At 40.0% G+C, this 136470-nt stretch overlaps 19 protein-coding genes across 19 annotated transcripts; 11 read left to right on the plus strand and 8 right to left on the minus strand.

Moving 5' to 3' along the window:
- Positions 1-972: 972 nt before the first annotated feature.
- On the plus strand, positions 973-4732 carry GCK72_003400 (uncharacterized protein; the record flags this gene model as incomplete). The annotated part of the gene is made up of 3 exons (XM_053724034.1): positions 973-1176; positions 2410-2736; positions 4535-4732. The coding sequence occupies 3 exons, from the start codon at positions 973-975 to the stop codon at positions 4730-4732; spliced, it is 729 nt and encodes a 242-aa protein (XP_053592679.1).
- Positions 4733-9173: 4441 nt separating this feature from the next.
- Positions 9174-45933, minus strand: GCK72_003401 (uncharacterized protein; the record flags this gene model as incomplete). Its single annotated transcript, XM_053724035.1, has 31 exons — positions 9174-9269; positions 9634-9772; positions 10213-10331; positions 10452-10804; positions 11474-11682; positions 12283-12407; positions 13626-13861; positions 15449-15802; positions 16764-16995; positions 22906-23231; positions 23945-24102; positions 24608-24789; positions 25733-26086; positions 27140-27324; positions 27924-28004; positions 28780-29020; positions 30365-30634; positions 31943-32102; positions 32161-32276; positions 33195-33350; positions 33895-34065; positions 35016-35460; positions 36290-36443; positions 37170-37594; positions 39413-40040; positions 42262-42408; positions 42966-43408; positions 44440-44612; positions 45456-45572; positions 45621-45705; positions 45794-45933. 31 exons carry the CDS (start codon positions 45931-45933, stop codon positions 9174-9176), a joined length of 7020 nt encoding a protein of 2339 aa, XP_053592680.1.
- On the plus strand, positions 21579-21864 carry GCK72_003402 (uncharacterized protein; the record flags this gene model as incomplete). The annotated part of the gene is made up of 2 exons (XM_053724036.1): positions 21579-21646; positions 21702-21864. The coding sequence occupies 2 exons, from the start codon at positions 21579-21581 to the stop codon at positions 21862-21864; spliced, it is 231 nt and encodes a 76-aa protein (XP_053592681.1).
- A 2510-nt stretch (positions 45934-48443) lies between the features above and the next one.
- GCK72_003403 (uncharacterized protein) lies at positions 48444-49382 on the plus strand (the record flags this gene model as incomplete). The annotated part of the gene is made up of 2 exons (XM_003097262.2): positions 48444-48704; positions 49050-49382. The coding sequence occupies 2 exons, from the start codon at positions 48444-48446 to the stop codon at positions 49380-49382; spliced, it is 594 nt and encodes a 197-aa protein (XP_003097310.2).
- Positions 49383-50500: 1118 nt separating this feature from the next.
- GCK72_003404 (uncharacterized protein) lies at positions 50501-50758 on the plus strand (the record flags this gene model as incomplete). The annotated part of the gene is made up of 1 exon (XM_053724037.1): positions 50501-50758. The coding sequence occupies one exon, from the start codon at positions 50501-50503 to the stop codon at positions 50756-50758; it is 258 nt and encodes an 85-aa protein (XP_053592682.1).
- Positions 50759-51144: 386 nt separating this feature from the next.
- Positions 51145-51945, plus strand: GCK72_003405 (uncharacterized protein; the record flags this gene model as incomplete). Its single annotated transcript, XM_053724038.1, has 2 exons — positions 51145-51405; positions 51601-51945. 2 exons carry the CDS (start codon positions 51145-51147, stop codon positions 51943-51945), a joined length of 606 nt encoding a protein of 201 aa, XP_053592683.1.
- Positions 51946-52331: 386 nt separating this feature from the next.
- GCK72_003406 (uncharacterized protein) lies at positions 52332-52917 on the plus strand (the record flags this gene model as incomplete). The annotated part of the gene is made up of 2 exons (XM_053724039.1): positions 52332-52470; positions 52808-52917. 2 exons carry the CDS (start codon positions 52332-52334, stop codon positions 52915-52917), a joined length of 249 nt encoding a protein of 82 aa, XP_053592684.1.
- Positions 52918-53425: 508 nt separating this feature from the next.
- GCK72_003407 (uncharacterized protein) lies at positions 53426-54929 on the plus strand (the record flags this gene model as incomplete). The annotated part of the gene is made up of 4 exons (XM_053724040.1): positions 53426-53668; positions 53724-53822; positions 54275-54523; positions 54576-54929. 4 exons carry the CDS (start codon positions 53426-53428, stop codon positions 54927-54929), a joined length of 945 nt encoding a protein of 314 aa, XP_053592685.1.
- Positions 54930-55157: 228 nt separating this feature from the next.
- GCK72_003408 (uncharacterized protein) lies at positions 55158-55681 on the plus strand (the record flags this gene model as incomplete). The annotated part of the gene is made up of 2 exons (XM_003090291.2): positions 55158-55406; positions 55460-55681. The coding sequence occupies 2 exons, from the start codon at positions 55158-55160 to the stop codon at positions 55679-55681; spliced, it is 471 nt and encodes a 156-aa protein (XP_003090339.2).
- A 2898-nt stretch (positions 55682-58579) lies between these two features.
- GCK72_003409 (uncharacterized protein) lies at positions 58580-60947 on the plus strand (the record flags this gene model as incomplete). The annotated part of the gene is made up of 3 exons (XM_003097304.2): positions 58580-58840; positions 58895-59176; positions 60549-60947. 3 exons carry the CDS (start codon positions 58580-58582, stop codon positions 60945-60947), a joined length of 942 nt encoding a protein of 313 aa, XP_003097352.2.
- A 1013-nt stretch (positions 60948-61960) lies between these two features.
- On the minus strand, positions 61961-67652 carry GCK72_003410 (uncharacterized protein; the record flags this gene model as incomplete). The annotated part of the gene is made up of 10 exons (XM_053724041.1): positions 61961-62323; positions 62471-62600; positions 63419-63838; positions 63910-64527; positions 64588-65846; positions 65896-66213; positions 66263-67011; positions 67068-67229; positions 67399-67497; positions 67547-67652. The coding sequence occupies 10 exons, from the start codon at positions 67650-67652 to the stop codon at positions 61961-61963; spliced, it is 4224 nt and encodes a 1407-aa protein (XP_053592686.1).
- A 648-nt stretch (positions 67653-68300) lies between these two features.
- Positions 68301-74411, minus strand: GCK72_003411 (uncharacterized protein; the record flags this gene model as incomplete). Its single annotated transcript, XM_053724042.1, has 10 exons — positions 68301-68684; positions 68738-68855; positions 68998-69148; positions 69403-69520; positions 69630-69750; positions 69992-70329; positions 70784-71174; positions 71366-73610; positions 74213-74269; positions 74324-74411. The coding sequence occupies 10 exons, from the start codon at positions 74409-74411 to the stop codon at positions 68301-68303; spliced, it is 4011 nt and encodes a 1336-aa protein (XP_053592687.1).
- Positions 74412-75235: 824 nt separating this feature from the next.
- On the minus strand, positions 75236-78211 carry GCK72_003412 (uncharacterized protein; the record flags this gene model as incomplete). Its single annotated transcript, XM_053724043.1, has 5 exons — positions 75236-75572; positions 75626-76866; positions 76916-77233; positions 77281-78026; positions 78082-78211. 5 exons carry the CDS (start codon positions 78209-78211, stop codon positions 75236-75238), a joined length of 2772 nt encoding a protein of 923 aa, XP_053592688.1.
- Positions 78212-79130: 919 nt separating this feature from the next.
- GCK72_003413 (uncharacterized protein) lies at positions 79131-81066 on the plus strand (the record flags this gene model as incomplete). Its single annotated transcript, XM_003097290.2, has 4 exons — positions 79131-79208; positions 79688-79957; positions 80045-80346; positions 80790-81066. 4 exons carry the CDS (start codon positions 79131-79133, stop codon positions 81064-81066), a joined length of 927 nt encoding a protein of 308 aa, XP_003097338.2.
- Positions 81067-82001: 935 nt separating this feature from the next.
- On the plus strand, positions 82002-82760 carry GCK72_003414 (uncharacterized protein; the record flags this gene model as incomplete). Its single annotated transcript, XM_053724044.1, has 2 exons — positions 82002-82196; positions 82665-82760. 2 exons carry the CDS (start codon positions 82002-82004, stop codon positions 82758-82760), a joined length of 291 nt encoding a protein of 96 aa, XP_053592689.1.
- Positions 82761-82824: 64 nt separating this feature from the next.
- On the minus strand, positions 82825-86082 carry GCK72_003415 (uncharacterized protein; the record flags this gene model as incomplete). The annotated part of the gene is made up of 8 exons (XM_053724045.1): positions 82825-82959; positions 83004-83279; positions 83756-84091; positions 84135-84399; positions 84448-84961; positions 85319-85479; positions 85523-85713; positions 85990-86082. 8 exons carry the CDS (start codon positions 86080-86082, stop codon positions 82825-82827), a joined length of 1971 nt encoding a protein of 656 aa, XP_053592690.1.
- A 237-nt stretch (positions 86083-86319) lies between these two features.
- GCK72_003416 (uncharacterized protein) lies at positions 86320-90370 on the minus strand (the record flags this gene model as incomplete). The annotated part of the gene is made up of 8 exons (XM_003097267.2): positions 86320-86454; positions 86500-86775; positions 87748-88083; positions 88127-88391; positions 88514-89027; positions 89332-89492; positions 89542-89732; positions 90278-90370. 8 exons carry the CDS (start codon positions 90368-90370, stop codon positions 86320-86322), a joined length of 1971 nt encoding a protein of 656 aa, XP_003097315.2.
- A 237-nt stretch (positions 90371-90607) lies between these two features.
- On the minus strand, positions 90608-95188 carry GCK72_003417 (uncharacterized protein; the record flags this gene model as incomplete). Its single annotated transcript, XM_003097294.2, has 8 exons — positions 90608-90742; positions 90788-91063; positions 91108-91437; positions 91493-91757; positions 92353-92866; positions 93221-93381; positions 93430-93620; positions 95075-95188. The coding sequence occupies 8 exons, from the start codon at positions 95186-95188 to the stop codon at positions 90608-90610; spliced, it is 1986 nt and encodes a 661-aa protein (XP_003097342.2).
- Positions 95189-95363: 175 nt separating this feature from the next.
- GCK72_003418 (uncharacterized protein) lies at positions 95364-101555 on the minus strand (the record flags this gene model as incomplete). The annotated part of the gene is made up of 8 exons (XM_003097295.2): positions 95364-95510; positions 96075-96356; positions 97859-98209; positions 98252-98516; positions 99451-99964; positions 100335-100495; positions 100599-100789; positions 101436-101555. 8 exons carry the CDS (start codon positions 101553-101555, stop codon positions 95364-95366), a joined length of 2031 nt encoding a protein of 676 aa, XP_003097343.2.
- Positions 101556-136470: the final 34915 nt, after the last annotated feature.

A 136470-nucleotide genomic window follows, 5' to 3' on the forward strand; every position in this document is an offset into this window, starting at 1 on the left:
GATGCAAAATTTGCAAATTTTGATGAATTTACCTGGAAAATCGTCAAAAAATCATTTTAAAAAAACTTTTTTTTGCATTATTTTTTATCATTTTTGGCTAAAAAATCTTCTAAAAATGAGTTTTTTCAGCTAAATTGATGCAAAATAACCGTTTTTTCATCATTTTTCTCCGTAAATTCCCCGAAAAATCGCAAATCCTAGACCCACCTCCCCCAAAAATTCCATCCCAATATTTTAGAGCCGATTTTCAGTAAAAATCACATTTTTCGAGAAAGTTAGCAATATTAGATGATTTTAGCCGGAAAATTTGCTCCAAAATCTACCTAAAAAATCACATTTTTCGAAAAAGTTAGCTGTAAAATTCCCAAAAAAAAGCGTTTTCAACTGAAATGGTGCTTAAAAAACGATTTGTCATAATCGTGAGCCGCAAAATCACTCCGAAATCGTCAAAATCTCAAATTTTTGGCCAGAAATCATATTTTCTTCACATTTTTAGCCGAAAAATTGTTCAAAACCCCAAAAATCGCAAATCCTAGACCCACCTCCGCAAAAATTCCATCCCAAAGTTTGATCTTTTTTGAACCGATTTCCAGTCAAAAATCATGATTATATCACATTATTTATCATTTTTAGCTGGAAAATCCTAAAAAATGATGCAAAATAAGCGGTTTTCCAACATTAGTAACCGGAAAATCCCCAAAAATCGCAATTTCTCACCAATTTTTGGTTGATTTCGCTTTTTCGAGCGAAATTTCAGTAAAAACGTCATACTAATATAACATGTTTTTAGAAAACTAGCAATTTCCGTGGATTTTCTCCGGAAAATCGCAAAAAAAAACCCCCAAAAATCTCAAATCCTAGACCCACCACCTCCCATCATTCCATTTGATCTACCCGCCATTTCTCCCCCCTTGTTTCTTTGTTATTTTCTTCGTTTCAGCGATCAATCTGTTCTCTAACACCAACTAAACAATGTATCAATCCTCTTCTTCTCTCCCCAAATCATTCTATTTGGATCGTCTTGGCAACATGTCGACGTCTTCTTCTTCCACGTCATCTGGAGGAATGGGCGGAGCTTCGATCGATGGATCCATTGGATGTCGCAAACAGATTCTCACTCTCAAACCGAAACAATCTGCCAATGGATATGTTCAGCATTTGGAGTTCAAGGAGAAGGTTTGTGGCGGGGGAAATTACAGAAAAATTGACTTGAAAATCAGTTTTTCGCACAAAAATTGTGTCAAAATGCCAAAAAATTCGGTTTTTTTAAGCTTAAATCAGTCGAAAACCGGATTTTTTGCATCGAAATAGGCTGAAATTGGTCTAAAACTTGCAATTTTACCGAAAAATTAGCTATTTTCGCTCAAAAATTGATCCAAAATGCCAGAAATCCAAGTTTTTACACCAAAAATTGACCAAAACCTAGCGGTTTTTGATAGATATCGACAAAAAAACCAATTTTCTGGCTGAAATCATTCAAAAACCCGGTTTTTTCGCGCTAAAATTAGTCTGAAACTTGCAATTTCACCGAAAACTTGGTTTTTTTTGCATAAAAATTTAGTGAATTTGGAGTTTTTGGCGCTAAATCTGACCTAAAACATTAAATTTTAGCTTAAAATTCGGTTTTTTTTGGCACAAAATTAGCTGAGATCGATCTAAAATGCCAAAAATTCATGTTTTACGGCAAACATTGACCAAAAACCCCTATTTTTCGGAGAAAATCGACAAGACAACCAGCTTTTGAGCTAAAGTGGGTCAGAACACGGTTTTTCCGGTTAAAATTGCTTGAAAATCAGTTTTTCGCGCTAAAATCGATCTGAAACTTGCAATTTTACCTGATTTTTGGTATGAAAAAGCTATAAAACCTAAATTTATCACCGGAAATTTGTGATTTTCGATCTTTTTCATGTGAAAATCGAGAAAATTTGACAAAAATAATGAATTTATAGACAATTTTTCGATATTTCCAAGATTTTGACCGATTTCGGCCGATGATTTTGTGTCTGGCGCACCTCAGGCGCGTTTTCTAGTTAGGGGTTCCTTTGACGCATTTTCTCCGAAAAATTGGTCTAAAACTTGCAATTTCAGCGGAATATTGGTGTTTTGCATCAGAATTGACTAAAATTGATCCAAAAATCCTAGTTTTCACAACAAAAATAGCCTACAACTGGCTCGAAATGCGCCAAAGACACCCCAGATAACTAGAAAACGCGCCCTAGGTGCGCCAGACACAGAATTTTCGACTGAAATCGGTGAATGTTCATAAATCCTTGATTTTTGTCAAATTTTCTATATTTTCTTCTAAAAAAAAAAGCTCGCAAATCTGAAATTTATAGCTTTTCCTTACTGAAAATCGATTTTTTTCGCTCAAAATTTCACTTTTTCCTCATTTTAACCTATTTTTTCCAGGAACCGTCTCCACTCATGACTCCACAAGTCGCCGCCGCCGCTCCAGTGACAATGTTGGCATTGAAGAAGAAGGAGAAGTCGGATAAGAACGTGGTGACAATGCTCGCCTACCGTAAGCCGGCCTCTTCAGCCGGATCGACGTCTTCTGCTTCGTCTGCATTCGAACATCATCTGAGTGTCGCCCATCAGAATCATTTGATCAATATGCATCATTTGATGAACAATGGAAATGGAGGAGGACACGGACTCCATCGTCCGTCATCTCCAAACTCTTCTGGATACGACTCGGATTCGTTGGTTGAGCAGGAGAATTGTGATGTTTTCACGGTAAGAAAACGTGATTTTTAGGCGTTTTTAGGTCGAAAATCAAAGATTTTCCAAAAAAATTGAAGATTTTCACTCAAAAACTGCTAGTTAGACGCCTATTTTCATTAAATATGATAGATTTTCACCCAAAAACAGGAATATTCGCTGAGAATCTGCAATTTTAGCGGTAAATTGCAAAATTATACATTTTAGGCCTAAAATCCCGATTTTCTTCTGAAAATCATCAATTTTATAATGAAATTTCAGTTTTCTACCTGAAAAATCAGTTTTCCCCCTCCCAAAAACACCATTTTCCACCTCAAAACCCTATTTTTAGGCCAGAAAACCTTTCGAAATGATGCAAACAGACTTGCTCGTCTAATCTGGCGCATTGTACGCAAACACGGTACACCATGACGCAATAATGCACAGCCACGTGGAATTTTTGTTTTGCTTAAATTTCGTGGTTTTGGTTCGATTTTTGTAGATTTTCAGCAGTTTTCTGGTGAAAAAGTGGTGTTTTGTTTGGAAAATCCACAATTTTTGCAGAAAATTTGATATTTTTAGGCTTAAATAAGAAAATTTTGTTCGGAAATCGGGTTTTGCAGAAAAATGACTTTAAAAAAAGAGAATTTTGTTGCGTTTTAGCTGAAATTTCAAGATTTTCACCGTTTGAACCTTATAGTTTCCCGGAAATTCGATGATTTTCTCCGAAATTTTCAAAAATCAGTATTTTTTCATTTTCGGCTTCAAAATCTTGGATTTTATCCCATTTCCCTTTCCTTTTTGTTTTGCTTAAATTTCGCGGTTTTGGTTCGATTTTTAGCCGGTTTTTTGTGTAAAAGTGGTGTTTTGTTTGGAAAATTTACAATTTTTGCCGAAAATTCGATATTTTTGGCCTAAAAATGTAATTTTTGTGAGAGTTTTTGCGAAAAATTCGAGATTTCCACCGTTTGAAGCCTATAGTTTCCCGGAAACTCGATCATTTTGACAATTTTTTCTTTAAAAAATCAGTATTTTTTCATTTTCGGCTTAAAGGAGGACTGAAGTCATATTTTTTTATTTCAGATTATGATACTTCAGAAAATTCTGAGCAACTTTCATCATTGGAGCATATGCTAAAAATTGCTCTAAACGCCCTAAATTCACGTTTTCCCGGCTGAAATTGAGCTTTCGTGGAAGAGTTTTCCGACGCGAGTTTCTTCGTCCGTGTAGTCCTCTCGGACAAGTTTTCTTTCTCAATTACTCGTTTTTTTTTTGCTTTTTCAAAGGGGTTTCGTTGTTTTTTCTCAAATTTCTTTGTTTTTTTCAACAAAATATCACTTAAAAATGCATTATTGACAATATTTATACGTATTTTACACGATTATTTAACTTTTCTTACAGAAATCGTCTAATTTACTCCGTATTTTTCCTAGTCTTTGTTTGTTTTTTTCTTTTGTTGCATTATATTGTCAATAATGCATTTTTAAGTGATATTTTGTTGAAAAAAACGAAGAAATTTGAGAAAAAACAACGAAACCTCTTTGAAAAAGCAAAAAAACGAGTAATTGAGAAAGAAAACTTGTCCGAGAGGACTACACGGACGAAGAAACTCGCGTCGGAAAACTCTTCCACGAAAGCTCAATTTCAGCCGGGAAAACGTGAATTTAGGGCGTTTAGAGCAATTTTTAGCATATGCTCCAATGATGAAAGTTGCTCAGAATTTTCTGAAGTATCATAATCTGAAATAAAAAAATATGACTTCAGTCCTCCTTTAAAAACCTAGGATTTTATCCCATTTCCCCTTCCAAATCTTTAATTTTTCTCTTCTTCGCAGAGCCTTCTCAACTCGGCCTCCTACGCCTACAACAACGGTTTGATGATGATGGCGCCGGAGCACATTCATCACGATATGCTCCACTCGCATCCAGTTTGGTCGCCACAAGTCGCTGGAAATGGGGCACCGAACGGCACCAATAATGTCTCTTCTCCATATTTTCATCGTGAGAATGAGAACAAATTTCTCGTTCAATAAGGGAATTTTCACCCTCAAAATTAATCATTAATTAATGATAGTCAAGTCATCATCTCTGTTCTGTATAATAATGATAAGCCCCGCCCCTTCTCCCAGTTTCTCTAGACTCCGCCCCCCTTTTACCATCTAACTAGTGTTTTTTATTCTAATAACTCTTACCTTTGTGTGTGTACTTCATGTACCCCTCCATCCCCTTTAATACCTTTTCTCACTCTATTACCCCCCTAGACTCCGCCTCTAATAGTACCTGACCCCCCTATCCCCTCACCACCTTAATCATACTTGCTCGCAAAAATAAATGTTTTAAAATACTAATTTTCAGGTTTTCGACATTGTTTTATGTCGACTGAAATCAATTTCTCTCTATTTCCTCTGTCTATACAGAGTTGTTGCTTATTTATTACCCGGTTCGCTCAGTTTTCTTCCATTTTCAGCGGAATTTCGTAAATTTTTTGAAAAATCGATATTTTTGTGAATTTTATTGTTGGAATTCATTAAATATTCCCAGTTTCAAATCACTTTTCCATCTAAAAACAACTGAAACAGATAGACGTAACAATTAGCAACTATGTCGTAAGGTTTGGTGCATTGCCCGCAAACACCGTCACGTCAGAATGCGGAATTTCGAAAGGGTGGTGCATTTGAAAAAATCGGAGGGAAAATGGTTTAAAAAGTAGTTTTTCGACGATTTCTGCTGGATTTTTCTTCGAAAATATTAATTTAACCGCTTTAATTCCGTCTTTCACTGGTTTTCGACCTATTTTTGCTATTATTTCATCTTCTGAGCTTAAATTTCAACAAAGAATCGATTTGTCATTATTTCTTCCTCAATTTCAGTTTTTTTGATTTTTCATTAGCCTCTTCGTTCAGGTTTCCTTCCGTTTTCAGCAAAATCTCTTCGATTTTCAGCAAAAATCGATATTTTCGAATTTTTCTTTATTTAAAAAATGAATCGATTTTTCTAGTTTTTTTAAACGAAAAATGTCGGAAATATTGATTTTCCAACCGTTTTTTCCAGATTTTCACTTGAAAATTTTATTTTTATTGCTTTAGTTGTCAATTTCAGTTGTCACTGACCCATTTTCGCAGATATTCTGAGTCAGAATAAATAAATAATAACACGATCGCTGCGAGACCCAACCCAAAATGTCGTCATGCGCCTTTAAACCTACCGTACCCGATTTTGGCGGAAAATGTTTTTTTTTTCGGACTTTTTGAAAGATAATCGATTTTCTTGCGTTTTTGGACTAAAAATGTCGGAAATATTGATTTTCCTACTGCTCTTTCCAGATTTTTGCCGAAAATATAGTTTTTGCTGCTTCATTTTTCTATTTCGCCTGTTTCCGACAAAAATTTGTCTGAAATTTCATCACCTGAGTGCTGAAAAATCAATTTCTCGCCATTTCCTCTGCCAATTATAGGTTTTTCCTTATTTCTAAACCGGTTCGCGCAGTTTTTCTTCAATTTTCCGCAAAATTACTTATTTTTGTGAATTTTTAACAGTCAATTTTTGTCGGGGAGTAGTCAAACTTTCAGAGCCTGAAGACATAGCTGGGGATGCGATTTCCAAAGTTTCAAGAAAACAGGTTCATTTGTAACCGTTTTATGACAATCGGGGGACGTCCCACCGCGTCCCATTTCAAGCCCTAGTTTCACTAGAGTATTCCGTGTCAAGTCGTCGAATTTCTTTCGTTTTCTCTTTCCGCTTAAATCTATCTGCATGCTCCTCCGAAAGTTTCCTAACTAGTAAGAATTTCTCCGCTAAAAACTTTTTAAGGTTGTTTTCTTTGCGCCGGAATTTTTTTAAACTCATATTCACTCTTTCACTCGTCTCGTTTTTCTTTCCGCCCCTCTCGTTTGTTTTCGAAACGCCTTGCACATATTTTATTTTTCAGAACCGTCGGGACGTTCTACGAAAAGGAAGAAAATCCCCATAGAGAACGAAATCATATCCGTTTTCTCCGGGTTTCTGCAACGATCCGTGCCCCCCACACGGATGAGTAAGGGCCGTTCCGGGTACGTAAGTGATGAAAGTTTCTTCGGAAACGTTTGTCCGGTACTGTCAGTGCGTTGCTCTACACGTTGCAGAAAAAGTCAGTGCCGGCTCCGGGTATCTGCTCACGTGAAAGTTTGAACTGTCTCCGGGTCAGGAGTCTCTTCGGGGACTACTGTATCATGCCGTTTGGAGCATGTTTGGCAAAATGGAAGAAATCCCAATGGAGAACGAAATCAGAACTGTTTCTCCGAGGGTCTGCAATGGTCCGTGTCCCACACGGATGAGTAAGGGCCGTTCCGGGTACGTAAGTGATGAAAGTTTCTTCGGAAACTTTTGTCCGGTGCCGTCAGGACGTTGCTCTACACGTTGCAGCTAAGTCAGTGCCGGCTCCGGGTTACTGCTCACATGGGCATCTGCTCACGTGAAAGTTTGAACTGTCTCTGGGTCAGGAGTCACTTGGCGGACTCCTTGACCATGCCGTTTGGAGCATGTTCACAAAAAGGAAGAAATCCCAGTAGAGAACGAAATCAAAGCCGTTTCTCCGAGGGTCTGCGTACGATCCGAATGCTACACGGATGAGTAAGGGCCGTTCCGGGTACGTAAGTGATGAACGTTTCTTCGGAAACTTTTGTCCGGTACTGTCAGGACGTTGCTCTACACGTTGCAGGAAAAGTCAGTGCCGGCTCCGGGTATCTGCTCACGTGAAAGTTTGAACTGTCTCCGGGTCAGGAGTCTCTTCGGGGACTACTGTACCATGCCGTTTGGAGCATGTTCACAAAATGGAAGAAATCCCAATGGAGAACGAAATCAAAGCCGTTTCTCCGAGGGTCTGCACACGATCCGAATGCTACACGGATGAGTAAGGGCCGTTCCGGGTACGTAAGTGATGAACGTTTCTTCGGAAACTTTTGTCCGGTACCGTCAGGACGTTGCTCTACACGTTGCAGGAAAAGTCAGTGCCGGCTCCGGGTATCTGCATAAGTGGTAATCAAGAGCAAAATAAGCTCCAATCTGATTCGCGATGATTACATCCACGCGGTGATACTTGGTGTAAATGACCCGGTGATAACATTTATGAGCCAATCAGAATATTTTTTGAAACTCTTTTTCGATTAATAAAATATTTTCTTCACATTTGTTCTCTACGATACTGCATACATGTCTCGGCAGAACCCCGCATCAGGCACGCAACATTTACCCGTTGAGCAACAGGCGCGCAACACTGCAGCATCAGGAACGCATCATTCAAACGCGCTTCGTTTTCTGAAACGTGTCGGCAGCACGTGTGCAGCAACTAGGATGCGGCAGCATATCCGCAACACTGCAGCAACAGACCCGCTGCTCTCCAGCAGCACCTAGGCAACATTCAGCAAGTGCGCTCCATCTTTTCCAGTTACGAAAACTTATAGTTTTATTCACTTTTTTCCTATTTTCCTGTTTTTCATACAAATGTTTTCTCTGGATTTATTTTATTAAAATAATTCTCCCCGTTTATTGGAATAAAAATACGTGTGTATAGAAACAAAACAATCACATTTCAGCTTTCAACTGCTAAAAAGACAACATCACCGCCAGTCGAGCCTAATAGGATTTCAGGAAAAAAGGTGAGATTTTTTCAATACTCTAAATAAGTTTTACGTCTTTTTTTCAGAAATTTGAGCGATAGGAAACGACGAGGATTTCAAAGCAAGCTGAATGCAACATCATCGAAAGTTAATTCATAAATTGTACTATTTTTTCACATATGTATACATTTTCGTGAATTGTACTATGTTCAGATTTATGTACATCTATTATAGGTTGTAGTTGTATTCAAGTTTTGTAAATAAATGTAATTAAATAAATAGTAAACTGTCTTCGGTGCAAGAAACTATAGCAAAGGAGGCAGCGGCCTAATTTTAGCAGCGCCAGAGCAGCACAGCAGCAACCTTTCCGCAACACGTACGCTACAGTACCGCAGCACAACCGCATCAGGCACGCACTCTACGCTTGCCTGCTGCTGGACTGCTGCGAGCCTGATGCGGGTTTCTGCCGAGGTTTCAAAAGTCTCAAAATTTGGTATTTTAAAAATTTTTCGACCAAAAAATTCTTTTAAAAAAGTTCGAGCTAAAAATTTCGGAAATTCCTGACTTGAATCATTATCGATTTGTAAAACTAATCTAAAAATTCAAAAACCATTTTCTCGAGAATGCCAATATCTGCACATTTTGAGCAGTTTTCATTTAAAAAAGTCTGAAATACTGATTTTCATTTCAAAAACTGCATATTTCGATGAAAAATGGAATGATTGGGTACAAAAAACAACGAAAATGACGACAAGAAATACCCATAAAAATAAGGGGAAAAGCACCAAAAAATGAAGAAGTTAAAATTGGCAACAAACGCGGTATGGAATGTCTGAAAAACAATCAAAAGAACAGTTCGAGACGGGGGGAATAAATACATTTAATTTCTGACTCCGCCCATCATATCCAATATGTGCATTGCCGAACGAGGAGGGTGAGACGATGAGGTGCCGTCGGGTTCCAGACTTCCGCGGAGCTGAAAAATTATACGGTTTAGGTGGAAAACGGCATGCCAGATAGCTAAAAATCACTTAAAACGCGCTTAAGGTTATGAAATTGTTCAAAATGGCGAAAACGCGTCAAAGGCACACCCGATGGCTTGAAAACGCGTCATAGGTGCCCCAGGAGGTGAATTCGATTGAAAATCCAAAATTTTCAGCTGAAATTGGTCGTAGTCTATGAAAACTGAAAAACCGCGCCGAAAGCACCCTAGTCTCATGCATTTTGCGATTTTTTCGAGAATTTCCTCTCAGAAACCGCGCGAACAGTACGCCAGAGGGCTAAAATCTCTCAAATTAGCAAGAAAATCAACAATTTTTCTAAAAGCCCCGCCCCCTTACCGACGCTCCGAAGAATGTCTGAAGACGTTCGTGCATGGCGTCGAACGATGAGACGAGAACTTCATGATAGGTCTGTTGATCGGATCCAATGGCCGAGGCGTTCGCTTCGATTGCCAACTGACAGGCGGACATTAGGTTTCTGGAAGAAGAAAAAATAGTTATTAGCGGCCCACCCCCTCTTACAACTGCGCCCCACCGCAAACGAGAGAGTATCGGTGAGAGACGCAGAATTTTTTCTCGCGCGAACAAATATTTTTACCATTTTTGACCTATTTTCGCTGTTTTTAAGAACAAATTACATAAAAACTTTCGAAAAATAGTGAAAATAGGTCAAAAACTGTGAAAATAATTGTTGGCGCGAGAAAAAAATCTGCGTCTCTCGCCGATACTCTCTCGTTTGCGGCGGGGCGCAGTTGTAACGAATTTGCTCGGCTAATACAGTAGGATGATACAGTAATCCCTAAAAGCGACGTGGCATTGACATTTGGGCTTCGCGCCTGAGGCGCACCAGACACGGTTTTCAATCATTTCAGGTCGTTTCTGAGCCCAAATTGGTCTGAAAAGTGGGCGGGGCCTTACCTGAAAGACTCTCTTAGCTTAACAATAGCCTCTTCTCCATATTTCTCTCGTTGCTCATCTTTTGTGAATACTTCTGCATAGGCTAGTGGACCAGCATTGACAGTCGGGAGGACGGCGCCCTGGAATAAAATTTTATCCAATAAAAAGGGGATTTTTTCAGCAAAATGTGATTTTCAGCTTTTTTGAGTGAAAAATAGCTGAAATTCGTCAAAAAAATTGAGTTTGACCCCGCTCGCTACCTGTAACAACAACTGCAATCCCTTGACATCCAATCTGCGTCCATTCGCCGCCGCACTCAACGTCTTTTTGATTTGTTCGGCTTTTGTATTCAACTTCTGACACGCGAATTCCAACGGAGAGAACTGTTCGTAGTGAACTGAGACGACTGGAAGACGTCGTCGTGTCGACGGAAATCCAGATGGGGCGACTCGAAGGACTGTCCTCTTCAGAATTTGCTCGTGGATTGCCGGCTCTCTTGACAGTTTTCTCTCGTTTTCAATCATTGCGCATTCGTATGAAAACTCGCAAAGATTCGTGTGCATCAGAAAGTCGTTGGAGATGATAGGAGTAGTCGGTTGGGAAGGGGTCGAGTCTGGAAATAGGTCTTTTCAGATAGAAATCCGCAAACATTGGTCAAAAATTGGGTTTTTTGTGTCTTCTTTAGCGAAAAACCCGTGTGTTTGGACATCCGGACACACAGATAGCCGTTAGGGCTGAAAATACTCAATATATGAGTTTTCCAGGCTCTTTTTCAATGGATTTGGCTGATAAATGCAAGAAAAATATGTTTTTCGGGTATTTTTAAGCAAAAATAGCAGAAAATTCGTCAAAAATTGAGTTTTTTGGGTCGTTTTCAGCGAGAAACTGTGTGTTTTAGAAATGCAGACATACGGACAGACTTCTGGAAGCATTTTTAAGTTATTTCATGCATAAAACATCAGTTTCTTACAAAATTCGGTTGAGAAACAAAGTTTTATCAATATGTCTGCATTATTAGACCTAGAATTCTCTTTATTTGATACTTTTGGATATCTTAACGTCTAGATGTCTGTCTGTGTATCCGGATGTCCGGTAACCTGGATTCAAGAGCTAAATCGGTTCAAAAAGTGCATTTTTGACCTGAAAAATGGCATTTTTGCTCGAAAATCTTCAATTTCAGCATGAAAACCCGTGTTTCGTCTTAAAATGCTTAAAATACGCCGAAAAACCTAATTTTTCTACCCAAAAACCCCTATTTTTTCCACATTTTCTCTCCCCTTACCAATAGAAATTGGAGACGGTTCAACGTGTGTGATCTGTACATATGCCACAGTCGGATCAATTCTTCCCATATCCAATTGCTCGTTCGCCTCAATTTGTACTCGATCGTGTCCAACTTGTCGTTGACATTTCTCTTTAATTTCCAGAGCGAATGCGGCCAGCGACGTCAGACCCACTTCTCGATAGATCCAGTCCGTGTTGTGTTCTTGTCTGAAATTACAGAGAAAATAGGCTCCGCCCCCACTTCAATTCACTCGAAAAACGGATTTTAAGAGCCAAAAATGCAATTTTTGAGAAAAAAAGGGGCGGGGCTTCAAAAGTCTGGCGCAACTCTGACGCGTCATCTATATCTTAAAGCGTCGCCAAGGCCACGCCCCCTTTACAAAAAAAATTATAGAAAATTGCAAGTCTGGCGCACCTCTGACGCGTTCCAGCTCAATTTTTCAGATCTTAGAAGCTCCGCCCACTTTTAGGCCACGCCCGTTTTCTGAGTATTTAAAAATCGAAGAAAATTGGATGTCTGGCGCACCTCTGACGCGTCATTTACTAAACTTTTGAGCTTGAAGCTACAGGCCACGCCCCCTTTTCCAAATTTCTAAAAATGAAAGGAAAATTGGACGTCTGGCGTACCTCTGACGTGTTCCAGCTCAATATTTCAAATATTAGAAACTCTGCCCACTCTTAGGCCACGCCCCCTTTCTTGCTGCTATAATCTGGCGTTCCGCTCACGCGTTCTCTTATTTCCAAACGTTTTGGTATCTGGCGCGCCGTTGACGCGTTTGTTCCAGTACTTTCATGTCACCAACTTACTTAAAATGAGTTTCTCCATAGAATCGAACACGGAAATAGGCGCCCAAATGTCGTTTTCCACTACTTCTCACTTCGGCGGCTCGACTGTACGTTTGTTGCAGTTCGGCGTACACACTGACGAGAGACTGAAAATTGGAATAATTAGCTGAAAATGACCTTAAAACGCGCTTAAAGCACCCCAGGAACTTTTTAAAAGCGTCAAAGGCGCCCCAGAAAGTGTAAAACACATCGAAAAGGGCTTTAAACTGCTTAAAACGCGCCATAAGAGCGCCAGGCATATTCATTTTTGCATACTACAGTAATCATGCTAGCTTCCACCTGATTTTCAGAGTGAATCACCCAATTTTTTTGTCTGTAAGATTGTCCCGATGTCCTGATGTCTAACCATATCGTAGACATTTTGTGGTAAACCGACTGAAAACAGGAATTTCAGTATCTTTCAAGACGACTCGTACTCAAATTGGCGAAAAATTGAGCATATAACGTGAATCTGATCGTCCGGATGTCCACAAATAGATCAAGATGAAATGGAAGAATTTCTTAAAGGAGGACCGAAGTCATATTTTTTCATATGTCAGATTCTGATATTTCAGACAATTCTAAGCAACTTTTATCATTGGAGCATAAGCTGAAAATCGCTGTAAACGCCCTAAATTCCCGTTTTCCTGACTCAAAATGAGAATTCGTGGAAGAATTTTCTCACGCAAGTTTTTCTCCACCGTGTAGTCCTCTCGGACAATATAATTTCTCAATTCCTCGTTTTCTCGACTTTTTTCAACAAAATTTCGTGTTTTTCTTCATTTTTTACGATATAAATCGAAAAAAACACGAAATTTTGTTGAAAAAAGCGAGAAAACGATGTATTGAGAAATGATATTGTCCGAGAGGACTACACGGTAGAGAAACTCGGCTCTTCCACGAAGGCTCATTTTTAGCCGGGAAAACAGGAATTTAGAGAGTAAAGAGCGATTTTCAGCATATGCTCCGACGATAAAAGTTGCTCAGAATTTTCTGAAGTATCAGAATCTGAAATATGAAAAAATATGACTTCAGTCCTTCTTTAAGCTCACTCAAAAAGAGCTACTTTCTCTGTTCTCAGTTCCGGATGTCTCGGAGCATAAAAATTGTATATTTTTTTGAACAATTGGACGAATTTCGGCTAGAAATCACAGGAAATGTGTCTATCTGAGAATCGATGTGTCCTAATGTCCGTTAGAAACCACGAATTTCTAAATTTTTGTCAAATCCTGATGAAAATGCCGTCGGATGGCAAAACGCCATTCTAACATAGTGTCCTTCTCGATGTCTGTCCATCCCCATTACATCCAGATGTCCACGCTTACCGTAAAATTCATATTCCTCTCCAACACCGGAATAATCAGCCGATACAACGGTCCGACGGCTTCAAATCTCTCGGCTAACATCAACGCCGCCGCCGTTTTATCAATCTTCGCTCCGAGATTCTCCGTCGTGAATCCGGCGGGTTGCACGTTTCCAGCGTCTCCTCCTTTAATTTGTTCCGTCTCGGAAATCTGTTGGTTAATCCAGTGGAAGGCGTTCCAGTCCACTTCGAGTTCTTCTGGAAATGATGAAAGTTGAAAGATTTGGAGATTTCTGTGCGCCTGTGTATCCAGATGTCTAGTTGATATCAATAGGGACATCCGGACAGACACAACATGTAGACAGACAGACAGACAGATCGGGGGGGGGGGGGAGATTGCAGCTAGATAGAGATTGGTTGAGATCGGCTGAGATCGCAGACATATTAGCACGGCACTCCTCTTACAACCGCGCTCTACCGAAACTAAAGAAAATTGTGTGCGAAATTGAGAGACTCAGAGAAAAAGAGACATTTTTCAAGGGAATTTCGGTGGAGCGCAGTTGTAAAAGCAATGCGAAACTGATAATGGAGGGAAAATGTGGAAAAATGACGATTTTTGGGTTGAAAAATGAGATTTTTAGCGTTTTTTAAGCCGGGGGAACAAGGGTTTTCATGCTGAAATTGAACATTTCCGAGCGAAATACTGAAAAATTTCTATTTTGGGTAGGAAAATTCACTTTTTGAACAGAAATCCAGGTTACCGGGTGTCCGAAACGGTTTCTAGTTGAAAAATATACGAAAAACTCAACTTTTACACGAATTTTCAGCTGTTTTTGTCAAAAATACCCGAAAACCAGGGTTTTTTTTCTGCATGGAGGAACTCTAAAGCTCCCAAAATACGTTTTCAGATAAAATTCGCTAAAAATCTGTCAAAAATTGAGTTTTTTGGAGTAATTTCAGCCGAAAACTGTTTGTTTTGGACATCCTGTTGCACAGACACACAGACAAAGTGTTTCCGTATCTTTTTGACAGAAAATTAGTCAGAAAACCGGATTTTCAGTCAAAATTGGACATCCGGACACACAGATAGCCATCAGAGCTGAAAATCCTCGAAAAATTAGGTTTCTAGGCTACTTTTCAGCGGATTTGGGCTTTTTTGGACAAAAATAGCTGAAAATTCGTTAAAAAATTGAGTTTTTCGTCTAATTTTGAGCTGGAAACCGTTTCGGACACCCGGTAACCTGGATTTCTGTTCAAAAAGCGCATTTTCAAACCGAAAATAGCAATTTTTCAGTATTTTGCTAGGAAATGTTCAATTTCAGCATGAAAACCCTCGTTTCCGGGTTAAAATACGCCAAAAATCTCATTTTTCAGCCCAAAAAATCGTCATTTTTCCACATTTTCCTTCAGCCCTGATGGCTTTCTGTGTGTCCGGATGTCCAGAAATAACCAATTTAGACTGAAAATCCAGTTTTTCTGACTCATTTTCAGTCAAAAAGATCCGAAAACACTCTCAAACGTCTATCTGTGTGTCTGTATGTCCAAACCAAACCGCTTCCAGCTGAAATTACTCCAAAAAACTCGATTTTTCATCAATTTTTTTCGGATTTTCAGCATATATTGCTAGAAAATGTTCAATTTCAGCACGAAAACCCTTGTTTCCGGGTTAAATTCTGCCGAAAAAACTCATTTTTCAATCCAAAAATCGTCATTTTTACTCATTTTTCCACATTTTCCCTCAGCCGATCTCAGCCGATCTCAACCAATCTCTATCTAGCTGCGATTTCAACCGATCTGAATTTCTGTCTGTCTCTATGTAGTGTCCATCCAGATGTCCACACTAACTTCTCTCCTCCAACTCCCTTGCAATAATGGCCACAGAATGCGCGTGACAAACCGACGCCTCCGCAAACCATCGATCCTGTTCATACAACTCAGCCAATGTATCGAACCAAGCACTTCTCAACGCAGCTGATCCCCGATAGCTATCAGCCAGTTGTAAATGTAGATCTGCCAATCGAATCGGATCGTTCGCCGCATCTTTCAGTGCTACAGTAGCCGTCATGACGCCACGTAGTTGACGGAGTAGATCAAGAACTGCCAAGTCGAATGACGTCGCTTTTCGTGTATCGACAAGAGACTCCACTGCCGAAAGACCACGTTCGAACGCCGCCGAATTGGAGAGCACCGATTGGAATCCTACAAAATAAACGGATTTTGAAGAGGAGAAAAATGCGTCCAAGGCGCGCCAGATTACTAACATTTCGATGTCTGGTGATGAGATATTAGGATGAGGTTAACGCGTCAAAGGCACGCCAGATAGCCTTAACTTAAAGAATGGCTTCAGAAATGCGCATCAGACATCGAAATTTTGAGCTTGGGGCACCTTTGACGCGTTTTTCAAAGACAGGAATAAGGTGAAATCGCGCCAGACGGTATTTTTCATTCATTTTGAACGTTTTAAAATAATTTCCAGAATATAGCATAACGCGCCAAAGGCACGCCAGATAACCGTGTTTCCAAGTCAAACGAAACCATGAAACTCGCGTCGAAGGCGCGCCAGTCAATAAAAGGTTTTGAGCATTTTGAGAATGACTGGGGCGTCTTTGACGCGTTTTCTAAGAAGCGAAGGCTGGAGCGCCTGAGACGCGTTCAAACTTCAGAGACTAAAAACGCGTCAAAGGCGCGCCAGATATCGAAAATTTTGAGCATTTTGAGCATGTCTGGAGTACCGTTGACGCGTTTTGCGTTTTTAGCGCTGTTTGAAGCCAGAAATGCTACGAAATCAAGGTGAAAACGCGTCAAAGGTACGCCAGTCGGCCATTTTTCATGCTTTTGACCGATTTAAAAATAATTTTGACTGCAATCTAATTTAGCTTAACGCGTCAAAGGCACGCTAGATAGCCCGTGAAATTCAGAAACGCGCGTCGAAGGCGCGCCAGTCATTACCATTTTTGGGTTTGAAATGACTGGGGGGGGGGGGGGGGGGGGCGACTTTGACGCGTAAAGTTCAGAAATAATAAACGCGTCAAAGATGCGCCAAACAGGCAAATCTGGGGCGCTTGTGACGCTTTTTTCAGTCATTTTTCATGTATTTTGAATGTTTTTTTCTCCGATTTTCAGGATTTTACCGGATTTTAGCCACATCTGGAAGCCGTACCTAACAATCTAGCCAACGCGACGCCCGTCTGACTACCGGGTCGACCCAATCGTTCACTAGAAACACCCTTCCTACTGCCGGATTGATTGTTGATTTTTGAGCTCGACGGAGAGACACTTTGAGCAAGAACTTGACTCGCAAAATATCCTTGAGCCACTTCGTATCCATTACGGAGAATTAGTTGGAGGAGAGCGGCGGCGGCGGCTTGGACGGCTGGGAGGCGGGATGCCATCTGGAAAAAATGGGTTGGAAATAGGAGATTTGGAGTACTATAATTATATAAATCAGAAAAAAGTGCATATTTCCAGCGGTTTTTAGTCAAAAAAGTAAAGAAATTACAACTAAATCATCTGTATTATTTTCTGTGTATCCAGATGTCCACTTTTTTCTATGTCTGTGTGTCTGTTTGTCCGGATTTTCTCATTCTCCGTGGCCCTCTGTGTATCCAGATGTCCAGATTTCCAAGTTTCCGCATCTGTCTATGGTATGTTTGTCCGGATTCTTCACATTTTATCTATATACACCTCCTAACTTCCTAAATTTTCTTAAGCTCATTTTAGCTGTCCCTCCGTGCATCCAGATGTCCAGATAACTGGAATCTATATGTCTAAATTTCCCCCCGGCAGTCAGAATAACGTCAAATGCGCATTTTCCAATTGAAAACCATCAATGTATGACGGGATTTCCGATTTCTTGTCTGTCTATGTGTCTGTTTGTCAGGATTTCCAAATGTTCTGTATCTTTCTGTCGAATTCTCCAAATTTGTCAGAATCCGCTGGACTGTATGTCCAGATGTCCGAATCTGTCTGTCCGTCTATCCGGGTGTCTAGATGTCGTGGCGTTTAATTATTTGCACTTTTTCACACACATTGTCCTGATGTTTAAATGATAGATCAAAAAAACTTCAAAAAACGGCATTTTCAGTACAAAAATCATTCTTATATATATATATATATATAAAACGCGTGTTGGCTCTGTCTGTGGATTTTTCTGTTTGTTTTTCAGGATTTCCGCAAGAATTTTGAGAAATAAAGTAAAGAGCACGAAAATAAGAAGATGCCAGCCGGATGAACCGCCGAGGGCGGGGCAGCCAGGCTGGGTTACGATATATATATATTTTTTAACTTTTGGTGTGATGCAACTGCGCTCTTTTGTACTTGAGTCAGGTTTTCTGCGGATGGAAAGTTCCGTGCTGTGAATCGCGTTTTCTGAGAGAGATACGCAGAATGTGCGATTTAAAGGCGCATACATTTATGAGCGAGGGTCTTACCACGAACGGTGATTCAATAGAGCGGCGAACAGAGAAATTTGAATAATTTTACGTGCGTTCACCAAAAACCAAAAACAACGCCACACAAAAGCTTTATAATAATCAATAATAAACCTGTAATATTCATTGTTGCGTGTTTCTGTAGATTTTCGTTATTATTCGATCGCTACTGAAACAGCAAAACGTATTATCCCGGCCAGAACGCGGAGGAATAATAACCATACTTGCAAAATTTCGGGCTGGCCCGCCGGGCCGGCCCGGCCCGGTTTCAGCCCGGCCCGGCCCGGCCCGGATCGGGCCGGGCCGGGCCGGGCCGAGAAAGTGCCGGCCCGGATTTGAATTTTTGAATTTTTTTCACTAGAATTTTTTTTCAATAATTTTTTTGTCTGAAAATTTTCCAAATTTTTTCTCAAGAATATAAAAAAATCAGTTTTAAGCGAGTTATAAGACCTTAAAATTCCAAAAATCGCTCCCCGTCGTCATTTTTTTCAGTACATTTCAATAGAAATTCTCGTCATCTGAGCATGAAATGCATTCATAAATGTTCATTTTTCGAATTTTTCTTGAGAATTTTTGAAAATATTGCTTTGAGGTGTACGACGAGGAGAATTTCTATTAAAATGTTCTGAAAAAGTGCACGACCAGCATCGATTTTTGACATTTTGAGGTCTCATAACTCGCTTTAGACACATTTTCAGACATGAAACCAAAAGAAATTTATCTTTTTCCTGGCTTTCTAAATCGATTCATATCAAAAATCCTCAGTTTAGAAGTAGTTGTGTCCCCCTATAAAAATTTTTCCAAAAAAATCGGAAAAATTTCGAAAAAAAAAATTTGAATTTTTTTAGTACTGAAAATCCGGGCCGAACCGGGCCGCGGGCCGGGCCGGGCCGGAGAAATTCTGATTTCGGCCCGGCCCGGCCCGTTGCAACTCTGATAATAACATTTAATTAGAAATACTTTTAAAAATCCTATTCACGAAGTAATTTATTAATTTTTTTTTTTTCGAACGTGAACAGCCCCATAATTGAAAATGCCAATAATCCTATTCAAAAAATCGAAATTTATGCCTCTATTTTGAACCTATCCGTTCGGCAATTTTTCTAACTTAAAAGTCATCAAGTATCAACTAAACCAACGTTTTTTTCTGACAAAATTACACAAAAACCCCAAAATTTGCAGTAATTTCAACAAAAAATGGGTTTTCTTTTACTTTTTTGATGAACTATGAAAATAATGCTTGAAAAGCAGAAGAAATGTTTCTAACATGCGCCTCTATTACAGGGTGCGCCACTATTATTCAAACCGCCTTTTAGGATGCGCCTGTATTAGAGGGGCGCTTCTATTACAGTTTCTACGGTATTACAGTAACCCACGCAGAAACTTTTCTACAGGATTTGAGTGAAAATTTCGAGAAATTCAGAATGCACAGACTTCTGCAGAGGCCCTGTCAAAGTACTGCGGGCAGCGCATTGAGAGGACCACCGCTGGAGGCCGTGAGGATATTCTTTCGATTTTTATTATTTGTGAATATGATTCTTTAGTATGTTTTATTTTATTTTATTCCCCGCGAATAATCGGTTAGAGCCATGGGAATGTGAAGAGACTGGGGCCGGAGTGATGATTTTCCCACTCTTTTTCCACTATTTTCCAGTTTTTTTCCCAATTTCCTTACACTTTTCCATACTTGTCAACCGGGCCGAAACTGGCCGGCTCGTAACTCGCGTCAAAATGAATATTATGAGCTGAAAAATATACCAAAATGTAGATCTCGACGAGGTCTATGTCCGTGACCTACTACGGGCCGGATGGCTATTCGTTAATAAGTCGCGGGCCGGGAAAAAGTGCCAAAAAACGCGAAAATGGACAAAAAAGCCATTCTAGCCCGGCCCGCGGTGCATTATCGAATAGTCATCTGGCCCGTAGTAGGTAACGGACATAGAACTCGTCGAGATCTACATTTTGGTATATTTTTCAGCTCATAATATTCATTTTGACGCGAGTTACGAGCCGGCCAGTTTCGGCCCGGTTGACAAGTATGCATATTTCTAACTTTTTCTTACACTTTCCTAATTCTTTTACTCTCTTCCTACTTTCATTATTTCAGAAGATGAACTTTTTCGTTTATCCCTACGTAATTCAAAAACAAATTCTGAACTTCATGAGTGATCAGGATTTGTTCATTCTCTCTTTGTGCTCGAATAATATGCGAAAATCGGTCACATTCAACCAGTGGAGCCGGTTCAGGAAAATCAAATATGTTACCTACGGAGTCAATGACCACAGCATTTATGTTTCTCTTGATTCATTTTTGCATCCATTTTTATGCTTAAGAGAGAAATTAGATAATGAAGTTAACGTGAAGAGGTTTATCATTAGTGGAAACGCTATTGATTTTCGGTGAGTTTTCGAAGTTTAAAAAAATATATTTGAAACATATTTGTCAACCGGGCCGAAACGGGCCGGCGCTTAACTTGCTTCAAACTGAGTTTAATGATCTGAAAAATTAACCAAATTTAGATATTGGCTTACGCACCGGCGACCTGTTTTGGCCCGGTTGACAGGTATGATATGCGAAGTTTTAGTTTCCATCAGACCCAGTATTAAAGCATGCAGGACATAGTTGTCACCGGGCCGATCCGGGCCTTGTTCGGGCCTTGAGATAACTCGCTTCAAAATTACAATTATGAGTCGTTCAACCTGTCAAATTGTAGATCTCGGTGAGCTCTACTCGATTCTATTTTCGTTTTCACTGTGAGTTCAGTGAGAGCCGCTGTACAATCCATTTAGTGGCCGGGCCATGAATCAAGACCATGAATCAAGACCCGGCCACTAAATGGATTGTAAAGCGGTTCTCACTAAACTCACAGTGAAAACGAAAATAGAATCGAGTAGAGCTCACCGAGATCTACAATTTGACAGGTTGATCGACTCCTAATTGTCATTTTGAAGCGAGTTATCTCAAGGCCCGCACAAGGCCCGGTGACAACTATGATGCAGGATGTTTCAGATTCCCAATTAAAACAGGACACGCAACACTTACTGCTTTGTACACTGAGAATTTCGGAACACGAGAAGTCATGGAATTGATTCATGAGCATCTCTTTCAATTATTTGGAGAGGAGAAAACGGATCATAAGATATTTATATCTACAGATTACACTGATTCATTTCCAATTCAAATCGAACATAAGAGCACAATTGATATTGTTTCTATGAAGTTCAGAGCAAAACATTGGGATGACTATTTCAAATCTAATCGTATACAAAAGCGCGTAGAAATTTACTCAGAAGAAGCAGTTGGTCGACTCAAGAAAAACTCAAGATTGTATCAAGCTGAAACTCTTTTATTCACAGGATCGAAACTGTTAATTACCGATATACTGGTCTATTTCAAAGGGCACCAGGCATTTTTGCAAACTCCGGAATGTAACATTTCTGACATAAGTTCGTTTTTGACACGATGGATGTCTCATAATTGTTGCAAAAATCTAAATTTACTGATCTTGAACTTGCTTGAATCTTCTATAGATCCTAAAGAAGTGATGAAGTTAGTTGATATAAAAAAACTCGACTCGTCGACGAAAACACCTGTGTATCTATATAACAACATGTAAGTTTGGATATAAGCTGATCGGGAGACAATTGACTTGATTTTATTTTTTCAGCTCATATAATCAAGCGGACAAGGTTCCAGTCGAACTGCCAATTCGAACATATGTTGTGCGGGACTGTGATCAAATAGTTGCTTCTGTTCACATTGAAGAAAAAAAGATGGTGCTTGGTGTTTGGAATATGACAGAAAGCAATTCATCGATAAGTTCAAGATGAAAACGGAGCCTAATCTTTGAAAAAAAAATCAAGGTGATAACCTTTTGAGCTGTACTGTATCAGTATCACACTCGCATTGTCGACAATCTCAATATCAACGTAATAAGCACATAATCTAACATGTGGTCTAAAATTCGTATCTACTGTAAAATAAAAATTTTCACAATTTTTCTCACGTCAGAATGCAGATGTCCAGACATTCCAATTAGTTGTTATTAATGTTATATTATATTTTGTATTATGTTTAATAAATCTATTCTTTAGCACATACCTCTTCCCTGTTTTCCCCCAAAACACTTTAAAAAGTTAAGAGAGCGCCAAATTTTGAGCTTGGGGTACCTTTGACGCGTTTTTAGCGGTTTTTGATGCTGGAAACGCCACGAAATCAGAGAACGCGTCAAAGGTGCGCCAGCCAACGCCTTTTTTAGTCATTTTTCATACTTTTTGAACGATTTTGACAGTTTTTTTAAAAGAGTTTTTCTTCCAGCTTAACGCGTCAAAGGCACGCCAGATAGCCAAAGATTGGCAAAAAAACGTTCTACGGCGAAGGCGCGCCAGCAGTCACTCACAATTTTGAGTTCGAAATGGTTGTGGCGACTTTGACGCGTCTTCAAAACTGAAAACGCGTCAAGACTGGAGTGCCTGAGACGCGTAAAGTTCAGAGACTAAAACGCGTCAAAGAGGCGCCAGCCAGCAAACTTGGAGCGCTTTCAGTCGAAAACCATTTCTGGTCGATTTTTACCGTTTTTAGTCAAAAATCCCGGATTTTCTGCTCGCAAACCATCAAAATCGTTCAAAATCGGTGTATTTTCAAAGATCTCTAAATTTTCTCATTCTCTGTGGCCCTCTGTGCATCCAGATATCCGGATTTCCAAACTCTGTTCATCCGGATGTCCAGACACCCCAATTTCCTCAATTTTCTGTCTGTCTTTCCTTCTGTTCATCCAGATGTCAGCCGATTTCAGCCAATCTTAACCCATCTCCATTTCTCCACACTCCTGTCTGTCCCCCTGTCCATCCAGATGTCCCCCACTCTCTTACCTGTATCAAAACCTTCTCAATCAACATATACAACGGTTCAAGGGGTCCCCCTTCGAACAGTCTCGTTCTAAACAAATTCACAAACAACGCCAGACCAGCAATGACGTGTAATCGAACACATTCACTCCAATGATCGTCACAAAGATGGAGATGAAGTGAGAGAAGTGAATGGAAAAGAGTCTCCGAGTGAGGCCAATGACGGTGATGTCGTTGTGAGGCGGCGAGTTGATGGGCGAATGTTTGAGCCACGTCGAGAACGATTAGAGCGACTTCTTGGGACAAATTGACGAGTTGAAGGACACGGAATGGAATCGAGTTCGTGGATCCTGGAAATAGAATTGAGTGTATTCTCTATGGTTTTGGGGGCGGGGGGGATGATTTTGTGAGGTTTAGAAACTCAAAGTTGCGTCAAAATTCCTAATTTTGTGTCTAAGATCGAGAAACGGGCACCAAATCCAAATGAAAAGTTGAGAAAGTGAAATTTTAATAATCAGGGATGGTTTTTGAGATGTGCAACTATGAATTGTAGCCCGGATTCTCTAAATTTTGGGCGTAGAATCGGAAAAGTGGATTCCGGGTCCCAAATGAATGGTATTGAACGTGAAAAATGAGCGGAGATGTTCGAGAACTCATAAAAATCACGCTAGATCCCCAAAAATCAGCTCGATCCTACATTTTGAGCTCCGGGAGCAGGAAAATCGAATATAAAACAGGAAAACTGGCTCCAGAATCAAAAATTTGGTCTAGAATCAGAAAAATGAGCCAGGAACCCGATAATCACCACCTCAGAACTCGATAATTTCAGAATTTTGAGTTTAAAAAACTAAGAAATTGAGCTCAGATTGATAGATCAGAAGTTTTTGAGGTCTCAGAGCTGAAAAATCGAGTCTAGAATCAGAAAATTAGTTCGAGATCCCAAAAACTGGTCCAAACTGAATATTTTTGACTCGAAAAATAAACAATGGAGTCTAGATTCCAGATCTTACGGGCCAAATCGAGAAAATGGCTCCAAATTCAAAAAAAAACATCTGAAACTGACCAGACGCATTCGGATCATCATCACCCATCATCATTTCAGCCGATTGTCGATTGGGTGTAGTGGATGAGACACGTGCAGATGGTAAGTTGAGAGTAAACAGAGAACGAGTCTTCGAATTGGCAGCAGTACGGCGAAGAGCATGCTCTTTTCCACGGTATCTGAAAACAGAAAGATGTGTGTCTGTCGGTGTGTCCAGAACTCCGGAATTCCGGAATAAAATTTCGAAAATCCGCAACACGGAATTCTGAAATTTACAACAGAAAACTGTGTGAAATTTTTGGGAACATTTTGTCTGAAATCAATCTGAAACTGTATGCTCTGGTGCAAATCAAAAAGTGCTCAAAAATATTCAAAACGTTACCTAAAAACCTCAAAAATTTGTATCGGATGCTTTAAAAAGCTAAAATTCTTGGAATTTCAGCCGAAATTTGTTTTAAAAAGAGCTTCTTGAAAAATATTTGTTTAAACAGCTAAATTTCTGGAAATGTCAGCTCAAAACCTATAATTTTATGCAATTTTCAACTAAAAACTTTGAAAAATTGAGTTTCAGGCCCCAAGAAAGCGAAAAATCTGAAATTTTGTGGCAATTTTTACGAATTTTTTTATTCAAATGTATGCTCTGATGCAAATCAAAGTGTTCCAAAAATATCCAAAGAGGGTTACCTAAAAACGTCGACAATCAACTCCAACAGCCGTATCATCTTCTCAGCATTCGCTCCGTCGTTCTCTGTCCACAAAGCGGCGAGTATTCGTTTTGGCATTCGTTGGAGAATGAATACACAACAAATCAATATATCCTGTATCTCGTCTTCTGTCAACTTCTCAACTAGTGGTGTCGACGACGTCTGGAAAATGATTTTTTCATGGTTTTCAGCCGACGTTTTGCTGATTTCCGATTAAACAAATGTCTGGCGTGGCTAAAACGCGTCAGAATTTTGAAGATGCGGTAGCTGGCGTGCCTTTGGACGCTTTCTAGACAACTTTGACCGATTCTAACGAGTCTGGCGCATTTTCGGAAAAATTTTTGGCGATCTAGGGCACATTGGACGCTTTGCGATCTTAACCGAATCTCACGAGTCTGGCGCACGTTTGACGCATTTTTGAATCCCGACGATCTTCACCGATTTTTAGCAGTATGGCGCACGTTTGACGCATTTTCAAACCTCCTTTCAAGCTATCTGGGGCACCTTTGACGCATTTTCAGACTACTTTCGTGTTTTGCGCTGTTTGGGGCACCTTTGGCCCATTTTCAGACTATTATCTGGGGCACCTTTGATCTTGACCGATTCTCACGAGTCTGGCGCGCTTTTGGCGCACTTTCAGACCACTTTTGGGGAACCTTTGGCGCTATCTGGCGTTCCTTAGGAGTGTTGTCCTAATTTTGACAAATCTGGCGTGCCTTAGACGCGTCAGAATTTGAAAAAAAAATGCGGTCGCTGGGGTGCCTTTGGACGCTTTTTGTATACTTTAAAACCAATTTTAATGAATACAGTTTGACGCGAGTTTGGAATCATTTCTAAGCTATCTGGGGCGTCTTTGACGCTTTTCGATCTTGACCGATTTTCACGAGTCTGGCGCACTTTTGACGCATTTGAAAACCACTTTTGGGGTATCTGGTGCGCTTTTGACGCATTTTCAGACCACTTTTGGGCTATCTGGGGCGTCTTTGACGCTTTTCGATCTTGACTGATTCTCACGAGCCTGGCGCACTTTTGACGCATTTTCAGACTGCTTTTGGGGTATCTGAGCCTAATTTTGACAAATCTGGCGTGCCTTTGGACGCCTTACCTTCTGCCCTCCAGCACCATTCGATGCTCCCAACGGAGGCGGCGGTGGCATCTGTGGTGGCCGTGACGTCGTCATCGTTGAATGTGTCGACGGAACGGGACTCGATGTTCTCACGGGACTTCCTCTCGAGAATTGATTCACTTCCGTGTATCGATTCGTCACACTTCGAAATTTCGACATTGACTTTGCTGACACTGATGAGGCTATCGTCTGTGTGTGGGCAGTGGGGAATGAACGATAGCCGGTGGGCGTGGCGTCGACGTCTTCAAATTCTTCCGAAACGAATTCGTGGAGATGATCGAGAGCGAAGGTTAGGACGGGCGCGTAGAGCATCGCGATTCGACGTTGGATTGTCTGGAAATATTTAGTTACTTTTTGAGATTTCTGGGGCGTCGTTGGCGCGCGCTTTTTAGAAAGAAAATGGCTTTAAAACGACGTTTTTAGCAGAATTGGAGATGGCTGGCGCGCCTTTGACGCGTTCTTACAACAAAGATTGCCTGGAGTGTCTGGTGCTCCTTCGGCGCGTCTAATAATAAGTACTATTTGAGATGGCTGGAGTGCCGTTGACGCGCTTTTCAGGGAAAAATGGCTTTAGAAACGGTCAAACCCTAAAAACCAGAAGTTGAAACAACTGGTGCGCGTTTGACGCGTTCTCACAGCAAAAATGGTATTCAGAAATGTCAGGAGCGCCTTTGACGCATTTTAGAATGTGGAAATTCTATAATTTTCACATTTATGGCAGGCTTGAGCGCGTTTTTTTGTAAAACCTCAAATAATGAACTGGTGCACCTTCGGCGCGTCTCACAATCCCAATTTTCTGACTATTTCAGCGGTTTTTGTTCAAATATCTGGGGGCTGGCGCATCTTGGACGCGTTTCTTATATGCTTTTTGAAAATTATAAGATCTGGGGCACCTTTAACGCGCTTTTTTTGGTTTGAAAAGTCAGTTTTTGAGCAAATTCATATATTTTACTGGCTGGCGCGCCTTTGGCGCGTTTCGGGATAGATTTTCAATCTGAAAGATTGGTGCCTGGGGCGCCTTTGACGCGTTTCATGATAGTGTTTAATCAGAATTTGGTTTTTTTTCTGACTGGGGCGCCTTTCTGATCGATTTTATAGCAAAAACTTGATTTTTCCCTGATTTTCAGCCAAATTCTTCTAAATTTTTACTGTCTGCCGCACCGTTGACGCGTTCTGAAGAGAGCTGAACGATTGGTGTCTGGGGCGCGTTTGGCGCGTTCTAAGATAGTTTTTCGGTAAAAATTTGATAATTTCGAAGCGTTTCTATCAATTTTATTCTGCTGGGGCGCCTTTGACGCGTTCCTTATAGCAAACACTATATTTTTCTTTGATTTTCAGCAAAATTCTTCGATTTTTCTCAAACTGGCGCGACGTTTCCGCTCTTACCATATCCCCATATCTTCTATCGAACGAATGTTTTGCCAACAGATTTCTCAACAGTAGAATTGGTCGTTTCCTGTAATCCTTTGTCTCCCGTATACACGCAACCAATTCTTGCATCAGAAGGCCAACGATGAAATGATTCTGAGCGAACGATGGGCTCAGATGCCATTCTCCGGAGCATGAGGCGTCTGAAAATGATGGGTTTGATGGTGGATTTTTGACATGAATTTTCAGATTTTCAGGTTTTTTTGGCGGCAAATTGCTGAAAATTTGAGATTTTCAGCGCTTTTTTAGAGCCGAAAACATTCATTTTCAACGTTTTTGGCTGAATATCGCATACTCTGCAAAATTAGTTAAACTATATTGTATCCTCTTGTAAATTCCAGATTTTCCACATTTGTACGGTCTGAAACTCAATTTTTTGAGATTTTTGGTAAATCTTCAATCATTTCGGCTGAAAATCACAATTAAATATAGTTTTCGGGGTTTTTTCCTGCAATGAAGTTCAAACTTCCCGTATTTTCCTGAAACTCAAAATTCCAGCATTTCAGCTCTTTTGGGGTAAAAACACGAATTTCCAAAGTTTTTCAAGGCAAAATTGAGTACAGATGTGGCTTTGACTGAAAACTTAAGAATTTCAATTTTTAAAGCCTTCAATACCAAATTTTGAAGTTTTAGGTTAAAAATCGCGTAAATTTATAGTTTCTTGGACAAAAAAAGGAACATTTCCAGAAATTCAGCCAGTTTCTGGCTGAAATTTCATAAATCTCCTCGCCGAAACTCTCACATCGATCCGTTTCATTTGTCTCAAGTGTTGGCGTGTTGAATATCTGATTGAAGAATCGTGACAGAAATCCGGATCCGCTGGCTGAAAATTAAAGAAATTCGAGATGGCCGGAGGGTCGGTGACGCGTTTTTTTCAGATCAAAAACCTCTTTTTTGTCAATTTTATGCAAAAAATTGTCTTTTTTTTCAGTTTTTTGATTGAAAAATTCTTTTTTAATAGATTTCAGTCTGAAAACCGCTGTTTTCAGCAAATTTTGACTGATTTTCTCTCGTGTTCATGTTAAACCTCTTTGTTCAATTTTCAGCCGAATTTTCGCAATTTTTTAAAGCGATTTTTGGCCAAAAATTATCATTTTTCTTAATTGTTTGATTGAAAATTTCCATTTTAATCGATTTCAGCCTGAAAATGACTGTTTTTAAGCAAATTTCGTGTAATTCATTTTTATTTCGTCAAATGTTCGCTGAAATTCGATTTTCCGTCAAATTTATTCAATTTTCAATCAAAAAGTGCCAATATTTCATGATTTCGGCTGAAAATTGGAATTGGAGATGGCTGACGCGCCTGTGACGCGTTTTTACTGAGGAAGTTGAATTTTGGCCAATTTTTTTTTAAATTAGAAACTTTTCAAATGTCAATTTTACCGAAAAATTATAATTTTTCTAAAATTTTCGATTAAAAAACTCTATTTTATCGGTTTCAATCTGAAAATCTTATTACGTTAAAAATCTTGTTTTCAGCCAAATTTTCTCAATTTATCAATTAAAAATCGGTAAAAATGTCAATTTTTCATGATTTTCAATCGATTTTTTTGCCTTTTCTATCAAAATCCCTCATTTATCCCTGAATCCTCTCTTACCATTAGTAGTCTGTAACTGTGTATCGACGACTCCACCCGAATAATTCAATCGTTGAATCTGAGATGCTCCATTTATCAAGACGGGAAGATTCAGTGGGACGTGGTGTTCGTGAAGACACAGAATCTCCAAAAAGTCTGTCTTATAGTCACGAAGAGCTCGGAAATCTGTGTCGTCGAGGCGAGAGATGTAGTTGTGAATCCAACGGAATACGACGCCACGGTCCACGAAATTCAGGGCGAACTGGAAAAAAAAACAGAGAATTTGGGCGATTTTTGAATGAAATTTTCAGATTTGCAGCTTTTTCTAAAGATTTTTGACTTTCAATTTTTTAAATAAAAATAGTTTTTTTTTCCGGATTTTCAGCTTTTTTGGAGCCTATCCGCATTTTAATGTGGAAATAATGAACTGGTGCACTTTCGGCGCGTCTTTCAGATGTTTTTCGGTAAAATTTCTGGGGGCTGGGGCACCTTGGGCGCGTTTTATATGGACATTTTTGAAAATTACAAGAGCTGGCGCACCTTTGACGCGTTTTGTGCAATCTTTACTGCCAAGGGGTTAGAAATCAATTTTTTTCAATTTAACTCAATTTTTTTGGGTCTGAAACTCAATGAGGTTTTTTGTTGGAAATTGCATAAAAATATGGTTTTCGGACTGAAAATTCCTGCTGGCGTGTCTTTGAACCAGAAAAGGCACTTTTTGAGGGGAAAAACAGAAAATTCGGACAGAATTTTATGGAAAAAAAGCGGCTGGCGTGTCGTTGACGCGTTTTTAGGAAGCGAAAAGTTAATTTCCCTATAAAATTATAAAATTTTCAGCGCATTATTGAAAAATTGTGATCTGGGGTGTCGTTGACGCGTTTTTAGTGGAAAAGAAAGTTTTTTGACCAGAATTTTATGAAATTTAAGACTATCAAAAAATTATGATCTTGGAGCTGCTGGGGCGCCTTAGGCTCGTTTTTTCGAGGTTTTTGGTTGGAAATTGCAAAGAAATATGGTTTTCGGACTGAAAATGCCAGATTTTCAGACCTTTTATAGCCTAAAACACTAATTTTCAATGTTTTTCGAGTCAAAATTCGATATAGGTATGGTTGTTGACTGAAAACTTCACAATTTCAGCATTTTTCAATCCTCCAATACAAATTTTTGAGATTTTTGGTTGAAAATCGCATGGAACTATATTATTTCTGGCTAAAACTTCCAGATTAACAGAAAAAAACATATTTTTGATCAATTTTCATTCAAAAATGTGGAAAAACATGCACCTGGCGTGTCTTTGTGGCGCGTTTTAAATCTATTTTTGATCCTCGAAAATTCTAAAAATTTCACTATCCAATGTATTCTGGCGTGCCTTTGACGCATTCCAACTATTTTCCGTCGATTTCTTTCAATTTTTGACGTTTTTTTGCAAGTTTTCGACTCTAAATTAGTTCAAAACACTGAAAGGGGACGCGTTTTGAATCAAATTATGTGATTTTCGGCTAGAAATCGCTGCCTTTTGACGCTTTTTGACGGATTTTCAACCAGAAATTGAGAAAAACAAGTTGTCTGGGGTGCCTTAGACGCGTTTTCGTATAAAATTCCGTACCCTGGCCAAATAAGCGAAGGCGAGATTCGCACACCGACTCTCGTCCTTCATCTCCTTGTGTTTCGTGACAATTTGTTGTACTCCAACATCCAAAATGAGTCCCATTTGTTCCAAAATTTCAGTCGGGAATCGATCCCTTTGTGATATTTTATTCAACTGCTCACTGCACATTGTCTGTGCCATACTCTTGATAATTGCATCTGTCAGAACCCATAGTTGACGGTAGAGTTGACCCAATTCATCTGGGGATTCTGATTGCATTTCACGCATCTGAAAGTTGCAGAGGGATTACTGTAGGTGGGTACTTCACTCTTCCATGTCTGGCGCACCTATGGCGCATTTTTGAGCTATCGCTGAATGTAGAAGTTATAGTGGGATTACTGTAGAAAGGTACTGTAGCGCTGGTTGACTGAATGTCACTACTTATCAATCATTTCAGTTTCTGGCGCACCTTCGACGCGCGTTTTAAAATCGTTCATAACAATTTTGTCAGTTTTGACGCGTTTCTATTAATCTTTTCTCTGTCTGGGGCGCCTATGACGCGTTTACTACAATTGATATATCGATTTTCGCTAAAATCCAACAATTTCTTATGAAAATTAGCGGTTTTGAAGAAAAACTCAGCGGTCATCGCAGTTTCAGCGTTTATTCAGAAAATTTCCAATTTTTTTTTTCAAAATTTGGTTTCTGGTTGAAATTTGATCAATTTTTGGTCGAAATTAAGATGTTTTTGGCTGATTTCCGTTCAAAACTCTGCGTTTTTTACCGAATTTTCGCGATTTTTGCTTTGTTTCAACAATTTTGACAGAAAATGAACGAATTTGGTTGTAATTTTACCGATTTTCTCCAAAGTTGAACAGTTTTCTAGCTTAAACTGAAAATTCTGAAAGTTAGGGCATTACTGTAGGGATACTGTAGTCGCAATTTTAACTGATAAAAATTTCACAATTTCGGATGAAAATGCTTGGAATCGCTTAAAAAACGCCCTGAAAACGACAAAACTAGAATAAAAATGCTCAAGAATTGTCTGAAAATATTAAGAAATCTATGAAACTCCCTCTATTTCCTCGAAATTCTGCGATTTTCAGAATTTTCAGTATCTGGTGCACCTTTGACGCGTTTTGTGCTTCACATGTACTGTCAGGGGCGCCTCACGCGCGTTTCTGGAAGGTTTGGCTAGGTGTCAGGCGCACCTTTGACGCGTTTCTAAATAATAATAAATTTGGTCACTTTTGACGCGTTTCTTTCAATCTAATTCTGGGGCGACTTTGGCGCGTTTTTGATATATTTCGTAGCAAAAAAATTAGTTTATAACGCATTTTTCTTCGATTTTCAGCCAAATTTCTCCAACTTTTTGAATGTCTGGCGCGCATTTGACGCGTTTTGGGCAATTTGTACTGCCAGGGGCACCTCAGGCGCGTTTAGGGGAGATTTTCAAGCTTGGTGTCTGGCGCATCTTTGACGCGTTTCAGATAGACTTTGATGCAAAAAACTCAGTTTATAACGCATTTTTCTTCAATTTTCAGCCAAATTCTTCCAGTTTTTTACTGTCTGGCGCGCCTTGGTCGCGTAACTTACCAAAGTGGGCAAATGTCTACAAATGACAGAATAAATCGTCGCCTCATGGGACACAAATTGCTCTCGAGCCGCCGCATCCGCGAAATTCGATTTCACAAACCGCCGGACGACTCTCGCCCGCCCATTCTGATGACACATATCGCATATCGAGATGATCGATCTGAAAATGACATTGTAGTTTGTAGTCTTTGTAGTTTTTGTAGTCTGGCTGGGGGTACCGTAACGTGGCAATCGCAAGCTGTTCAGTTGATGCTTGGGGAAGAATGGCGAATAGACGGCCGAGAACAATCGGAAGGAATACAAGCAGACGATCGAATGGCACGTCGGAGAGCAACTGCAAAAAGGGGCGTGGTCAGGGATTACTGTAGTTTCAGAAAGGGACACAAAAGGGGCCACACGCAGAGGGATCGGTAATTATCTGATTTTTAAGCATTTTTTTTTACTAAAATTCGCAGTTTTTCGTAAATTTTTTCTTAAAATGCAAAATTTCAGTATTGGAGCCGAAAAACGCGTCAAAAGCCCGCCAGAAAAATAACATTTTTAGCGAAAATGATTAATTTTCGGTCGAACGGATGTGTGGTTTCAAAGAGTTTCAAAACATTGAAATTGGAGCCAAAAAATGCGCCAAAGGCACGCCTGATATCGTTCAAAATCGATAAGTTAGAATTGTCTGGCGCGCCTTTGTCGCTTTTTCCGTCTGGAAACCGCGTCAAAAGCACGCCAGACGCCCTATAACAATTGAAAATCGCTCAAAACCGAAAAATTTGAATGATCTGGCGCGCCTTTGCCGCTTTTTCTTGATTCTCTAGAACTAATTATAAGTAGTTATGACTCAATTTTGGTGGAAAATTGATAGTTTTGTGGGCGGAGCCTCATATTTAGAGTGGATTACGGTAGTTTTGGGTGAAATTTGGACAGAAAATTCGCATTTTCTGCAAAATTTTACAAAAAAACTGTGAATTTGAGTCAAAATGACACTGAAATTAGAGAAAATGGATGAAAAACCAAAGATTTTCGAGTCAGGGGCGCCTTTCGCGCGTTTCTCTTGCAAAACGATTGAAACTGGCGCGCCTAGGACGCGTTTCAGGGGAAGTTTCACGAAAAAGTGTGAATTTGAATCAAAAAATTGCTGAAAAAACCGAAGAATATCGGATATTAGATCAATTTTTTCGCTTTTTCAGTGGTTAGATTGTGAAAATAAGGGAAACTGAATGAATTAGTCTATATAAATTTCAGCAGAAAAGGGGCGTACACGTATCGAGTGTAGAAGATGTTTCATGTGTGGATGCTCGTCTTCTAACGACATTGATCGTTGCATTGAATCGGCAATCGGAGAACACGAACGGGGGTGAGAAGACGATAGGATGTCTCCAGATGGAGGCGATGACGATTTCGATTTCACCATTCTCTGAAAATGAGACTGAAATAGAAGAAGGGAAGAGGTTAAAGTGAGTTATAGGGGCAAGAGGACCTTAAAATGACACTGAAATGAGAGAAAAACCAAATACGTTAGAAATTAAAGAGTCAGGGGCACCTTCGGCGCGTTTTCTAACTGAAAAAGAACCAAAATTTATGCAAATGAGGTGGCTGGGGCGCGTTAGACGGTTTTCCTTCAAAAAACGTTAGAAACGGGGGTGCCTAGGACGCGTTTCAGATCCCTATATCAAATTTAAATTAAAGAGTCAGGGGCACCTTCGGCGAGTTTCTTTCGCAAAACGTTTGAATCTGGCGCGCCTGGGGCGCGTTCGGTGTCATTTTCAATCGCGCATCAGGCGCGTTTCGAGCAATCTGTGCTATCAAGGGCGCCTAAGCCGCGTTTTAAGATGATTTTTGATAAAAATTGATTATTTTTGACGCGTTTCTGACAGCAAAAACTCGATTTTTCTTGGATTTTCAGCCAAATTTTAAGATGAGGAAAATCTGAAATTTCAGTCATTTTCTCTCTCATTTACCTTCAAACTGTCGGCGGCGTCTCCAATAATTCCTTTCGCGGAGAGTCGATCGCATGCTTGAAAGAATGTTTGTAGTTTTGGATCAGTTGTGAAAACGGATGAAACGAGACGGAGACGAACACGAAAGAGAGGTTTCTGATCGACCCAACGGACTTCTGATTGAGCGTCTTCCTGGAAAAACTGATAGGAGGATTACGGTTTTTGGGGAGTCATAATAATTCATAATTTTGTCATTTTTGTTGAATGAAAACACTTGGAATCGCTTAAAAACGCTCTGAAAACGACAAAACTAATATGAAAATGCTGGCGCACCTCTGGCGCGTTTTTGAGCTATCGCTGAAGGTAAGAGTACAGAATCAGGCGCACTATTGGCGCGTTTCTTGTAATGTTGCTACAGTAATTATTGTGAGAAGGGTACTGTAGTTTCAGACAGGATTACTGTAAATCAGTTTTAGACGCAAAATTTCAGAATTTTGGATGAAAAGTTCTAAAAACAACAAAACTAGTGCAAAACTGCTGGAAAATGCTTAAAATATGTCTGAGAATAGTCAGAAAATCATGAAAATCTTTCTGAATTCGATTCTGAAGGTTGAAAATCTACATTTTCTATTATTTTGACAATTTTTCGTTCAGCGAAATCAGGGCCCGGCCCGAGCAAATTGGCGCGAAAGTCAAATTTTCCAATTTTTTTCCAATTTTTTCGCGAAAAAGTCAAATTTTCGACTATCATTTTTAGTGGTTTTCAGCGGTTTAGTGGTAGTTTGAACTGAAAAATTCAAAAAATTAAGCGAAAATCGGTGTAAATTTTAAAAAATCCCGTCAGAAAACATAACTTCTGAGCTAAAACTTTAAAAATTTTGAATGAAAATCACTATTTTCAATTTTTAAGGTAAAATCTTTAAAAATTCAGCATTTTACACTATTCCTGATGCTCAGTTTTCACTAAAAACTCTAAAAAAAAACCCCTTAAGATTTTGACAACTTTTGAGCCAAAAACAGCTGAAAATTGTCATTTTTCGTTGTTTTCAGTGATTTTTATCTCATTTTCAGCAACTTGCGGCCTATTTTTGGGTTCGAAATGCGACTTTCCCTTAATTTCAGCCCCCAAAACACAATTTTACCCCTTTTCCAGCCATTCCAGTCGGTTTCAATCGATAATAATTCTGTGGTAGATCGATAGCGACAGGCAGTGCGAATTCCTGTTCATCACTCTCCATAATCAATCGATCCTTTTTCCAGACGAGTGGAAGCCACGAGTATCCAATGGGTGTTTCCGTTGATTCTGATGATTTGACACTGGAATTTCCAGCGACTGAAATGTGAGAAAACGAGAATAGCAAGTGATCGGACGTCGTCAGATTCAATGGAAGTTGTGTTTTCATCTCCTCTCCGAATACGGGATTCTGTTGATGATGTTGGATGGAACATGTGGATGATATACAGTATGGACCGGCTGGAGACATTCTATCCACCATCGCTTTCTCTGGAATCGCCTCTTCTCCACGAACGAAACGGACGGTACACGAGATGTTTCGCGCTTTTGAAAACGCTTTTTGAGAGTCGTATCTGCAAGAGAAAAAGTTGGATTGAGAGGGGTACTGTAGGCTTAGGCTCCGCCCACAATTTTCGTTACGCTTAAGATAGTAAAAAACAAGATAAACGGATTCACAAGTAATTCATAAGCTCGACCTATTCCAGTATATGAACTGAAAGTGGGCGGAGCTTATCCCCTTTTGAGAGATTCTGTAGCTAAGCACCGCCCACAATTTAGTTTGAAAAAACAAACGAAAAGTGATTAGGGACCTCGAGGAGCCCCGTCCGGTATATAAGCTTAAAACGGGGGGAGCTTATATCAGTTATGGACTGACTGGTAGGCGGAGCCTATAGTTTTATGGATTAGTGGGCGGAGTATATCACCTATAGTGATGAGTGGGCGGAGCTTATAGTCCTTAAGAATTAGTGGCTTATTGTAAATAGAGGTCAATGGACGGTGCTAAGGGACAATAGAGATTGATGGGCAGAGCTTACAGTCGACAGAGATAAAGGGGCGGAGCTTATAGCCAATACAGATTTATGGGCGGAGCTTAAAGCCAATAAGGGCTATTGGGCGGATATTTTCGTCGATAGAGATTAATGAATGTAGCTTATAGCCTATATGGATTAGTGGGCGGGGTATATTGTCGACAGGGATCAGTGGGCGGAGCTTATTGTAAATCGAGGTTATTGGGCGGAGCTTATAGTCAATAAGGGCTATTGGGCGGATATTATCGTCGATAGAGACAAAAGGGCGGAGCTTATAGTCTATAAGCTCCGCCCACACTCGTCTCTCTTTTCCTGTTTCCCCTACGCTTATAATGCTCTAGACTCCGCCCACTTTCAGCCCTCTTTAACTCACTTCAATGACATCGGATATACGTAGAGAAGATTGGTGAGTGTCGTATAGGGCTGTGTCGGTTGATCTCCGAATGATTGAAGTTGAAAGACGGGCGGTCCTTTCGATTCTTCCGGTTTCCACGGATTCAATGGGTACAGCGATGGATTCACACGGTCTGAAAATATGGAAAGAAATTATTCGGATAGAAGTCACCGCCCACTTTAGAGGCTCCGCCCCCTTAAATCTGCAAATTTTAGGCTCTGCCCACATTTTGCTTAGAGCTCTAGGCTCCGCCCACTCAACTATGGAAGCATCAAGCACAATCCACTTGATCTTTATACCACCAGACTCCGCCCACTTTGACTATGTAGTCCAAAGACTCCGCCCACTTTTCCCATAACGCTAGTCTCCGCCTATTATGTTATAGTGAGTCTAGGCTCCGCCCCTTCTGTTATAGCGAGTCTAGGCTCCGCCCACCTTCTTTGCTTAAAGCTCCAGGCTCCGCCCACTTTTCCTATAACGCTAGTCTCCACCCACTTTTGGCTTAAAACTCCAGGCTCCGCTCACTTCATCTTTACACCGCTATGCTCCGCCCACGTTTTCACCAAACGCCAGTCTCCGCCCATTCTACTATTGTGAGTAAAGGCTCCGCCCATTTTCGGCCAAAGATCTAGGCTCCGCCCCTTTTTCGCTTAAAATAAAGATCTAGGCTCCGCCCATTATTCGCCTGCGCTTTAGGCTCCGCCCATTTTCGGCCAAAGATCTAGGATTCGGCCAACTGCACATTTCTCCCTTTCGACAATCAAAACTCCGCCTATTTTGAAGTTTTTGCCTTTAAAAAAATTCCAAGCCCCGCCCCTTTTTTCTTTCAATTTTCAGCCTATTTCTACAGAAAACTTACTCAAATAATCGAGCACATTGGCTCGGGTATTCAACGCGACACTAATCGACGCATTCGGCACGATGAGTTTGCTCTGTTTCTCCAATTTGTTGAATTCCATCAGATTCTTCTGCAAATCCACGTCACTATATCGATTCGGATCACATTTGAACAATTGGAGTGCGTCGGCACCCGTCTTCGACCATACTGTAGATGTGGGCGTGGTTGTGGTGGATGACGTGGCGGGGAGTACGGTAGATGGTGACGTCATCATTGAGGAGGCGGACGTGTTGAAGGAGGGGGCGGAGCTTTCGTTGTTCTGACGGAGTTCTGGGAAGAGAGGTTTGGCGGTCCACGCGAATCGTTGACGGTGTCCTTCGAGACGTGTCATCGAAGAGGATATCGTTTTTTGGAGTTTCGCAACTGTTTTGGGGTCTGCGGAGGATCTGGAACTAGTGGGAGGGGTTAATAGGATCGAGATTTGATCCTAGAGGTTACTGTAGCTATATCCAAGTCTCTAGGATCCAAGAGATTGGGATCCTAAAATTCAACACTTCCGATCCTAGGGATTACTGTAGCTAGATCCAGGATTCAGGGATCTTAGGGATTACTGTAGCTTGGAATCCTAAAATTCAACACTTCCGATCCTAGGGATTACTGTTGCTAGATCCAGGATTCAGGGATCTTAGGGATTACTGTAGCTTGGAATCCTAAAATTCAACACTTCCGATCCTAGGGATTACTGTAGCTAGATCCAGGATTCAGGGATCTTAGGGATTACTGTAGCTTGGAATCCTAAAATTCAACACTTCCGATCCTAGGGATTACTGTTGCTAGATCCAGGATTCAGGGATCTTAGGGATTACTGTAGCTTGGAATCCTAAAATTCAACACTTCCGATCCTAGGGATTACTGTAGCTAGATCCAGGATTCAGGGATCTTAGGGATTACTGTAGCTTGGAATCCTAAAATTCAACACTTCCGATCCTAGGGATTACTGTTGCTAGATCCAGGATTCAGGGATCTTAGGGATTACTGTATCTTGGAATCCTAAAATTCAACACTTCAGATCCTAGGGATTACTGTAGCTAGATCCAGGATTCAGGGATCTTAGGGATTACTGTATCTTGGAATCCTAAAATTCAACACTTCCGATCCTAGGGATTACTGTACCTAGATCCAAAATGTAAGGAGCCTAGGGATTAATGTATCGCAGGGCCCTGCGAGTTAGCTGGTGTAGGATTGAGAATCGATCCTAGAGGTTACTGTAGCTACTATCTGGATCCAGGTTTCTGAGATCCTAGAGATTACTGTAGCTGGATCCAGGAGATTACTGTTTCCCAGGATCCAAAAACACAACACTTTGGATCCTAGAGATTACTGCTGCTAGATCCAGGGGTATAGGATCCTAGAGATTACTGTAGGTTGTGATCCTAGGGATTACTGTAGCTAGATCCAGGCTCCTAGGATCCTATAGGTTACTGTAGCTTGGATCCAGGATCAGGCTACAGTACACCCTAGATCCGAATAGATCCAGAGATCCTGGGTCGAACTACAGTACCCCAAATTCAATTTTTAAGCTGATCAACTGAATTTCGACACATTTTTTTAATAGATTTTCGTGATTTTAAAGCCAAAATTGTCAGTTTTTGGCAGACTTGCAACGGGCCGGGCCGGGCCGGGCCGGGCCGGGCCGGAATGAAAATTTCCAGGGCCCGGCCCGGCCCGGCCCGGTCGGCCCGGAAGTTCAGTACTGAAAAAAAATTCAAATTTTTTTTTTCGAAAATTTCCAGATTTTTTTGAAAAATATTTCTTAAAAACAATTTTTTGTAGGCTTCGAATGTTTTTGAGAAATATACTTGAGGAAAAATATGGAAAATGTTCAAAAAATAAATTTTTGGACAAAAAATTGTAGTGAAAAAAGTTCAAAAATTCAAATCCGGGCCGACCGGGCCGGGCCGGGCCGGAGCTTTCTCGGCCCGGAATCTTGCAAGTCTGGTTTTTGGTGGGGTATCTTCTAATTATGATTCTTTTGCGCTATTTAGAACTATTGAGATCCAGGATCGAGCTACAGTAATCCCTAGATCCAATTCTATCTAATTTTCGCTCGATTTTTCTAGTTTTTCGAGCTAAAAATTAGATTTTTGCTCATTTTCAATCGATTTTCATGATTTTTACACCGAAATTCTTGATTTTGGCTCATTTTCAACCGATTTTAATCATTTTTGTATCAAAATTTCAATCAATCTCTCCCCATTACTAACTTCATATACAACTCTGCTTGCGTATCACTCGACAACACTCGATCCACCCTACAAACAAGCCAAAGATCTCTATGATTCTGTGTTGACGGTGGCAATTGAAGAAGTGCTCGACTCGCCGTTCTCTCCACGAGAAGTGATCTCCGAATCCCATTAATTCGGCAACTCGCGTCGAAAACTGGCTCCGACACGTGTAGATCGTCTCCATTGACTAGAATCTGATATTCTTCGCAGATTCGGCGGGCTTCCAACGCGTCGAACACGAAAAATCGGACAAAAAACGGTTCGATTTGCTGTAAAACGCCGGAGGAATTGGGTAAACGGAGATGGAGACTGTGGAAATCGATAGAGATGAATAAAGGAATGGAAGTATTGAGTTGTTGAGGACGAATTTCCCGTTTCAACGATGAAGTTTTTCTCATTTTGACTGGAGAAAACGAGACGACGCCTTCTGAATCCGATGGACGCTTCTGACTTCTCGGAAGAATTGTGGAAGTTTCGAAATTCGAATGGGGAAGTGGTTGGAGACGATAGTATAGAGAGAACATGTTACGACGGTCGACGATGGGCGGTTGGAGGGCACGGGCCGCCGAGTTACGACCTCGCCATGGTTGCATTTCGCTCGTTCGTGCTGAAAAATAACAGTTTTTAGAGGTTTTTTGACTGAAAACTGGCGGAAAAGCCAACAAAAAATCTTTTTTTCAGAAATTTTCATGATTTTACTCAGTTTTCGGCTTGAAACAGCTCAGAAAGAGTAAAAAAGCCAGAATTTTCAAATGAAAAAGTCTCATTTTTCGACTTGAAACACGACATTTTCCTGTTAAACAAGTTTCTGGGACCAGTGGTGGGCGCGGAGTGAAATTAGTGACTCTCCCCGTGGCGGCAGCGGCCACAGCGCGGGGGGAAGAGAGCGCGAGAGAGCGCGCCCCACCATTGCCGACTGCGAGAGACGCAGACATTTCTCCTCCCCCCGTGGATTTTGGAGTGAAGCTCACAAGGGAACCTTTTAAGTGGTCCTTAATGCCAGTAAAAACTACCTATATAGGGTGAAAGAGCATGTTTCAAAACCTATAAATCAACTTTCAAAAGTTGCTTCCGTGACCTGTAAGTGTCTCAAGTTGCCATCTGAAAATTGACCATTTTTACCATTGATTTGCTGCATTTCGCCTTCTCGCCTCCTCCAAATCCTGTCACGTTTGTAATAAACTTCGGTGACACTTTAAAAACGTGTTCGGATGGCGCAGGTGGTTAGCGTCTAGGTGGAGAACAATTTTGGGCTGGTTCGACCCCTTCGCCATTTTTTTTCTTTTTTTTTGTTTGATTTCTTTTTTTCCAGCTTTTTTCAATGTTTTTTGGAAGCTATCATAAAAGTTTGGCGGCACCTCCGTCTGTCAACCGGCAGATCTCTCTTATAATCATCAATTGAAAGGGATTCAGAAGGAAATCACGTTGATGGTGGTACAAAAAGACTTTTATGATAGCTTCCAAAAAACATTGAAAAAAGCTGGAAAAAAGAAATCAAACAAAAAAAAGAAAAAAAATGGCGAAGGGGTCGAACCAGCCCAAAATTTTTCTCCACCTAGACGCTAACCACCTGCGCCATCCGAACACGTTTTTAAAGTGTCACCGAAGTTTATTACAAACGTGACAGGATTTGGAGGAGGCGAGAAGGCGAAATGCAGCAAATCAATGGTAAAAATGGTCAATTTTCAGATGGCAATTTGAGACACTTACAGGTCACGGAAGCAACTTTTGAAAGTTGATTTATAGGTTTTGAAACATGCTCTTTCACCCTATATAGGTAGTTTTTACTGGCATTAAGGACCACTTAAAAGGTTCCCTTGTCAGCTTCACTCGCGCCCACCACTGTCTGGGACGACTAAAAACTTTAGGGTTTGAAACGGGACGCGTCCCCGTCCCGCGCGTCCCGGATTGTCATAAAACAGTCAAAAATGAACCGAAATTCTTGAAACTTTGAAAATCGCGTCCCCAGCTATGTCTTCAGGCTCTGTGAAAGTTTGACTACTCCCCGAAAAAAATTGGCTGTTTTCCAAAAAGACCGGAAAATTTCGGGGACGCCCCATTTCGAGCGCTAAAAAACTTGATTAAAGCCCGGAAATAGTGTTTTTAACTATAAAAATTAAGGTTTTTCAGCTCCTTCCGGCTGAAAACCCAGAGAATTTTCAGATTTTTTCTCAATTTTTGGTGATAAAAATAGGGAAAAATAGTGAAAAATCAGCATTTTTCACGGAAAATGATTAAAAATCTGGAATTTTCAGCGTTTTCCATGAAAAAATGGTTTTAAAAATCGCGGATTTTCAGTTTTTTTGAGGAAAATTTATTTAAAATATGGAATTTTTAATCTTTTTTAATGAAAAATAGTCTAAAATCGGGGATTTTCAGCGTTTTTTAATGAAAAATTGTCAAAAATCGGGAAGTTTCGATCTTTTTTAATGGAAAATTATTCAAAAATGACTCAAAAAAACTAAAATGTTCCGGTTTTTTTTTGGGAAAAATGACTAAAATACGTGGATATATTTCGCACGTTCGTGCTGGAAAAGAGAAGGAGAGGTTTTTTGATGGGAAATTATCATTGGAGGTGAAAATTGAGTGAAATTTTCAAAAAATCTAGAACTCTCAGTGCTTTTTTGAGGGAAAATAACCAAAAAAAGAAAGATTTTAGCGTGTTTTGAAATAAAATCGCCAAAAATCGGAAATTTTCAGCTTTTTTGATAAGAAATTGTCAAAAATTTAACTTATTTGCAGAAAAAAACACCGGAAAACAATTTTAAATAACCAAAATACAAAGATTTTCTACATATTCAATCTAAAAATTCGGAGTTTTCTCTTACAATTGGAGCTATCCTCCGACCCGATGCTCTCCGTATCTGCTCCTTTTGATTTGATTGCCGATGAGGATGATGACGTGGCAACTGTATTCGTATCTCCTGACTTTGATCCTTTTGTGTCCAATTCAGAGCAAATCGATAAGGCGTCTTCTGGAAAAATGAGGAAATGAATTAGTTATTTCTCGATTTTTATCACTTTTCGACCGATTTTGACCAAATTTTTCAGTTTTTCAGCACTATAAGTCTTCAAAAAAAGCCATTTTTCCGGATATTTCAAGTTTTCAAACCAGAATTCCTAAATATTGAGATTTTCAGATTCTGAAGGTTCGGAAGGCGTCAGAAAACCTTTAGATCAAAAATAATTCCGAATTTTTACGTCATCTGGATATAAAATTTATAGTACCATACTGATTTTATTAAACTTTTTCAAAATTCTCAATTTTTATCATTTTTGGACCGATTTCGACCGGATTTTTTCAGTTTTTTTTCTTCGAAAATAGACAACTCAGTGCTATTTTATCAGTTTTTCTGCAAAAATATCGTTGAAAAATTCAACAAAAATCTCGAATTTTGTTCAATTTTTCCGTTTTTCAGTGAAAAAAGGGATTCTGGTGAGCAAAATTCTCAATTTTTATCATTTTTGGACCGATTTTGACCAAATTTTTCAGTTTTTCAGCACTAAAAGTCTTTAAAAAACCAATTTTTACCTTTATTAGCAAAAGCGATAGCAGTCTGTAACGCGACAAGCCACTCCTCCAACATCTGCGTCTCTTCACTCTCCAAAAGAACACATTTCTCGTCTCCCCCACGAATTTCCAGCACAGTTTTCCCTTTTTTCGTCGATTTAATCTGTGCAGTCGTCACTTTCAACGGAGCAATTTTCGGAGCCTCTTGAGGGAGTTTTCGTATTTCGAATGTGCATTCTCCACCCTCGAGACGTCTCAGAATACAGTATCTCCGTTTCGATGACGACGATTTGAGATTATCGAATAGAGTTGGAGCATCTGATTTGACGACATTCAGATTTCCCTCTTTCACCACTCCAATCCATCCATTCGTTGTGACTCCATAGGCCGCCCGTTCGTCTTCGAGTGCCATGTCTGATTCGAAGACCAATGATGACAATGTCTCATTCTCTATTGCCGAAGAGCTGAAATTACAGAGAGTCTGGGGTGTCTTAGGCGCTTTTTTCTATGAAAATCAAGGATTTGATAAGGTTTTTAGGTCGAAAAGGTAAAAAAATAACGTAAAAATATGACTGGTGTACCTTGGGCGCGAAATTTAGCCGAAAAATCGGAATTTTAAAGATTTTTTGAGTCAAAATAGCAATTTTTACCATTTTGCCCCGAAAATGAGGTTTTTTATATACGGATAGAATGAAAAATGAGGTGAAAATCTACAAAAACGAGAGAAGAGTGCCGAAATTCTCCATTTTAAAAGCGATATTAACAAAACAGCGGCGAAAAATGCGTGCGCGCGCCGGTAGGTCAACCTCGTCGAACTTATCTAAAAACGCGGATTTTTACAGGAAAATAAGAAAAAGCAGTGGAATTCGGTGGTTTTGGCTGAAAATCAATAAATTTAGACAATTTCTCCCGTTTAAAAATGCCATTTTTTGCAATTTTCTTCTCCAAAAAACCCCTCAATTCCGTACGTATTATTACGTCTCTCGCCGATACTTTCTCTCTCGTTTCCAATGGGGCGCAGTTGTAAGACAAGCGGGCTGCTAATAGAAGAGACACGGTCTAAAACGCGGATTTTTAAAGAAAAATATTTTGAAATCGAGAAAAATCATCAAAGATTGACTGAAAATCAATAAATTTAGACAATATTTCCTTCAAAATTGCAATTTTTCGGTCTAATAAAAGTAGAATCGGCTGGAGTGCCTGCGGCGCTATAATCGGCTGGGGTGCCTGCGACGCAGAAGCGACTTGGTATGCCAGCGGCACTAGAATTGTCTGGGGTACCTGCGGAGCAATCAAGCGAAAACTAGACATTTCTGCACTCAAAACAAGAATTTCAGATTAAAAAAAATAGAAATTAGTGACTTTTTGAAGATTTCTGACTAAAAACCGTTGAAAATTGTAGTTTCAGATGCAATTTTCCAAGAAAATCACTGAAAAATTATGATTTTTCGTTTAAAAATGTCATTTTTGCGACATTTCCCCCTCAATTGCGTACGTATTATCAGCTGAATAGTCTCCTGAGAACTTTGAATAATTGAATACAATTGATCTCTGTGATGTCGTATAGAATCTGAGTGCTTCTCGAGTCAATAACCATTTCGCTTGTTTTATATCCGACGGTTTTACCATCGGAATCGCCGTCTCACATTCTTGAACCGATGAGGATTCCTGGAAATATTTAGGGAGTTTTGATGGAAAAATGAGTGCAAAATACAATTTTTATATGAAAAATTGAATTTTGAGGGAATTTTCGGCTTGAAATTTGAGTTTTTGTGATGAAAACTTGATAAAAATCACGATTTTAAAGTTTTTTTCGGCTGAAAATACCAATTTTCAGTTTGGGGAAAAATGAGTGGAAAACTGAGTCTTCTGTAGAAATGTTGTTAATTTTTATAATTTTTAAGGGGTTTTCATTGAAAAAATAAGTTTTTCGTCGTTTTTTTGGCAATTTTAAAAGTTTTTCAGCCATTTTCAGAAAAAAAAATGGGGTTGAATGAATTTTGGAGAAAAATGAGTGGAAAAATCGACTTTTTTTGCAGAAATTTTTGTGATTTTAAGTTTTAGTCTAAAAAATTTCAATTTTCCAGTTTTTTTTAAAGAAATTAAAAGTAGAAAATCGAATTTTTGCAGAAATTTTTTTGATTTACATGAGTTTTTGGCCTGAAACAGCGCCGTATAGTCAAAAAGCCAGAATTTTTTGATAAATATTCCTTTTTTCGACTCGAAAAAGGACTATTCCGGTTTAAAACTTTAAAAATTAAGTTTCTATCTGACATTTTGGCAATTTTATTGAATTTTCAGCTTAAAATTAGAGTTTTTCGAGTAAAAGCTTGATTTTTAGGTGTTAAAATCGGGATTTTTCAGTCATTTTCGGAGGAAATTCGGGTTTGGGAGTGAAATTTTTGGTTTTATTGAGGATTTTAACCGGTTTTAATGACTTTTTAACACATTTTTTCTCAATTTTTGCCAATTTTTCCACTAAAAATCAATTTCTCTCCAATTCTCCCACACCTCAATATCATCTCTTGGAAACAGAACAATCTCCCTCTGGGCATCATTTTCCAACTGAATACTCCTCTCGTTTATAAACTTTTCGTAGTCAACCGGCTCACTGATCGGCGCTTTTCTCTGCAAAAATTTTCAAAATTTCGAATTTCTTCACTTTTTTTGACAAACCAGAGGGTTTTGAGCCACTAGAGCAGCTCTAACAGCGTCACGAGCCTCTCTAGCCAATCCTGGACGCCCAACACCAGCGGTGAATCTGGAAAATTGGTAAAAATTGAAAAAATTTGAATTTTTTGCAAAAATTTTTAGAAAAATCGGTATTTTCTGCAATTTTCAGCACTAACTTTCTGAGTTGTGACGTGGCAGTCTTTCCGGAAGCCAAACTGTCTGGAACGAGTGTGGAGGCGGTGCTTGAGTTGCCCGAGACAACAGATCGACGATCGTCGGTGGATTGAGAACCACTACGTGCTGTGGATGATCTCATTTTTCATCTGGAAATTTATTTTATTTACTTTCAACTGTTTTTTAATTGTTTTCAGCGAAAAAAATTGAGAAAAACGGTTAAAATCCGGCTGAAATTCATTGAAAACCTATAGAAATTTTCTGTCGTCAGGTTTAATGCAAAGTACGCAAACACCGTCACGTCAGAATGCAGACTCAGTGGAATTTTCAAAAAAAGGTTCAAAAAGAAAAAAAAATCACCGAAAAATGAGATTTTTCTACAAAAAAAAAGTAAAATACATCAGAAATCGACGAAATATACGATTTTCAACATGCTATTGTCTCAAGGGTGCCCCAAAACTGCGAATTTCCTCGCAATTCACCGAAAAAGAGAGAGAAATTAGAGGATTAGACAAAGAGAGGGGCCACTGGACCACAACGATTCGGTTATATTTAGAATTGATGAGAATATGATATAATGGGAGTTGGAGTGCTTGGAAATGGGGGAAATGTGAAGAAAAAAGGGAAAAATTGAAGTTTTTTTTTCGATTTTTCTAGAAAGATGGAGAGAGAACATTGTTTATTGCGTTGAAAAAACTTGTGAATGTTTATGTAACAACCGGAAACAGCACAGGAAATTGAAAAAAAGATGAAGCAGGAATTCTACCGATTTTTCACTACTTTTTTCAAGGAGCAGTAGAAGAAAGCAAAAAAAAAACGCGGAATAGATTAATTTTGCAGAAAATTGCAATTTAAATTGTAAAACATCACAAAATTTACTGCGACGTAGTTCGACACCTGAAACGGCTCGTCCGAGAGGAGTACACGGCCGGCGGCCTAGGAACCCCCACTCAAAGTCGCGGTAGTTTGAATTCCTTTTTTGAGAGTAATGTTATTTTTTTCTAGAAAAATACGATTTTGATTGAAATTTCGGAGGAAATTATTTTTTCAGGTCAAAATTTCGAATGAGGGATTATCATATTAAAAAAAATCACTTTTTGAAAATTAAAAAAATTTAATTTTTTTTTAAATTTTCGGTTAGTCGAAAGACCGCGGTCTGAAGTAAATTTATGATTATGAGATACAGATTTGTGTTGACTATTCAAAAACATAAATAACTCTTCCAGATTTCAGTGTTAAAAAAACAGAAAAGCCAACACAGCCTTCGGCCCGCCCGGGTAGAAGCGATCGTAGCTCGAGTGATTTTCTTGGGAATTTTATTTTAATTTTATGTTAAACACAAAGATATAAATGAAAGTTGAAACTAAGGTTGAAGAAAACGAGAAAAACTGACTATTATCTATGTAATTGTGTTGTTGAAGTATATTCCACAATTTTCTCAAAGTTTATGCTCAGGCAAATAGATATTCATTTAGGTAGAAACTTCGTTATTCTAGTTTTACTTACTAGGGAATGATTCAGACGTGTTTCGGAGATCTGGGCCGAGCTATCTAAATCGATGGCAAGCTAAGGATGTGTTCTTTTCAAATCTGTATTCCAATTTTACAGAACGATTTCTTTAAAAAATTATTCAGATTCTTGTGAGATTTCAGTACTAAAAGTTGAAAGTTTGGAATCACCTAAGTCATCCAAAAAGTGGATTCAGATAAATGAAATAAACTAGAGTATGTTTCAAACGACGGAGAACATTTTCAGTAGTTTTTTCTAGAAAAAAAATGTTTCGACGAATTTTGCAGTTTTTGGTGGCCAACCCATAGGCGAAACTGCGATCAAAATCTTTTTCGGATTTTTCTCAAAAATTGTTGTTTTGTGAATGTTTCAAATAGGAGTTTACAACAATCCATTTTTATCACATTATTTCCTAGATAGAAATAAGGTGAATTGATCATAGGATTGCCTTTTATACGCTTCTTATTACCGAAGAACAGAGGAATACAGTTAAAATTTTTTAGATGTTTTCCACTAGCCAGATTAGCCAGGCTCTGGTGGCGCACATATCTAGATTGATAGTCACTTGCAATAGATCTTCATTACAGCAACACTGTCGTTAGATTGACACTGTGTCTAGATAGACTCCATTTTCCTAATAGCCAATAGAAGTATGTATCTCATAATCATAAATTTACTTCAGACCGCGGTCTTTCGACTAACCGAAAATTAAAAAAAAAACGTTAAATTTTTTTAATTTTCAAAAAGTGATTTTTTTAAATATGGTAATCCCTCATTCGAAATTTTTACCAGAAAAATTTCATTTCCTCCGCAATATCAATTAAAATCGTATTTTTCTAGAAAAAAAACATTACTCTCAAAAAAGGAATTCAAACTACCGCGACTTTGAGTGGGGGTTCCTAGGCCGCCGGCCGTGTACTCCTCTCGGACGAGCCGTTTCAGGTGTCGAACTACGTCGCAGTACAAAATTTGAAATTTACCGGGTGAAAAAGTTCTAAAAAAAAACTAAAATTCAAAGTTCCCGCTTTTCCACTGTCTGCGACTCGTGATAAGCGCCACTCTCTCGCACCTGTTCAACAGAGCGCGATTGCATTACCTTATAATTTTCAGATTTTAAAAATTATAAAATTTCCCCTTCAAAAAATGTTTTTCTACATGCTTCTCTCGCCATATTTGTGCGTGTTCGGACTCTGCGATGTCTACTACTATAATTATTTAAAATTGGACAATTTGGGATGTTCGGAACTCCAAAAATCGCTTGTCAAATGGATGATAAACAATTTCTTCGTCATGCTCTTCTTTCTTCATAAATTTCAACCAAGACACGTGTTCACTCATCGGAATATGTTGAGACAAGGATCTATCGGTGTCGCGTTGACGACTGTGTGGATTCCAGTGGTAAAAGTGAGTAAAAATCGGAATTTTTAGGCCAAAAACAGAAAAATGGGCGGAGCCTAAAGTTTTTGCTAAATTTTTGAGGTTTTTTTGCTGAAAATTGCGAGAAAATCTCTGCAGACGCTTAAATCAGTGAGTTTTTCTTTATTAAACTGCATTTTGAACAGTTTTAAGCAGATTTTTGTCGAAATTCGAAAAATGGGCGGAGCCTATGCTCTTTAGTCAATTTTCCGTCTTTTTGTTCAATTTTTGCTGAATTTTTTGCTGAAATCCTAATTTAAGTGGCTTTCGAATAGTTTTCATCGTATTTCACTATTTTTAACCGGCTTTTTTTCTAAAAATTACATTTTTCAGGACTCCGCCCACCTTCTGATCCCACTGATGCTAATCCACGCCTTCTGCCTCGTCATCGGACCATTTCACATAATATTTCACTTTTTTCGAGGCGGGTTTCGGCAGATGAATCATGTTGCTCATTTTATGATGAGCAACCTATTCGCCCAGTGGTTCGGAAACAGAATATTCGATCGGTTGGCTCAAAAACCGTCCGATCCGAAGACATCACTGGAATTCGTATATACTGAGTGCTCCATGGCAATGATTCTATTTGTGGCGACTATGTTGGCTGATTATATCGATTTATTGATAGAAGAAGCAAGACTTGAAGAAGAAATGGAACGAAATTAACTGATTTTTATGTATTTATTGTTATTTATCGCATGTTTTTATATTTTTTAAGCTCACAAATGTTATAAAATGTTCTATTCACTTTAAAAATCCTGTAAAACCGATTTCAAATAGCGAAAATTCGAACTACCTCGAAGGTTTACTCTGCGTCTCTCTATTGTCATGCGATAAGCGCCACTCTCTCGTCACCTTTCAATGGAGCGCGCTTGCATTCCTCTATTATTTTCGAAAATTTCAGATTTTTAACCATTTTCCCTTCTAAAAATGCATTCCTACATGCTTTTCGCTCCATATTTGTGCTATTTTGGACTCTATGATATTTACTACAATAATTTCGATAAATTGGACAATTTGGGATGCTCGGAACTCCAAAAATCGCTTGTTAAATGGATGATAAACAATTTCTTCGTCTTGCTCTATTTTCTCAATCAATTTCTACGCCCGTGGATGTTAAACGATCAGAATTTATTGAAATACGGATCGATTGGCGTTGCATTGACGTCTGTATGGATTCCACTCGTAAAAGTGAGTGGAAATCGGAATTTTTATGCGAAAAACGGAAAAGTGGGCGGAGTCAAAGGTTTTTGCTCAAATTTTGACGAATTTTTGCTAAAAATTGCGACGCTGACGCTTAAATCAGTAGATTTTTTTTCTCGAAACAACTTTTTGAAGCAGATTTTAGCCGAAATTTGAAAAATGGGCGGAGCCTATGCTCTTGAATCAATTTTCAGTCTATTTGCATCATTTTTCCCAATTTTTCTTTAAAAATCTCAATTTAAGTCAATTTCTGGTTTAATTTTAGTGAGATTTCACAGTTTTTGGCGAATTTTTGCAGGAAATTCCGATTTCCCAGGTTTTTAGGCCAAAAACAGAAAAATGGGCGGAGCCTATGCTCTTGAATCAATTTTCAGTCAATTTGCCCCATTTTTAACTATTTTTCTTATAAAATGTTGCGTATTTCACTATTTCCGCAGATTTTTTTCAAAAAATTCCGATTTTCCAGGACTCCGCCCACTTTCTTATCCCACTGATGCTAATCCACGCGTTCTGCCTCGTCATCGGACCATTTCACTTATTATATCAATTTTCTGGAAGACTTCGATCGGATCTCCCTTGCAATGTATCTTCTTCACGCTCGTTTCTTTGATTATTTCGGAATTGGAATATACTTTCATTTCAACCAAAAACCGATTCCCGATGACTTTCGTATGTTATGGAGCCACGCGTTCGCACCGAAGACTCCTCTGGAATTCGTATATATCGAAAGTCTACTGGCGGTGGCTCTATTTGCGATGACTGTGATGGCGGATGTTCTGTGTTCGATGAGAGGGCGAAGAGGATTTAGAGCTCGATTGGAAATCGAGCATTTAGATTGATTTGTTGATGTATTTATTGATATTTATTGCATTTTTTCATGTTTTATACAATCATAATTGTTATAAAGTGTTTTACTCGCTCAAAATAAAAATTACAAATATTTTTAAACTTCAAAAATCGGGGAAAACCGTTACCTTGCGCTTTCTCTGCGGTTCAAAACCTCTAAATCAATAAAAATTCCAACTTTAATATTGTCGCAACAAAAAATGTCGGAACTTTTTACATCGATAATAACTAACATTCAAATTTCCGCCAATTGCATTATCTGCGTCTCTCCTTTCCATGCGATAAAACACACTCTCTCGCCTCTGTTCAACAGAGCGCGATTGCAGCCAGCTTCTTTTTTCGGATTTTTAATCATTTTCCTGATTTTCCCCTTCAAAAAATGATTTTCTACATGATTGTTGTGCCATATTTGTGCTATTTTGGACTTTACGATATTTACTACAATAATTTCGATAAATTGGACAATTTGGGATGCTCGGAGCTTCAAAAATCGCTTGTCAAATGGATGATAAATAATTTCTTCGTCATGCTCTTCTTTCTTCACAAATTTCAACCGAGACGCGTGTTCACTAATCGAAATATGTTGAGACAAGGATCGCTTGGTGTCGCGTTGACATCTGTATGGATTCCAGTGGTTAAAGTAAGTAAAAATTGGAAATTTTAGGCTAAAAACGGAAAAATGGGCGGAGCCTATGCTCTGTAGTCAATTTTCCGTCATTTTGTTTAATTTTTGCTGAATTTTCTGATGGAATCTTAATTTAAGTGGCTTTCGAATTAGTTTTATCGTATTTTCACTATTTTTACCCGAGTTTTCTCTAAAAATTAAATTTTCCAGGACTCCGCCCACTTCCTGATCCCGCTGATGTTAATCCACGCCTTCTGCCTCGTCATCGGACCACTTCACACGCATTATCAATTTATTCGAAGAATTTTGAATCGCAATCAAATGTATATCTCATTAATCCAAGCTTATATCTTATTTTTCAACATGTACGGGAGAGGAGCCGCTCTCCATTTTCTCGAAAAACCGTTTCCCGTAGAAATCGATTGTTTGGATTACTATACAGCCTACCTCATGTATCCACGTACTCCATTTGAATTTGTGAAAATTGAAAGTTATTTGGCAGTGATTTTATTGGCAGTCACTATGGTTTTGCCGGATTTTTTGGATCGTATTTGATGTTTCGTGTGTACTTTTTGATATTTAATGTATTTTTTCATGTTTTATAGACTCATAATTGTTATAAAGTGTTTTACTCGCTTTTAAAACTCTTAAAAACTATTAAAAACTTTGAAAATCGGTGAAATCCTTTACCTCTGACTCCGCGTCTCTCTATTTTCATGTGCTGAACGACACTCTCTCGTCGCTGTTCAACAGAGCGCCCTTGCATCACAGCTTCGTTTTCAGATTTTTAAACATTTTCCAGATCTTCCCCTCCAAAAAATGCTTTTCTACATGTTTTTCGCTCCATATTTGTGCTATTTTGGACTTTACGATATTTACTACAATAATTTCGATAAATTGGACAATTTGGGATGCTCGGAACTCCAAAAATCGCTTGTCAAATGGATGATAAACAATTTCTTCGTCTTGCTCTTCTTTCTTCACAAATTTCAACCAAGACACGTGTTCACTCATCGGAATATGTTGAGACAAGGATCTATCGGTGTCGCGTTGACATCTGTGTGGATTCCAGTGGTAAAAGTGAGTAAAAATCTGAAATTTTAGACGAAAAACAGAAAAATGGGCGGAGCCTAAGGTTTTTGCTCTAATTTTGACGAATTTTTGCTGAAAATTACGCGAAATCGACTGCAGACGCTGAAATCAGAAGTTGTTCTTTGTTAAACTGCATTTTGAACAGTTTTAAGCAGATTTTAGTCGAAAAACGGAAAAGTGGGCGGAGCTTGCGCTCTTGTCTCATTTTTCCACCTTTCCGGTTCATTTTTGTTGATTTTTTTTTCTGAACTCGTAATTTAAACACGATCTCATTGTGTTTTTGCTACTTTCACCCGATTTTCGCTGAAAATTCTGTGTTTTTCAGGACTCCGCCCACCTGCTGATCCCACTGATGCTAATCCACGCCTTCTGCCTCGTCATCGGACCACTTCACTCCTATTTTCAATTTCTTCGAAGATGTTTGATTCGCAATAATTATTATTCGGTAGTTCTCACTTTTTCTTCTATGACGTTCAACTCATACGGAAAAGGAATCGCTCTCCATTTTCTCGAAAAACCGTTTCCCGTAGAAATCGATTGTTTGGATTACTATACAGCCTACCTATTGTATCCACGTACTCCATTTGAATTTGTGAAAATTGAAAGTTATCTGGCAGTGATTTTATTGGCAATCACTATGGTTTTGCCGGATTTTTTGGAACATGTTTAATATTTATCTTGTTTTATATGTGCTTATTGATATTAAATGCATTTTCTCATGTTTTATAGACTCCGAATTGTTATAAAGTGTTTTACTCGCTTTTAAAGTTCAAAAAACTATTCAAAAACTTTGAAAATGGGTGAAATCCTTTACCTTGGACTCTGCGTCTCTCTTCTATCATGCGATGAAAAATACTCTCTCGTCGTTGCCCAGCGGAGCGCGTTTGCTTTTTCCATGATTTTTCTCATTTTTCAGGCGATTTCTCACAATTTTCAGCGAAAAATGTCGGTTTTCCTTGGATTTTATGGACTCTACGACTTGTACTATAACTCCGACTCAAAATTAGACGATTTGGAATGCTCGGAATGGCAAAAAATCGTGTTCTACTCGGCATTCAAGACGATTCTATTTCTTTTGTATTTTATCGACCAAACTCTTGTTCCCACGGCGATTTCTAATGAAACAATGCTATTTTATGGAATGTGTGGATATGGATTGATTTCAGGGTGGCTGCCAGTGCTGAAAGTGAGTTTTTTTTGAGATTTCTTTGGATTTTTCAGCAAAAATTTTCTGATTCCAGGCCTACCAATTCGTCAGTCTGTTCCTAATGTGCCTCCAAACTCTATTCCTTGTCATCGGAGCTCTTCACACTATCAAAATGGCTCTTCTCTATGCAAACGTCCTCCCAGCCTATTTATTTACCAATTTTCGCTACACTTTTGGAAATTTTTTCTATATAATTCTCATTCGACTCATAGGAACTCTAATAAATAACAATTATTCAGGTTTTCATCAATTTATGACTAATTTCCTTTTCCCTGTGACCCCTCAAGAGACTGTTAACCTTCATGCTTCAATTTGTATTCATGTTTCCTTTGCAACTTTATTTGAGCCATATGTTGAAGCAACTGGTGGATTTCCGGAAATTAATTTGTGATTTTATGTATTTTCATTCTTGTTTCATATTTGTATAAATTTTCCTGATTTTTCCCTGAAAAAATCGCGATAAAACTAGTTTTAAAACTCGAAAACCCGCTAGCACAAATGTCTGCGTCTCTCTAGTTTCCCCACTCTCTTATATCTGTTCAGTGGAGCGCGTTTGCTTTTTTCATGATTTTTCTTAATTTTCAGCGAAAAATGTCGGTTTTTCTTGGATATCTCGGATTTATCGACTTCTATCACAACACCAACACAAAATTAAACGATTTGAAATGCTCGGAACTGCAAAAAATCGTGTTTTATTCGGCAATCAAGACGATTCTCTTCTCGCTGTACTATATCAATCAAAATCGTGTGCCATGGATGGTTACGAATGAAACAATGTTGACATATGGGATGTGTGGATACGCATTGATTACAGTGTGGCTGCCAATGCTGAAAGTGAGTTTTTTAAAGATTATTTTGAATTTTTCAGCAATTTTCTTTATTCCAGGCCTACCAATTAGTCAGTCTCTTCCTAATGTTCTTCCAAACTCAATTCCTTGTCATCGGAGCTCTTCACACAATCAAAATGGCTCTTCTCTACCGAAACATCCCGCCGGTTTTCCTCGTTTGGGATTGGAAACTCGGTCTTGCTCACTTCATTCCTTTGTATATGTCTCGAATTTTTGAATTTTTAAAACCTGAAACCAAAGAAACCCTTTTCGAATTCATTAAAGAAACTTTCATCCCTCCACCTTCTATGAATTTGAATGGACCGCTCTGTTTTACCTGTGTCATCACTGCTGCTATTGTCTTTTTTAAATGTGCAAAGTGGGGTTTTAGAGAGCTCAGATTGGATCAGTGATGTAAATTTTTAACTGTGATTGCTTGTTTTATAAAGATTTTGATATATTTAGCGAAAAATAGCTTTAAATATTGAGTTCCCGCCGATAGCGCTGTCTGCGTCTCTCTGTTTTCATATGTTAAACGCCGATCTCTCGCCATCGTTCAATGGAGCGTGTTTGCGTTACCGTTATTTTTTCGCATTTTCCACGCGTGGCCACATTTCTCCTCAAAATACGCCCGTTTTTCGATGCTTTTTGTTCCATATTTATTCTATTTTGGACTCTATGACATTTACTACAATACTGACACAAAATTGGACGATTTGGAGAGCTCGGAGGCTCAGAAATGGCTTGTCAAGTGGATTTTGAAGAATATTCTGATTATTGCGTATTTTCGACCGGGACTTCCACCTCAATTGGTTATAAATGACAACACTTTACTAATATATGGATCGGCGGGTTTGGCGTTGACAACTGTGTGGATTCCGTGTGTGAAAGTGAGTAAAATTTACGAATTTTGAAAGTAAAATTTTTTTGTTTTGTTTTCCAGAGCTTCCCAACACTCTCGACGATTCTAATGATTCTCCACGTCATCTGCTTCGTCATCGGACCATTCAACGCGTTTAGAAGATTCTTGAAGGGCGGATATCGTCAGTACACCAGTTTAGAATTAAACCGTTACTTTTGTTTCTTCTGGGTTCTTGGAAGAGGAATACTTTTTCATTTCTTCGCAGTGAAAGGGCCCCCGTATTTCCCGAGTATGGTGCATTAGGTCCCTGGCAAGATGCACAAGGTCCCCTGCTTTTGCCAACGCAAAGCAGCATAGTTGTCTTAGGACTTGTTAGACAAAATCCATAGAAGCTGCCGGTGAGAATCGAACCAGCGTTAACCGATTGATACTCAAGCTTCTTAACCACTATGCTATGAAGGCCACGTTTTCTGAATATACTTTTGGTTATTATTAGTTTTATGTTTTTCACACGTGATAACCACTCACGTTTCGCTAAAATTTTTTTGCTGAATGACCGGAAATTGAATTATCACGCTAAAAAACTGTAAACAAGAATAGAGGGGATAGCAAACGTAGGGGGTTGTAAAATGGAACAGAAAGTGTGGGGGTTATAATGAAATCATTGGGGCGAGAGCAAGCTCCAGGATGTCCTGGTTTAAGGTAATCACTACTTCCTGGGCGCTGAGCTTATGAGCGGGGCGAGAGCAAGCTCCAGGGTGTCTTGTTTTAAGGTAATCACTACTTCCTGGGCGCTGAGCTTATGAGCGGGGCGAGAGCAAGCTCCAGGGTGTCCTGTTTTAAGGTAATCACTACTTCCTGGGCGCTGAGCTTATGAGCGGGGCGAGAGCAAGCTCCAGGGTGTCTTGTTTTAAGGTAATCACTACTTCCTGGGCGCTGAGCTTATGAGCGGGGCGAGAGCAAGCTCCAGGGTGTCCTGGTTTAAGGTAATCACTACTTCCTGGGCGCTGAGCTTATGAGCGGGGCGAGAGCAAGCTCCAGGGTGTCCTGGTTTAAGGTAATCACTACTTCCTGGGCGCTGAGCTTATGAGCGGGGCGAGAGCAAGCTCCAGGGTGTCTTGTTTTAAGGTAATCACTACTTCCTGGGCGCTGAGCTTATGAGCGGGGCGAGAGCAAGCTCCAGGGTGTCCTGTTTTAAGGTAATCACTACTTCCTGGGCGCTGAGCTTATGAGCGGGGCGAGAGCAAGCTCCAGGGTGTCTTGTTTTAAGGTAATCACTACTTCCTGGGCGCTGAGCTTATGAGCGGGGCGAGAGCAAGCTCCAGGGTGTCCTGTTTTAAGGTAATCACTACTTCCTGGGCGCTGAGCTTATGAGCGGGGCGAGAGCAAGCTCCAGGGTGTCCTGTTTTAAGGTAATCACTACTTCCTGGGCGCTGAGCTTATGAGCGGGGCGAGAGCAAGCTCCAGGGTGTCCTGTTTTAAGGTAATCACTACTTCCTGGGCGCTGAGCTTATGAGCGGGGCGAGAGCAAGCTCCAGGGTGTCCTGTTTTAAGGTAATCACTACTTCCTGGGCGCTGAGCTTATGAGCGGGGCGAGAGCAAGCTCCAGGGTGTCCTGTTTTAAGGTAATCACTACTTCCTGGGCGCTGAGCTTATGAGCGGGGCGAGAGCAAGCTCCAGGGTGTCCTGTTTTAAGGTAATCACTACTTCCTGGGCGCTGAGCTTATGAGCGGGGCGAGAGCAAGCTCCAGGGTGTCCTGTTTTAAGGTAATCACTACTTCCTGGGCGCTGAGCTTATGAGCGGGGCGAGAGCAAGCTCCAGGGTGTCCTGTTTTAAGGTAATCACTACTTCCTGGGCGCTGAGCTTATGAGCGGGGCGAGAGCAAGCTCCAGGGTGTCCTGTTTTAAGGTAATCACTTCCTGGGCGCTGAGCTTATGAGCGGGGCGAGAGCAAGCTCCAGGGTGTCCTGTTTTAAGGTAATCACTACTTCCAGGGCGCTGAGCTTAGGGGCGGGGCGAAAGCAAGCTCCAGGGTGTCCTGTTTTAAGGTAATCACTACTTCCAGGGCGCTGAGCTTAGGGGCGGGGCGAAAGCAAGCTCCAGGGTGTCCTGTTTTAAGGTAATCACTACTTCCAGGGCGCTGAGCTTATGAGCGGGGCGAGAGCAAGCTCCAGGGTGTCCTGTTTTAAGGTAATCACTACTTCCAGGGCGCTGAGCTTATGAGCGGGGCGAGAGCAAGCTCCAGGGTGTCCTGTTTTAAGGTAATCACTACTTCCAGGGCGCTGAGCTTATGAGCGGGGCGAGAGCAAGCTCCAGGGTGTCCTGTTTTAAGGTAATCACTACTTCCAGGGCGCTGAGCTTATGAGCGGGGCGAGAGCAAGCTCCAGGGTGTCCTGTTTTAAGGTAATCACTACTTCCAGGGCGCTGAGCTTATGGGCGGGACGAGAGCGAACATCAAAGGTTGCAAATATATTTCGTGGTTCAAAGTGGTAAAATTGTGTATACTTTTGTTATCGAAAAAGAAGGGAATCGAACCAGCATGTGTATTTTACTGTTCATTTCCTTTATCCACTTATCCAATCGAACACGTTTTTAAACGTTCGAAATTTAATTTGTATATCTTTCTTTTGACATTCACGGAAACAAAATTTGAAAATAAATTGAGCGTGAAAAATAAATTAACAAAATCTAGCGTGGTGGCCAGGGACCTTATGCACCATACTCTGAAAATACGGTCTCCCCAACGCGTTTAGAAGATTCTTGAAGGGCGGATATCGTCAGTACACCAGTTTAGAATTAAACCGTTACTTTTGTTTCTTCTGGGTTCTTGGAAGAGGAATACTTTTTCATTTCTTCGCAGTGAAGCCTCTTGAAAACCCCGATAACTCTTTTGATCGCCGTTTCGTTAATTTTTTTAATTTAACTTTTGCTCCACAGACTCCCATTGAATTTGTTCGCTTTGAAAGCATTCTTTCTGTTTTTTCATTGATAATCGCTATACTTTTTCCTTTCGCTTAGCTTTAAGCTCGATTTTTATTAGAAAAATGCAAAAATTTGAAACTCCCTCGCTTTTACTCTCTGCGTCTCCCCCTTTCCATGTGCTGAGCGCCACTCTCTCGTCTCCGTTCAACGGAGCGCTCTTGCACACCCTCATCAAAAACGATTTTTTTCTCGAATTTCTCTCATTTTTTCCCGATAAAAATGCCGGATCCCATGTTTTTTACTACATATCTATTATATTTTGGACTCTACGACATTTACTACAATACCGACACAAAATTGAACGATTTGGAGAGCTCGGAGGCTCAGAAATGGCTTGTCAAGTGGATTTTGAAGAATATTCTGATTATTGCGTATTTTCGACCGGGACTTCCACCTCAATGGGTTATAAATGACAACACTTTGTTGAAATATGGATCGGCGGGTTTGGCGTTGACAACTGTGTGGATTCCGTGTGTGAAAGTAAGGTTTTTTAAGAAAAATCCCGAAAATTTCAGCAAAAAAAACAATTTTCAGAACTCCCCGATGCTCACAATTCTTCTAATGATCCTCCACGTCATCTGCTTCGTCATCGGACCATTCAACACGTTCAGAAGATTCCTGCGAGGCGGATATCGTCAATACTCCAGAATCGACCTACTCAACTACCTGCTATTGATGATTGGCGTGTTTGGAAAACAAGCTTCTGCGCATTTTTTCACCGTATCCGTCACTCCGATCGATTTCACTGAATCTCATTCTAAACAATTTACGAAATTTCTCGGTTGTTGCTTCGTTCCACAGACCGCTTTCGAGTTTGTACGTGTGGAGAGTGTCCTTTCTGTTATTGTTTTTAGGAATGCAATTTTTTCATACTAGAATTTATTACGTTTTGCACTTTGAATAAATTAATTTGCTTTAAAATGCTTTAAAATGTAGTTTAAAAGTCCCAAAATTCAAACCTCCGCGCAAATGTTTCTCTGCGTCTCTCTCGTCCCATGTGTTGAGCACCAATCTCTCACTATGTTCAGCAGAGCGCGTTTGCATTACTCTCTCCTTTTCTCATTTTTTCAGCTTTTTTCTAATCATAAAAATGACAGTTCACCTATTTTTATCGCTTTATCTGTGTTATGTCGGATTCTGTGATATTCGCAAGAATTATTTCGACAAATTGGACGATTTGGGATGCTCGGAACTCCAAAAATCGCTTGTAAAATGGATGATAAACAATTTCTTCGTTTTGCTCTATTTTCTCAACGAGTTTCACCGTCCATGGATATTAAACGACGGGAATTTATTGAAAATCGGATCGATTGGAATAGCACTGGCGACTGCGTGGATTCCAGTGGTAAAAGTGAGTGGAAATCGAAAATTTAAGATAAAAAACTGAAAATGGGCGGAGCCTAAGGTTTTTGCTCAAATTTTGATGACTTTTCACTGTTTTGTTATAATTTTCAGAATAAAAATCTCTTTTTGAACGAAAAATCAGAAAAAACTAGTTTTTTAGTCAGCGCCGCCTAAAATGTTAGCAAAAAATGGCGAAAATCCTTGGCGCCGCCCATTTTTCAGTTTTTGAGTCAAAAAATTATCTTTTTTTCGATTTTTGAATGCAAATTCTCGAGATTAATGTCTAAAACGTGATTTCTTCACTTCATTTGAGTGAAATCAAGCGAGAACTGCAAAAATTTGCGGAAATTTGAGAAAAAAAACATTGACTCCGCCCATTTTTCAGTTTTTGAGTCAAAAAACTTTTTTTTCCAATTTTCAAAGCTAGAAAACGTGATTTCTCCACTTTTTTCAGTGAAAAAGCTGAAAAATCGTGTGAAATCGAGAAATGCGGCCAACAACAGAAAAGTGGGCGGAGCCTAAGGTTTTTGCTCAAATTTTGACGAACTTTTGCTGAAAATTTTTGAGAAAATTGTCTGCGAGACGCTTAAATCAGTAGGTTTTCTCTCAAACCAACTTTTTAAAGCAGGTTTTAGTCGAAATTCATAAAATTCCAATTTTTCAGTTTTAGCAGAAAGAAAGAGAGAAAAAGTGGGCGGAGCTCAGGATCTTTACTCAATTTTCAGTCGATTTGCATCTTTTTCCAGTTATTCTATAAAATCTCAATTTAAGTCGACTTTTTTCTCAATTTCAGTGCGTTTTCCCAGTTTTTCGCCAATTTTTGCACAAAAAAAAGTTTTTCCAGGACTCCGCCCACTTGCTGATCCCTCTGATGCTAATCCACGCCTTCTGTCTCGTCATCGGACCATTTCACACCTATTTTCAATTCATTCGAGCTTATCGTCAAGACCATTACCTAATCGAAGTGATTCTATCTTTTCCTTTCTGGACTTTCACCGGAAATCAATCATTTCATCCGCCTTTTGAGCGACGAGATGAAAAACTGACTGCAATGGACTATATGAGTCACTTCCTGAATCCACAGACACCTCAGGAGACGGCTCTTTTCGAAAGTGTAGCTGCTCTTCTCTTATTTCTTGTTTCCTTCATTCCTAGCGAGGAAGACGCACATCGAGTGGCAATGTTATGCATTCTGTGGAATTTGGGCGCTTTCGCCATGTTTTTAAAGCCATTTTTTGAATAAAATCACTATATATTTTCTCTGCGTCCCTCCCATTTCATGTGCTAAACCTCACTCTCTCACCACCATACTTGACAACCGGGCCGAAACGGGCCGACACGGGCCGGCTCGTAACTCGCGTCAAACTCAATATAAAAAACGCGAAAATGACCGAAAAAGCCTTTCTAGCCCGGCCCGCGGCACATTAACAAATAGACATCCGGCCCGTAGTAGGTCACGGAGATAGAACTCGTCGAGATCTGCATGTTGGTATATTTTTGAGCTCATAATATTGAGTTTGACGCGAGTTACGAGCCGGCCCGTGTCGGCCCGTTTTGGCCCGGTTTGCAAGTATGCTCACCACTGTTCAATAGAGCGCAATTGCATTATGGTATCGATTTTTGTTCAAATTTCTCGCATAAACGTTGTTTCTTCTCCTTTATTTGTCGTTATACCTGTTTTATACCGAATTTCGTGATATTCGAGAGACTTATTTCGATAAATTGGACGATTTGGGATACCCGGAATTCCGAAAATCGCTTTTTTCAACGATTTTCACTTCCAATCGATTTTAAACGATCGGAATTTTCCTAAAATGGAATTTGTTGGGATTGCACTGGCGGCTACATGGATTTTATGTCTAAAAGCGAGTAAAATTGAGATTTTCCACTCAAAATTCTGAAAAGTGGGCGGAGCTTCAGCTTTTGACACGAAATTTGACGAATTTTCGCTGAAAATTGCAGAAATATACTCTTCAAGCGCAAAAAAAAACCGTCGTTTTTACAAAAAAAATCTTTTAGACAGATTTTATTCCGAAATCCAAAAATGGGCGGTTGCATTCGCGCTTCATCGCGAGCGGAGAGAGGCGCACAGTTTTTTTCTCGCGTCGAAACAGATTTTCAGTTTTTTCATAACAATTTACAGAAGGTGCCACTTTTCTGAAAAAATGTCAATCAAATCAAGTGAATTTTGTTATGGATCAAGAGGAAATCAGTTATGTCATTCAACTAGATTCATTTATTCGAGTAGAAATAGTATCAAAATCCGGCTTTATCTTCATTATGAATTGGAATCCCGTTTTCGGTGAAGTATTTGATGTAAAAGTCGTTGCCCAGTCGTTCAAGCACATTCGCAGACACGTCTCTCAATCTCTCGTATGGGCTGTTGTAGTACTTGAGATCGATGCGGTACCAAATACAGAAGCGATAGGTGACGGCGTTTTGAAGAAAAATCGATTGTCTGACAGTCTGAACGGCATTGAAACGACACTCGCGGAGGAGAGTGATTGCTTGAGCAATTGTTTTTGTTTCTCCGTGGGCCACGGCCTCTGGAATCACATGCATCCCAATAAATACCATCGTTCTGCCAATTCCGCTAGAGCAGTGAACAATGATTGGACTCTGAAAATTGTGGACTTGAAAAATGGTTCAGCCTCATTTTCTTTCATTCTAAAAATTTCAGACATTTCGAAACTAGACGAGTCATAGTTTCAAAACGTCCCGGAGCCCGTATAAATCAATCTACAATGAACTACTTCTATAACTAACGTTGTCTGCGCCTTCGGTCACACGATTCACCAATTTGTACAAAAAATCGGGTCCATAGTTTGTTGGGATATTTCCATCCGGCCATCCGACGGCTTGATAATGATCGTAGATTCTTGTTTCCAGAATGCCTCTGTAATTACCGTAAATACTGTATTATAACGGCATGCCGTTATATTTTTCAACTGCCTCCGAGAGAAATTTTGTGGTTTCAGAAACTCATTAAAATTGAACGAAAAAACTTTTTTGGATGTTCTATTTGCTGATCTAGAAGTGACCAAACACGTTGCTTCTAATCAGAACTGAGAAAAAACCCCCTGATAAACATTTTTATGAATTCTGAGTAGAGATGGGGTGCCGTTATAATACAGGTGCCGTTCTATTACAGGTGCCGTTATAATACAGTATTTACGGTATCTTTTTTTTTCAAACCATAAAATAATTATCAACGCCGACTAGAGCTTTTGGACTTTTGGAACCCAAATAGTAATGTAAGTGCGATCCACTGAGCAATCTTTCGAAATGTCATAGTTGTCAAGGCCCGGTAGAAAATTTTCAAGGCCCCGCCCGGCTTCAAAAAATGACCTTTTTTTCCAATTTTTTTTTCGAAATTTTTTCAATTTTTCATCGGAAATGTGTCCATTTTTGACTATCTTTCAGAATTTCTTCTAATTCTGACTGATAGTCGAAAATTTGACTTTTTCGCGAAAAAATTCAAAAAAATTCAAAAATTTTGAAAATTTGACTTTCGCGCCAATTTGCCCGGGCCTTCGGGCCGGGCCTTGACAACTATGCGAAACATATTGTCTCATAGAATAGAAGCGGTCTAGTGGCTCCCAGATATAGTTCACTGAATTAATAGCTTAGAAACAAGTAATTAGCATTTTAACATCTCAAAGCAAATGCGCTCTACCGATTATCAGGTGCGAAGAAAGCTAAAAAAAAACTAACTCTTTATCGGTCACTTCCAATCGTCTATAAATGAACTCATTCGTTTTGAAACCAACCCATCCTTCGCTTTTTGACAAGGTTTTGACTTTGAAACGGCCGCATTCGATACTTTCTCCCGGATCGTCACAGTAGTACTTTCCGCATTTTGTAACTTCTTTTTTACCTTTTCGTTCTTTCATCTTGCACAACATCACAATGCATTTGCAACCTTGAATAAATGCCATCATCCAAAAGTCCCCCCTCGTGTCCACTTTGCCATTCAACTCTTCATCATTTCCAATTGGTGCTTGAGTCGGAATGAATCTTTTCCCCGTTCTCGGAGAAGTGATGAGATTCGCATGAATCGCCAAGTCAGTGTTTTCTCCTTCAAGGCGCAACGGAGTGACTCTTGTTTGGAAACGACAAGCATTCTTTGAACCTCTGAAAACATTTTATGAAGTTTTAACTGGAATTCATTTGGAAGTTAATTCTCAAGACAACCCTTCACTCACCTCCTTTTCTCCATTGGCAAGTAGTTGTCACATGCCTCCTTTTCTTTATTCATCAAAGTGCTGAAAGTAGTCGACAGAGTATTCATGGACCCCGAGTGGGTTTCCACCATCTCCCGGTCGGTCACGAAAAGGGCATCTTTTATCCAATTGGTTACCTGCCCCGGCACCGCCATATTCTGATGACCAGAAACTCTGTCCAATCCCTTGCGCTCTCTGGCAGTTTTCAACGATTCCTCCGTATTGGGTATCGCCGTCATCAGACTTGGTGCCTGTGGAACAACAGGAGCATCAGGATTAGGTGGAAGTTCCTCAGTTCCGGGCGGTGTATACTCTTGTCTCAGAGAAACTTTCCTTATCGGACAGATCACATCTTGATGAGATTTTATATTGTTTGGGTTGGTATCAAGAGCGGGTGTGCTTATCGAAGCGACATGTTCCTTCAGTTTTCTTAATAGCCGCTCTTTTTCCTTCTTTTCGGCATGCTCCTTCAGTTTTCTTAATCGATTTTTCTTCTTCTCTTCGACTTTCTTTTTCCAGTAGCATTTTGGATGGAGTCGGCAAACGATTAGGACAATAAGAAGAGGACAGCAAATCGCAGTGACGATAGCGGTGATGAATCTGAAAACATCAAATTTAGAGATCAATTTTTATGAGACACATTAAAAAAAGAAAACTCACATTTCTATAGTCATTTCAAGAATATACATCGCTCCCTCCGCCGTGGTCATCATGATTGCATTCAGTGTCGACGATTCAGCTTGCAAAGCAGAAGAAGCAATTGTGAAGAAATTGCCAATGAACACATAGAGTGCCTGGAATTTATCCGGGGCATCATTGAACGATTTGTGGAATTTCGAGAATTCAAGATCCAGACTTTGCAGTATCTCCAGTGTTCCCTTGGCCTCCGTCAGCTTGTCCAGAGTAGCTTGATCCTTGATGAACAATGAAATCAACTCCATCAGAACCTCTGTCTTGGTCTTCACATCAAACTTCAAGTCTCCAATTGCAGTGAGCTTAACGAACGGAGCACCCACATCAGCCAACTTGTTGGATCCACTGATAACCAGGTTCTGATTCACAGTCGATACTTGCTGAAGCCACGCCTCCAACGACTTGATCTCTGCCTTCAGATTGTTCCACTTCTTCCGAATCTCTCCTTGTTTCACCGAGTCTTTCAGTTGACTAATGACTTTTTGCACTTCATTCTCCACTGTTTTCAAATCAGTCACCAGATTCATATCGCTAAAGTCATGAATCATCTGAAGACCTCTAACCGACTCCGCGACGGGTTTCATGATTCGATCAGCTCCAGTTGTCTGTCCGAGAGATTTCGACTCCAGGTTCTCAGCTGTCTTCATCGACTCCCCAATGGATTTGAGATGCTGGGCAGTCAGCAGTTTGGAAGCATCAGGAATTGCTTTAGCCAGTGACTCCAACTTCTGAATCTCTCCAGAATCCAGATTCTGAGTCCGATGAATCAGTTCGATCGCCTCAACAATTGTCACCAACTTTTGTTTGTTATCACGTAGTCTTCCATGGAATCTTAACTCATCTCTCACAACTTGTTCATCCTTGAACGTATTCAATCCATCTTGTTTGATCGATGCAGCTCCGGTTTTGATAGAATCACCAGTGTAACCATTCAACAACGATTGAGTAGCAGTGAGAGCATCCTGGAACTTCTTTATGGAATCCTTGTCCTTCAGATTCTTCATCACCGCCGGAATCTCTGCTTTCGATTGATCTACTTTCGCTCGATCCTTAAAATTAAGATCCTTATCGAATGCTTTGATGGCTTCAGTGAGTTCGGTTCCGACCAGATGCTCCGCCCACTTTCTGACCGATTGAATCATTTCTGTGAATGTTTCAGCAGCTTTGATGACTTCCTTGGCAGCTTTATAAATTGCAGAATCAATGTCAGCGGGAATCTCGATGGCCTGGAAAAAATAAGGATAGATTCACCCAGACCGTGGTATATCTACTTACTTTCAAAACCTCATCCACGTCGTTATCCGTGATACTCATTCCCTGCATCTCTACTTGAAGCATCTGGACTTGAGACGTTGACAAGAAGGAATCCTTCGAGAAAAGACCAAATTTCCCATTCAACTCATCAATTTTCGATTGAATCGACAGAATAGGCTTCAATCCATCCAACAGTTTCTTCACTTTCTTCTCTCCAATCATTTTTGCAAATGATGGGTCCTGAAGGTCCTTCAGAAGTCTATCGAAATCAGTGACTCCGTTCAAAAATCCAATAGTGACTTCACGATTCATTTGGACTGGATTAGCACGGGAGTGAATCTGAAATAAAACAGGAATTGATTGGATAGAAATAACTAGTATTACTTACCAATCGATAAATCATGCTGAATTCTCCGTTCCACGAGTTCGAAACCTTCAGAAGTTCGATGAACTGACCAATATTCTTCTGAAGAGCTTCGGTTCCAGATGTCTTCAGACCAGCTCTAGCTTCAATAAGACGAATGACGGTTCGGTATGGTTCGAGGACTTCGGGGAAGGTTTCCAGGTGTGCAACTGATTGTATGTACTTGTGGAAAGTACTGATAGCAGTTGTATATAATCCATAATTGTTCAAATGGTTGATAACATTCACACATTTCAGCCAATCATCGTCAATATCCTTAGTATTTTCTATCGGAACTGTTTTGAGTAACTCAACAAGATTCAACGCATCTGTTACGAATCTTGCAACTTTGTTCATATTCGCAATGTCAAAATTCTGCTCAACATTCTCCACATCCGAAAAATACTTTCCATCGCTGATCTCCAACGACTTCGCTCCTTCCGACTCTTCCATAATCTTCTCCAACTCAACGAACATCTTCTCCTGGTCTTTCACCTCATTTCCAGTCTTTACTTCCTTTTTGAAATCAGTTAATTTCGAAGTGAGAGCCGTGATCTTATCAGCTTTGAATCCAACGACCTCTGCCATTTTGATGGATCCAAAATTCAGAAGTTCTCCAACGGCCACTTCGATTTTGTGAGTTCCGCTGAGGAGACCAGATTGAAGGGAGACTCCATTGATAATACGGGCAAAGGCAGTAGAACGGTCGAGAAGAGATTTAAGATTGTCGGGGGCTGAAAAATGGGAAGAGTTAGGTTCTTTTTCATGCTTATTTACACCGTCTACTCACCATTTCTTCGAATTCTACGATTCCATGGTGTGATGAGTGGCTGGTTTCGATAGTAGATGTCCCTATTGAAATCAGTCAGCACTAGTCCATGACCTGAAACTTCTTCTTGTTTCAGATGTAAATTTATCAATTTCTGGGGCTCAGAATCGCGGAGCGTGAGGGCTGAAAACCCGGAAAATTTAGGATTCTAAAAACTACATTTCGGATTCTGAAAAACTACGGGCAGCTGGTTGACACCGAGTTCAATTTTTCTAGACACCCTGTCAACCAGTGTGCAAACTAGATCCCAACTTTTCGCTACGCAGAGGTGATTTTGTTAAAAAGTACTCACTGTTTCGATAGAAACGAGACGCCGGGTCATGATACTGATACTCGGCAAGTGCTTGATTTGGATACTGACCATTTCCATTTATGAGGACACCTTCTATAGCTGAAATTCACAATTTCATATAGTTCCTGTAAAAAGAGGAGCAACTCACCTTGTACCACTTGATCTCCAAAGGCAACCATCAGGAAATAGACGTATAGGGCGAGGAACACCTTCCGCGGATCGCGAAGAACTGCCGACAGTTTCTTTCTTGCCATTAGTCGTGATTTTTGACAGCGCAAGTGTTTTTGAGTGAATCAGAATTCAGTACTGAATTTCTGGAGAGTAATGAAGAGAGAAACGTGGGAGGGTCACCGGATGACACCCTAATCTATATAAGAACAACACGTCAGAAGTTTAACTTTATTTATTTTTTTTAAAGTTTAATATATTTTATTTATAGAGTTCACGTGGAATTTATTTTCTGGAAACTTCGGCAGAACATCGAAACTTTATAAACTAGGGAATGATCCTGACGTTTTTTAGAGAGTTTATATATTGATGAAAAGCTAAGCTGAGAGCGTGTTCTTTTCGAATATGTATTCAAATTTTGCAGAACAATTTCATGAAAAAAGTTATGCAGGTTTTTGTGAGATTTTAGTACTAAAAATTGGAAGCAGTCGTTTTTTCGAGAAACAATTTTTCCGACGAATTTTGAAGTTTTTGGTGGCCTACCCAAGTAAGAGAAAAAGGCGAAGAATGACTTTGATTTAATAAAATTTATGTTCAAGTTTACTGGAGAGTTCAGCTTGTCAATAAACGTCTCTGCAAAAAAAAGTTCATCGCCGCTGTATCAATCAAAATTCAATAATCATGTTTTCTACTTTTTAACTTTATTCATTACAAATATCAATACAAATATCAGTTCAAAACTCGAAAGGAATTGCCGGTTGCTCGGTGGTTTTCTTCAGAATTTCCCGTCTGTCTTTCTCCATTTCCGGCATCTTCTCAGGATTGTTTCTCATTTCATACATAACCTCATAATCCCTCTCGTACTTTTTGAGTGCAGCCTGTCGATCGTTTTCCACTTCGATGTGCTCTTTAATGTAGATGTAGGTTATTCCCATATGAAGCCACATCATCATAGAAATGTAACGGATACAACCCGGACGAAAACGGCGAAGCCAGGGAAGAACATCCGCCATCACGCGTGAATTGGGAGCCTCGGCAAAATAATCGAACGTCATGAACATACCAACCAACGCCATCGCACGGTCAGTACCATTCATTGAGTGGACAATTACTGGTGTCTGAAAATCAGAGAACGGTTAGATGTATTTCCAGGCCGTCCATGGATACTTACGTCAGTCCCTTTCACTTTCTGGAACAGGAGATAAATCGAAGCATGATTGACTTGCGGAATGTTCTTCGCTGGCCACATGATGTATTGATACAGAGTCAACGCGCGAGTCTTACCAGATCTGGAAACGGTTTTTTAAAGTGATCAAAAACTTATTATTATTATTTAAGTTTTCATTCCGAAACAAGGGGTTCTGGAGCAGTGTCATAACGGCTTCGCCGCCGATTCCACAGTTTCTTTGCCTCGGAAATTAAAAGACTCACTTATCAGTAATTTGGAGTTCTCTAGTGATGATATGTTTCTCATTCAATCCTGGAAACACGTCTGTCTCACTATCCAACCGTATTTGATGATTTCCTATCGTAAGAGACTGTCCTACTTTCTTCGGAATATAGTTGTGGAACGTCTCATCCTCTGAACGAAAAACGGTTTAGTGCTCTCCACAAGTTTAATTTTTTGATAATAGTTGCCAATACTCAACAATTCCCAATAAATACGAAAATTTGTTTTTTAAAGTTTGTTATTAGCTCGGCACAGTTGTTACAACTGCGCTCCACCGAAACCCGCTTGAGAAATGTTTATTTTTTCAGAGTCTCTCAATGTCGCACACATTTTTCTTTGGTTTCGGTAGAGCGCGGTTGCAAGAAGCGTGTCGTGTCAATACTTACCAAGCTCATTCATCTCCATGATCACTATCCCAAGTGTTGCTCCGGTATTTATGATCATATCCAGATAATCGTCACACGTGTCAAACATGATTCCGGATTTATCGCCTTTTTGTGGTGCCTGAAACGATAGTATCCATTTTCAAATTTAAAGCAACCGTCTTCTTAAGGACTTGTTCCGTTCAGTCTCATAAGTTTTTTTACTGATTGAAACGCGGCTAGGAACTAACCTGAGTGATAACAACTCTCTTATTGTGTCCAATCATTTCTGTCGCATGAATCGGAATTCTCTTTGAAGTGGTCTTGTCTTTTGGCACACGTATTTTGTTGACGGGAGAGTATTTGAATTGTCTGAAAATGAATCATGATTCATCTATCACGAACAGGAAGGGTTTGCGACAATTCGAATCGACAGCGTTGGCTATTTACGAAATATTGTCACCAGAGTTGTCCGGAATCCGAATTTTGGATTCCGGATTCCGTATTCCGGAAAATGTAAAATCTCATTCCGGTTCCGGATTCCGGAAACTAAAAAATGGCATTCCGTACAACTCTGATTGTCACACACCTCAATACACAATTTCAGACTCACCGTTGTTTCTCTTTTGGCAAAATCTTCTGCGCTTCTTTCACAAAGTCATGACTCATACTCTTCATTCTCTCTCCTTCAAGACTATTGAAGGCAATTTTGTAAACGTCGTCCGGCGCTAAGTCAGAATGAGCCTTCATGTGTTTCACTAGTTTTTCTTTGTCCTTCACAACAAAAGTTGGGTTCAATTCATCTTGCTTCGCCTCTTCCGCATCTTCCGTTTCCGTTCTGGTTTTTTCTACTTTTTGACCAGCTTTTTCATCATTCTTTGACCCTTTCTTGAGTGCGTCGGTTGTGGTGTTGTCCTTGGGCTTTACAGGTTTTGAAGACTTGCTGTCTTTCTGAAAAACAATGAAAAAGTTAGACTATTTGAAAGAAACAAGCTTGGAATGAAGTTTCCTTAGATCTGTGGTTTAGGCCGAGAAAGGTAGTCCCTGAGTTCAGAAACGCCGTGGCATAACGTTTAAAACTACCAAAAATTTTTAAAGTCAAAAAACAGGAGACACTAACTTTTTCTACCTCGGCTACCTAAGTTATTCAATCCCCCAAAGCGTTTCCCTTCCAGTTTGGTAGAGCGCGGTTGTAAGAAGTAAGTTCTTTGGTCAGCTTGTCTCAAGCTTACGCGTGAAAATGTGGTTAGCTTTTTCGATTGCCTTAGTAAACTCAAACTTACGCGTTAAAATTTTTTCAACAGGCAAAAGTACTCAACTAAAAAATTAGTGTCCCGGGATACGAATAAAAGAAAAACAACGTAGAATTCTGACCAAGTATCCCCCTCCCTTAGAAGTAACTCACCTCATTCTTGGGCTTTTCCTTCACCTCTTTATCATTCTTCTTTTCTTCAGCCTTTGGTATCTCAACCTTTTGCTCTTTACTTTTCTCCTTTGTTCCTTCAGTTTTCGGTATCTCAGTCTTCTCGTTCTTATTCTTCTCGTCCTTCCCCTTATCAATTTTTGAATTCTTCTCTTTCTCACCACCATCTGGTTCCTTCGGCACCCCAACTTCTTCCTTCTTCGGCTTATCACCATCATTGTTTGGTGTAATTGATTCCAGAGGAGTTGTTTCGTCTCCTTCTTCGACATCATTTGGAGGAGGCTTCCGGCACCATCCCTTTTTATACGCCACGACACCGAAAACAAGACTGATAACAAGACCGACACCACAACATATGATCACCCACTTCGGCCTGTAATTCAAATTTTGAGAATTCGTTTTCAATTTTAAAAACCACCCCATAACAGATACACGTAAAAATAATAATAAAAAAGCTCCGGGACGGTTCGAAAGCAAAATGCCCAAATTCAAAAACGAAACGTCCCGAAGCCAAATTGTCAATTTTGAGCCGCTACGCACTCAAACTGCAAACCAATCACTCACCAATCTATTTCCGCAGCTGCAGCACCCTCCGTACTACTCCCAATCGACTGATTTGGTAGATCGACGTCTGGATTCAAAAAGGAGCCAAGAACACTATAGAAGTTTTGAAAAGCCACTCGTGCTGACGGGAACGAAGATTTGAATTTGGAAAACTTGAGATCCAACGACTCCAAATTATTGATTGATTCTTTGGCGTCATTAAGGGTATTGAGATTATTCAAAGCCAGGAGACTCAACGCCTTCTTCTTGTTCACCCCATCGAATGCCACATCTCGAATCGATTTGAACTCCTTGAAAAGCTTTGAGTCATCATGAATTGACTTGCTTTTCGAGATGTCCAGTTTTGAATTCACACTTTCCATTTGCTTCATACCATCCTCGAGAGTTTTCAAGTCTCCCCAACTTGACAGTACTTCGTTCTTCAAGTTTGGATCTGTCAGCTTGCCAACCTCGGTTTTCAAGACTCCATCCGCTAGCTGCAACTTCTCCAATGACTTCTTCTCCTTCAAAAACTCCCAAGCCTTATGAATTCCGTGCACCACCTTCAGGAACGCCTCGGGATTATTATCCTTGAATTTATTCAACTCAGCAACTTCCTTTGATGAATCCATCGCCTTCATCTCTCCAACCACGCCTCCAAGTTTCTTCATCTCAGCTGACACTTCTGATATGGCTGCCACGATTGTCTTCAATTCACTGACCGGCTTCGGATCCTTATTGAAATCTCTCAACTGGGAGATCATCCGAATCACCATTGACACCTGCTCAGCACTATCTCCTAGCTTCTGAATTGTATCTTGTTGTGTCAACTCAGCATTGACCTCCTTAGTATTCAGAAATGTGTCAAGTGAGGTTTGAGTGATATTCTTAGCAGCGCCTTGGTAGTCAATTCCAGTCACATTCTTGATTTTCTCACTCATCTTCTGATAAATCGGCACGAACTTTTCCAGTGACTTGTTGTCTCTTAAGTTCTTTATGACGCCTTCCTCTTCTTCCTTTTGAGGAGTACTAATATCAGCAAACTTAAATATTGACCTGAACTCTTTTAGAGCATTTTTGAATTCTTCTGAACCGGTTGTCAATTCCGAAAGCATTGAGATAGAAGTCGAAAACTGTTTGACTTCATTGAGATATGTTTTCAGAGGATCCAAAATCGTATTAGGGATCGCGGTGACACTAGTCTTGTATGCCGTAAAAACGTTTTCACTGTCTTCTTTGGTAACTGAGATTTCCGACCAAAGGGCTACAAGATTTTCCAGTTGCCAAATGAAACCCGGGGACTTAAACGGCTCAAATTTCTTATTCACCTCAGTGATCTTATAAGGCATCATAAGAAGTGGCTTCAGTCCATCATTCAACTGATTCAAAGGACTTTTCAATGTTTTCTGGAGATTTGAGTCTTGAAGATCGCTCATTAACTTTTCGATATCAGAGTATCCATTCGGGAAACCAGAAGTGTGTTTACGATCGGCACGGAGGGGAAAAAGACGAGCAATGACCAAGTTCCTAATGCTAGTCAGAGGATTCTCAGCAGCTTTGTGAATTGAGACAAGATCCAAAAAGGTTTTGAGATTGGATTGAACCTTATCAAATGCCACTAATTTTCCACGACTCTTCATGATGTCAATGAAAGATTGGAATGGCTTCAGCTTCTCAACTCCAGATTGAATGGACTCGTACTTTTTGAGTTCTGCGCTAACAGCATCCATATTATTCAGAATTATTTCAGAATGAAAAATTACGTCCGAGAATGCTGCTAACTCTTCAAAGCGTTTTTGTTGAATTCTTTTCTCCGGAATCTTCTGGATACGAACGAGTGCATCAGAAAAAACTGTGAAGTTCCCAGCAAGTTCCGTAAATGAATCGAAATTGAAATCCGAGGAAAACCTGGCGACATCCGTGAAATATCCCTGCATCTCCTTCGTGACTTCCAACTTCTCACTAACATTCGACCCCTTCCGTATCTTATCAAACGCTAATACCTGCTTCTCCGCGTCGAGAGTCTCCTTAGTCGAGTCAATCGTTCCACGTGCTTCTGTGAGCTTAGCAATCAGAGCTTCGACGGTGTCTGGTTTGAATCCGGTGACATCTGACATCTTGACGGGTCCAAAGTTGAGAATTTCAGCGATCGCTTCATCGAAATTAATGGATCCATTGATGAGACCAGTTTGGAGGGTGATACCATTGGAGATACGAGCAAACGGTGATGTGCGGTCGAGCAGCATTTGGATGTTGTCGGAAAGAGCTGGAAATAGATTTGATTGCATGGTGAGGTGGCGCCTCAGAATGAGAGAAGGTCTATGGAGCGAGCGGATTCGCGCTGTCTTATAAAGGAATAAAACTATAAATTAGAGCGCCAAAAACTTTAGTCCGTGTCCAGCTCACTTCATAGAGCTTCCGGACATGAATGAGTCGCTGCGGTCGCGTCGCGTTTTTCAAAATACCTGGGAAATATATAGGAAAAACATAGAGGGATCAGGCAATAAAAATGAATTTAGTGAAATACTTGCTAACTGCGCTAGCAACGAATGAAATATCTTTTTGCGGCGCGGAGAAATGGGCGTTCCTTGGCCCCTTCTGACTTTTTCTAGATTGAAATCTGGGATTATGAAAACAAGGTGAAAACGACAAGCCCGTGCTGCAAGTTCCCAAAGTGGGAGGTGGCCCCAAATCGCTTTGTGCAAGTTCCAAGCCGAGTCAGAACTAGCGCGGAGTTTTCGTCTGTCCTAAAATTGTGGGGTCCTAAACACTCTGAACGGGTGGATAATAGCGCCAATATGCCGACGCAAGCGTGAGGTGGATGAAGTTTACGCCGAACTCAGGGAAAACTTTTCTAAAATCACTCACCATTCCTCTTGAATCTTCCTCTCCCTTGAATCGATCTCCAACCAACTCTACTGGTCACTAAAACAACCAAATCTTATACCTCCCAACATAATTTCCTTCTCCAATACTTACCAGTTTTCTCATGATTCGTTGTGGTAGCAGAAAGAGCAAAAAGTCCAATACAGGCAATTGCTATCAACGCGTTGTTCTTCAGGAACATTAGTTAAGCGATTTGCTTGAATGAATCGATTTTTGATTCTTTTGAATCGAAATAATCGATTTCAGACGGGAAATAACTTTTTGAAACGTGGAGTTAGGGCAGTGACACGTCGATAATTTTTACTTTAAATTTCAGTTTTTTTTTCAAAAATTCAAAAACTTTTCATTTTTCCATGTGGCCATGCCACTAATTGACTTGTGGTTTACTGATAAATGCTGAATTTAATCTATTTTGACAGATGGGACATCCGGATAAACTGATATTTTGACAGACACTCTTAAAGGGCGGCGCTCGCAACCCAAAAACGTCGCTTTCCTATACGCTCTCGGCCGCTCAGTTTTCTGGAGATCGCGTAGCCTATGCGTTATGCTTGCGCTTTTTTGGAGCGGAGGCTTTCAGGGACGAATTTCACTTCCATCGAATTTCAAACGTGATTTTTCACACAAAAATAGGAAAAGTGGGCGGAGTTTCAGATTTTGACACCAAAAATGATGAGTTTCTTCTGAAAATTTCAAAAATAGAACTTCAAACATTAAAATGTGTTGTTTTTCATTTTTTAATCTTCAGACTTGTTTTAGTCTCAAACCCAAAAATGGGCGGAGCCCATTATGGATTCAAATTTTTCTGCGCAGGGAAACATTGTTATTTTCCAGGGCTACACCCACTTCCCGACCCCAATAGCTGTCTCGTTTTCAAAATTTGTTAACAAGAAATACAACTGTTTCTGACAAAATGTCAATTAAATCAAGTCAAATTCATTATGAATCAAGAGGAAATCAGTTATATCATTCAACTAGATTCAATTATTTTTATTCGAGTTATATTCACTCTTTTGTATTGTTTTCCACTTTCTTCACCACCTCCTTCTCTCCACTCTTTTCCACTTCTTTCGACACACTCCCATCCGATTTTTGGAGTTGCTTCTGAGAAGCAGGAGCAGGAGCATCTCCTTGATTCGTGACTGGTGGCAAAAGACTATGACTTGCTGATTTCTCATTGGCAATTGGTTTGTCATTAGGATATGTAAGCGGTTGGTGTTCTTCTTCTTCCTTTTGTTTTTTCACACGTTTATTCCACCAGCACCTCGAATTGAATCGACAAATGATTAGGGCGATGAAGACGGTGACGAGGAGAGTCACAAGGACAATGATGATGATGACCCTGAAAATATTCATGGCATTCAATGTTTTCTTTGACAAGAATATGAAACTCACGTTCCTGTAGTTCCGGTGTTTGTGGTCACAATGGCCTCAATAGTCGATGACTGGCGCAACGCAGCTTGATTAGATTCAGCGATTGTGAAGAAGTTGCCAATGAACACATAGAGAGCCTGGAATTTATCCGGAGCATCATTGAACGACTTGTGGAATTTCGAGAATTCAAGATCTAGAGTCTGCAGGGTCGAGAGAGTGTTCTTGGCTCCATTCAGCTTGTCCAGAGTAGCTTGATCCTTGATGAACAATGAAATCAACTCCATCACAACCTCTATCTTGTTCTTCACATCAAACTTGAAGTCTCCGATTGCAGTGAGCTTAACAAACGGAGCACCCACATCAGCCAACTTGTTGGATCCACTGATAACCAGATTCTGATTCACAGTCGATACTTGCTGAAGCCACGCCTCCAACGACTTGATCTCTGCCTTCAGATTGTTCCACTTCTTCCGAATCTCTCCTTGTTTCACCGAGTCTTTCAGTTGACCAATGACTTTTTGCACTTCATTCTCCACTGTTTTCAAATCAGTCACCAGATTCATATCGCTAAAGTCATGAATCATCTGAAGACCTCTAACCGACTCCGCGACGGGTTTCATGATTCGATCAGCTCCAGTTGTCTGTCCGAGAGATTTCGACTCCAGGTTCTCAGCTGTCTTCATCGACTCCCCAATGGATTTGAGATGCTGGGCAGTCAGCAGTTTGGAAGCATCAGGAATTGCTTTAGCCAGTGACTCCAACTTCTGAATCTCTCCAGAATCCAGATTCTGAGTCCGATGAATCAGTTCGATCGCCTCAACAATTGTCACCAACTTTTGTTTGTTATCACGTAGTCTTCCATGGAATCTTAACTCATCTCTCACAACTTGTTCATCCTTGAACGTATTCAATCCATCTTGTTTGATCGATGCAGCTCCGGTTTTGATAGAATCACCAGTGTAACCATTCAACAACGATTGAGTAGCAGTGAGAGCATCCTGGAACTTCTTTATGGAATCCTTGTCCTTCAGATTCTTCATCACCGCCGGAATCTCTGCTTTCGATTGATCTACTTTCGCTCGATCCTTAAAATTAAGATCCTTATCGAATGCTTTGATGGCTTCAGTGAGTTCGGTTCCGACCAGATGCTCCGCCCACTTTCTGACCGATTGAATCATTTTTGTGAATGTTTCAGCAGCTTCGATGAGATCCTTGGCATCTTTGTAAACTTTAGAATCAATTTCAGCTGGGATGTTGATAGCCTGTAAAGAATAAGGCTAGATTCTCGCAAACCGTTTTTGATCTACTTACATTCAAAACCTCATCCACGTCGTTATCCGTGATACTCATTCCCTGCATCTCTACTTGAAGCATCTGGACTTCAGACGTTGACAAAAAGGAATCCTTCGAGAAAAGACCAAATTTCCCATTCAACTCATCAATTTTCGATTGAATCGACAGAATAGGCTTCAATCCATCCAACAGTTTCTTCACTTTTTTCTCTCCAACCATTTTTGCAAATGATGGATCTTGGAGGTCCTTCAGAAGTTTATCGAAATCAGTTACTCCATTCAGGAATCCAATCGTGACTTTTCGATTCATTTGTACTGGGTTGACACGGGAGTGAATCTGAAATTGAACATTAATTGATTGGATAGAAATAATAAGTTTCTTACCAATCGATAAATCGTACTGAATTCTTTGTTCGACGAGTTCGAAACCTTCAGAAGTTCCATGAACTGACCAATATTCTTCTGAAGAGCTTCGGTTCCAGATGTCTTCAGACCAGCTCTAGCTTCAATAAGACGAATGATGGTTCGGTACGGTTCAAGGACGTCGGGGAACGTTTCCAGGTGTGCAACCGATTTTATATAGTTGTGGAAAGTAGTGATAGCAGTTGAATGCAATCCAAAATCATTCGAATGGTGAATAACATTTGAAATTTTCGACCAATCATTGTCAACATCTTTGGAATTTTCAGTTGCAATTGATTTCAGTTTGTCCACATAATTGAAAACAGTTTGCAAAATTCCATATAGTTCGTTCATTGTTGTGAGTTTGAAGTTCTGCACGAAGCCATCCACATCCGAAAAATACTTTCCATCGCTGATCTCCAACGACTTCGTTCCTTCCGACTCTTCCATAATCTTCTCCAACTCCACTATCATCTTCTCCTGGTCTTCCACGTCATTTCCAGGTTTCACTTTCTTGAAATCAGTAAGTGCCGAAGCGAAAGCAGTGATCCTATCAGCTTTGAATCCAACGACCTCTGGCATTTTGATGGATCCAAAATTGAGAAGTTCTCCAACGGCCACCTCGATTTTGTGAGTTCCGCTGAGGAGACCAGATTGAAGGGCAATTCCATTGATAATACGGGCAAAGGCAGTGGACCGGTCGAGAAGGGTTTGAAGGTTGTCGGGGGCTGAAAATGAGAAGAGTTAGTTACACCTTCATGCTTATATACCCCGTCTACTCACCATTTCTTCGAACTCTTCGATTCCATGGTGTTATGAGCGGCTGGTTTCGATAGTAGATGTCGCCATTGAAATCAGTCAGCGCTAGTCCATGACCTGGAACTTCTTCTTGTTTCAGATGTAAATTTATCATTTGCTGAGGCTTAGAATCGCGGAGCGTAAGGTCCGCATAGGCGTCGACAAACTTTTTTCGCTGCGTTCATTGGCTGCGACCACATATAATGGGCCTATTCTGGAGGTAGAAAGAAAAGCAAAAAACTATTTTTTCTAGCAAAAAATAGTGTTTTTCTTTATTTGCTACTAGTTGATACTAAGTCAAGTTTTTCTAGGCACTTTCCGCTACAGAGTTTTTGTCAATCCTAAACTTATGAGGTCCCAAACATGCATCGTTTTTATCGGATTAGTAGTAGCGCCATTATGCCGACGCAAGCGTGAGGTGGATAGAAAGTTTACGCCGAATTCACACCAAAAATTCTCTCTAAAATTACACCTGTATCACTCACCATTCCTCTTGAATCTTCCTCTCCCTTGCATCGATCTCCAACCAACTCTACTGGTCACTAAAACAACCAAATCTTATACCTCCCAACTTTATTCCTTCTCCAATACTCACTAGTTTTTTCATGATTTGTTATGGTAGCAGATAGAGCAAAGAAGCCAAAACAGACGATTGCTATCAACGAGTTGTTCTTCAGTAGCATTATTTAAGCGCTTTTCTTGAATATGATGAGTCGATTCGTGATTCTTTTGATTCTATTGAATCGAAATAATCGATTTCAGACGGAAAATGACCTTTTGAAACGCGGAAAACAGTGGCGACACGTGGATAATTTGAACTTTTAAATTTAAATTTTTTTCAAAAATTCAAAAATCATTTCATTCTACCGTAACCCCTTCCGTGACCTTTCCCCCAAAACCCATTTCCCTCATTTTTCTCCACGTGTCGCCAAATCACAACTCAACAAATCAATACGACAAAAATCTTGTCTTCTCGACACTCTACAACTAACCAAACCCACTCTCACCAACCAACCAAAAGAAATCAATCAATAATGTCTGCTAGCAATCAAAAAGCACACGGATCCACCGCTCGCACCGCTACTCTTCATGTGGCCACTCGATTGAATAAGGTATACTTGGGTTACTGTATCAAGTTTCAGAGCGTTAGACCTGTTTGCCGCGCGTCGCGTGCTGCGCGTCGCGGTCAGGTAGAAAGCTAGGAAGTTGAAATTTGTTGGATATCCCTTCCAAGTCTCAGCGCTCTTGTCTTATTTGGCGCGTCGCGTGCTGCGTCGCGGTCCGATCCTAACTTTGACACGTCATTTCTCTGTCAAATCAAATCTTGAAAACTTGAAATTTGGACAGTACACTGAATAAAAGATGGCCTAGAAATTCAAAACTCGGGTTTCTAGGCCACCAACACCCCCCTGTGAATAGCTGACCGAGGTTTTTCGCTGGTGGCCTAGAATTTCGTGTCAGACATCTTCATACGCAAAATTTCAAGCTCTTACTGTCATTTTATGCCAAGACATGACGCTTTGAAGTTGGTGGCCTAGAAACCCTTTCCCGTAGATCAAATCGCTTTAAATTTTCAATCAATATATTTCAGTTCATTCCCCTTCCACCTCGCCCGAAATTCCGTCTGAACAATCTATTGCAACGTGGAAATGTGCTCTGCTTCATTCGCTCCAAATCCTCGAATTTCCTGGCTCCCGATAGCATTTCCCAACTGAAAATGAGATATTTGAATGTGACAACGAATGGATATTTGATCATTTATGAGGATAACAGCCGGGGATTGGTTGTCGATTTGCGGCAGGCGATCAACGTGTTCTGTAATGCCGATCGATTCGTTCAGAAGTCGAAAAAAGTGAATTATGTGAGTTGGCACTGGACCATGGCCTAGAAATCCAAAATTTCTGGTTTCTAGGCCAGAGATGAAGTGACCTAACTTTTCGTTTTCCAGCTCCGTTGCCATATCAAAATCCGTCTTGCGCGTGGAAACATTCACCTCTTCGTCCGTGAAGAAGACGTTCATAAATGGACGTGTGCTATCATGAGGGGATCTTCATCGATGATTCAGAAGCCGCTGAATTCAGAAGACGATGTTCTGATGACTGCGATTGAGGCGGAGGATTCTGGAGATTTTGAGGAGATGTCGACGACGTCTTCTTGTTATTCGGAGGAGCCCATGTATGATGAAGATGATGACGAGAAGGAGGAAGTCACCGAGGAAATGGAGACAGTCATTGAGAAATCGATTCGAAAGTGAGTCAACTTTGACCGTTTGCCACGACGTCTTTTCAATTCCAGTTGCTTAGAAATTTATATATTCTTGTAGATCAAACCCTGGGCTACATTTTTGTAGTTGAACGTTTTTCTCTATCTATTCAAGTTTTCGAGATACAAGCGTTTGAAGTTTGGCTACCCTTAGGAGAGACGCAGAGAAACAAGAGCGCTCTCTTTCTCTGCGTCTCCCCTCTCGGTGTTGTGGGGGCACCAGATTAGAACGCCCGTATCTCAAGAGCCTGACGAGATAGAGAAAAACTTTCAACTGCAAAAATGTAGTCCTGGATTTGATCTACAAGAATATTTAAATTTTATATTACCAGGATTATAAATGAGGTTGTTACGGGCTTTTGAAGTTGATCAATTTTAATAACAAAAAATCAGTTTTCAGCGCTAAAAACATAGAATTTTCCTATTTTCAGCCCTCCCCTCACATCCGTCCGCTCACTTTGCGAGAAAATGGAGAAGGATTTGAAGCTGAAGCCGAAGGAGCAAGTGCTCGCCGAGCAACTTCAAAAGCAAAGACTCCATAGTCAAGAAGACGTGAAAAAAGAGGAGAGCTTCACTTCTGAAGTCTACTGTAACATTCCGAATGAGACTATCATCGTCCTGAAGCCAACTGATGAATCTGAACGGAAAGAAGAGGAGATGGAAGTGGAGAGAGAGGAGAAGTGGTGGACACGATCATTGAGATGCTAATTGATCTAATTATTGATGATTGCGAATAATTACTTAATTTGATCTATTTTGGGTGGCGGGGACATCACGTTTAACTGATATTTTGACAGACAACAAGGCGGCGCTCGCAACTCAAGAACGGCAGCTTTCAATGCGCCCTTTGGTGTTCTCTTTTTTGCCGATCGCTTGGATTATGCGGTAGCGCGCGCTGTTTTGGATCAAAGGCTTCTAGGTTCGACTCCCACAAGTGGTTTTTCGTTTTCTGCTCTTTTCTATTGACCATATTTATAGATTTTGTTAGGCCTAGGGTAGCTTGCAGAGTTGCGCGGAATTCCGACTTCCGACTTCCGGGCTGTTTTTCACTTCCGACTTCCGACTTCCGTTTTCTAAATTTTTCTTCCGACTTCCATCGTTCCATAATTGTGGAATTTCCGAAAAGTATATTTTGCAGAAATGCAAGGAAAAATGGTCTAAAAGGACAGAAAATATGCTTTTCTTCAGCCAAAAACTAGTTTCTCACTGATTTTTGTGAAAATAATTTTCTTCCGACTTCCGACTTCCGTTTTATAAAAAATCACTTCCGCATAACTCTGGTAGCTTTGTATCAGTTTTCTGGAATTTCGACCCCAAATTTGGCTGGAAACCTCTCTTGAGGTTTTTCATGAAGATTAGAAACAGACACACAGACAGATAGAGAATGTGCTTTTTATCTGTTTATCTCTTTGGATTCTCTGTTTGCTTACTGTGCCAAGGAAAAGTCAAGTGCCTCTTTCTAAGCGGAGGTTATCCCCATTTTCTTGAGGAAAAATTATCATTTTTCTGTGTTTTTAAAAACTTTTTATGAATAATTGTAGTGAATGCGTTCTACTGAACGTTTAGCTTTTTGTCTGGATCTCTTCAATTTTCGTGCTTTTTTTAAGAGTTTGGAAATTTCAGTGGAGCACACTTTCCTGAAAATGTCTGAAACTGGAATCCCTATCTCCACTACACCAACAAATATTCCAAAACCATCCGTCGACCAGTCTAACCATGCTCTACTAGAAGAATTGTATCGAAAAATGCATCAGGCGAAGCTGGAGGCGGAGGCTGCTAAGAAAGAAGCAGATGATGCCAGGAAGCAGTTGACAGAGATGAGGAAAGAGAGGATAGAGGTAAGTGCGCTCTGTTGATAATTTTTATGAAATCAATAATTTAGAGAAAAAGGAAAAATTATCAACTTTGAAGATTCTTCATAAGCTCCACTTGTAACCACACTTTTTGAATTTGATTTAGTTTTGTAGATCAAAACTAGTTCTTCATTTTTGTAGTTGACAATTTTTTGATAGCTCCGGCCACTTTTGAGATGTAATTGTTCAAATATAGGCGCTGCTGTCTGCGTCTCCGCTCTCTCGCCTCCTCGGCTACCATCTTTGAAGGCGCATATCTCACAAGTGGGGGGAGCTATCAAAAAGTTGTCAACTACAAAAATGAAGAGCTTGATGTGATCTATTCAATTAATGTAAAATTTAGACAGTGGGCTTACAGAAAAGGATTGTTATTTATAGTCAAAAGTAAGGGATTTTCAAAAAAAAATAATGGAAAATTTTTGAAGAAATACATTTTGAATTGTTATTTTCCAGGCAGAATCCAAAGCTGCTACTCTCAACAGACGAGTCCAAAAGGCAGAGAGCCGGCGGTCCAATGCAAACTCTAAGCTGCTCAGAAAGCACCTTTAACCTTTTTCTAAAAATGAATCATTATATTTATACACATATCCCAAACCAAATTACAGAAGAAATATCACAATTTAGCTTTGTCCATCATTGGTTTCAAATATTGATTGACTGATGGAAGTACATGAGTCTTATTCAATGGGGATGCTTTCGCCCATTCGAAGAGATTCGGGTAGACATGACCATCACGACGACCGAGAACCTGAATAAGAGTGTCTGTCTGTGTGTCTGTCGTCTAGTACTCACAGATCTCAATTGCATATCAGATATCTGAAATGAGTCGATTAGAGACACTGCATTGGGTCTCAGAGTGTCTAGACTCGAATATAATTGACTTCTGATTGAATCCAACTGAGTAGATGACACATGTTCCAATGCATATGTTCCAATATCCAGTACCTCGTAATTCATGTGTACATTCACTAAATCAATCAATACTTTTTTGATGGAAATGTCGGAAATTGAGGAGACTCGACGGATGAATGTCTCCATTATGTAGAGACGGGTGTGGAGACGGGAAGCCTGGAATTAAAAAAAAATTTCAAGTCGTTTCCTAGACATACCTCTGTGTGTTCCCGCGTTGACCTACAGAGCGCGCTCATTTCTCGCCGCTGTTTTGTCAACCTCGCTTTCAAAATGTAAGGCTCTGGTTTCAGGTCATTTTGCTCAGTTTTTGGGGGCTCTTACTTTTTTGATTTGGTTTACCTTGTCATTTGGGCTTTAGACCGGTCGCTAAATAGGTTATCACATTTTCTCTTTTACCGTTCTATGCGCTCTGCTATAAGTTATGTCAAATCTTTGATAGAGCAACCTTTTTCATCAAAAACTTTACAGTAGTAATTTTTTCTTCTAATTTTGTTGAATGATTCGCGTTAAAAGGCCTTATTGACGCATTTCTCAAACACCCCTGCGTATAAATGGAGAATTTGTAACTTTAAGGTGCCATGCGCTTCGTTGCCTTATTTGTGTCTTTCTCGTTGTTTAGTGTCTTGACTTACCCTAGTCAACTCCACCGCACAATTATTCCATGCAATATCCCTTGATTGTCCCGATTCCATCAACTTATGAAATTTGTCAGTAGCCTTCCATGCCTGACGTCTTGCCGCATGTTGGAACACTTTCACATAAGCCGCTGGTCCGGTAGTTAAGTCGACATTAGTGTCTGGCTCAGCTAGGTAGGCTACCATTGGTCCCAGCTCCATCGATTTCCCAGTTTTGATTTGCTCAACTGACTTGACCAAGTAGCGAGCGAGCTGGAGGAGCATCACCATATTCTCTCCTTCATAAGTGCAACCACCGATTGCCACACCGTAGATTTCCGAGATGTAGCTGGCCTAGAAAACTCACATTGGAAAGTAAGGCCACCATTCAACTTACCATCGAGTAACCATGACCACCACACGCCATTCTCGCCTGCTCTATTCCTTCTCCTGTTTGATGAGTAACCACAGATTTGAGACCAGAAGTTAGGGCATGTAGATCACTCATTCCAGACGTGTCTCCATTCTTCACATCAATCAATAATTGATCGTACAGTTGGATTGTTTCGAATCCACAGAATATGAAGGCGTAGGCACGGGCGATCGAGGGGAAGAGACGGTGTTGTTGGGTTTGGTAGTCGAGCACTTTTACTTCACGGGATCTGGAATAGGGTACTGTAGTTTTAAGAGTTTACTGTATCGCTACTAACTTATCTTCCAGGAATCCTTGCCTTCTCACCGCCGAGTATCTCACTGCTATTACCAATGCATGAGCCAACTGAGCACCTTGCCCTGTAGCCATATGACTCCTCACTCTTATCATTGCCGAGTGATTTATCTTAGCGTGTGGAGGCTTCACATAACTCCCATCTGCCTCCACCTTAGCATGACGATCCAGGAGGTACCCACGTGGAATTCTGAATTGATTGAACCCCAAGAATCCGTTATCTCCTCCATTGAATGCCATCTTCGGTCCGATATCTCCTACAGTAATCCCTGGTAGTGGAATATGAGTGGATTCGTCACGCAGTTGTACCATGAAAGGGTGGGGACCGTAGTTCTTGCCATTGGTGATAAGATTTGCCACCACTACAGCCCAATTGCTGCTCTTTCCGAGTGCTCCTGGCCACCATTTCAAAGCGGTTTCTGTGGGCGTGTGGAGAATGAATTCTTGGGTGGCCGGGGTGTAAGTAGCGGTGGTCTCCAGCTTCCGGAGGTTTGATCCTAAAAGTTGTTATAACTTGGAATATGGGTAAGATAGGAATAAATTGTCAACAAATAAAATATAGCCCTGGAAATTCTCTACATTTTTTCAGTCGACAACTTTTTTCTAGCTAGAAAGGTTAGCGAGATACAACAATTCAAAGTCCGGAGATAGAAGAGACCGCATGACTCTCTAGCTTCTTTGCGTCTCCCCGCAACTTCAAAACCACGGACATTCCTATACGCCCTCTCTACGCTGTTTTCGATGTGACCGCGTGGCCTACTGGCTAACGATTTCCGTTTTGGTTCTGTGGGTCTCTGGTTCGACTCCCACCACTTCCAAACTTTTTTTGCTTTCATTTTCCTACATATTCTTACCATGCCCCATCTCTGTCTGTGCATAACATCCGATTATCTCTCTCCTCTTTGCTCTACCCAACCATTTCTTGTGTTGCTCATCACTAGCTTGAGCCACCAGAGCTGGAATGAACATGACCTCATGGAGGGCTAACGGGTGACCCTCCATACCCATCACTTCACTGAAAACTACTCGATAGATCAAAACTTTAAAGGATAACAAACTGATAAAGATGTAGACCCTCCTCATAGTTATCCTCATCGATGAGCTCCTTGGCGTGCTCCTTGATAACTGCCAGTTTTCTCGAACCTTCTGTCACTTTCTCGAATCTATCGAGAAATGGGAGTGGCTTGATGTCAGCGAGTTCAGGAATACGGGATATGGCTTCACTCATTTCACGACGGCGACGGGCGATCTGTAATGGAAAAGAGAGGGAGTCACGGAACATGGTATATGATAGCTCGGCTGAAGATTTAAAGTTCCATATCTCGTCAGCCTAAATAATTATCAAAAAATATACAACTAATAAAATGTAGAGAATTTTAAAAGCTATATTTTAGTAGTTGACATCTTTTTTATATCTATTAATTCCCATGGAGTTATGCAAGGCTGAAAAACTCCCACGCCTAACTGGCTAAGCGTTATAAAATAAACTTTAGTAACTAATAAACAAAATTACCAATTAACTAACCTTCTCACTTCCATAAATCACCGCCGCCATCTTATCCGTATCGAAAGTTCCCTTCATTCTCTCTTCCGTCAAATCCGGGTTATCACCGTCCATTATTGATTTGTTTAGCATTTTTTGACAGACAATAAGTACAATTTTATCAAAAAAGTGTCTAAGAGTGTAAAAACCGAATTTGCCCTCTCTTTTGTTTGTTAGGCGAAAAGAGGTCTTATCAGAGAAGAGAATGATGTCTGAAGACAACAAATGACAACATTTCGTGCTCTTTGGTGCTCTTTTAAAGTTTGTCACGGGAAAAATGGAAAAGTTTATTGATTAGCAATTATAATTACATTACAATTTAGCTTTGTCCATCATTGGTTTCAAATATTGATTGACTGATGGAAGTACATGAGTCTGATTCAATGGAGATGCTTTCGCCCATTCGAAGAGATTCGGGTAGACATGACCATCACGACGACCGAGAACCTGAATAAGAGTGTCTGTCTGTGTGTCTGTGTGTCTAGTACTCACAGATCTCAATTGCATATCAGATATCTGGAATGAGTCGACTAGAGACACTGCATTGGGTCTCAGAGTGTCTAGACTCGAATATAATTGACTTCTGATTGAATCCAACTGAGTAGATGACACATGTTCCAATGCATATGTTCCGATATCCAATACCTCGTAATTCACGTGTACATTCACTAAATCAATCAATACTTTTTTGATGGAAACGTCGGAAATTGAGGAGACTCGACGGATGAATGTCTCCATTATGTAGAGACGTGTGTGGAGACGGGAAGCCTGGAATTGTTTTCAACATGTATATTTCACATAATACGCCAACCGGTGGTACAGTATTCTTTGTGATTTTGTTTAAGGATGACATTTTGTTCTCGAATATGAAATTGTCATGACTATCACTGGAATGCATTTAGTTTGTATTTTTTGTTGATAAGTATGTACTTCACTACTTTCTATCGTTGAAATGAATGAACTGATAACATTTCATACACCACAGACAAACTAGGTGACTGCACGTTCTGTTTGTTTTTAGTGGTATCACGAGGGAAGAATAAAAATTGATTAGGGAAATATTGAAAGGAAAAGATGGATCAATCACTCCTGGGGACTATGATTCGAGATAAATTTTGTTGGTAGGAACTGAAAAGTTGATCCAAAACGTTATTTAGCAGGTTCAACAATTGCAGACATGAGAATTTCAGATTTCGAAGCCCAATTTATATCTAGGACAGTGTCTAGACCGAATGCTATTTTGGATAAAACCTGCTTGTTGATCGATATACCATTAGGTTGTTAGTTAAACAAACAAAAGTGCATAATGTGACGGTTCCCTTTTCAAACAAAACTATATTTTAATATGTAAAAATGTTATCCAATGTGTAGACTTGCCTTCGTAACTCGCGCGCTCGATGCAAATGTGCTCTAGCGCACCGTATATTTTATCCCGCGCGTTCGTGGGAGAGAATATCATCATTCTTGAGCTAGGGGTCACCTAGTTTCACCCGTTATCGTTTTCTGGGTGTTTTTTTTTCAGAACTTTTCATATTTTATTATCTTTTTGCGCGGTGATTAGCTTAGGGTAGCCTTTGAGCTAGGGTTTTAGTTATCGATGGATAATTTATATATTTTTACTATAATTAATTACTAATTATCTAGAAACCCTTGTTTTATCGATTTTTCCGTGTTTCTGTATGCTTTTGTGTTCTGTAATCAGCCACAGAGCCGAACCCTCAAAAAATGAGCCCAACTTACCCTAGTCAACTCCACCGCACTGTTGTTCCATGCAATGTCCCTTGACTGTCCCGATTCCATCAACTGATGAAATTTGTCTGTGGCCTTCCATGCCTGACGTCTTGCCGCATGTTGGAACACCTTTACGTAGGCTTCTGGTCCGGAGGTCAAATCTATTTGGGTATCAGGCTCTGCTAGATAATTCATCATAGGTCCCAGCTCCTTCGACTTCCCAGTTTTTACAAGTTCCACAGATTTCACTAGGTACCTGGCCAGCTGGAGGAGCATCACCATGTTCTCACCTTCATAGGTACAACCTCCGATTGCCACACCGTAGATTTCCGAGATATAGCTGGCCTAGAAAACTCACATTGGAAAGTTAGGCCACCGCCTAACTTACCATCGAGTAACCATGGCCTCCACACGCCATTCTCGCCTGCTCTATTCCTTCTCCTGTCTGATAAGTAACCACTGATTTGAGACCAGAAGTGAGGGCATGTAGATCACTCATACCAGACGTGTCTCCATTCTTCACATCAATCAATAATTGATCGTACAGTTGGATTGTTTCGAATCCACAGAATATGAAGGCGTAGGCACGGGCGATCGAGGGGAAGAGACGGTGTTGTTGGGTTTGGTAGTCGAGGACTTTCACTTCACGGGATCTGGAATAGGGTACTGTAGTCATATGCGCTAGGCATAGGAGCTTATCAGAGACGATACTTAGCGCCACAGGCACCGCTTCGATGGGGTGTCGTTGACGCGTTTCTGACACCTTCAAACTCACTTATCGTCCAGGAATCCCTGCCTCCTCACCGCCGAGTACCTCACTGCTATCACCAAGGCGGAAACCATGAACAATCCCTGATCCATAGCCATCCTACTCCTAACCTTCACCATACTGGAGTACCCTATCTTGGCGTGTGGTGGTTTCGTATAGGTTCCATTTTCCTCTACTCTTGAATGCCTCATCAACATGTGATCTCTAGGAAGCTTATACTGATTGAACCCCAGAAATCCGTTATCCGCTCCGTTGAATGCCATTTTCGGGCCAATATCTCCTACAGTAATCCCTGGAAGTGGATTGTGAGTCTTCTCGTCTCTTAGTTGAACCATAAAAGGGTGAGCGCCATAGTGGGTGTCCCTGATGACTAGATCGGCCACCACAACTGCATAGTTTGAGCTTTTTCCGAGTGCTCCTGGCCACCATTTCAAGGCGGTTTCTGTGGGCGTATGGAGGATGAATTCCTGGGTGGAGGGATAGTAAGTGGCGGTGGTTTCAAGAGCGCGGAGGTTGGTGCCTGGAAAATATGAACTAGGGAAGAGCAATTTTGCAAATAGTTAAAATGTAGAGTTTGAAATTCCCTACGTTTTGTTAATTGACAATTTTTTTCTAACTAGCAAGGTTAGCGAGATATATGGCTTCAAAGTCTAGAGAGAGCAGAGACAAAACTGCCAACATTCCTATACGCCCTCTCCCCTTTTCTCACAATGGAACAGCGTGGCCTACTGGCTAACGCTCTGCATTTTGGTTCTGAGGGTCTCTGGTTCGACTCCCACCATTTCCAAACTTTTTTTTGCTTTTATTTTCCTAGCTATTTTTACCATGACCCATCTCTGTCTGTGCATAACATCCGATTATCTCTCTCCTCTTTGCTCTTCCCAACCATTTTTCCTGTTGCTCATCATTAGCCTGTGCTACCAATGATGGGATGAACATTGTCTCGTGAAGAGAAAACGCATGACCTTCCAGACCGAGAACTTCTCTGGAAATGTTGTTTTTAGTGTGGATTTACACCCTACAGTCAGTGTTACCTGTACAAATGAAGTGCCTCTTCCTCATTATTTGTATCGATTAGTTGATTCCAGTGTTCACTTAAAACTGATAATTTCCGACATGATTCCGAAATTTTCTCTTCTCTAGTCATGAATGAGAAGGGTTTCGAATCGGCGAGCTGAGGGATACGGGAGATGGATTCTGTGATTTCACGGCGACGAATGGCAAACTGAAAACAATAGGAGTATTCTAGAAATCGTAAAAAGAAGTTAATTAATTTGCTTTGCGGTCATTTTGCAAAAGGCGGAATGCAAAGCTTAATTCATCCTGGTTTTTCAATCGATAGACAAATTTATGCTGCATATTTCCTCTATTGAACACTTTTTGATACCGAAAAGCTATTCCGAACATTTAAGGAATTTCTTACGTCAACTCTTCCGCTATTCCGAAAACTGGTGTCAAACAACCGATTTCGTAAATGTCAAATTGGTTCTGACCAGTTTCGGTCTAGGCGTTTCTGATTCAGGGAGTACTTATTAGGGTAGCACCATATACCCAATTTCCGATTGAAATCAATTTGTCTAGACCAGTTTTAAGGGGGGTCCGCAAGGAGAGGAAGGTGCTTCTATAAAAAGCGCTTGTATCTCCTTAGCTTCGCTAGCAACCCAAAACTTGTCAACTAACAAAATGTAGAGCATTTCAAGCTCTACATCTTACCAGTTAACACAATTTTTCTACCTCTCCTCCCAGGAAAGTTACACCCTGTTAACTCACCTTCTCACTTCCATAAATCACCGCCGCCATCTCATCCGTATCGAAAGTTCCCTTCATTCTCTCTTCCGTCAAATCCGGGTTATCACCGTCCATTATCGATTTGTTTAGCATTTTCAGACAGACAATAAGTACAATTTTATCAAAAAAGTGTCTAAGAGTGTAAAAACCGAATTTGCCCTCTCTTTTGTTTGTTAGGCGAAAAGAGGTCTTATCAGAGAAGAGAATGATGTCTGAAGACAACAAATGACAACATTTCATGCTCTTTGGTGCTCTTTTAAAGTTTGTCACGGGAAAAATGGAAAAGTTTATTGATTAGCAATTATAATTACATTACAATTTAGCTTTGTCCATCATTGGTTTCAAATATTGATTGACTGATGGAAGTACATGAGTCTTATTCAATGGGGATGCTTTCGCCCATTTGAAGAGATTCGGGTAGACATGACCATCACGACGACCGAGAACCTGAATAAGAGTGTCTGTCTGTGTGTCTGTGTGTCTAGTACTCACAGATCTCAATTGCATATCAGATATCTGGAATGAGTCGATTAGAGACACTGCATTGGGTCTCAGAGTGTCTAAACTCGAATATAATTGACTTCTGATTGAATCCAACTGAGTAGATGACACATGTTCCAATGCATATGTTCCGATATCCAGTACCTCGTAATTCACGTGGATATTCACTAAATCAATCAATACTTTTTGGATGGAAATGTCGGAAATTGACGAGACTCGACGGATGAATGTCTCCATTATGTAGAGACGGGTGTGGAGACGGGAAGCCTGGAATTCAATCGATTGAGATAGATGGGGGTGTCTTGACTTACCCTAGTCAACTCCACTGCACAATTATTCCATGCAATGTCCCTTGACTGCCCTGATTTCATCAACTCATGAAATTTGTCAGTAGCCTTCCATGCCTGACGTCTTGCCGCATGTTGGAACACCTTGACATAAGCCTCTGGTCCGGTAGTTAAATCTACTTTGGTATCAGGTTCTGCTAGATAAGCTACCATTGGTCCAACTGATTTTCCGGATTGGACGAGTTCCACTGATTTGACAAGGTATCGTGCAAGTTGGAGGAGCATCACCATATTCTCACCTTCATAAGTGCACCCACCGATGGCAAGACCAAAGATTTCGGAGATGTAGCTGGCCTAGAAATATCGGTTTCTGGGAATCTAGGCCATATTCTCTTTCAGGTGAACTCACCATCGAGTAACCATGACCTCCACACGCCATCCTCGCCTGCTCTATTCCTTCTCCTGTCTGATGAGTAACCACTGACTTGAGACCAGAAGTTAGGGCATGTAGATCAGCCATCAATTCCACATTCCCTGATTTCATGCCGTTGAGCACTTGTTCATAAAGTTTCCATGTCTCTGCACCGGCAAATTGGAAGGCGTAGGCACGGGCGATTGAAGGGAAGAGACGGTGTTGTTGGGTTTGGTAGTCGAGCACTTTCACTTCGCGGGATCTGGAAGAGGTGTCTGGTAGTCATAGACTCAGTGTTAGATAGCTGGAACTGACTGGGGGGTGCCATACTTAATAACATACTGTCAAAGCCGAGGAGCACTATATCTAGATGGCTCCTGCACGAAATACCTGACAGGTTAAGACGTCCCAGACCGTGCTCAACCGTCTGGACTGTCTAAAACAGGCCTTCCGTCAGAAACCGCATTCCACTCAATTCTGATCTAGAACGCGTTTCTAGCCTGCCAAATTGTCTATGCAGGTGACTTGGGGCTAGAAAACTAGTCATGATTAAAATACAGTGACCAAACTACAGTGACCAAGTTACTCCGCTCAATCCTGTTTGTTAGTGTAACTGTATTTTTGTCTCTGGATCACAATCATGACTACTTTTCCAGAATCGCCCTTTGCCGTTAATCAGCCTGTTCCTCATCCTCCTTCCTCTCGCATCTATATATTCGCAGGAGGCGCCCCAGAATGTTCTTTGCAAGCAATCTGGCGCCGCAGGCTCATGATATTTTTAAAATCTTGATTTGCGCCAAAGACGCGCCAGTAGTCACGAATTCGTTGACGGGCTCCTGGCAGCTTCTCAAACTCACTTATCATCCAAGTATCCTTGCCTCCTCACCGCCGAGTATCTCACCGCAATCGTCAATGCGTGAGCCAAGAACAATCCTTGCTCCGTTGTCATATTACTTCTCACTCGAACCATTCCGTGATAATTGATTTTAGCATGCATCGGTTTAATATATGTTCCATCCGGCTCTACTCTTGAGTATTTCATGAGAATATGGTCACGAGGTATACGGTAGTGACCGAAGCCGAGGAATCCGTTATCCGCTGCGTTGAATGCCATCTTCGGGCCGATGTCTCCTACAGTAATCCCTGTGAGTGGTTCGTGAGTCTTCTCATCCCGAATCTGTACCATAAACATATGTGCTCCATAATGGGTGTCCTTGATGACTAGATCAGCCACCACAACTGCCCAATTACTACTTTTTCCAAGATTTCCTGGCCACCATTTCAGAGCGGTTATAGTGGGGGTGTGGAGGATGAATTCCTGGGTGGAGATGTCATAAGTGGCGGTGGTTTCAAGGGCGCGGAGGTTGGATCCTGGAAAACTCGATGTAGCTCTAAATCTAGAAAACCTAAAGGAAAACTTATAACTAGTAAAATGATTTCCTGGAAATTCTCTACATTTTGTTTGTTGATAACTTTTTTCTAACTAGCAAGATTATCGAGATATATGGCTTTAAAGTCCGGGGAGAGCAGAGACGACATGATAGCTTCTCTGTGTCTCTTCTCATACTTCACAACCGCCGACATTCCTATACGCCCTCTTCTCTACCATTCAATGTGTTCACGTGGCCTACTGGCTAACGCATCCTGTTTTGCTTCTGAGGGTCTCTGGTTCGACTCCCCCTACCTCCTACCTTTTTTTCTTTCTTTTTCCCCAGCTATTCTTACCATGTCCCATTTCTGTCTGCGCATAACACCCGATAATCTCTCTCCTCTTTGCTCTACCCAACCATTTTTCGTGTTGCTCATCGGTTCCCTGTGTTAGCAGAGGTGGGATGAATAGAGAGTCATGAAGAGCCAACGGGTGACCCTCGAAACCAAGCACTTCTCTAAATGGATTAAGTAAATTCGCTCCATTGCACTGGATTACTACTCACTGATGCAAGTGTAGACTCTCCGCTGCGTTATCCTTATCAATTATTGCCGGGAGATAGTGATTGAGTACTGAAATCTTGCGAGTCCCCTCCATCACTTTCTCATCTCTGGTTAAGAATGGATAAGGCTTGATATCAGCGAGTTGCGGGATACGGGAAACGCAGTCGGAGATTTCACGACGCCGGCGGGCGAACTGGAAATTGGAGGGATTAACGGAGAAGTGTGTATTTCAAAAGCCAAGTGGGATAGCTAATAATTTTAAATTGTTAAAATGTAGAGTTTGAAATTTCCTACATTTTTTTAGTTGACAACTTTTTTCTAGCTAGAATGCTTAGCGAGATATATGGCTTCAAAGTCCGGAGTGCAAAGCTGGCATGCTCCGTCTCTCAACTTCGAAACCACCCACATTCCTATACGCCCTCTTCTCATTCCATTTAATGCGACCGCGTGGCGTACTGGCTAACGCTTCCCGTTTTGGTTCTGAGGGTCTCTGGTTCGACTCCCCTACTTCCAAAATTTTTGGCAAATACTCATTTACTACCTACTCATTTACTACCTACTCATTTACAACCAATTGCTCATTTACTACCTTACTCATTTACTACCATTACTCTTTTGCTACCATTTACTCATTTACTACCGTTTGCTCATTTACTACTATTACTCATTTACTACTTTTTACTCATTTACTACTTTAGAGCGATATTCTGGGATTCACTTTTCACCATTCTCTTAGGCTCAGGTTTCTTAGAAATTCGGAAAAAATTGACGAAAATGGTTATTAATCGTTTTGTCAATTGTTTTCCGAATTTCAAAGAAACCTAAGCCTAAGAGAATGGTGAACAGTGAAGTAGTAAATGAGCAGTACGGTAGTAAAAGAGTAAAAGTAGTAAATGAGCAAACGGTTGTAAATGAGTAAATGGTAGTAAATGAGTTGAAGTAGTAAATGAGTAAGGGAGTAAATGAGCAATTGGTAGTAAATGAGTAGGTAGTAAATGAGTATTTGCCAAAATTTTTTCGCTTTCTTTTTTCCGGCTATTCTTACCATGCACCATCTCTGTCTGTGCATAACAACCATTGGGACATTTTTTCATGTAAGACAACTTAGAATACCTGAGTTATCAATCAGCCGGACAAAATTTTTTTGTCGAAAAAAATTTAGCTGTGATGTGATTGGAATTTTGATCTACCACTAAAGTACATAGAACTTTTTTATACTAATTTTTGTTGTGTTTCTATTTTTCACATTTTCTAAACCAGTTTGATTGACGGTTTTGCAAGGTTTATTGTGTAGGTCAGTCACAAGAACTGTCAGCTATGATCTTCGTTCACCACGTTTCTCTCAACGATTAAAATAAAAACTTGTAAAAATTGTTTTATATAAATGTAGAGAATTTTCTGGGCTATATTATATTAGTTGACAATTTTCTGATAGCTAAACAGGGTTCAGAGTTAAAGGCAGTTAAAGGGGTCAAACAAACAAATTAGGGTATTTCTTTAAAATAAAACGCTTGTATCTCCCTATCCTTGCTAGCTGTCAAAAAATTGTCAACTAATAAATTATAGAGAATTTTGAGCTTTGCATCTTGCCAGTTAACATAATTTTATTACCTGTCCTCCCAGCAGAGTTACACCCCATTGACTAACCTTCTCACTTCCATAAATCAGTGCAGCCATCTTATCCGTATCGAAAGTTCCCTTCATTCTCTCTTCCGTCAAATCCGGGTTATCACCGTCCATTATTGATTTATTTAGCATCATGGCAGAGAGAAATAATGTTCAAGAATGACACCCTGCCTGACTCTCCCCTCTGCAAAAAGTGGGCGGAGCCTATCACTTATCAAAAGTTCAGCGGAAACCTGTACTATTTATTAGTGCATTGTCACATTTTCTATGCAAAAAAAATACAGTAATCATGAAATAAAATTAACAATATTTATAATTTACTACTCTGCCTGGCCTTCTCCATCATTGGTTTCAAATATTGAGTGACTGATGGAAGTACATCAGTCTTATTTAATGGGGAGGACTTTGCCCATTTGAAGAGATTCGGGTAGACATGACCATCACGACGACCGAGAACCTGGAAATGGAAATCGCGTTTTTAACGGATTGCAAAAAAGAAAAACAGCATACTTGTCAAAAATCGGGCCGGGCCGAAGTTTCTCTCGGCCCGGCCCGGCCCGGTCGGCCCGGATTCAAAAATGGGTACCCATTTTTACCAATTTTTTTTTGAAATTTTTCGAAAAAAAACAGTAAAAATGCTTAAATTATCATTACATATTCACATTTTGATTCAATTTTAAATGCTTATTCGAAAACTATACTTTTTTCAAAAAATTTCCAAAAAAAATTCAAAAACTCAAAATGTTTTGAAAAAATGTTTCAAAACGGGCCGAGCGGGCCGGGCCGGGCCGGGCCGGGCCGGGCCGGGCCGGGCCGAGATTTTTCCTGATTTCGGCCCGGCCCGGCCCGTGACAAGTATGAAAAACAGAGAGGAAAAGTCGAACCAGCGTCGCCAGAGTGACAGGCGGCGCCACAGACAACTCGGCCACGCGGGGCATCTCGTGGAACTGGTCTGCAGGGCGTATAGGTGCGCGGGGTTTTGAGAGAATGGGGTGATCTGTTCGTCCCGATGTCCACTTACCGATCTCAACTCGATATCACTGAACTCCCATGAATCCACCAACGAAACCGCATTAGGTCTCACTTTTCCCAAATAGAAATAGAGTTGTTCCCTGATATAATCCAACTGACTGGACGACAAGAATCCATCTTCCAGTGCATATTGAGCCATATCCAATAGTTCATAGTTGACGTGAAGATGAAGAAGATCTGTGAGCGCTTCTTTGATTCTGAAGTCGACGATCTCGTTGACACGACGAATGAAGGCTTCCACGATGAAGAGACGCGTGTGGAGACGGGACGCCTGGAAAAGAGAATGGTTGTGAGGGAGAGAACGCGTCAATGGTGCACCAGCGATTTTGTTTTTTTTTGGTTTGTAAAGGAGACTGTGATCTAGAATGCGTATTGTAAGTGCTGTTTAAAAAATCTGCTCAAGAAACGCGATTTAGATAGAAAAAATCGATTTCGAACTTTTTAGTATTTCAAATTTCAAAAAAAAGGACCAAGTTTGAGAACCCGTCACAAAACTAGTGCTTACTCCTGTAAGTTGAAATATAGCTGGTTTTGTAGCTCACAAGTAGCGCTACATTTTTGTAGTTGATAACTTTTCGATAGGTCCACCCACTTTTGAAATACACGTGTTCTTAGCAAGGTTACCCAAACTCGCGGTTCTCATCCCCCAAAACTCTTATCTTCAAACGCGCATATCTCAAAAGTGGGCGGAGCTATCAAAAAGTTGTCAACTACAATAATGTAGGTCTATTCTTGATCTACAAAATTAATTAACTTTTTACTTTTAAAACTTGTATCCTGCTTAGTTATAGCCTTAGCTTTGACTATTGTTAGAACCAAGTACTCCAGAACTTTGATTCCGCTGATTTCTTGATAACACCCGGTGAGAATTGGTCATGATCACAAAAGATTGTTGACAAACAAGAAAAGTACGTTTTTCTTGCAGAAGTGTTGCAAAAGAGAAGAAAAGTCATGCCATATCAATGTGTTTCTGTGTAGCCTTTAACAAAAAAGTACACAAACTGGAGGTGAACTTTTCGAAAATGATGACGAAATCAAGAATCGTGTAGATCATAAGAATCAGGGACTAAAAATATAGTGAAATCTGAAAAAAAAAAAACTTCCAGAAAATTCGCCTAACTGCACACTAAAGGAGCCTCAACTGGTCTCAATGTGGTCTGGCGCGCCTTTGGCGCGTCCTTATGATTTGATGGGGTCTGGAAGTTCCGACAACGTTTTGTGCTGAACGGACCAGAAATTCGCTGGAAAACACCAAAAAATAGGGAAAAAACGGTCTAAGTCGCCTTAGTTAGCTTTAAACACCCCGTTGTCTGGCGTGCCTCCGGCGCGTTTATACATTTTTAAGCTTTAAAGAGTTCTCGGCGGTTTTTGTGGTATTCGATTCAAAAAACCTCAAAAATTCAAAAAGCGTGTTAAAAACGGACCAGGCAGCCCTAACTCCAATACTGAAAATAGTCTGGCGCACCTTCGGCGCTTTTTTGGAAATCGTATAGTAAAAGTTGAAGAAATTCGCAAAAACCCCGGAAAATGTGTGGTGGATAGTCCTATTCTAAGGGTAAACGCGGCTGGCGCGCCTTCGGCGCGTTCAGGACATAATTGTGGCAGTTAGTTAATAGTATAGCAAGAAGATTGAATCATTGAAGATTTGAAACATTTAGAAGCGTTTTATCTGGTGCGCCTACAACGCGTTCTCAATATTGAAGTTTGAAGCGCTTCTTTTCCACTTCTTCTCAAACTGGCGCGCCTTAGACGCTTCAAATTTTCCCAACTCACTCTAGTCAACTCGACGGACGATTTGTTCCAAGCGATCTCTCTTTTCTCTCCCTTTTCCATCAACCCAAAAAACATATCAGCAGCTTTCAGGGTCTGTCGTTTGGCAATATGTTGGAATATCTTCACGTACTCCACGAATCCACTATTCGGCACACGATCGATCAAGGATGTTGGCTCACTTTTGGCACCCAGGTAGGCTACGAGTGGTCCTAGCTTCGAGGTATTCCCTGATTTGACGGCGGCGGCGGATTTGATGAGATAGCGAGCGAGTTGGAGAAGCATTACCATATTCTCTCCTTCATATGTGCAACCACCGATAGCCACTCCGTAGATTTCCGAGATGTAGCTGGCCTAGAAATATCATTTTTGGAAAACCTAGGCCATCTCACTCACCATCGAGTAACCATGACCTCCACACGCCATCCTCGCCTGCTCTATTCCTTCTCCTGTTTGATGAGTAACCACAGATTTGAGACCAGAAGTTAGGGCATGTAGATCAGCCATCAATTCCACATTCCCTGATTTCATCTCTTTCAACACATGCTCATAGAGTTTGACTGTCTCGGCACCGGCGAATTGGAAGGCGTAGGCACGGGCGATTGAGGGGAAGAGACGGTGCTGTTGGGTTTGGTAGTCGAGAACTTTTACTTCGGGTTGGCTGGAAATGATGGTCTAAGAAAAATTTCAGCGAAGTTAAGGCACTTTTGAATTCATGCCTTTTGCATAATCAAAGTTTGAACCACTGACAAGTCATTACCTTCCTGACGTGTTAAAAATATCGAAATCAACGTTTTCTCAGCATAGGTCACGTCCCATAACTCTATGTCAACGTGTCAACGAAAATCGTCTACTTCGCTTACAGCTCTCCTCCATCTCCACGACAACTACTGGATATGGCTCTAGATTTAAAAGGTATTTAATTTTCAAACGCGCTCTATGGTCACAGGCACTTTAATTTGTCTTTAAATTGGGGTAGAAACTAACACATGCGTACTGAAGACCAGAAAAACCAGCAATATTCATTACTCTTGCTTACGCGACAAGCCCGCAGAAAAGTCTCTAGACGGAATCTAGCGCCGCAGGCACCCCAGCCTCTTGCCAATATTTTGCATAATCCGGTTTGTTCCAAGTGTCTCCGCATCTTCTTCTTTATCACTTCCCTACATTTTTGTTCTGTAACGATTTCGCGCCGGAGGCGCACCAGTTGGGTCTCTAGACGGAATCTAGCGCCGCAGGCACCCCAGCCTCTTGCCAATATTTTGCATAATCCGGTTTGTTCCAAGTGTCTCCGCATCTTCTTCTTTATCATTTTCCTACATTTTTGTTCTGTAACGATTTCGCGCCGGAGGCGCACCAGTTGGGTCTCTAGACGGAATCTAGCGCAGCAGGCATGTCTCAGCTGGTACCATATTTAGACATGTCCCTTTTTTAAACATTCTCAAATGCAATCTAGCGCCGTAGCCTCGGATTTTGAGCCAATAACACTGCTGGTGTAGAGACAGAATTTAGCACCGCAGGCTGTATTTCCGAATGCTTACGATCCAAGATTCTAGACACACCATAATAGCACCAACAACATTTGGTATCCTCACCTCTTATCAATCTGGCCTTGCCGTCTAACCGATGAATATCTTGTAGCAATATTCAGTGCCATCGACAACATGATAGCCTGTCCCGTCAACATATAACTTCTCACGTGAACCATTGCGGAGTAGTTGATTTTTGCATGTGGTGGCTTGATATACGTCCCATCAGCCTCCACTTTAGTATGTCTCATCAGAAGATTGGTTCGAGGGATACGGTATTGATTAAAGCCAAGGAATCCGTTGTCCACTATGTTGTATGCCATCTTTGGTCCGATGTCTCCTACAGTAATCCCGGGGAGTGGGTTGTGAGTCTTCTCGTCTCGAAGTTGCACCATGAATGGGTGGGGACCGTAGTTCTTGCTCTTGATGATCATATGAGCAACCACCACTGCATAGTTTGAGCTTTTTCCGAGATTTCCTGGCCACCATTTGAGAGCGGTGATTTGTGGGGTGTGTAGGATGAACTCCTGGGTGGAGATGTCATAGGTGGCGGTGGTTTCCAGGTTTTGCAGGTTGGTTCCTGTAAAAAACACACCTTATCTCACAATCTGAAACAGCTAGCGAAAAACTCTCACCTAATAAAATCCTGCTCTTAAAATTTACTACATTTTCTTAGTTGACAACTTTTTTCTAGCTATTCACGTTCTCGAGATACAGCGCTTCAAAGAATGTGAGACGCGTAGAGAAGCGAGAGTGTCTGCTTCTCTGCGTCTCTTGCGAAATCCTCAAATTCATCGCTTTACTATACGCCCCAACTTTGCCTTTTTAAATCGCATCCGTGGTCTACTGGCTAACGGCGGCTATTTTGGTTCAGAGGGTCCAAGGTTCGATTCCTCTCCCCGTCCAAACTTTTTTTTTCTTCTTTTTTTCTTTTAGAAATGATCCCTTACCATGTCCCATCTCTGTCTGAGCATAAGTTCCAATTATCTCTCTTCTCAGAGCTCTCGGGAGCCATTTCGCCTGTTGCTCATCGGATGCCTGGGCGGAGAGTGCCGGGATGAACATGACTCCATGAAGGGCCATCGGGTTACCCTCGATTCCAAGGACTTCGCTGAAAATAGTCATTTCTGGGGTGACGTTGACGCGTTTTTATTATCTTTAAATTGTTGGTAGCCTGTTATCCGGTTTTTGGGCATCTAGAATTTCTGACTTACTTATTCAAATGATACAACTCGGCTGGATCTGTTGGATCGATAATCTCAGACATTCTCGCGGTAAGAATTGTCACTTTCCTGGCACTCTCCATTATTTTCTCCTCTCTCGTCATGAATGGCAATGGTTTCGAGTCGTGGAGTTCGGGGAGCTGAGCGATTTTCGCACTGATCTCACGACGGCGACGGGCGCGCTGAAAATATGGAACATTTTTTGGACTTTTCGTGAAAAAACTGTCAGAATTGTGTACTGGGGTGCCTGCGGCGCTAGATTCCGTCTAGAAACCGATCTGGTGCGCCTGCGGCGCGAAATCGTTACAGAACGGATAATGATAAAGAAGAGGATGCGGAGACACTTGAAACATATGATTATACAAAAGAATGAAAAATGTCTGGGGTGCCTGCGGCGCGAAAAACGGACTGAAAAAGTTGAAAACCGGATTATTAAACTTTCCTGGAAGTTCTTGGCACAGCAAGTCTTACTGAGGCAAAGAATTACTCAAAATCTTCGCGCCGAAGGCTCCCCAGATAAGTCTCAAGGCGGAATCTAGCACACATTTTGACCTTTTTGATTTTGTCGTTAGATATGGATTTTGTAGTTTGTAGTATTCATAAAAACGCGCCGAAGGCGCCCCAGTCTACCTATCTCAGCCGATCTCAACCAACAACGCGCCAAAGGCGCACCAGACGATCTCGGCCGATCTCAAAGGTTCAACGTAACTCTTGCAATTTCTAGTCGCCAAGCCATTTCCAAACGCGGCGCAGGCACCCCAGTCTTTTCCCAATCTCAACCTGTACTATTCTCAGGGACTAGTTTTGGAGTTCTAGGCCACCACTCACCTTCTCACTGCCCCAAATCTGTGAAGCCATATCATTCGTGTTGAATGTACCCGTCTTACGCTCCTCGGTGAGATCCGGATTGTCTCCATCTTGGATTGTCTTGTTGAGGAATTGGGGCATTCTGTAATTTTCAAACGTTTTTTTTCAATACCTCATTGAAATGAAATTGAGAGAATTGAACGTGCAGAATTAGAAAAAGCGTTAGAAAGAATCGATTGGTCTTATCGGTCTGGCATTACGCCCCCTTCTTAAATTCGTCTGGCAATCAGGAAATTGAAAAAGTGATGAATGATGGTTTTTTGAGCTTTCAATTGGTGAAGGGAATGAATTTCAACAATTTAATAACCGGTTGGGTAATTAAATCAGAGTCTTCGGTATTCCAATCATTCCAATCCACACAATTGGAGGATATTAAAGCAGGGAGTGTACTCAAGACCAACTTCTTCTAGAAACGATAAATGAGTGATTTTCGTACCACAATTAAGATACGAAGATTCTTATAAAATTGAGACTAGGTTTAGGTTATATTTGAAACAAGTAAGACCATGCTACGTTATGATAACGGGAATGATATTGGACAAGTCAATCGATTCAGTGTGCCTTAATTGGTATAATCTAGCTACAGTTTGCTTTAATTTTTCAATTTTATTCATTTAAACGATAAAGTAAGTCACTGACACATCACATTTGAAATAAAGTAAGATGGGACGCAGAATAAAAGTTATGAAAATTAAGGGTAAGATATTTAGGTAGATTTAATTGGGTAATGTTTAACTCCGTCTTTAAATTTGTATAGGGCACCTAAAACTTGAATGATTTAATAGTTAGAGGTGCTATTCTTGCTTCTAAAGGTCTAGTAGGATTTTGATGATAATTTACCGTTTTTTAAAGTAACGAGGTCCAAAGATGTTTGATATTATAGAAGTGAACAGGGGTTGCTAAGCTTTTAAAGTTGTTAAATATCATACTTGTCAACCGGGCCGAAACGGGCCGACACGGGCCGGGGCGTAACTCGCGTCAAAATGAATATTATGAGCTCAAAAATATACCAAAATGTAGATCTCGACGAGTTCTATGTTCGTAATCTACTACGGGCCAGATGACTATTCGATAATGCACCGCGGGCCGGGCTAGAATGGTTTTTTTGGTCATTTTTGCGTTTTTTCGCACTTTTTCCCGGCCCGCGGTACATTAACGAATAGCCATCTGGCACGTAGTAGGTCACGGGCATAGAACTCGTCGAGATCTATATTTTGGTATATTTTTGAGCTCATAATATTCATTTTGACGCGAGTTACGAGCCGGCCCGTGTCGGCCCGTTTTGGCCCGGTTGACAATTATGTTAAATATAGGTTTTCGTAGTTTTTTGTGGTTAAGAGTATCAGTATCTCAAATGCTCAAAATTATGGGATTTTTTTTTTGAAAAATCGTGTGAATATCACGGAATGATTCAATTCTCAGCGTTTTAAAATAACTACTAACGAATTTGTAAAAATTTCAAAGTTCACAGAATCTTTCTTAAAAAAAATAATATTATACCAATTCCTCTCTGCTTAAATATATACAAAACTTTGTACTAAAAGTTGAAAAAAGAACCATTTAGAAATCATTCAATCTGATAAGAATGACCGTTAGACCATGAAAACGAGAGAAATAGAAACAGAAAATGGAGAGAGATTCTCTTCTTATCACTATTAGAAGGAGAAAGGGAGACTGAGAGACCACAATGTACCGTCCGTCGGTGTCTCCCATTCCTTTATAGCAGACTACGGGGTAGTCAGAGACCTGTAGTGTTTTAATGGTGATACGTGACACAGGAAATATAAATAAGAAATTTAGAGGAAATGTATGTTTACTAAATTAGAAAAGGAATATGGTGTAGGCTACATCTGACTAGGAGGTTGTGACTTATAACATGCTGGGGCGCCGAGGGCGCGTAACGATTGCGAAATGGTTTTTGTACGATGCTCAGAAGTTTAATTGACAGAGCCTATCATCACGAAAATGCGGTAGCCAGACTTTTGAGATCGGTTGAGATCGGTTAACATCGGCTGAGATTGCAAAGACTGGGGCGCCTTCGGCGCGTTGTGCAGCGGATTGAAAGCTAGAAACGGCTCATAGCAGATTCATCTATTAAAACATTGCTTAAGATCGGCTGGGGCGCCTTTGCCGCGTTCGGAAATGGCTTGGTGATTGGAAAGTGCAAGTGTTACGCTGAATCTTTAAGATCGGCTGAGATCGTCTAAGATTGGAAATCTGGGGCGCCTTCGACGCGTTTGAAAATGTCTTGGCGACTAGAAATTGCGAGATTTACGTTGAACCTTTGAGATCGGCTGAGATCGTCTGGGGCGCCTCCGGCGCGTTCAAAAATCGAATAAATCTATGGCAATCCATTCTTTGGTTATCTGGGGAAAATTGGAGACAAAATACTACAGTAATATTCAAAAACGCGTCAACGGTGCGCCATCACAAATTCAAGTGACAAGTGTTACTGTCATTTGAATGAAGCTGGAGTGCCTGCGGCGCGAAATAGTTTAAAAACAGGTTGAGATATGCCTGCAGCGCTAGATTCCGTCTAGAAACCGATCTGGTGCGTCTTAGGCGCGAAATCGTTACAGAACAAGAATATATAGAAAATGATAAACATTTTGGAAACGCTACAGATCTTCTGATGAGATCTGGGCCGTGACATTTTTGAAATTTCTGCATTTTTCGCGCCGCAGGCACCCCAGTCACTTTTTTTGCATAGCCAGATGTGCCAAGTGTCTCTGCATCCCCTTCTTTATCATTTTCCTACATTCTTGTTCTATAACAATTTCGCGCCGAAGGCGCACCAGTTTTGGATTCTTGACGGAATCTAGCGCCGCAGACACATTTTGTCGTTTAGATATAGATTTTGTAGTTTGTGGTCTCAATTAATACGCGCCAAAGGCGCCCCAGTCTTGCTATCTCAACCGAAGCGCCGAAGGCGCACCAGCCGATCTCAATCGATCTCAAAGGTTTAACGTATTTCTTGCAATTCCTAGTCGCCAAGCCATTTCCAAACGCGCCAGAGGCGCCCAACCGATTATAAGCGATGTAATAGTTGGAGATGCTATATGCAATTTTCAGCTTCTAATCCTTTACAAAACGCGCCGCAGGCACCCCAGACACTTTCAAATCTTCTACATAATCACATGTGTGTCTCCGCGCCCTCTTCTTTATCATTTTCTGTTCTGTAACAATTTCGCGCCGGAGGCGCACCAGATACGGTTCTAGACGGAATCTAGCGCCGCAGGGATATAGCATCTTTAGCGGTTTTTGTTTTTCATACGACTTCGCGCCGCAGGCACCCCAGTTTGTAGTTTCTAGCAATTTATTCATCATAATAGAGGTTGCTCTCATTGTAATCTATCTCTGAAATCTCTCTGACGATTTCTTTTGGTTATTCATATTCCCTCATGTCCTGTCTTCTTACTTGTCACTTATTCTTGGTCCTCCCCCTTTTCTCAACTTGGAAATAAAAGTTCTGTTTGGAAAATTTTGATGGGGGGAGAGAGCCGCCTCCACTTGAGAAAATAGAAAAGCCCATGAATTATTTGCAATGTTTTTCGGAGGCGGTCTCTCTGATTTTGTAAAGAGAAACTTTACTACATTTTTTTAAAATCGGAAAAACATGAAAATGTCTAAAGATCGTATATGCCTGCAGCGCTAGATCCCGTCTAGAAACTGATCTTGTGCGCCTCCGGTGCGAAAATTAATGAGCGTCCGACAGAACCTTCTTGCAACCTCTAAGTGACGAGGGAGCGTCTCCTAGGCTCTGAATTATTCTGAAACTAAAATTTTCTAATTACCAACCAGAAATATTGTAGACCTGCATTCTTCTCAGAATATTTGTTTGGTGGAGGTAGATCAATAATTTTATTGTAGTCCTTTTTGAAGGGACCGTGAACAGTGCAGTGGAGGTAGGCCAAATCAATAAGTGCTTATTTTTCTTTTTTTTTTTCTAAAAAATATAATCTTCTGAATACTCTTGGTGATTTCAATTTTTTCAATTTTTTGGCAACAGTTTCAGAGTTCTCAGTTTTCAAGCCAACTCATTTAGAAGTTTTAACGGGAAATTTTGAGTTTTTAATTATTTTTCATAGCAGTTTTGAAACTTGGACCAGAATTTACCAGAAGTGTCTGGTTTTCCTTTTTGTTTGGCCTTCTTAAACCGCGTTTCATATGTTTCGTCAAGTTTTATATCGGCCCTCACTTTTTTTGTTAGAAAGCTTTACCTACAGTGCAGCGCTGTATGGAATTCCTTCCTTAGACTTTTTTCTTCCGACTTCCGTTTTGAAAATTTACTTCCGGCTTCCGTCTTCCGTGTAAAATTTTCAAAAAAGCTTTGAATTTTCGACGTAAATTTCGGCTGAATTTTGGTGGTTTTTGATGATATTTAGTATGAAAACAATGCCAAAATTTATTTCTAGTGATGAAAAATTTCTCTCAAACTGGTTATTTTCTAAATTAATTTCCGACTTCCGTCTTCCGTTTTGAAAATTTCACTTCCGCAGAGTCTTAGACAATGATAATCTTGAGCAAGTCATGTGCAAACTTTTAAAATTCAATCAATCTCTGAATATGCATTGTAAACTTGAGGAATTTTACAGATTTTTTCTGATTCCGCCGGTCCGGCGCGTAACTCGCTTCAAACTGAGTTTTATGAGATGAAAAATATACCAAAATGTAGATCTCACCGAGTGCTATGTCCATGATCTACTACGGACCGGATGGCTATTTGTTAATGTGCCGCGGGCCGGGCTAGAATTGCTTTTTTGTCCATTTTCGAGTTTTTAACTCGTCGAGATCTACATTTTGGTATATTTTTGAGCTCATAAAACTCGGTTTAACGCGAGTTACGCGCCGGCCCGTGCCTGCCCGTTTCAGCCCGGTTTGCAAGTATGTTCCGAAAAAACATTTGGAAATTATCCGACAGGAAAAAGTTCCTAAAAGTGTCGGAAATTTCGGAATATCCTATTTCCGTTCCGCACGACATCTGCTCCCAGCTCCGTTGTTTGTATAGTTTGTAGTATTGTTGTTGTGTGGTGTAATAATAGGATAAACGCCTTCTTCTTCTTCTTGACCTCTCCCCCCCCCTTTTGGAGCAACCCCAACTCATTTCTCATCCTTCCAATGGCTCCTCCGACATCTTCTTCCCCCCCCCATTCATCATCCCCCCTAGTGCCTCCCTTCTGTCTCTACACGTCTGCGTCTCTCTCTCTCTCTCTCTCTTCACCCCAACAGCTTCGTCCAAAAATGGCGGGGACCCCTTCTTCTTTGAGTTGTGTTGCAACACCCTCCCCAACTCTCTCTCTCAAACTATATGTTTCCTTTTTTTGGGGGGATCGTCCATGGTGTTATTTGAACCGCCCATGTTTTAAAACAACAACAAAAAGTTTTTAGCGCGCAAACTCAATAATATCGAATTTCATTTATACCCATCCTTTTTCTTTGTTAGCTTCCTGGCTGGCGCGCCTTTGGCGCATTTTCAAAATTTGCGAAAAAGTTCTTGAGAAACGCGCCAAATGAGCACCAGCCTCTATTTTTCAGTGTGTTTTTGAAAGCGCTTAAGGTTCACCAGCCTTTTCTTGTAGTCATTTTATAAGCGATTTCAAGAATTGATTAAAAACGCGTCAAAGGTGCGACAGTTACATTTTTCATCTGAATCTTTGATTTCATCTGGCGCACCGTTGACGCGTTTTTCGTACTGATTCTACGTTTTTGAGTATTACTGTAGCCAGTTCCCCTAGATAACCAAACAAGGCCGCGCCAAAGGCACCCCAGTCTTGCTTTCTCAACCGATCTCCACAACGCGCCGAAGGCGCACCAGATGATCTCAACCGATCTTAAAGATTCAACGTAACTCTCGCAATTTCTTGTCATCAAGCCATTTTCGAACGCGCCGAAGGCGCCCCAGCCGTTCTTAAGCGATGTTAGTAGTAGGATGTGCTATGAGCAGTTTCTAGCTTTTAATCCGCTACACAACGCGCCGAAGGCGCCCCAGTCTTAGCCGATCTCAGCCGATTTCAACCGATCTTAACCAATCTCTAAAGTGAAAAGTTGTCTGGCGCATTTTTGACGCGTTTTTAATAATGTAGTTTGTAGTCTTTTGTTCATAGGTATACCCAGATTAAGTTTGATGCAATTTTTTTCATTTTTTTGTTGCAGATTTTCCAATTTTCTTAATGTGTTCTCTCTCTCTCTCATTCAGTTTTTCCCATATTTCCCTCCCCAACCAATCGGCTTTGGCTTAGAAGACGACTTTTTTTGGATTAAACTTTTTCTTCGTGTGTCTCTCTGTTCCAAAAAATATGTCTGATTTCTTGTTTTGTGAGAATTGAGACAATTACTGGAAATTTTCCTGGAAATTTTTAAAATTTTTGTGAATTGTAAAACTGTAAAAAAGACTTTTCAAGTTGGCTAGTTTTAGTAGATTTTTTGAAAAGAATTCATTTAAAAAAAAAAATTTCGCTCATAATTTAATTTCTGAAGAACTTATTTAAATTTGAAGACATTTTTCTGCGCCGAAGGCGCTCCAGCTAGCAAACTGAAAAGATCTAGCGCCGCAGGCACACATTTATAACCTTTCTAGTTTTGTAGTTTGTAGAAAACGCGTCCAGGGCGCGCCAGCCTTGCTATCTCGACCGATCTCAAAAAGCGCCGTAGGCGCACCAGACGATCTCAACCGATCTCAACGGTTCAACGGAACTTTTGCTATTTCTAGTCACCAAGCCATTTCCGAACGCGCCGAGGGCACCCCAGCCATCTTGAAAGTGCAAAAGCGGCAGTGTTTGAGTGTTTATCTATTCATGTTTTCTGAGTTTTTCGTGAGGAAAAACGAAAAAATATTTTTTCGGAGAAAATTGTATTCTGAAGTGGTTTTAGCACATGCGACGACGACTTCAGAATATTCTTCCTTTTTTGAAAGTAGTGGAAGAGTTATGGTACTTGAGAATAGTAAACGTACTTCTTAGTTTTCTGAAAATTTAGGTTTAGAAACTTGTATACAGACTACAAACTACACAATTAAAGTAAAAAGGGGAAATTGAGAATTTTGAAGTTGGAGCGTGTTTGCATCGGGGAGGTTTATAGCTTTAGAGCGCACTTATATCCTAAGAAAATCGCGCCGCAGGCGCCCCAGCTACATGTTTTTTGTTATTTTGTTAATAAAGTTAAGCACTCTGTAATTTATAGTTCAAAAGTTTAGAATTTCAATTTTCTTTTTTGAAAATTTAATAGCAAACAATTAAAAATTCTCCCTCTCCGCTTTGTCTGGTGTCTACATTTTATACCCTTAACGTCTTCTGACTCTTCTTCTTTTTTTTTCGGAGAAAAAGGAGGAGGAGCACTAATGAGATGGGAGGAGGGGGGGACCCCCCTTCTCATCTTCTCTCTTCGCCTTATTTAACCCATTTGCTCTTCTTCTTCTACTGCTCTCTTTCTCCGGGGAGGGGGCGGTTTCTTCAGACGACTTGACGACGACTCTCAATTGTTCCTCTTCTAGATATTTAGGCACAGCCTCTAGAGGAACTGTGCCAGACTCAAAAATTCGTGAAATTTCTATCAAAATGTGTGCCTGCGGCGCTAGATCCGTTAAGATCGGTTGAGATCGGCTGAGATCGTCTGGGGCGCCTAGCGCGCGTTGTTAAGATTGATTGAGATCGGCTGAGATAGCAGAGACTGGGGCGCCTTCGGCGATTAGAAATTGTAAGAGTTCCGTTAACCTTTAAGATCGGCTGAAATCGACTGGTGCGCCTTCGGCGCGTTTTGAGATCGGTTGACATCGGCTGAGATAGCAAGACTGGGGCGCCTTCAGCGCGTTTTCTACGAACTACAAAATTAGAACGGTTCAACGTGTGTGCCTGCGGCGCTAGATCCGTTTAGTTTGCTAGCTGGGGCGCCTTCGGCGCGAAAATTCCATTTAAATTTAGATAAGTTCTTCAGCAAATATATTTAGACGAGAAATGCAAAACAAAAAAAAACTGAATTTCTAAATTCACAAAAACAGCCAATTCACTGTTTTTCACATATTTATCTTAAAAACTAGCCAAACTTTACAAAAATTTGAAAAATTTCCAATTTGCACCACTTTTGCTGAAGTGGGCGGAGCCTATTAAGCGTCAGATAAGCGTTCATTGAAAATATAATTGAGTTTTAGGAGGTCAATTTCATAAATTCGGTTTCAAACGCGCCGGAGGCGCCCCAGACGATTTTAAGCGATGGTAATAGTTGGATGTGGTATGACCTGTTTCTAACTTCTAATCTGCTACACAATGCGCCGAAGGCGCCCCAGTCTTTGCTATTTCAGCCGATCTCAATCGATCTTAACCGATCCCAAAAGTGAAGATCTTGTTCTGTAACAATTTTGCGCCGAAGGCGCACCAGATTGGATTCGTTTAGATATGGATTTTGTAGTTTGTGGTCTCCATTAATACGCGCCGAAGGCGCCCCAGCCTTGCATAGTTGTCCGGAATCCGGATTCCGGAAATTCCGGATTCCGGGATTCCGGGTTTTTTTGACATTCCGGTTCCGGTTCCGGATTCCGGAAGATGAAAATGTTCATTCCGGTTCCGGATTCCGGATTCCGGAAAATGAAAGTTTTTATTCCGATTCCGGATTCCGGATTCCGGTTTTTTGAATTTTTTTTTCCGGAATCCAGAAGTTTAAATTTAAATTTTTTTTTGAGTTTTAAAGACAACTCCGTTACTTCTTTTTCGGTTTTGAACCTCAAAAGTAGTTTTAAACTTTTTATATTTTTTGAATTGAAAACACTCAAAAAAATGACTTGGCCTTGCCAATTTTTCGAATCATTCCGGATTCCGAAATTCCGGAATTCCGGGATTCCGGGTTTTTTCGTCATTCCGGTTCCGGATTCCGGATTCCGGAAATTTAAAATTTTGATTCCGGTTCCGGATTCCGGATTCCGGTATTTGAAAAACTTCATTCCGGTTCCGGATTCCGGATTCCGGAAAATTAAAAATTTGATTCCGGTTCCGGATTCCGGATTCCGGTTTTTCGGAAAATGGCATTCCGTACAACTATGCAGCCTTGCTATCTCAACCGATCTTAAAACGCGCCGAAGGCGCACCAGACGATCTCAACCGATCTTAAAGGTTTACTGTAATTCTTGCAATTCCTAGTCGCCAAGCTATTTCTAAACGCGCCAGAGGCGCTCCAGCCAATCGGGAGCGATGGTAATAGTTGTATGTGGTATGATTTGTTTCTAAGCTTCTAATCCGCTACACAACGCGCCAAAGGCGCCCCAGTCTATGCCGATCTCAACCGATCTCAACCGATCTCAACCGATCTTAACCGATCTCAAAACTGAATATCTTTTTCTGTAACAATTTTGCGTCGGAGGCGCACCAGATTGGATTCTAGACGGAGCGCCGCAGACATATCTCAACCTGTTTTTAAACTATTTCTCGCCGCAGGCTCCCCAGCCACTTGCCATCATTCTTCTGCATAATCATATGTTTCAAGTGTCAGTCCCTCTTCTTTATCATCTTTATCTCATCATCATTTATCCGTTTATTTTCTTTCATTTTTCCGCAACAATCTCGTACGGAGACTTTCCTCCTCCTCCTATCTCCGTGTGTGTTCTCAAGTATCAATCTTTTTTCTTCAATGGAGAAATAGTGTGTGATTTGAAGAGAGTTCTAGAGAAATAGGAGCGGCGGGGAGAGAATTTTTTCTTGATTCAAGAGGAGCATGAAGAAAGAAAAACATGATGTGTTGGTTTTTTTTTTCGAAAAAAATTTGTTTAGAAATTTTTTTTTTTTGGGGAACAGAACAGCTTGTTGTGATTTCATTATAAAGAAGTACACCATCATTCTTCTTTTTTTGCTCTGACAAGTCTGGCGCGCCTCCGGCGAGTTTTGTAGGGTTTTTTGCTCCACGAGCAGCCATCAAAAGTGTACACCTATTCCTTATGCATTGCTCTTTTTTTGTTCAATTTTACGAATTTTTTCTTTTTGAAATTGGGGAGTTAGAGAGCTCTGTTTTTCATTTTTAGTGAGGAGTTCCTCGCAAGCGAGTTTTGTAGTTTCTAGTCAAAACTTTTTGAGCACACTACGGTTTTTCTTGTAGATCAAATCCAGCTCTCCATTTTTGTAGTTGACAATTTTCTGATAGCTCCGCCCGTTTTTGAGTTATGTGTCTTTAAAGATAGCCAGCAGGTGAAGCGCCGCGTGCTTTAAAGGCGCATAACTCAAAAGTGGGCGGAGTTATCAAAAAGTTGTCAACTACAAAAATGTGGAGCTGGTTTTGATATTAAACATTTTGGAATATGTTGCAAATTTTAAAACTGTAACCGGGACTTTTAAGTTTGGCTAGTTTTCAAGATAATGGGAAAATAAGCAGGCTATTTTAGTGAATTTTTGAATCTAGAAATGCAGTTTTAAAAAAAAATTAGCTTTTAATATAATTCTTGAAAAACCTGTCTAAATTTAAAAAATTATCTGCCGAACGCGCCCCATGTGCTAACAATTTAGAAACGAAATGATTCCAAACTCGCCTCAGGTGCGCCAGCAATTTTCAATTCTCATAGCGACGAATCCCAATGCCATTTTCAGTTTGCGGACATTAAGGCGTTACGCTTCGCGCCAAAGGAGCCCCAGGGTTGTTATCTCAGCCGGTCTCAAAAGGTCAACATAACTTTTGCAATTTCTAGTCGATATCAGCCGATGACAGTTCTTGTTTTTTAGTAGGCACTGTACATATATATCTTGTGAGATGTCTTTCAGTCCCAAAACAAAAAACAATTAGGATTTTCTACATTTTGAGAAATGGAGAAAAAGAATAACAATGAAATTAGTGAGGAGTCTAGTGCGGTATTCAATACAAAAATGGCGAGAAAGTGGACGAATAGGGGGGGGGGGGGGGGGGGGGGGGGGGGAATTGCAAGAATTACAATGAACCTTTAAGATCGGCGGAGATCGTCTGGTGTGCCTTCGGCGCGTTGTTAGATTTGACTGCGGCGCTAGATTCCGTCTAGAAACCAATCTGGGGCGCCTTCGGCTCGAAATCGTTACAGAACAAGATATTCAGTTTTGAGATCGGTTAAGATTGGTTAATATCGGTTGAGATCGGCTAAGACTGGGGCGCCTTCGGCGCGTTGTGTAGCGGATTAGAAGCTAGAGACAGGTCATACCATATCCAACTATGCTTATGATCGGTTGGGGCGCCTCTGGCGCGTTTGGAAATGGCTTGGCGACTAGGAATTGCAAGAAATGAACCTTTAAGATCGGTCGGCTCCCAGTTGAAGGTCTTATAAGCAACTTGACCTAATATGTATACTAAACCTTTCGATCATCCCTGTTACATATTGTACGCTTTGTAAATGCCAAAACTTAAAGAGCCTAAACTAGAGCCTAGCCTCTTCGCCTCTGCAACAGTTTATCTTCAATTTTTTCCTGCAAAATCTGAGAGATCTGTGAGGTCAAAAAAGCTTAGCTGATTGTTGTGTATTGTCTCCTCATGAGTGCAACAAGAAGAATATGTCATCTGTTCGAGTGGGGGGTCAATATTTACCATCCGAGGGGGTCGATTGATTGAGAGAAAACGGAACACATACCACGAGAGGGGGGGGACACTTAAATGCGCGAATAAGTGGTTTCTGAGTAGATTGGGGGGAAAAGGAGGGCGGATGGATTGCAGGGTGTAAATGAGGGTGATTCACAACACTAGTTATTACATCACTTTTATCACAAAAAGCGTTAAAAATCGGGTGCGTAGCAACTCCAGTAACTTTGAGATTGCTTTAGATTGGTTGAGATCGGGCGAGATTGTAAAGACTGGGGCGCCTTCAGCGCGTTGTGTAGCGGAAGTGTACCTCTTATTTCATTTTGTCAGTTTAAAATTGCATTTTGATAAAATTGTTTTCTTCTTGCCTCTAAATCTTACTGCTTTTTCCAATTTTTCTTCTCGAAAATGAATCAGCTTTGGCTGTTTTAGTGGAAAATGACCAACTTTGAGAGTGTGCCATAGTAATTCTGATTGTCACACTATGAAAATTTTTAATGAATCATACAAATCAATAGTAGAGCTCCATTTTTGTAGTTGACAACTTTTTTGTACGAGCACTCCCAAGAGAGTTGTTGTAATTTTACGTCAACAACTCAAAAATCGCACTATTTCGAACTGAAATTGGACGATTTGAGGGAGAAATTACTTTATCAATATGGAACTCTCTAGGGATTGTGTGTACAAAAAAGTTGTCAACTACAAAAATAGAGCTCTACCTTTGATCTATATGATTCATTACATATCTAGTTGATGGGACAATCAGTATTACCATGACACACTCTCAAAGTTGGTCATTTTTCACTGAAAACAGCCAAAGTTGATACCTTTTTGTCCGGTACTGTAACATGGCTTTAACACTTTTTAAGTATGAAACTTCTGAAAATGTTTCGTTTTTTGAAAGTAATGCTCTTATCTCATTTTGACAGTTTAAAATTGCATTTTATAGTAATAATAATTTATTCATATTTTTGTTGTGGGAGAGAAAAAGAAAGAACCGGGCAAAAATTATAAGAACATACAACAAGAAGGGGTGAATAAATATGTAAGATGAGCTATAGGACCCGCAAAGAGTCCAGTGCTCAAATTTTAGGAAAAATGGTCTGTAAAGGCAGTTGGCGGAGTCGAGACGCAAAAGTTTGTTCGGTTACGGTTTTAGGGAAGAAGGGTACGATTTTATCCCAGGTCGAAAAATGTTTATGGAGGAATGAATCGTTTTTCTTACCGCAAAGTACTATTCTATATGGGAACCGGGGGGATAGCGCGGGTTTTACATATAAGGCAAGATTGGGGAAATGACACTGGTGGGTTACAATTTTAAAATAGGTTTTAAGAATTAAAATGATGCGTCTATAGTACATGGACATTTGGGAGGAGATTGCTAAGCGTCGCTCATAAGGGGAAAGGTGAGCATTGGATGAAATTGGTTGGAAGGATAAATTACATCTATGGAAGACTTTTCGAGAGAAGAAGCGAAGGGGAGATTCTAATTGATTTGTAATGTGAGAGGTTGAAGGGTGAAACAATTCGCAAGCGTACTCGAGTGTTGGACGAATGAAGGAATTGAACAGCTTGAAGTAGAACTTTGGATTGTTTGATCGGAAGCTATTCAAGATTCTTCTACAATTGAATTTTGCGTTGTTGACTATTTTTGCTATGTGGGTTTCAAATCTCAGATCACAATCGACAAGAAGACCAAGATCTCTGGCAATATTGGTAGACGCTAGCTTAGCGTTTCCTATAAAATAATCTATGTGTGGGTTGCTTGCACCAAGATGCAGGACTACTGTTTTATTTTCAGCTAGTTGTAGTTTCCACTTTTCGCACCAATCAGAGATAACGTTAAGAGTTTTCTGGAGACTGGAGGGGTTTTCGCTGTAGATCTTGAGATCATCAGCAAAGGCAATAGAGTAAACATCTGTTGGAAGGGACTGAATCAAGTCATTGATATACACCAAGAACAGGAATGGACCCGTTACTGTACCCTGGAGAACACCCGAAATGTTATGAAAACTGTTTTCTGATATGTAGTCATCTATTTTGACTCGAGATTCGCGGTTGGACAAAAAGGATCTGAACCAATCGCAAAGCGATGAGTCAAGGCCAAAGTGCATTAATTTGAATAACAGAAGATCATGAGGAACCGAATCGAATGCTTTTCGGAAATCGATTAGAATGACGTCCATAAATGCTTTAAGTTTCGAAAGTGTTAGGTGGTACTGAGAGGTGGCATCGATGAGGGCCAGTGGGCATGATCTATTGCTTAGGAATCCGTACTGTTTCTTGGACAGCTGAGCAGCGAGTTCTGATTTAATTGGTTTCAGGATTAATCTCTCGAATAATCTGGCTAGAGGATGTGTAAGAGAGATAGGCCGGAAGTTAGATGGATCTAGGGTACTGCCCTTTTTGTGCAGCGGAATGACAGTTGCAGTTTTCCAGCAATCGGGAAACTTTCTGGCAGACAACGATTCTGTGAAGAGTAGCGAAAGCGGGACGGAGATTGAGTTTGCGCATTTCTTTATAATATAAAAGTTGATCCTATCCGTTGAATATCCTATTTTGGGATGCAACTTAGAAGTAGCTAGGAACACACTAAGAGGGGAAAGATCCACGAATATATTTTTCGGTTTTGGATGAGGGAGGGCAGGATGCGGCGGGGACGGAATTGTGAAGTTATCTGCAAACGTTTTGATGAATTGGTCGGCAATTTCTGACGGTTCAGTGACCAGGCTACCGTTAACAAGAAGCTTTGTTATGGAGGAAGAAGACGTGAGCCTTCTTTTAACGAAGCCAAAGAGCCTTCTGGAATTTGCAGATCCAATTATCTCGTTTTCAGATTTCCTTATCCTTTTTCGTATGTTTTTCAGACAAGATTTGACTTTTTTCTTAGAATTGTTTTCTTCTTGTCCCTAAATCTTACTTTTTTTCGTAATTTTTTTCATTTCCTGTTTTAAATTTTGATGATTTTCTTTTTCAGCACATATCGTCGCCAACACGGAGGATCTTCACTTTTTTTTTTACATTTCTGGGTGTTTCTATTTCAAAAAACCGCGCCAAAGGCACGCTTGACATACTGGTGCGCCGAAGACGCGGTTTTGAATGCTTGATGAAAGGGGCTGTCGCACCAAATCTCGCGTTCACCCCCCACTAATTTTTGAATTACCGCCCATTATGTCTCTCGGTTTCGTTTTTAGAAATGGTACGCGGAACCAGTCCTCATTTTGACTCTCCATTTCCATTCACAGAAAGAAAAAGACAAAAGAAGGATGAATGAGTCCATAAAATTACCATTTTCCATTTTCCACACACAAATTTCAATTCCTTTCTCTTTGTTTCAGCGGAAAGTGGAACATTTGCCAAATTTTCTGTCTTAGCGGAAAAGGCGCGCCAGTTTTTTTGTGATTGTAGTTTGTAGCCTAGTTGAAGCGTCTATTTATCTCTCTGTCATAGTTGGCAGACATTTTTCGCGCCGAAGGCGCCCAGCTAGCAAACTAAACGGATTTAGCGCCGCAGTCACACATTTTGAACATTTCTAATTTTCGCGCCGAAGGCGCTCCAGTATTTCAACCGATTTCAACCGATCTTAACAATGCGCCAAAGGCGCCCCAGCCGGTCTCAGCCGATTTTAAAGGTTCTTTTACGCACAACTCTGGCGTGCCTTTGGCGAGTCCTTAGATGTTATCTCCCTCACATTCTTCCATCTTAATTACCGTTTTCTCCTCTTACGTCGTCTCGACCTTCTACCAGAGACCGCCCGTCTCTTTTTCATCTCTCTGAGGGAGATTTGGAAACAGATTTCAATTTGTGTTCTTACCGCTTTCGTGAATTTCGTGACCTCCACGAGAAATACACAATTTCGGGGGAATTGGCAATCTTCTTTTATGAGAGAAGATGCTTAGCAAACTATTGTAGTTTGTAGCGCGCCAAATGGCACCCCAGATTAATCGATCTTAGAGGTTAGGCTAGGGTAGAGGCGTCAGTTTCATAGTTTTGGTTGATGAATGCGCCGAAGGCGCCCCAGCCGATCTCAACCGATCTCAAAGGTTCATTGTAATTGTTGCAATTTCTTGTCACCAAGCAATTTCCAAACGCGCCGAAGGAACCCCAGCCGATCTAAAGCGATGTTAATAGTTGGATGTGCTTTGAGCAGTTAATAGCTTTTAATCCGCTACACAACGCGTCGAAGGCGCCCCAGTCTCTGCTATATCAGCCGATCTTAACCAATCTCAATTGTTGGAGGTCCAAGTCGTTGCCAAAAGCGCCTCAGGTACGCCAGATGGTTTCCCACGGTTTCCTCCCCAAATGCGCCCCTCTCCCCTAATTGAGGGTATTGAACACCGCACTCCGTCGCTTTAAAAGGTAAAAGAGGGAGGCATTTTAATTATTATGCATGGAAATATAGGTACGGAACACAATTCATTTCCATTCCCCCTTTTTCCCTCTCTATCCGTTTTCTCTCATTTCGTCTCTATTTCCATGTATACATACATACACATACATTTTCACATTTCTGCCACCGATTTGCATTTTGGGAAACAGGAGAACACAACAGGAGAATAACAAAAAAATTGTGGAAATGTGTTGGCGTTTTTCTTTTTTTTTTTCTCATCGATTCCCCTATGTGAATTCCTTATTTTATATTGTTGACATTGCTTTTACCCCCTTCTTCTCGAAAATCTTACACGGAAACGTACTCAAAAACGCGGCGAACGTGCGCCAGATTTTCAAAACGAAGACAGTTTTTACATTTTGAAATCATGGAAACATTTTTTTCCCAGATGCTCCATTAAGGGATATTTCAACTCCTGAAATAGATAATACGCCGTACTGAAAACGCGCCAAAGGCGCCCCAGAAGCAAACTAAACGGATCTAGCGCTGCAGGCACACATTTTGAACATTTTTTCATTTATTTTGTAGTTTGTAGTCTCCATTGCTGAAGACCCCTTCGTCTCTACAATCTCAGCCGATTTTAACCGATCTTAACAACGCGCCGAACGCGCACCAGTCGATCGCAACCGATCTTAAAGGTTCAACGTATTTCTTGCAATTCCTAGTCGCCAGGCTATTTCCAAACGCGCCAGAGGCGCCCCAACCGATCATAAACGATCTAATAGTTGGATGTGGTATGACCAGTTTCTAGCTTCTAATCCGCTACACAACGCGCCGAAGGCGCCCCAGTCTTAGCCGATCTCAACCGATCTTAACCAATCTTAACCGATCTCAAAACTGAATATCTTGTCCTATGACAATTTCGCGGCGGAGGCGCACCAGATAGGTCTATGGACGGAATCTAGCGCAGCAGTCATATCTCAGCCGATGCCAAAGGTTCATAGGTAACTCTCGCAATTCCCCTATTCGTCCACTTTCTTGATCTCACCATTTTTGTATTGAATACTCACTAGACTTCTCAATAATTTTATTGTTATTCTTTTTCTCCTTCTCTCAAAATACAGAAAATCCTAATTGTTTTTTGTGTTTGGCACTGAAAGCCTTCTCGCAAGATATATATGTACAGTGCCTACTAAAAAACAAGAGCTGTCAATTTTGGTGGTGGTTATGATGTTATGAGAGATTCTGGGCACACATTTTGGAGAGGCCACAGGCCCGCTTTCGCTCCAAAGGCGCCCTTGCTTGGTTTAAAACGGATTTCAGCGCCGCAGGCACCCCAATTCAGTTTCTGGAAACACTTTTGAAATCCGAACCCAGAAACTTAGAGGGTTTCTAGCGATGCAGGCAACCCATCTACATGCAATCAATCTAAGACTCCCTCAATTCAATTTCTGGAAATTTATTTTAGAAAAGTTAATGCTGACTGCGATTCAAACGGATTCTAGCGCCGCAGGCACCCCAGTTCAGTCTGTGGACCTGTTTTTGAGATCTCAACCCAGAATTTTTGACGGATTCTGGCGCCGCAGGCAAGCCAGTTGAATTCAAAGGGGCACAAGACATCCTAGACATATTCAATAACCGATTCCGCCTAGTCTTCTGGACGGATTTATTTATTTATTTATTGAATACGATCGCAAGTATCGTGCAAGAAAGAAAAGAAAGCAGAAATATCAAGAGTATAAGCATTAGTGAGGGTTAATCGGGATGTTAAATGTCTAACATAATACGAGAAAGAGATATCGTAGTGTGGTCAATTAGGTAAAGAGTGCAATGAGATAGACAATCGGTCAGAGCTGACGGGAATGCGGCTAAGTGTGCGGTGAACAAAGAAGTTGCGCCTAGTTTTAGTTTTACCTGCTTTCCAGTGGAATGTGTTGTTACTGCGTGTTTTAGTGAATGTGTTGGTCGTGAAGAAGTCAGCAGTGTTAATATCAATTTTGCCTAGCTGCATTTTGATAATCATTTTGTAGTCTGTTGCTTGTCTGCGTTGCTCCAGAGAAACGAGACCATATTTGGCGTTTCGTTGATTGGCTGATAAATAGTCCGGGTCAGACGGAGTAAGATACCTCCCGATCTGTCTGCTGAGGAGGCGGCGTGTAAACGAATTTTGAATAGATTCTATTGCCCTGATATCGCATTTTTTGTACGGGCTACTTACTTCTGTACCGTACTCAAGAACTGGTCTTATGAAAGTTTTATACAGAAGAGTCATGATTTTTGAATCGTTACTACTGTAGCTCGTGAATATTTTGGAGACAAGGAATTTAGCTGAGTTGGTGGCCTTGTGCCAATGATCACTGAAGTCAAGTTTGGGGCTTATCAGGAATCCAAGATCTCTAATTAACGTTTTCTGACAGATAATATTACCTTCTATAGTGTAGGTATTCATAACTCTTCTATTGCCTAGAGTAATACATTCGGTTTTACTATTGTTCAAGTCTAATTTTGCTTGTTTTGACCATAGAATCACAGAGTCTATAGCTAATTGGAGACGATTAGGAAGCGAGTTACTCGAGTCAGAGTTTGAGAAAGAGGCATACATTTTTAGGTCGTCTGCAAACTGACGGCATTTGACTCCAGGTGGTAAAGTTTTTGGGACATCATTGACAAATATACCGAAGAGAATGGGCGATAGAACTGATCCTTGCGGGACTCCGCACAGTGCCTTACGTTTAACTGAGTACGATTTTCCCACCTTGACCTCAAAATATCTCTCAGTTAGAAAAGAATCGATCCAACGGATTAGTGAAGGATTCAATCTAACCTCCACAAGTTTGGCAAGTAATAAGTCATGTTGAACACGATCAAAAGCTTTTGCATAATCTAAGTAAACAATGTCTACTTGGTTCCCTTTATCTATGTTATCAGTCCAGTCATTTAGTGCGGTTAGCATGCATGATACTGTAGACCTCCTGGGGCGGAAACCATGCTGCTCGTCGCTCCAAAATTTGATTGAGTCTAGATGCGCTATGATCTGTTTCAGTAGAAATCTCTCATAGATACGGCATATTTGGGAAGTGATAGAAATAGGTCTGAAATCTGACGGTTGAGTGGGCTTAGCAGTTTTATTGAGAGGAATGATGTAAGAGTGTTTCCATACTTTTGGAACAGCTCCTCGCGACATAGTCAAGTTACATATTTGCGATAGGGGACTTGAAATACTAGGGCTGATCATTTTCATAAAAGTATGAGGGACGCCATCAGAAGTATGGGTCGAGGAGTTTTTGCTCTTCATCATAAGTTTTTCTAACGGCATTTCCCAGCTCTTACGTCGCAGTTTCCCCAAACACGTTTTTAGACACATTTTTGAATTGTTAGAACTAAATTTTAGACGGATTCTAGCGCCGGAGGCGCCCCTTGCTGTCTTCAATATGCGATCCTCATTTTGGTTCCTGTAGACACTTTTGAGATCTTAGCACAGAAATTTAGACGGATTCTGGCGCCGAAGACGCACTTCCTAGGTTTAAAATGAATTTTAGAGCTGCAGGCACCCAAGCTGTCCTCAGTATACGATCTTCGCTCAACTCATCCCAATTCAGTTTTTTTTTTCACAGACAATTAGACGGATTCTAGCGCCACAGGCACCCCAACGCTAAATAATCCTCAAAATACGCTCAAATAGACCCATTTTGAATTGTTAACACTGATTTTTAGACGGATTCTCTAGCCCCTCAGAATCGTGCAGTGCTAATATGAATCCTGCCGTTTTTTGGTACATAGCAGAGTTGCATGGAATTCCGACTTCCGACTTCCGGCTTCCGGATAAGGAATTTTACTTCCGACTTCCGTCATTCCATAACTGTGGAATTTTCGAAAAGTGCATTTCGCAAAAATGCATGGAAAAATGGTCGAAAAGGACAGAAAATAGGCTTTTCTTCAGCCAAAAACTAGTTTTCCACTGATTTTCGCGAATTTCATGGTTTTTCTCTTGGAGTTTTTGAAAGTTTGAGAAAAAATCTAATTCTGACTTCCGACTTCCGACTTCCAACTTCCGACTTCCGGGCGTTTTTTCACTTCCGACTTCCGAGTTTCGACTTCCGGAAAAGGAAATTCACTTCCGTCTTCCGACTTCCGGATAAGAAAATTTCACTTCCATGCAACTCCGGTACCTAGCATTGCGCCTCCGTCGTTCCTAAATAGCTTTGGGGATCCCCCTTTCTTCCATCCTGTTCGTGTCACTTCAACTCTCATCTCATCTCTAAGTTCTCTGCGTCTCTCCAATTCCCCCACTCTCTCTCATCCTCTTTTAACTAAATCCTTTTCCAATTTAGTCCCCCCCCCCCCGCCCTCTCGATTCCCTTTTTGCATGTTGTCATTTATAAATACATATATGTATATAGTTGAATATATATGTATCTGTGAAGAGAGAGAAAGAGAGTCCTAAAACATTTCCGAATCTCATTTCACTCTTTTAGACATATGTATATGTACTCTACATATCACTCACTTTTATCACCTAGGAAAACAATTTTTGGGTTCTCTGCGTCTCTCTCTCTCTCTCTCTCTCTCTCTCTCTCTCTCTCTCTCTCTCTCTCTCTCTCTCTCTCTCTCTTCTTCTCTCTAGCTCAAAATGCTCTTTCAGGGAGGTACGGCTTACAGAATCCCGCGTCTGGGGTGCCTTCGGCGCCTTTTTTCTCTCAAAAACCACAATGGACCGTGCTGGCGTGGCTCCGGGGCATTTCATAATAAAAACTTTTCATCGTTTTCAGTCTGGCGTGCCTGAGACGCATTTCCTGTTCCTCGATTGTTGAATTCTTGAAATCTGGCGTCTCTTACACGCGTTTCTGACCCTTACATTATGCGTATATTATCTATATGGCGTGCCTGAGACGAGTTTTAAAACTGAGGCGCTATTTTGAAGTAAGAGGCGTGCCTCTACCGTTCTTTCGGGGTGAAAATGTATAAAAATTAGAACTGGCGTGCCTCAGACGCGTTTTAAAACAAAAAATGCCGAAATTCGGGATCTAGGGCGCTTCAGGCGCATTTAATGCATTAAAAGTTGAAATTTTGAATCTGGCGCGCCTCAGACGCTTTTCTAAATAAACATTTTAAACAAATTAGAAACGAAACAATTCAAAACACGCCTCAGGTGCGCCAGCGGTTTTCAATTATCCTAGCGACGAATGCCAAAGCAAATTTCAAGACATTTTTCGCGCCGAAGGCGCCCCAGATAGCAAACTAAACGGATCTTTTGTCGTTTAGATATGGATTTTGTAGTTTTTAGTCTCCATTAATACGCGCCGAAGGCGCACCAGCCGATCTCAACCGATCTCAAAGGTTCAAAACGCGCCAAATGCACACCAGACTTCGTTGAACGCATTTTCTTCTAGAATTTAGGATTTTTAGATCGAAAAACTGCTAGGACCTCCCTAGACACATACAGGAATTTCCCCTTGTTTTTCAGTCTCTATGTTTTCTCTGCGTCTCTCTCTCTCTCTCTTTCCTAATCCTCCATCCAGTCACTCATTCATGTCGCCCTTGGAAACGCTCCAACGAAATGAAAAGAATAAAAAGAAACTTTCTTCTCTTTTTTCTTCTCGTTTATGTGTCCTTTGTTGTGTGTGTTTCTTTTTTTCTCGTATTCAGTTCCCCCCCCCCCCTCTTTCTACCCTTTCCACCCATTTTTTCCGACCAAGAGACACTTTTTTTTGACGTTTTTTTCTTTTCATTCTGGTGATTCTGGTGCGCCTTTCGCGCGTTTCAAAATGGCTTTTGCGACTAGGAATTGCAAGAATTACGTTGAACCTTTAAGATCGGCTGAGATCGTCTGGTGCGCCTTCGGCGCGTTTTCTTAATATTCTCTTATTGTTATGATCGGGTGAGATCAGGTGAAATAGCAAAATTGGACTGAAAAATTACGGACTAAAATTGGCAAGATTCAATTTTTATGGTTTTTCTAAACTTTTGGAATTTTTTTAAAATTAAATTTTTACACCATTTTAAAGCTCTTCAAATTCTGAATATTTCTATCAAAAACCATCAAAATCGGTCAGAAACCCGCTGAGTTACAGCAATTCCAAGATTTGTTGAGGCTAACTGACTACAAACTACAAAAGTGAGTTAGTCTCAGCAAAATTTCAAATCGCTGTAACTCAGCGGGTTTTCGACGGATTTTTGTGATTTTTGGCTCAAAATTTGGCGATTTTCGTCGTCTTTCATGTATAATAGTTTAAAATTTTGGAAAACAGCGTTTTTGTCAGTCAAAAACGCGCCCTTGGCACCCCAGCCTCCCATTTCGCTCATTTTTGTTCTAGAAAACGTGAAAAATGCTAGAAATTTCTCTGTTATCTATCAGATTTTTCAATTTTTTCCGTCGGTTATCAGTCAAAAAAGTTATTGGTGGCCTCCTCTTCTCCATGGTTTTCTGTTTCTTATGTACACTGTCCGGTTTCTACCGGTTTTTATCTCTAAAAAGTCTGTAAAGTCACTCCAAGTCTAGACTTGCCTTCATAACTCGCGGGTTCGATGCAATTGCGCTCTAGCGCATTGTATCTATTCTCCGGCGCGAACATGCCAAAGTGAAGAGAAAAAGAGAATTGTAATCATTCTTGAGCTTGGGGTCACCTATTGTCGCAACAAAAAAGTTCCGACATTTTTTCCCCCTCGGTGTTTGCGGACTCAAGCCAAAATTTGATAATTTTGGCTTGAGTCCGCAAACACCGACGAGGAAAAAATGTCGGAACTTTTTTATTTCGATAATAGATATTGGTGATTTTTACCCGTTTTGTCAAGTTTCACCCGTTTATACTTTTTGGGTGGTTTTTGTCACCTTTTTTCTATTGTTTTAATTGTCTAGTAGGAATTAGTCTTTATTTAATTCCCAACCTTTTTGTGTAGCAATTGTCTTGTTGGCAATTGTAGAAATTGAGATCAATAAATTAGTAGTGACTCGAGAACTTGTGTTTTATTGATTTCTTGTCTTTTCGCTTATTGTCTTATAACCAGAAGCTAGCGCGACACCGTTGTCACGTCTAACTTTCTGACTACACAATATTAGGAAGAAACGCGCCGAAGGCGCGCTCGATTACTCTTATTCATTTTATTTACTCTCTTCCTACTCTCCCTCCGCCCTCTAACCTCTTTCTCCAAATATTTTCTTAATATTGACATAATCATGACAGTAATCCGGTCGACGTGTTAGTCTTCTCTCTCTCTCTCTCTCTAACCGTCTAAATCTCTCAGTCTCTCACTCCTGTGTCTGCGTCTCTTCTGATTCGAAATCTCTCGTCGTTTCAACTTTTTCTGCGGAACAAACATTGAGAGAGACGGCTGGTTTTGGGAGAAAAGGTTTTCGAAGAAGTTTATGAAAATTTCAAAAACGAGTGTCATGGCCTAACTTTCCAAATATTATTAGGCCATGACCCAATAATATTGTTACTATCTTAGAAAGTATAAAATTCGAAACATTTTACAGGAAAAATGAAAAAAATCGGTCTGAAACTCACCGAGTTACACTCATTCAAACTTTTTGTTGAGGCTAACCGACTACAAACTACAAATCTCAGTTAGCCTCAGCAAAATTTCAATTCACTGTAACTCTGTTGGTTTTTGACGGATTTTTGTAATTTTTGAACCAAAATTTGGCAATTTTCTTCATTTTTTATGTGTAATGGTTATAAAATGTTTTTTTTTTTTCAATTCGAGATATTTAGACAACGTCGTGAACTGTAAAACCTGCCAGCGCCGCAGGCGCGCCAGTCTCTTATTTTCGTTCTAGAAAACGTAAAAATACTAGAAATTTCTCTGTTATCTATCAATTTTTTAATTTTCTTCGTTGGTTATCAGTCGAAAAAGTTTATTCCCATTGTGGCCTCCTCTTCTCCATGGTTTTCTGTTTCATATGTACACAAAATTAGGAAGAAACGCGCCTGAGGCGCGCCAGTGTCTGGTAATCAGTTTCTGTTTTTTTTTAGTCAAAAAGCGCCCGAGGCACCCCAGCCTATTTCTATGATTCTGATTCCGATTCATTGATAAGTTCTCTCTCTTTCCATCCTCTTTTTGTGTCTCTTATTTCCAATATATCCCCCGCCGTTTCTCGTCTCCCGAATATCCAGTCTAATCTTAATCCTAATCTGTCTCTGTCTATCCAGTCAGTGTGTGATCTACATCTTTCTTCATCTTCTTCTTTTCTCCTTTTATAAGAAAGTGTTCCTCCCCGACCAGAGAAATCGTAAAATTCCCCCTCTTTTATTTTATATATTTTTCAACACATTGACACGACACATACCGTCATCATACACACACACACACAGCTGTCAAGTTCATCAGAAGAAATGTTTTTTCGAAAAAAAAGATTTCACCCTCTTGAAAATAATTTGCCCTAAAGACCACAGCTGTTCTCAGTTCAATGACCAGATTTTCGAAGTTTTTAGTCTCTAAGCATTTCCCGCATAGACTACAAACTACAATTTTTAGTTAGCCTCAACAAAATTTAAAACGTTTCACGATCGTTTGGTCAAAAAAACAAAAAAATTGGATGAAAACTCGCTGAGTTACACCCATTTCCAGTTTTGTTGAGGCTTAGACTACAAACTACAAATCTCGGTTAGCCTCAACAAAATTTAAAATCGTTGTAATTTAGTTAGTTTTTATTCAAGTTTTAAGATTTTTAGCTCAAAAAACAGAAGCTTTGTCACATTTGATAATACGTTGCACTTTTCAGTATTTTGTATTCCAGAGTCGGAGAAAAGTTTAGAAAACTGTTTTATGCTTGATTCTTATATCATTTTGAAGACATTCAAATTCTAAACATTTCTATCCAAAAATTAACGAAAACCGTCAAAACCCCGCTGAGTTACACCCTCTCAAAGTTTTGCTGAGGCTAACTGACTACAAACTACAAAACTCAGTTAGCATCAGCAAAAACTTGAAATCAGTGTAGATTTGTTAGTTTTCAACGGATTTTTGAGATTTTTGGAGAAAAACTTACAGAATCTTTTGCATTTTCAATTATTTTTTCAAATTTTCCAAATTATTTCTAGACAACGTTCTAACAGCTTCATGATCATGTGGTATTGTGTTAATCGATTCTTGCCACCTTCTTTTGTTTTCTTATCTCCGTTCTTCCCGACCTCCCGTAGATGATATTAATATTATTGCTATATTTATAATGTTCTAATACATGTCGCACCTTTTCGCGCATCGTAAGTGTTTTGATAACTTACTGTAGTCCTCCCGTAGAAAAAAAACTTTTGTCACATTTTACCTTTATTATCACGAAAAGTCATGAAAAATCATCAAAATTCGATGAAAAGTTGGTAATTTACCGTTTTCGGCCAATTTTTCTACCATTTCTTTAAAAAAAGACTGATTTTAGCCGTGAAAGCAGTTTTTGACAAAAGAAACGCAACAATTCTTATATCATTTGATAGCGCTTTAAATTCTCAACATTTCTTTTTAAAAACCATGCAAATCCGTCAAAAACTCACTGAGTTATACCCATTTTAAGTTTTGCTGAGGCTAACTGACTACAAACTACAAATCTCAGTTAGCCTCAGCAAAACTTCAAAGTGCTCTAATTCGCTCATTTTTCATCCAATTTCACTCGTTTTTCTTCTATTTTGATTTTTCGTACCTTGTTCATTTTTTCAAACAATTTTTTAGATTTTTTAGTGACTACAAACTAGAGAAACGGCTTCTAGAGAGGTCTCTAAGCCTCAACATCAATCATGACTGACTCTTGACCCTACGCATTTTCTCGACTCTTTTGCTCCTCCCTTTTCTCATTTTCTTTTTCCTTTCCTCTAAAACCCCTCCAAACACACATTAATTTAATGCTCATTTTTCCAGAGAGTCTGCTCGAAAACATCTGGCTCGGAGTTAGTCGAAAAGAGAGGAGAATGGCTTCTGTCGCCATCTCATCGCCCCCGCTTTCACCATTGGGAAATAATAAGGATAAGCGGTGAGTAGTCTTATAAACAACACAAAATTGCAAAAAATTCCAAAAAATTCGGGGAAAAATGAGTAAAAATACAAAAAATTTTCAAAATTATTTTTCAAAATTTGACTACGTTTCACATCCCGTCCCGACCTCCCTTTTATTTGAGTTCACCTGATTTTATATTTGTTTTGTAGATCAAATCCAGCTCTTCATTTTCGTAGTTGACAACTTTTTTGTAGCTCCGCCCACTTTTGAGATACGAGTGTTTAAAGATGGCCAAGTGGGCGCACACCCTAATCTATAAACTCGCATATCTCAAAAGTGGGCGGAGCTACCAAAAAGTTGTCAACTACAAAAATGTAGAACTAGTTTTGATCTACAAGAGTAATATAATATTTTATAAATTGAAGCACAAAAATGCTTCGATACGGAGTCTCAAACTTGGTCAATTTTTCAATTTTTTGATTTTTTTCAAAATTTTCAAAACTGGTGTAGTTTATCAGATTCGGAGTCTTTTTTTGGAATTTTCTTAACATTTTGAAAAAATATTTAGCGCCGTAGGAGCCCCAGCCATTCTTTGAAACGGATTCTTGCGCCGCAGGCACGCCAGGCTCATATAGAGTGAAGGACCACAAGAGTTTTCATAAGTCATCACAACTTTCATCTCTGAAAACGCGCCGAAGGCGCCCCAGCTCCAATTTGAGACGGATACTAGCGCCGCAGGCATCCCAGCCAGATCAATCTCTAATTGCGATCAAGCTTTTGTAGTTTGTAGTCTGTTTAAGCCACACAAATTTGGTAGCTGATTAGTTATCATCATTACTACAAACTACAGTTCCTGATTTCTCCAATCCATTCCCCCTTTCATGACTACATTCATACAAGTACATTCATGTCTTCATATTTATGTATTGCTATTTGATGATCGAATCGTAACAAAAAGAGAAGAGGGGGGAAGACCACCCTCCCTGTGTTCTTCTCCTTTTTGTTGCTGTAAAGTCAGCGTGTACTTTTTTGCGGGGCGACTTGCAGACCTTCCCCCTTCCTCTCTTTTTACAATTTGACAGCTTTTTAAAGAAAATTGTGGTTTTTTGAACGGAATCTAGCGCCGCAGGCACACCAGATAAGATTTTATGTTTTTGGTGCCGCAAAAACCACCAAAACCCGATAAAAACCCGCCGAGTTACACCCATTCAAAGATTTGCTGAGGCTAACTGACTACAAACTACAATTCTCAGTTAGCCTCAGCAAAATTTCAAATCACTGTAACTCGATGGGGTTTTGACGTATTTTTGTGATTTATGGACTAAAATTACAGTATTTTGCTCTTTTTCTTGGAAAAATGCAGTTTGGATATTTTTTTGTTTTTTTGGAAATCATGACATTTCCGGTATTTTATTTTTTTGTTAGAGTGTTATATCATTTTAAAGACATTCAAATTTTAATAATTTCAGTCGAAAAACCACCAAAATCCATCAAAAATCCGCTGAGTTACAGCTATTTCAAGTTTTGCTGAGGCTAACTGACTACAAACTACAATCTTCAGTTAGCCTCAGCAAAATTTCAGAGTGCTCTAATTCTGTCAGATTTCGACGGATTTTTGTGATTTTTGTCTTGAAATGTAGGATTTTTACCATAATTTCCGGTTTAATGTAGAGTTTTTCATGCTTTTCACTTTGAGAGTAACAATAATTTATGAATTACTTTTTTTGTACATTTTTGCATATTCTAAAAGCCCTTTGAATTTTGAGCATTTCTGTTTAAAAACCAACGAAATCGGTAAAAAACTCATCAACTTACACTCGTTCTAAGTTTTGCTGAGGCTAAATGACTACAAACTACAAATCTCACTTAGCCTCAGCAAAACTTTGAATCACTGTAACTCGGCGGCCTTTCGACGGATTTTTTTGGATTTTGACTCAAAATATCTCAAATTTTAAGATTTTCAAATAAAACAATCAAAGTGACTCAAAAAGTTTGAAATTCCAGTATAAAATTACGAAAAATAGTTCTTGGAAAGATTTTGTCAATTTTTGACGGATTTCTCTTATGTTTTGTGTAAAAACTGCAAAAAAGTTCAATTTTTCGTTTTGAGACATCACACTACACATTTTCAGCCAAATCATTGACACATCTTTGCTCTTTTTTTGCAAAACCACATTATATCACATAATTACACGTTTCATGCATCGTATGCTACATGCATATCTCTTTTTTCTAAAAATCTGATTATTTTTTTTGCTCCACTGCTCTAGAAATACTGGACTTTGCTCCTATTTTCGACATACTAACCAGGTGCATATTTTTGTGATTTGAAGCTGAAAAAATTCAATTAGTTTATATCAAAAACTTGCTCAACGCACCACACTTCAGAATTAGAATTTAGTGTTTAAAGACATGGTTTTTTGGGAATTTTTGAGTGGAATTTCAAATTTTTGAGTCTTTCTTATACAAAAAAACAGAAAATTTGAGATATTTCGAGCTAAAATCCAGAAAAATCCGACAAAAACTGATCGAATTAGAGCACTTTGGAATTTTGCTGAGGCTAACTGAGATTTGTAGTTTGTAGTCAGTTAGCCTCAGCAAAACTTGAAATGGGTGTAACTCGGTGAGTTTTTGACGGTTTTGTGTAGTTTTTAAAAAGATATGTAGAGAAAAACTGGTGAATAAATTTTTTAAACTTTCAAAAAAACTTTTTTTTCCACATTTTGAAAAGCTGACCTGTTTCAACATTCCGTCCTGATCTTTGCTATTGTTCTTTTTTTTTGATTTTATATACATTTTGTAGATCAAAATTAGATCTTCATTATTGTAGTTGACAATTTCCCACTAGCTCCGCCCACTTTTGAGATATGCGCCTTTAAAGATGACTATCCGCTGAAAAATGCTCAACTTCAAAGACGTTTATCTCAAAAGTGGGCGGAGCTAGTGGGAAATTGTCAACTACAATAATGAAGAGCTAATTTTGATCTACGCAAAAATAAATTATTTTAGAAATTTCAGTACAAAAAGGATCCATGACGAAGTCTCAAAGTTGGTGAATTTTTGAAAATGTTTGAATTTTTTCGAAATTTTGAAAATTCTGAAGTTCAGTAAGATTTGAGCGGTTTTTCGGAATTTTAAAGTTTTTGGACAAACAGACACACAGACAGAGCTTCCTTTGTCTCCCTGCGTCTCTCTCACTCTCTGTGACTTTCTGTCATTTCCATTTTCGCGCATACACTTTATTTATTGTCCTCCTCCCCCCACTTGTTGTCCAACCGCCTAGATTTCAAGGTCAAAATCATCATCTTTTTCTACCCGCCATTCATTCTCTTTTTTTGATCTACCCTCTCTAATTCTCTGCGTCTCTCTCTCTTTCTCTATCTCTCTCTCTTTTGAATAATTGCCATCACTCAATTCATTCCCGTTTTCACGCAAATTTACCCTCTCTCTCGCAGTGGAGGCTCCGCCCACTTTATGATGACCACAAGAGGTGAATTGTTTGCATACTAGTGGTTTTTATAATTATTTTGACCTCAGGTTGAGGGGTATGGTAGAGGCTTAGGACTACAAACTACAAATGTGATTTTTTGAAAATTTAGAACACCGTGACCAGTTTAGTTTAAAAACCATAAAAATAGGTGCGAAATTCATTGAGTTACAATCGTTTAAAGTTTTGCTGAGGCTAACAGACTACAAACTACAAAACACAGTTAGCCTCAGCAAAAATTGAAGTTGGCGTAATTCGGTTGTTTTTTGACGGATTTTTGTTATTTTTATCACAAAATGTTGGATTTTTGATATATTTTTATACTTTTTTGGTTTAGTGTAAATTTTGACTTTTTCCTTTGAGAGTTTGAGAGAATTATTTTCAAATAAACTATTTTAGATTATTGCATAATCTGAAAGTCCTTTAAATTCTGAACATTTCTGGCTAAAAATCATTAAAATCCGTCAAAAACTCATTGAGTTACACTCATCTGAAGTTTTGCTGAGGCTAACTGACTACAAACTACAAAAATGAGTTAGCCTCAGTAAAAATTAAAATCGACGTAATTTGATCAGTTTTTGACAGATTTGTGTTATTTTTATCTTGAAATTTAGGAATTTTGCTATATTTTCATATTTTCGGTATAAAATAGATTTTGACTTTTTGCTTCGAGAGTAAAAATGGTTTCCAAATAACTATTATTTTCAATATATTTGATTATTTTATATTCTGAAAGCTCTTCGATTGTTGAGTTTTCCTGTTAAAAAACCATCAAAATCGGTCAAAAACTCGCTGAGTTACGCCTATTCAAAGTTTTGCTGAGGCTAACTGACTACAAACTACAAATCTCAGTTAGCCTCAACAAAATCTTCAAAGTGCTCTAATTCGCTCATTTTTCTATGGATTTTTGTGATTTTTGGCTCAAAATGTCTCAATTTTTATGATTTTTCCTTTTTTTAACATCCGTTTGTCTTCTGATTCTCCTTTTTACTCATTTTGACTATTCCAGAAGACTTTACATATCCAAAAGTCCCTATATATATATATATATATATATATCATCCAGAGAGAAGAATGAGGAGTATATTGAAACACCTTGGGATCGGAAAGCGTACCAAAACGTGAGAAATCGTATTTTTGATCCACATTAGAAAAAGGGGCGGGGCTTAAAATACAGTAGGTCAATTACAGTTTTGTGATAAAAAAGGGCTTGGGGGTACTGTAATTTCAAATTATCGTCCTTTTTTTTCCAGAGTGTCATTCGGTGACGATCACACATTTGTATACGAGAAGGAGGACGATGCGACACCACTTGTACCAAGGCAGCCGTTCACAGAGTTAGTTCTTCTTTTTTTTTGAACTGTCATTGGTGAAAACAGAGAATTTTTCTGAAAAGTTGGTGAAAAAATCATAAAAATTGGTGAAAACCCCGTTGAGTTACACCCATTTCAAGTTTTGTTGAGGCTAAGGCTACAAACTACAATCTCGAGTTAGCCTCAGCAAAATTTAAAATCGCTGTAATTCAGACAGTATTTGTTCAATTTGCAAGATTTTTAGCTCAAAAAACTGGATTTTCGCCAAGTTTTAGGATAACATGCACTTTTCAGTATTTTATATTCTAGAGTCCGAAAAAAGTCTGAATTTGGTTTTTTGTTAGATTTTTATACCATTTTGAAGATATTCAAATTCTGAACATTTCTGTCAAAAAACCAACAAAATCCGTTTGAAACCCACTGAGTTACACTTGTTCTAAGTTTTGCTGAGGCTAACTGACTACAAACTACAAAACTCAGTTAGCCTCAACAAAGCTTAAAGTCACTGTAATTTGCTCATTTTTTGCTCAAATTTTTTGATTTTTTCAGTAAAAATAAGATTTTTCCCGTTTTTCTCAGTTTTTAGGTTTTTGATGTATAATAAGTCTCCGTTGAATAAAAAAAATCTTTAAAAAATTTTCCGAATTTTTTGCCAGTTTTTAAGCGTAATATAATAGAGTTTTACATTTTGAACATTTCTGTCTAAAAACCATCAAAATTGGTCAAAAACTCTCTGAGTTACAGTCATTTCAAGTTTTGTTGAGGCTAACTGACTACAAACTACAAATCTCAGTTAGCCTCAGTAAAATTTCAATTTGCTCTAATTCGCTCATTTTTTGAGGGATTTCTGTGATTTTTGTCTAAAAAAGTCACATTTCTTCCACTTTTTCTTCTTTCTTCCTGTTTTTTTTTTCTAAAGCCAGTCCCGAAAATATCCGATCAGCTGCTTTTCATTTTTTTTCTGTTTTTTTTCTTTTTGAGACACTCTGTGTGTGTGTGTGAGTGTCAGTGTCAGTTTAAGAAGTGCTCTTCTTATCAACTCGTTTCTTGCCAACACACACACACAACATAAGATAGAAAACGACGAGAGAGTGTTGGGAGAGAGGAGAGACGCAGAGAAAGTGTTCTCTCTTTCTCTGCGTCTCTCTCTCTCTCCCATCGTCACGAAGAGATCCAAGAGTTGAGTCCTCTTTTACTCTTTTACTCTCGTTTTCTGTCGATTCGGTTGGCTTTTCGGTTGAATCCCGCCAGCAATCCATCCCGCATTCTCTCTCAGCTTCTCATCACTATTCATCCCCCTCTTCTGGGTTATTCGAAATGACTAAGTGAGTCTTTTTTTAAAATTTATGTAGATCAAATCGGTATTAAGAGTTCTTTTAAAAGTTTGAAAGCGTTATTTTTGGTTCTAGAATGCTCAAATCCTCAGTGGACTTGTTAAGATCGGATTTTGGTAACGGCTTTGAGACTACAAACTACACTTTTACATTTTTCTGAAAGCCCTTTGAATTCTCAACATTTCTGCTCAAAAACTATAAAAATCCATCCAAAACTCATCGAGTTACGGTCATTTAAAGTTTTACTGAGGCTAAGACTACAAACTACAATTCTCAGTTAGCCTCAATTTCAAACTGCTCTAATTTGATCAGTTTTTGACGGATTTTTGTAATTTTTGCACCAAAATGTAGGGTTTTGGCTAAATTTTTTAATTATAAGCAATTTTTGAACGTTTTTTCCAAAAAAAAACCAGAAATAATCGTTTCAGCATTTTTCATATGCAATTTTTATACCACTCAATAGCTCTTTAGATTTTCTACATTTCTCTTAAACAACCATAAAAATCCGTCTAAAACTCACCAAGTTACAGTCATTTTAAGTTTTACTGAGGCTAACTGACTACAAACTACAAATCTCAGTTAGCCTCAGCAAAAACTTCAAATTGCTCTAATTCGCTCATTTTTGGACGGATTTCTGTGATTTTTGTCCGAAATCGTCGCATTTTTCTTCTTCTTTTTCTTTTTGTTGTTTTTGTCGTCTTCTGAAGTTCCAAACCACTTCTAAAACACCAGAAAATCCTTCCCAAGAAAAAAAAACAAGTTGTTTACCCCGGCGAATCTTGTTCCGGAGCGGTCGAGACAAAAACAAGTCATTTTTGTTAGTCCCTCTCTCTTTCTCTTCTATTTTTGAGCCGCCCATGTTTCATTTTTCCAAAAATTTGTCTATTGAGAGAGAAGACGTCAAAGTTCGGTTTTCTCGTGGGAATATTCGACGCGTTTTCGGAAAATATCAACAATATATGAATAGTATATGACACTTATGGATGTCTGTCTGTCTGTCTGTGCATCTGGATTTCCAGATGTCCAAAAGCTCAACTTTTTTTGAAAAACTTCATAATTTAGTCTGTCTGTCTGTCTATCTGTGTGTCTCGCAGTCCGGATGTCCCTGAAACCTTCAAACACTAAAAACGGCCCTACTTTAGACTTTCTCTTGTTACAGGATTGCAATTTTTGACATTTTGACGTCGTTCTGTAGATCTGTCAGTCCGGATGTCCTGGAATTCTTAAAATTTGAACTTTTTTAGAAAAAAAGTTGTCCGGATGTCCAAAGTTTAGATTTTTGGATATTCCTAGTCTTCTAAAACCGTTTTTTTTTTCACTTTTCCGGATGTCCCGTATTCAAAATTATCGTAGTTTGTCCATCGGTGTGCCTGCTCATCCGGATGTCCACTATTCCTAGATGAATCTGTCTGTCTGTGCATCCGGTTGTCCGGATGTCCTTCAACCTCTCAAATTTCCCCCGAACTAAACTCTTCCCCCCTTCACTTGGCTATTAAATTTCAACGGGAACACGAGAATTTATCATTTTCGTGTAAAACCTCATTGCGAGAAAATTTTACGGAGAAATAGTGTGTAAAAATGAGAGAGTGGGCGAGAGAAAACAGGTGTGTGAATGAGTCAACCGGAGAGAGGTTTAAACTCAGTTGTACTCTTTCTGTGCTCGACGGAGAACGAAGGGGCGGTTATCTTCTGGGTTATCTTCTCACTTTTCCCTTGAACAGAACCACAAACTAACAAAAATATGGGAAAAATTCAAAAAATCGTTTAAAAATCCTATCATTTTCATGAAAAAATTCCGAAAAATCCCGAAAAAAAGACCAACTTTGACTCTTTGTAACTCCGCCCTTTTAGGCACAGTTTCAAATTTTTTATATTATTTTTGTAAATCAAAACTAGTTCTTCATTTTTGTAGTTGACAACTTTTTGATAGCTCCGCCCACTTTTGAGATATAGCGTTTTGAAGATTGCAACTGGGAGGCGAGAGGGGAGGAGAGACGCAGAGAAACGAGAACACGCTAGCTTCTCTGCGTCTCCTCTTGCTTTGAAGCGCTATATCTCAAAAATGGGCGGAGCTATCAAAAAGTTGTCAACTACAAAAATGTAGAGCTAGATTTGATCTACAAAACGAATACAAAAATTTTGAAATTGGTTTGTAAATGGCAGAGTTACGGAGGGTCAAAGTTGAGCGAATTTTAAAGAATTTTTTAATTTTTCAGTATTTTATTATCCAATTAAACTCTTTTTTTCTCCTAATACATCACAGACCTAAACTAAATATTTGTGTAATAAAAAGGGGAAAGGCGAGAGGGTGCATGTGTTTATAAATATTTATTCAATTCTTCTTCTTTTCACTCATTTTTTAATGAAAAAATGAGAGGACTGGGGAAAAGTAAATAGAATATCCTCTCTCTCTCTTTTGCCGTTTTCAATGTCATCAAATATTTTATAATTGTTGGTTTACAACAATGGATGGAGAGAAGGGTTAGAGAGAGGGGATCTAGATCTAGTTGCCACACTTTTTTTTGTTCGATTGGCAGATTTTTTATTCAGAATTCGAAACATTCAGCATTTTATACACTTTTTACACAAAAAATCACAAAAATCCGTCGAAAATCGACCGAATTACACCAATTCGAAATTTTGCTGAGGCTAACTGAAATCTGTAGTTTGTAGTCTTAGCCTCAGCAAAAACTGAAATGGCTGTAACTCAGTGAGTTTTTGTCCGATTTATGTGATTTTTAGCTTAAAAGGTGAGGGAAGGGAAGGCCTATATCGTGGGAGCAAATTTTGAAAATTTCGAGATTTTCAGATAAAATTTTTTGTCTAGATATAACTTCTGAAAAAGTTATGTCAAAAACATAGCCCTTTCGATTCTGAACATTTCTGTCCAAAAACCACCAAAATTCGACAAAAACCCGCTGAGATACAGCCATTTCAAGTTTTGCTGAGGCTAACTGACTACAAACTACAATTCTCAGTTAGCCTCAGCAAAAATTTCAAAACGCTCTAAATCACTCATTTTTCGTCGGATTTTTCTGATTTTTGTCTTAAAATGTAGGATTTCGACGGGATAATCTTTCTAATTGATTTTTTTGAAAG

This window comes from Caenorhabditis remanei, chromosome I (genome assembly GCF_010183535.1).
Source record: "Caenorhabditis remanei strain PX506 chromosome I, whole genome shotgun sequence".
Classification (NCBI taxonomy): Eukaryota; Metazoa; Nematoda; class Chromadorea; order Rhabditida; family Rhabditidae; genus Caenorhabditis; species Caenorhabditis remanei.